At 32.9% G+C, this 144,179-nt stretch overlaps 1 long non-coding RNA gene and 2 other non-coding genes across 7 annotated transcripts; 2 read left to right on the plus strand and 1 right to left on the minus strand.

Moving 5' to 3' along the window:
- Positions 1–26,409: 26,409 nt before the first annotated feature.
- LOC139848018 (uncharacterized) lies at positions 26,410–86,753 on the minus strand. 5 transcript variants are annotated; one of them, XR_011759781.1, is made up of 7 exons: positions 85,950–86,753; positions 85,718–85,800; positions 85,499–85,603; positions 85,295–85,352; positions 85,018–85,099; positions 84,846–84,944; positions 26,410–26,442 (listed from the first exon to the last, which is right to left on the minus strand). It is a non-coding gene; the product is annotated as an uncharacterized lncRNA (long non-coding RNA). The 5 variants fall into 5 exon arrangements; XR_011759782.1 differs by lacking the exon at positions 26,410–26,442 and adding an exon at positions 77,954–77,972; XR_011759779.1 differs by lacking the exon at positions 26,410–26,442 and adding an exon at positions 84,383–84,622.
- LOC139850747 (small nucleolar RNA R71) lies at positions 59,019–59,125 on the plus strand. Its single transcript, XR_011760128.1, has one exon. It is a non-coding gene; the product is annotated as a small nucleolar RNA R71 (small nucleolar RNA).
- On the plus strand, positions 65,205–65,311 carry LOC139851035 (small nucleolar RNA R71). The gene has a single exon (XR_011760399.1). It is a non-coding gene; the product is annotated as a small nucleolar RNA R71 (small nucleolar RNA).
- Positions 86,754–144,179: the final 57,426 nt, after the last annotated feature.

Below are 144,179 nucleotides of genomic sequence, written 5' to 3' on the forward strand. Positions count from 1 at the left end.
TTTTGACGTTGTCTTAGTTGAATTTCGAAATTCGAGGGATTTAAAGAAAATCTTCAAAATCTAAAAGATTTGATTTCTCGGTGAATAAAGAAATTAAGAGCTCTATAATTAAATGTGAAAATCTGCCTTGATTTCTTTGTCTGGTATTTTCACTATAAATGACCTTCTTCCATTCCATTACTCCCCACCATTCCTATACTTTCTTTCTTAGTTCATACATCCAAAAGATTGTGAAAATGCTTAATCTCGTTCTAATCCTTGATATTTTCCTAATTATCATTTCTGACATCCTTATTTTCAATCTTCCACCAAAAAAATCTGTTTACTTCTACTATTACCTTGGGGTGATACTATTCTTAATTCTACCGTGTCTTTTTATTGCTCTTCGTATTAATATCCACAGTTTATAATTTTTGAGTTGTTGTTGGGTTTTATATCTTCTCTTATATTTCGATGTCTCTGTTTCTGTCCTTCTGTAATCATTGACATCCACAGTTAATACTCTCTCCAATTTACTGTGATTTATACTCCCATTTTTATTTCAGATCTTCATTCTTTTGTTTTCTCTTCCCGACTTTAAATCAAGCGAATAATGGTCCAGAATTCATAATTATGGAGTTTCGAAAGAACTTAATGTTCTAAACAAGAAAGAACGAAATCGCACGATTTGATTTGTCAAATTACCAGAATATCCAGAAAAGACCGAATCATCAAGAAAATATTTTTCTTGATATCTTTGGAAGTTAAATAGAATACAAGAGTCACGTAACATGGCATATGATAAAGTTATGATCTGTGAATCATCACGTTCCATTAGAAACTCGACATGACTTACTGTAATATAATCACGTTGATCAAGTGTCATTATATTATACTAACTCATGCATCAGTTCCCCAACACTTTAAAAAACATTCAGAATTTAAACTCGAAAGTTTACAGAATAAAGAAACTATACAGTTTCCCTTATGATGTAACATAGATAGCTCAAAGAGATAAATAATTTCAGACAAGAATATTTATGAAAATATCCTCAGAAATATCGAAGATATTTATGATGATATTTTGGAATTTCTAAGATCGAAGGTTGATGAAGAAAATTTGTCCGCAAGAGTTTAGGGTCAGGAGTAAGGTATTCGTTAATGACTTCAGTAGATACTGAATCATTTGGATTCTTTATGTACAAGTTTAGCCCTTGTGATTTGTTCAGAGTCTCCTTCATGGGTTGCTCAATCCCTTTTTCCAGTACAAATTTTTTTTTTTCCATTGAGTGTTTCCAACACTCCATTCTTTATCATTAACTTTTGACTGTTAAGGCAGTCTTCAGTTTTCACTGCTTCATCAGCTTTTTCAAAACTCAGGAAACTGATTCATAAGCTAAAGCGCTTTTCAGAAATTCAGAATTGAAATTCGTAAATCCAGGAGATAGAAGTTATATATATATATATATATATATATATATATATATATATATATATATATATATATATATATATATATATATATATATATATATATATATAAATTGTTGTCGTAGAATCGCTGAGAATTTCGAGATTATAGATTGATGCCTTCCGGTACTTGGTATGGTAATTATCGTTACAAGATACCAATGAGTTCATGATAAGACTTCAATAGATAAATATATGGAGTTCATGATAGGACTTCAATAGATAAATATATTAATTTGTCGTAGAGATTTGAGCCAAGGAGCAACGAGGTTGCTGGTACGTCTGCTGGTAATATAGTGGAATATAAAAGATTCCTCGGTAACAATAAAAGAGCACATATATATCAAAGTTATAATAAGGTTGTTTCGAACGAAAAGTCGAAGTTGACTTGCTGGAGCTGTGACAAAATTGGCTACCTTGAAGAGGGATTATAAAGTTATTTTCGGTAATAACAACGCCAAAGGAGCTAGCACAGATACGTGTTAATCGTTTACTCAGGTTCCGAGTGTTTTTAGGTGCATAACTAAATGCATCAATCTTCTCTTCCGTAGATGAAGTGCGATTGGTTCATCCTCTCGAGTGAGGTGTTTTCAAGAATTATGAAAGGTTTGAACGCAGATTGTAATCGTCGAGATACAAATGAGTTTTAAGATAAAATCAAGTGGCAAACTTGAAGAAATGTTTAGTTTCATATGTTATAATCAATATTTTAATTCATTTTAATTGTCCAATGTCATTAGTCCACAGTCGATAGTCCACAGTTAACAGTCCAATAATTCATATATAATTTAATATATAATATTCGAATTAATTAATACGTATCGTGACCCGTGTACATGTCTCAGACTCGATCACAACTCAAACTATATATTATTGTAGAATCAACCTCAACCCTGTATAGCGAACTCGATCATTACAGCATATAGAGTGTCTATGGTTATTCCAAATAATATATATAGATGCGTCGATATGATATGCTAAAACCTTGTATACGTGTCCCGATATTTAAAATGCATAAATAACAGTATTTAAATGACGATAAATAAAGTGCGTAAAATACATAACAGAAATTAAATGACGATAAATAAAATTGCGAGAATTAAAATTGCGATAAAATAAATTGCGATAAATAAATTGCGATAATTAAAATGTAATACGGAATTAACAGTTAGCTAGGAACAATTAGCGTGGATTCTTATCAACATTCTTCTCATAGTTAAATTGTTTGTTTCTAACAAATTTTTATTTTTGTCCAATGTTTTCTTAATTATACCACTTGTTGGATTCTGATAGGTCAAAATCCAAATATGAAATTGTATGAAAATGGTTATTCTGTGGTGAACGGATTCGTATATCTGTGGATGTAGGTAGAATAGTAAATGATTGTTGAATCAGATTCGAAGAATGTACAGTGTAACTTATTAATGTGAAATCTAAATATTTCTCGGGTATTACCTACCCGTTAAAATATTTTCACCATTAACAGTTTGTACAAAAGAATTTTTAATTACAATCTTTATGAAAACATATATACATATGTATTTTATTCAGATGTAATCATGGATTTAATGAGTCAATATGATATTAAACTCATTTGATTTACCGTTAGAACGAGAATATATAATCTCTAAAACATTAAAGGTTACATAATCGCCATGTCGAACGAAGGTAATTGATGTAGAACGATTCGTAGAACGATGATTATACTCGAGGTACAGAATGAGATGTTGAGTCATGGATTGTTGAAACTTGGGTTGTTGGTGGTACTGGTTATGCTGCTGGTGTTTGTAATCTCTGCACCATATTCTTCAAAGCCACTACCCGAGAGCGAAGCTCGTTGACTTCTTCTATTACATCGGGGTGATTGTCGGTTCGGACGAGCGGATAAATAAAATCTAGAATTTGATGTAGTATATAATCATGACGAGATACTCTGGAAATGAGAGAGAAAATGGTGTTTCGGACAGGTTCGCCGGTAAGTGCTTTAGGTTCTTCGTCAAGAGGGCAATGTGCTGGATGGAAAGGATTGTCTTCTTCTTGTCTCTAATGATTAAGGAGGCTACGAACCCATCCCCAATTCATCCAGAATATGTGATGACTGATTGGTTGATCCATTCCGGTCACACTGCTTTTGAAGCTTGAGTGAGATTCCATTTCGGAATCCGAGTGACTTGAACTGATGACAAATTCCATTTCGTACGATTCGATAATGGATTTTTTGATATAAAATGATTTTTTGGCTATCGGGTGATATTCGATTTACATAGGATACCTATATATATAGATCAAAAGATTTCATAGATTACGGAGGAATTTGCGGGATATGTCAGGCAAAGTTTAAAGTAACAGATACGATAAGATATGATTTAACAGATACGCTAAGATATGAATTTTGTCTATACATTACTCATGCAATTAATGTAGCAAGACGTGTCAAGACTAATAATGATAAGCAGGTAATTTCCTAAGGATGATAAGCAGATGATTTCCGACTAGAAATGATAAGCAAAACTTTTTACATGCAGACACGGTCGAAGTCCAGACTCACTAATGCATCCTAACGACTTATCAGTTAGACACACTAATGCAGACCTGGTTCTCTAAGACCACCGCTCTGATACCAACTGAAGCGACCCGTCCTAATCCATCTGGACGAAGTCCATATTGATTACAAACTATTCACAATAGTTGATTACATCGCGAGGTACTTGACCTCTATATGATACATTTTACGAACATTGCATTCGTTTTTGAAAAGACAATCTTTCATTACATCGAAAGTTGACGGCATGCATACTATTTCATAATATATCCAACTATAATCGACTTAATAATAATCTTGATGAACTCGATGACTCGAATGCAACGTCTTTTGAAATATGTCATAAATGACTCCAAGTAATATCTCTGATATGAGCAAATGCACAACGGAAGATTTCTTTCATACCTGAGAATAAACATGCTTTCAAGTGTCAACCAAAAGGTTGGTGAGTTTATTAGTTTATCATAAATATTCATTTCCATTATTTTAATAGACCACAAGAATTTCATTTCCAGTTCTCATAAATATACGTCCCATGCATAGAGACAAAAATCATTCATATGGTGAACACCTGGTAACCGACATTAACAAGATACATATAAGAATATCCCCTATCATCCAGGAAATCCTTCGGACATGATAAAAATAACATCGAAGTACTAAAGCACCCGCTACAACGGTTGGGGTTCGTTAGGCCCAATAGATCTATCTTTAGGATTGGCGTCAATTAGCAGATCGGTTTACTAATTCTTAGGTTACCAAGTAAAAGGGGTATATTCGGCTTCGATCATTCACCCATATAATGTAGTTTCAATTACTTGTGTCTATTTCGTAAAACATTTATAAAAATTGCGCATGTATTCTCAGCCCAAAAATATAAAGGGTAAAAAGGCAAATAAAACTCACCTAATGTATTTTGTAGTAAAAATACATATGACGTCATTGAACAAGTGTAGGGTTGATCTCGGATTCACGAACCTATATTAGGTATATATTAATACATATAGTTGTATTCGAGCAAATTTATTCTTTAATTTTTATATCTTATATATTTAATTTGTAATAAATGTATTCTTATTTAGAAAATATTTATTTGTTATAAAAAAATTTCGTTAATATGAAAGTAATAATAATAATATTTTGTTATATCAATATAGATGTTAATACTTAATAATAATAATAATAATACTCATAATAATAATAACAACTAAATAAAACTAATAATAATAATAATAATAATAATAATAATAATAATAATAATAATAATAATAATAATAATAATAATAATAATAATAATAATAATAATAATAATAATAATAATAATAATAATAATAATAATAATAATAATAATGGAAATACTACCTTAGAGTAACAAGCTTAAAAAGTAAACGCCGCTGCCTGGGCTCGAACACAAGGCCTCTCGCTTAACCCATCGCACCCTAACCCAATGAACCATCGGGTTGTTTTATTATAATCCCTCGTGCTTATTTATTCAACATATTTTGGACTCTTTATCTTCTATCACCACGTAATCGTCATCATGATCATCGATTATCATTATCATTTTTCCTAAACACCTTTATCATGATTCTTAACATCATCTAATCAATATCACCATACCATCGTTGTTACTAACATCTATATCATCATTTCATAGTCATTCGATTATCATTCTTCTTACCTCATTTTAATTATGATTATCATGCTCGAAATTCTTCAACCCAAGTTTACGGATTATAAGTCATATTAACGTCCAAATTTGTTTTAAATATGTTATATATCTCGTGAACTAAATAGCTGCATGTGGGGTTCAATCTTAATCAAAAACTACCTAATCCCTTTAACACAAATGCACGTCCCTTTATTGATTTCATTGGTCGGCCACACAAAAAGCAAGAGCACAAAGTCACCCCATCACTATCATCTTTTGTCTAAATTGTGTATTTTCATTATTCTCTTTCCACAGTCCTCATTATCAAATCTTAATCTTAATCTTCTAAATCTTAAACAAGGATGTATGATGATTTCGGCCCATAGAATGTTGGGTCATCTCGGTTCACAGAAAAAAAAATAACGGCCCACTGTTGAAACCCATATAGCTACTCCATTAACCATGTTTAAATACAATTGGTATTAATCCATATGGTGGTGTATTTTTGTCGACTGATCCAAAAACGAAAGAAGAAAGAAACGAATAGCTATTTTTCCAAATAGATTAAATATCCAATGAATTAATAAGTGGGGTTATATAGATTGAAGGTTGTCGGCCACATAGAAACCTTTTTCACCCATCTAGTCGTAAAGGTCCAAGTTGCATTATAATAAGGATATAAGTTTATCCCAAAACCTTTAAGAAGTAGAAACAGTCGACATATAGAGAGAAGAAAAGGAAAACAAGTGAGTTTCTTACTTGAGTTGTTCAAGATGGATGGTGAGGTCAAGTTTCAATGGTGGTGGTTTAATGGGTCTTGAACCGAAACAAAAAGAATTAAACCGATGTGTTAATGGTGGTGGTTTGTTTTACGGTTAAGACAGAAAAGAAAGGAAGTTGTGAAATTGCAGTTTGGTCGATGGTCTGTGGTATGAGATTGATTAACAAATGCCTCATCATATTTTATCAGGTTATCATTATCATCTTTTGTTTTCCATCATTCTCGTTCATTTTATTGTAAAAAAAAAAAAAATGGGTTTGTGATGGTGCTTAACGGTGATGAGTATAACCATAGAGATGGTGGTGATTGAAACATAGAAATTGAAACAAGGTGGTGGCTCATCGAGTGTGAAGTGGGTGAAGGTGATGATCGGTGATGGAAGAAGGTTGATTAACATGGTGATTCAAGGGTGGTGATTTACATGTTTGTATTGAAGGTTGATTTTGGCGAATAATAAATATGCAGATAAAAGAAATCGATTTGCAATAAAAAAAATAAACAGATAAGGAGATATATTTGCTTCGTACTAATTTGATATCAATCACCAATAAGAAATAAAGATTGTAAAGGTTGAAAGTGATTAGCAACAGAATTGGGAATTTGCTTGTGAATTGAAGTCGACAGCTATATAATTTAATTCCACAGATTAAACAGAATGAAAAGGATTTGCGTACCTATCTGTATATATAATAATGTATATATCTGTGTTTATATATATATATATATATATATATATATATATATATATATATATATATATATATATATATATATATATATATATATATATATATATATATCTTGTATATGTACTTATAAAAAAATATAACTGTATTTATAGTATAATATATCTGTATCAATAAATATGTATAACTAACTATATCTATATCAGTTTATTAAATAAATATAGGAACATACTAATAATAATAATACAAACATAAATACTTAATACTAATATTAATAAGAATAATGAAACTAACAATAATGATAAAAGAGATAGTAATATTAATATCATTATAATACAAATAAGAATGATGAAAATAATAACTTTAAATAAAATGATAATTTTAGTAATCAAGTTAATGATAATACTTTTGATAATCATAATAATTATAATTATAATTTTTCTAATAACAATTACACTAATAATGATAACAAATATATAATAAATTAAATACATCAAACTTTATATCTACATGTGATATAGTAACATTAATAATACATATAGTAATATTAATATTTATTTTTACTCATAATGAAAGTAATAAACATAATAACTATATTTTTACTTGTAATTAAATATATTAATATTATAATTTATTAATTAGGTAATATTTAATAATTATATATCATATATATAATAACCTACATTTGATATTTGATATTTAATATCATATATACTTATATATCTTAATATAAAACAATATACATATAATATTAACTTTGTATAGAAGCCATATTTATATATACATATATTAAGATTTATTTTAATAATAATTTATTTATTTTATATATTACATTACATTTTCAATTCAGTTGATTGATTTATAATTTATTAATTCAATTTATTATATATACTTATTTTTATATTTATATATATTTATTTATTTACATTTTTTTACACACAATTGTTTGTGAATCATCGAGAATGATCAAAAGGGAAAATGCATTCATATAACTGTTCCAAAGTTTTCGAGACTCAACATTACAGACTTTGCTTATCGTGTCGAGATCATACAAAGATTAAGTTTAAATTTGGTCGGAAATTTTTGGGTCCTCACAATTGGGGTGTTACCGGATTATACTGTGCTAACGGCGGATATTGCTTAATTAAAGAATCTATATGTTTCTGCTCAATAACAGATACTACACTATCTACAAACGTTTCGTTAGCCTTAGTCATTTTCTATGAGTGATCGAAGAATAACTAACCTTTTGAAGTTGGCCGGAGTATTTGGGATTTGATCGGAGTTAAATTTGCAGCGTATCGGAGAAGCTTGAGTTAGAAAAATAGAAATGTGGGTGACTCCGGTCTATTTATAGTGATGATTGAGAGTCATGGGGTGAAACGGTTTCATCGTGGCTGTACACGTGTAACGCAATCAACGATCGACATTTTTTGCACGCGCGTGGATGTTAGTTTGATGTGCCAAATGTTGAGCGCGTGGCTCACACGCGCCTGCCAACTGCCACTTTACGTCTTGTCAGCCGAATGGGCTTCTGCGACAGTGACAGGCATTTAATGACCTCGAGACGCACGCGAAAAATTTAATGCTAGCCATTTTGTTGTTTTTCTTTTTCGCTTGATAGTTTGATATCATATGTCTTGCGTCATATAATATCAAACTGGTGGGACATAATGATACCGCAACCCGCATGCGCATTCTATACGTATGCGGGCGCTCGCTAGCATGCGTATGCATGTACTTTGTATGTGGTATGCGGCATGCGCGGATGTATCGAATGCCTTTGTTCCTGGTACGGCGGTTACTTGGTCATCAAATTGATATCTTTTCCATAATTACAACCGAGATTCGGGGGAGTTTGTTATGGACAGGATTATCATAATCTTAGACGATTCTAGAATTAGGGTTTGCCTATATATAATAACCCTAATTATCATTCTAAATGATCACGTTTACGTAACCGTTGTCTGCTACACATCTCACGTAATCAGCATCATCTTTCATCTTCTCAAGGTTTACAGGTTAGTTCCTTATTAACTAGCACCTACAACCTTACATGGGGCCTTCTGATCAACGACCGTTATCAAAGGTGGACTTAATCACTTGGCCACCCCGCTGACATCATCATGTTAGCCAGGGTTATTCACGGTAGCCAGACCGGAGAGCCAAGTTCTATGATCCTTAAACCCCCCTTAGCTTATTGAACAGGCATATTGACTGTAACAACCCTGCTTTTTCCGTTACTTCCGTTAACCTTCCGTTAGTTTATTTAACGGCGATTATTTAACTTTTGTGCGTTTACGTGTAATAAATGCATACTTGATCTTTGGAGGGTTATAATAATTAATATGGGTTGATATTAATTCAAATTAATATTTCGAATGATGAAATACGATTAAAATGATACGATTTTTATAACGGCTTTCTGAGCAACGAAACGCTCGGGTTTATTTTAATAATTAATTTTATTAATTATTAACTTTTTAAAAATAATTAATTTATTTGGTTTTTAATAAATTAACGTATGGTTGCGTTTTAACGACCGGTTTAGCGTTACGGGCCTTCGGTACGACTAAACGACACTTGAAACGGACCACGAGTACAAGGAATTGGACAACACGAGCCCGGGAGTACCCCATGGGGCCCATTCGGCCGAAACCCCCCTCCTCACCCCTTTTATGTTTAATTTTTACTACTTGGAGGACTTATGTGCAATTTAGGAGAACTAGGGTTAGTATAAATTAGAATGTTTAACAAAAATTAGGGAAACCCTCACACAGAAAACTGAGCAGTAGATCCTCTCCCTCTCTCTCTTGACCGTCGACCATCATCACCATCACCATACCTTCAATTTTATTTTTTTGATCAAACCTCAAGAACAAACGTTGTAATTCGCATTATCCTCTACGTATTGGTGTTCTTTGATTGTTGATCTAAGGTATATTTAGCTAAACCCTAATCTTAAAAATCTGATTTTTATTGGTGTTTCATAGTATTGTTGTCAATTGCTCAAGTCTATACGTGTACGTGTTAATTGTAATCGTTATATTGATTGTTTGATGCGCTAGGGTTTAAAAACGAATTTGTTTTTGCATGATCAGAAAAATTAAGTTTTTCAAATGTTAATTATTATGTTATATTCAGATTCCTTGAGAAAAACTATTGAGTTTAGGCTTTGGATTCGCTTGATTTCGTTTCCGGATGATCGAGTTATGCTTAATTGAAATTAACGTTGTGTTTTTCGTGATTGATCAGAAATATGGAATTGATAGACAATGAATTGTAATGTGAGACTTATACCACTGGAAATATAATTTAAAAACACTCAATTTATACTAGGATATCATGTCGTTTGCTTATGTATCACCTGAGATATGCTTGAATTAGTGTAAAAGTAGTTTTATACAGCACTTGCATGAAAATAACCTTGTATGATAAAATGTGTTAACTTCTGTGATTAAAGATTTTCGTATTTGAAATCTACACAAAAAGTACTTCATCTTTCATGTAGATATCATAGGCTAATTCTATCTAGATCTTCGGATAATCGCGTGCGAATGTGACTAACTAAACTAGAATCGAATCTGTAAATTGCTCTCCGTTTTATACTCTGTGGATTGTGTTTATTGAATGAGCATGTAAGCTTCTGGAATATGAATTTTAACATGATATGTGACTTATTGTTAGTTTATATCAATCACTGAAAACTTATGCATTGGGCACAATAGACCCGTACTTTATGTGGATTCTGATTTGAGATGAAAAACTGAACATCCAACTTGCATGAATAAACTGTACAAATTGAATAAACAAAAGTTGCTAGATTTTTGATATGTGTTACTTTGACTTGTCCTTGAACTATGGCCACTGGTCTTGTATCAATTGCATGTCCCTAACTCCGGATATAGCCAAAACGAAATTAGTGCGCGGTCAAAAACTGACTGGGCAAACCCCAAATGTACCCTTTCTGATTCCTGACTTTTATTTATCGTATGAGTCCCTGGCCAGACTTTTTGGAATCAATTTTAAGTATATTTATGATCTAGAGTTTTCCATGTTTACGTTAATTTTTTACTATGAGATATTGTGCTAAGTATGCTACGTGTTCCTGAACTTTGTGCACAACGATAAACTGAAATTGTGAAAATGATTATTCATGACCTGAAACGTATTGTTTGACTTAGGTTTGACATGTTGACCAACATTTGACATGAACCTACTCATGTTGACTTTAGTTGACTACTTTGACCAAGTTTGACTTTCGGTTTGTCTTCGGTTAACTTTGTTTGACTTGCATGATATAGTTGACTTTTACTTGGAAACGCGTCGAGTCGAGCAATAAGACAACTTATACCATGAAACCACCCTTATTTAAAATACATATATTGACCAACCTAAATACGTATACTTAGGTTTCATTATTCAGCTGTAAACCGTACAAGTTTTTGTCAGTCATCCAAGCTTATTCAAAGGTGAGTCTACAGTCCCGCTTTTTACATGTTTTCAGGGATGAGAATACACGCTGTTATACTTACTTATTCAAATGCTTTTGTATTGACACGAGTACTATATATGTGTACTGAGTTTGTTCACAAAGCCTCTAGATTGAATACTTTTAATACCATCGGTGTAAGCACGATTTAGATGGACGGATCCGTTAGGTTGACAACCTCACCCGCTATAAAAGCTGTGGTGCATTTATTTTGAACATTAGATACGCTCGAACAAATGTATAACATTTTAGGAGGTAAAGGCGGGTATAGTGGCTTCTATACTCGGGTCATTGCTAGTATTCAGGTGCTCAGATTATGCAAACGTTAAAATCTCATGGTCAAGGAAACTAAACTATTTTTCTGATAACTGTTTTTTAGATACTGTTACATTACTTTAAACCTGTAGATTCACCAACATTATTGTTGACCTGTTTTTGCGTGTTTTTATTCTCAGGTCCTTAAGAGGTAGGCTTCCGCTGTGTTTGCTGCATGTCTGGCCGTGGAGTCGGCATTTGATTTAATGAACATTATTTACTTTCGCATTTAAAACTTTTATAACTGTTTATATACTGTTGGCTTGTGCTTACGATCACAACAATGTTTTTATTTTGGGATTATTGACTTATGTTTTGAAAGTCAACTTTTAATAAAATTAAGTGCGATTGCTTTAAACGTCTCATATAGAGGGCGTAACTGTTAACTGTGGGACCTGGATTAACGCGCCGTCAGATGGAAATTTAGCGGGGTGTTATATTGACCCTATGGAAAATATATGCATGATTAGAAATCAAGTAAAAAGGCATCAAAATTCACCAATCCCGTACACCGAATCCTCCACCACCTCATCACTGAAACCCTTCACCTAAAAGCCAAACATGGCGGAGATGTTACCATTAGCGATATGCGCCTAATGCACGCCATGATACACAACCAAAATATGCAAGTAGCACATCTCCTGGCCCCGAATTTTACTAATGAGAAGAATTGAGCAAGGACAGTTGTGCCAGTTTTGGGGGCGTTGTTACTAAACTCCTTCGTCGAATGCGTGTTTTGGGGAGTGTAGAGCGGTTTAATTATAGGATCGGGGCTGTGTCAGAAGAAATAGGGTATAAGATACTGAGCAACTGGGAATACATTCGTGTTGAGGGTGAACAGTTGATTATTCAAGCTAATCCGGATATACCTGATTCTGAAGAACGGACAGTGCCAGGGGTGAGAGTACAGGGTTTCAGACCTGATTCTATGACGAGAGACGGTAGGAGGCGGCGAGGTTCTCAGGAACCAAGGGATGAGGATGATCCCACCGCACATGGACGGCCCACTGACACCCGCCGACACTCATCAGTTGGGGAGGGTGATAGGCCACGGTTTCCGTCATACCACTACTACATGGGGGATCTACCAGGACACGAGAGTTGGTTTGCCCAGCATGCGATCTTTCAGAATTTGGATCACTTTATACACTATGTGGGCAGACAACTCAACGTCCCACCATACCCTCATGAGTACCCGGTATTAGTATCCCACAGGGACCCCAGAGGAGCAGGACCAAGCCACCAGCATTCGGGACCCGCATCTCCACCTCAGCATCATTACACGCAGCGTACAGTTATCCCACCTCCACAGAGCACAGGGGCGGCAGGTTTTGTCAACAACCTGTTCGACACCTCCCATATGAAAATTAACAGAGACACATCTACCGATGCTCAAGAATCGGTATGGTATCAGGAGTTGCACCGGCGTACGACCGAGGGGATTGTACAGGGTATAGATGGTATGGACGTTAACCAACAGTGGGGTAGAGGTAGAGATTTGCAGGAGGGCATGGGTTGCCAAACAGGGCCTATGGTTTACACGAGCACATCATTGCTTACAGGGTTGATTGCACGGTTGGACGAGATACAGTTCAGGATATCCTCGGGTTTACACAGCAGAATTGGCGAACCAGTTCGCCACAGACGAGGACATGACCGACGAAGGTCAGTCTAGATTGAGAAACCCGGCAAGGCCGCGCACCAGCGTAATCTATTCCCCTCTGTACCCACCACCTCAGCCGTGACTATATTTATATTTTGAATATTTGGATTATTACTTATGCTACTTTATGCTTGTACGCCTGGTTTTGGGCATCACTACTTTATGTTTTTAATATGTATGGTTTTTAGAATAACAATTGCATGAATAAAACGTCACAAAACAAACGACGATCGAGACCGTACGAGATGAAAGCACAACTTGGAGCAAGGACGCACTGAACGAGGATGACGCCGGCTTAAAAATTGAAGAATCCATAATTAGCATGCCATCCGACTACATGTCCTGCAACCATAGGGGAGTACTACGTCTTCACCACCTTTTTCAATAGAATATATGCAAACTACTATACCACTTTAAAAACTAAGTGTGGGATTGGCAACCCCACCAACATAAACTTTTAATAACACAACGCCTCTTTTAAAACCTAAAGTGTGGGATACTTCGTATCCTTAACATTGAGGACAATGTTATTTTAAAGTGTGGGATAGCAAATGTTGCAAATAACGATTCTTGTAAAATTCTCAAGTTTTTAACAAAAATTTAAAACTTTCCGAATTATAAAACACTAAGGATTATAAAATTCTATAAAAGATCAAAAAGTTTTTGCTACAAAATAGACAAAAAGGGTAAAACAAGGTTAAAATTTTTTTGCGAAAATCAAAATCAATTTTCCAAAAGAGCATTGCATAACGAAAGGCGCAATTCGACCTACTATAATTGTTATGAGGCACCCCCAAATAAGGCTTTATAAGCACTCATTTTTAGTGCTTCACTATATTTCCGTTGAGCGCGCCGATGTTAACATCTCGGAATCAGAACTTGCTCTTGATCTACATTTCAGAATCACACAGTTTGACGAGGATTACTAGGTTAAAACCTCAGCTATTCGTGAAGACAAAAACAACCCCTGATGTTAAAGCGAAGGGGTACAAAATAGTTATATTTTTATTGCGAAATACTATTAAATACGATACAATTTTACACAAGTTATTTATTTATTTATAGAGTGGATATACCTAAACCTTGCTACAACACTTATAGGCAGTGTACCTAATCGTACAGTAGAGTAGTTTTTAGTAAGTCCGTTTCGTTCCACAGGGAGCTAGCCAAGTTTAACGCTATATTTTTAAAACTATATTTGTATATATATAAATATATATATATATATATATATATATATATATATATATATATATATATATATATATATATATATATATATATATATAAGTAGTATTAATATTACAAAAGGGGGTTTTACCGTTTAATGACCGGTTTGTCGATTTTAAAACTTTAGTCGCAGTTAAAACCTAATGTAAAATATTAAAAATAAATATAACTTAATTTAAAGCGTAAAGTAAATGACAATAATTAAAGTGCCATAAATTAAAGTGCGATAAATAAAATGACGATAAATAAAATTGCGATAATTAAAAAGTACATTAATTAAAAAGTGCGATAAATAAAATGACAGTAAATAAAAGTGCGATGAGATATAAAATAAAGGAATTATGCTTATTTAAACTTCCGTAATCATGATGTTTGACATGTTGATTTTAGTTTATTAACATGGGTTAATTGTCCTTTGTCCTGGATTATTCGATATGTCCATCTGATTTTTGTCCATAACAGTCCATCAGTCATAAATAATAAGTGCGAGTGTCCTCGTCAAATTATCCTTATATCTGAAGTCAAATATTCCTACTAATTGGGAACTTAAACTGTAATAAGATTTTAATACTTTATTATCAATTACACCAAGTGTCCTTGCATGTAATCCACCCCTGTTTTAATGAGTCCATTAACTATGAATCCATTCCCGTGTCCGGTTAAATGAACGATTATTAGTACTCATAAATATCCCGCCCATCGTGTCCGATCGAGTGTATATGGTTATTTATAGGTACGCCCAATTGTAAATATTTATATTAAATTAACGAACTATCATTCAATTAAACAAATATAAAGCCCATTAATAGTCCATAGTCTAATTTCCACAAGTGTCGGTCTTTTGTCCAAACCCCAATTATGGTACAAAGCCCAATTACCCCGTCTTTAATATTTTAGCCCAACATCACGATTACTTCGATTTAAATAAGCATAATAATAACTTAGCTACGAGACATTAATTTAAAAAGGTTGAACATAGCTTACAATGATTAATAATAACGTAGCGTTACACGGACAGAATTTCGACTTACACACTTACAACATTCGCTAACATACCCTTATTATTATTAATCTTAAATTAAAATTAAAATTATAAATTTTATATATATATATATATATATATATATATATATATATATATATCTGAGAGAGAGATTGAATAATGTGTGTAAAATTCGGCCAAAACACGCGAAATTTATAGGACCTGACCCAACTTTTGGGGCCATGCGATCGCATGGGTTTTGTTCTTCCAGGCCATGCGATCGCATGGCCAGCTGGATCCAGCCCAAATGCTTTTGTTTTCTTGTTTGCCGACAGTTTTAATATATAATATATATATACATATATATATATATATATATATATATATATATATATATATATATATATATATATAATTTTAAGAATTAATTTTATATTATATTATATTCATGTGCATAGTTGACTTGTAATTTCTAGTCGTTTTGCGTCGCGCGTTGAGAGTTGACTCTGGTCCCGGTTCCATATTTTCGAACGTCCTTGCGTACAACTTAATATCTTGTACTTTGCGTTTTGCGGCTCGTACTCTTGTAATTTCTAGACGTTTCTCATCAAAAATTTGAACCACTTTGATTGTACTTTGTACTTTTTAGCTTTTTGGTCATTTGCGTCTTCAAATCGTCGAATCTGTCTTTTGTCTTCACCTTTTATTATTTAAACGAATATCACTTGTAAATAGAACAATTGCAACTAAAAGCTTGTCTTTCTCGAGGGATAATGCTATGAAATATATGTTCGTTTTTAGCATTATCAAATATTCCCACACTTGAGCGTTGCTTGTCCTCAAGCAATATAGTCTTGAAATAAAAATACTAGAATCACTACTTTATTCTTCACACTTTGTACATCAGTGATTTCGATTTGGTGGTATGAACAATGATAGTAACGTTGTAGTTTACAGTCCCACATGACTGAAAATTTAGATCCTTTTAGGAAACTGGATCTTTATGAAAATTTTTGATCTTTTGAAAATTCAATCTAGCTTTTACCCTAGATAAGTTTTTCGGAATAACCCTTCACCGGTGTTTGCAAATTGTTTTTGTGAGTTTTGTGGGTTTCAGATTTGAAAATTTTAGCTCAAAACTTGCGGTTTTGTGTCACCCACTTGCTAACCTTGTATTAGGAAAGCAACACGTCCAGTATACTTGCTCCGTATATTACCTTTCAGTAAACTACCGTCCGGTTGTAAAGGAAAGCGTTGAAAAAGCAACTGTTGAGGCAATGTCCCGTGACATGCTTTTAATTATGGTCTATATCGTGTCGGATGCAATTACTATCCTTTGTAGGAGCAATAGTAAAGATCACCCTATAGTTTTTCGGTCTGGCACAAGGTCCTGTCTTCGACCATGCTATGCAACAACCGTTCTTACGGTTGACACCCGATTTGGTTCAGGTGACCTAATGAATTATAGGTGAATTTCTAAGATTTTGTAACATCCAGCGTTTTTCCGTTAAATTTATTTTAACGCCGTCTTTTTTTTTTTAAATAATACCTTTCGTTATTTAAATTCGTAGTTTCCGTTGACTAACGTTCATAATAATCCCGTTATTTAATTATAACATCACTCGTTTACTCGATCATTTTTAAAATATTCGTTTGGTTATTTCCCGCACCCGGTTTTAAACTTGAGGGACCAAAGTTGCAAAGGGGCCTAACTAGTTGACTAGGTCAACTAGTCAAACCCCACTCTCCACCATTCATTTCACTCCATCCTCCACCTCCCCATTTTCTCTCTACTTCCATTTTATGAACTCAAACACCCAACTTACAAAATCATCATCTAAATTCGAATCAAGAAGCTAACATGAAAACAAATTACATTTTCGTGATCCTCTCTTTATCCTCTACATTTTGGTACCAATTTCATCTCGTTTGGGTAACATTTCTAAAACTCTAAATTTCTCTAAATTCGTGTTTTTGACTTGAAATGGTGTTAGTTAGTGTCTATGGCTCGTGTATAACATGAATATATGTTTTGTTTGCTCAATTCGTTGTTTTGAGTAACTAGTTTGAACATTTGAAATGGGTGTGCTTAATCTTTGATTTTGGATGAGTTAATGTTGTTAATTTGTTAAAGTTCATGTTTTAATTATGTTACTAGTATCACTAGCTTCGTTTTGATGCGTAGGCTAAGTAAGAAAACTTCAAACACATGATTATTGATTTTTGTGAATTTTGATTAGGGTTTGATAGACTTAAAACGAACTTTTGATGTTTCGAATGCCATGAAATGTTATTAGTAAGTGTTTAGTTGTAATGTATGTTTCATTACCTTCAAAACGGCATATCATATGTGTGAATTGGATTCCCGAATCTTAAAATGCATTTTGTAAACTTGAAACGATGATTTTGAACATTTAATGATCACTTGACGAGATTTCAGCTATTGTAAATGATGTTTTTGCTTGATGAAAAGTGATTAGTTGTATTCCTTATCAAAATACCTTTCCAACGATATAAGATTCTTGTTTTGGATGTTTATGGTTTATGATTTATGTGTATTTGAAGTTGGATTCGTGCTTGAGTGTGAAAACTGCCAGACTTGCTGATCAGTTATATGGAGCGGCGTGCCATTTGGGTCTGTCCCAACTTCTTTTTATTTTTCACGTTTTCACCCCCGCTTACTCGTAACTCCGATTAACATGAAACTTGGCAAACATGTTTATATATACTTTTAAATCATTGGGAAAATTGTCGGATACCCGACCCGATCCCGTTGACTTTGACTTTGACCAAGTTTGACTTTTAGTCAAACTTAACCAAACACTTATGCAATTGTTTTAATCGTATTTTATACTTGATTCTTGCATGAAACTTGACAACGTGATTCACATGCTATACTAATCGAGTCGTAACGAGCCATAGGACTAATTGAACACATTTCGCCCGACCTTGTGTCGTAACCGGTTAATTGATACAACTTACTTGTTTAGGTCAAGGCTAAGCAACTATCATGCACACGTTTACCTTGTGAAGTACTTTTATACTCGTGCACTCGAGGTGAGATCATAGTCCCATCTTTCAAACAACTTTTATGCTTTAAACTATGGGATGAGAAACATATACGTATCATACTTTTACACTTTGAACACAAGTACGAAAACGAACATTCCACGTACGGGTTTGAACAAAAATCCTCAATTCAATCATCATTAGTTACACTTGCAGGGTGTAAACGAGAACTTATATTATGTGATCACATGGGCTTGACGAGCCTCATTCGAACGGTTCGCTACCGTTAGCGGATGAAATATATTTTCGAATATAGTGTATGTTCTAACACTATGTAACAGGGTACAAAACAGTTAAGTTTGATAATTGGGTGCCCGCGAAACAAATAACAACTTTGGAATGCAAATGATTTTGATAATCATCTTATATTAAATCTTGTGGTTCAAATACAATGTTTACTAAAACACCTATGATTTCACCAACGTTTTTCGTTGACAGTTTTCTATATGTTTCTCAGGTTCATACATGGCTATTTGATACATGCTTTCGCATACACTCGTACTTGCTTGGGGTCAAGCATACATGCATACACTTTGATTTCTTGCTTGGAGTCAAGCATACATACATACATACGCTAGTGATAGCACCTTTGGATTCAAACTTTTGTTTACATACTTACGCTATTTATAGCAACCGTGATTTTTCAACTTATATTATGTCGCAAGTTTATTTCATTTATACATTATACTTTTGTAAACTTAAACTTATTGTCGAACTGTTTGGTAAACTAAACTTTGCAAGTCTTGTACTTTTCAAATGAATGCGATGTAATTTTGGTCAAATGAGTCTCATATAGGGACTACGACCACGTAACGGGACCTAAGTTAGCGGTGCCGTCAATGACGATTTTGTCGGGTCACCACAGATGGTATCAGAGCGTTGGTTGTAGGGAACTACGATGTGCATTAGTGTGTCTGACAGAGTCGTTAGGATGCATTAGTGAATCTAGACTACAATCAGATAGTAAATCATTGTATTCTGACATACATTTGCTATAGATAGCACTTACTTGACTACTTGTGCATTATACTTGAATTATTCTTAGGCAAACTTCTTAATGGTACCAAGTTTCCATCATACGAACTCGTATTCTGCAACTTTCTGGTAACTCACGTAAATTCAAGATTCATACGCGTAAGGATGACGACGAGTTCATTAGTCACACTTGTTCGGGAACTCTGTCTCCCAGATTGTTATTCGCCACCGTTTCAACTTACTATCGGTGTCACACCGGTGTTTCTGACTATCTACCACTTCTTGTTACTACCATCACTACTCTAGGTGAGTATCGTCATCAACACTTATCACTACGGTTGCTTATTATTTGTTATCATGATTTGTTACACTTCTCGTACTGAAATACATTATTGTTTGACTTGAACCGCATTGACGTGAACAATCATTTATACACTTCCCTCGGGAAACGTTTCTTCATAGTTGCACAAATTCTTTCGATTAATACGAGTCACGTCAGAGATGCCGTTACACTTTGTTCATTTTAGATCTTCACGGTTACACGAAATCGAATCCATGGAGTGATGTGGGAATGGAGGTATGAGTTAGCGTAATATAACGACACTCGATCAACGTGGTTATATTACGGTAATTCATACCAAAGTTCTAATGACACGTGATGGTGGTTGGACTCGATCAACCTAATCACCACCATGTGCCATGTACATGACTTCATTTTTCTTGTTTGAACATCCGAAAACTCCGAGAATACTGATAACAATCATACCAGGGACACCTCTTCGATTATTGTCGCACCATATTTATGCTTCCGAATGAATGACAAATTCTTTCGACTTCAAACATATGTTACACGTTTATACTATCTCGTTTTCGCACAGTTTTATCGACGAACTACAATATACTTGTTATGCTCACATCGAGGCGGAAACTTCTCTCGCATTACACTCGTACTTCTGAATAAGGAAATCTTTTATTCTAAATTCTCAATGGAGAGAGAGACTCTTCACATTATACTAGTATTCGCCTCGAGGGTGGATAGTCCTAACGAACGTTTTCGAAAACCGATAAATCTTTCGCGGCGCGAAATTCTTGAGAAACAGAAACGTGTTCCAACAAACGTTTTCAAGTCCTAACAAACTTTTTCAAATATACCTTAAAGAAATGTACCTCGTTTCAGATCGAGATCCTCGTTTCACTTCTAGATTTCGGAGTGCCTTACAAAAAGCCTCGGGACCACGTTTAGACATGAGTACCGCGTATCATCCACAAACCGACGGACCAAGCAAACACATGATTCAAACCTTGGAAACCATAATACGAGTTTGCATTATCAACTTCAAATTTACTTGAGAAAAGTTTTTGCCTTTAACCAAATTCTCTTACAACGATGGTTATCATTCAAGTCTTAACGTCACACTTTTTGAAATCTTATATGACCGGAAACGTCATTCTCCTTTTGTGGAACCAAGTAAATGATAATCAAGTCACCGAACCCGGACTCATTCATGGAGTAATCGTTAAAATCGTTCCAATCCGAGAAAGGCTCGAGACGGCCCGTAGTCGCCAAAGGAGCTATGCCAATGTTAGACGTAAACCTTTCGAATTCCATGTGGGAAACCGCGTAACGATAAAAGTCGCACCTTGAAAAGGTGTAGTCCGTTTCAGAAATGTAGAAAGCTAAATCCAATATTTTAATCCTTTTGAAATCTTGGGGCGTTTTGTACCCGTTGCTTACCATTTCGATCTTCCGACTCGATTGAGTCCCGTTCATCCTACATTCCACGTATCAAACTTACAGATGTGTCTTGCGAAACAAGAACTTATTATTCCTTTTGATGAACCTACTATCGATGACAAACTTTCCTTCCTAGGAGAACCGGTTGAAATATTGACTCGTGAAATCAAACTCTGAGACGACGTGAAATCCCGACTGTCGAAGTTCGTTGAAATGCCCAAGGGAGTACCCTCACTTATTCATAGAATTTACAACGCAAGATCTCGAGGAAGAATCAACAACTACTACTTCCAACTAAATTTCGGGACGAAATTTCTTTTAAGGTGTAGGTAATGTAACATCCCGCGTTTTTCCGTTAAATTTATTTTAACGCCGTCTTTTTTTTTAAATAATACCTTTCGTTATTTAAATTCGTAGTTTCCGTTGACTAACGTTCATAATAATCCCGTTATTTAATTATAACATCACTCGTTTACTCGAGCGTTTTTAAAATATTCGTTTGGTTATTTCCCGCACCCGCTTTCAAACTTGAGGGACCAAAGTTGCAAAGGGGCCTAACAAGTCAACTAGTCAAACCCCACTCTCCACCATTCATTTCACTCCATCCTCCACCTCCCCATTTTCTCTCTACTTCCATTTTATGAACTCAAACACCCAACTCACAAAATCATCATCTAAATTCGAATCAAGAAGCAAACATCAAAACAAATTACATTTTCATGATCCTCTCTTCATCCTCTACATTTTGGTACCAATTTCATCTCGTTTGGGTAACATTTCTAAAACTCTAGATTTCTCTAAATTCGTGTTTTTGACTTGAAATGGTGTTAGTTAGTGTCTATGGCTCGTGTATAACATGAATATATGTTTTGTTTGCTCGATTCGTTGTTTTGAGTAACTAGTTTGAACATTTGAAATGGGTGTGCTTAATCTTTGATTTTGGATGAGTTAATGTTGTTAATTTGTTAAAGTTCATGTTTTAATTGTGTTACTAGTATCACGAGCTTCGTTTTGATGCGTAGGTTGAGTAAGAAAACTTCAAACGCATGATTATTGATTTTTGTGAATTTTGGTTAGGGTTTGATAGACTTAAAACGAACTTTTGATGTTTCGAATGCCATGAAATGTTATTAGTAAGTGTTTAGTTGTAATGTATGTTTCATTACCTTCAAAACGGCATATCATATGTGTGAATTGGATTCCTGAATCTTAAAACGCATTTTGTAAACTTGAAACGATGATTTTGAACATTTAATGATCACTTGACGAGATTTCTGCTATTGTAAATGATGTTTTTGCTTGATGAAAAGTGGTTAGTTGTATTCCTTATCAAAATACCTTTCCAATGATATAAGATACTTGTTTTGGATGTTTACGGTTTATGATTTATGTGTATTTGAAGTTGGATTCGTGCTTGAGTGTGAAAACTGCCAGACTTGCTGATCAGTTATATGGAGCGGCGCGCCATTTGGGTCTGTCCCAACTACTTTTTGTTTTTCACGTTTTCACCCCCGCTTACTCGTAACTCCGATTAACATGAAACTTGGCAAACATGTTTATATATACTTTTAAATCATGGGAAAATTGTCGGATACCCGACCCGACCCCGTTGACTTTGACTTTGACTTTGACCAAGTTTGACTTTTAGTCAAACTTAACCAAACACTTATGCAATCGTTTTAATCGTATTTTATACTTGATTCTTGCATGAAACTTGACAACGTGATTCACATGCTATACTAATCGAGTCGTAACAAGCCATAGGACTAATTGAACACATTTCGCCCGACCTTGTGTCGTAACCGGTTAATTGATACAACTTACTTGTTTAGGTCAAGGCTAAGCAACTATCATGCACACGTTTACCTTGTGAAGTACTTTTATACTCGTGCACTCGAGGTGAGATCATAGTCCCATCTTTCAAACAACTTTTATGCTTTAAACTATGGGATGAGAAACATATACGTATCATACTTTTACACTTTGAACACAAGTACGAAAATGAACATTCCACGTACGGGTTTGAACAAAAATCCTCAATTCAATTATCATTAGTTACACTTGCAGGATGTAAACGAGAACTTATATTATGTGATCACATGGGCTTGACGAGCCTCATTCGGACGGTTCGCTACCGTTAGCGGATTAAATATATTTTCGAGTATAGTGTATGTTCTAACACTACGTAACAGGGTACAAAACAGTTAAGTTTGATAATTGGGTGCCCGCGAAACAAACAACAACTTTGGAATGCAAACGATTTTGATAATCATCTTATATTAAATCTTGTGGTTCAAATACAACGTTTAATAAAACACCTATGATTTCACCAACATTTTTCGTTGACAGTTTTCTATATGTTTCTCAGGTTCATACATGGCTATTTGATACATGCTTTCGCGTACACTTGTACTTGCTTGGGGTCAAGCATACGTGCATACACTTTGATTTCTTGCTTGGAGTCAAGCATGCATGCATGCATGCATGCATACATACATACATACATACATACATACATACATACATACATACATACATACATACATACATACATACATACATACATACATACATACATACATACATACATACATACATACATACATACATACATACATACATACATACATACATACATACGCTAGTGATAGCACCTTTGGATTCAAACTTTTGTTTACATACTTACGCTATTTATAGCAACCGTGATTTTTCAACTTATATTATGTCGCAAGTTTATTTCATTTATACATTATACTTTTGTAAACTTAAACTTATTGTCGAACCGTTTGGTAAACTAAACTTTGCAAGTCTTGTACTTTTCAAATGAATGCGACGTAATTTTGGTCAAACGAGTCTCATATAGGGACTACGACCACGTAACGGGACCTAAGTTAGCGGCGCCGTCAATGACGATTTTGTCGGGTCGCCACAGATTTTACGTTCAATGGTAATAAACGCATTGAAAATGGGTTTTCAGAAAACAAATCGGTTTTAATTTGATCAAAAATATTTTCTCGTTCAAGCTCGAGTTTAGATATCATTGAATTCCATGAGTTTGAATTCTCAATCTTTAAGGTCAATCTCAAGGATTGAGTAATATCAGACTTAAAAGCTGATTTTTGATCTTTAAGGAGATTACCCTTTCTGGGGATCTGATTCATTTGTCTTATAAGCTAATTTGCACGGTGCCCCCTATTGTACGAGACAGATCATCTCATGGTTAGGATAAGTCTGACCATTTAGCGACCCTGTTTGATGCCAAGGTCCGTGGATTTCTAGTTGATTTTTGAGAAAACTTTTCAAGGTTTTTCGTAGACTCTACAACTGGTCTGGACGACAACTTCCTGACCTAAATCAAGAAGTGCGTGTCTTTTTCGGAAGACTTTACTTTATTTTAATGATGGAATTGATTCATCGTGTAGATCCATCTTTCTTTCAAATATATTACAATTTACCGGGTAAAACAGTTAATTTTGTCCAAAACAAAAGTATCTTCAATTATTTGTACAAAAATATGTGACATATGTTCTAAATAACTTAGTAAATTTTTCCCACACTTGGCTCTTATTTTCCTTTCTTTGCCTTTTTATTTTCCTCTATTCCATTTTAAATGAATTCTAACATTTTAGGTTGTTTCTCAATTTATGTCCTTTCTGAGATAACAATAATTTCGGTATTAACACCTAGTTTTATCGTTCATAAATATGTATAAACATGATTTTGAGTTCATTTAGTTGAAAATTTTGAAAATTTTTACTAGAATTGGGTAGTCAGTATATAAGACTAGGGCTGTTCTTTATTATCAGAGAGCACTAGATTCTAATACAACTACTGCGTTACCAGTATTTTTAATGGTAACCAAGTGTTAAAAATTTTAAAAATCCGAAAGAATTTAACCCCTTCCCACACTTAAGATCTTGCAATGCCCTCATTTGCAAGAAATCAGTAACAATTTAAATTATTGAGGGTGATTAGCGTAGAAAAATGATTAAATTTTACCAAAGTTTCCAAACATATTGGCGTTTATTTGTCGAATGATAAATGGTGCATTCCGTCTTGTTGTTACATCACATTTGTTTTTCGTTTTGTCGTCAAAATTAGTAGCTTTTGCTGAACTTAAATAAATAAAAATAATAAAAAGATAAAAATCATAGAAATCACCAACGGGAACTGTATCAATCTGGATAGGGGTTCCAGTTCATGTCGTCGGTCGGGTTCCACGGTTGGTTATAGGTGTACTGGTAGGCCTGGTTAGGGTCGTAGAGAGTAAATGGTGGTTGCATATCGGGCTGGTGTGGAGGATAGTAAGCAGGTCGGGTCGGTACGTAGTTATTTGGTACCTGAGGTGATAGCTGGCTCATGATCTGATGCTGATGATAGAGCTGGCTCATGATCTGATGCTGATGATAGTGCCATCTATCATGCTGTCATTGCCTAGAATGCTCGTACACATTCTCGGCGTGCCACTGCTCGAACTGACTATGTCTAGCCTCGTTTGTCATTTCTACCTCATCTATACGATGGTAAACGTCAGTAATAGCCTCCCTAATGACATCCCTAATTTAACAACCCGTCAAAGTACACTTGACGACCATCGTTATCTTGGTCCCACAGCTTAATCATAACTCTATATGAATTTAATAAATAACTTTGAATTCTTTGTTTAAAAATGATTTTCTATAAAGGAAATCTACCAAAATATGTAAGTTTAGAAAAACCATACATTATTACTTAACCAAAAGTTGACCAAAACAAAGTCAACAACATTCACTGTTAAATGTATCAAAATAGAATGCAAGTTATTGTTTAACAAAAGCTGCCATCATAAATATGCAGACTCTCTAAGCACAGCGGAAGCAATCAATCATGAACCTGAGAATAAAACATGCGAGTAACTGTCAACAAAAATGTTCAGTGAATTATAGGTTTCATATTGCAAACAATATTTAATTTAAACCATAAAAATTTATGTTTGAAAACATAAAAACCCCTTTTTGGACCACAAAATTATATGCTAGAAAACATATAAAAACATTATTCCATTTTTCGTGAGCCACCTGGTAACCACTTAACCATTTATTTACCCTTGCCAAACACAATAAATAATATACACCTAACAAGTGTATCTTCAACTAAATACGAAGTACTAAACATTCCGATTATAAATTGCTAGCGCGACTAGCTCGAAATGGGGTTGTCAAACCCGATAGATCTATCCGTAGGATTCGCGTTCAGCAGTAGAAACCAGTGATTACAGTTACCAGACTAGGGAATATTTTTGTTCAACCCACAATGAATAATTTAAACCAACTTCCACATGTGTCCAAAAATATAAAATAAATTGCATGTATTCTCATCCCAAAAGATTTAAAATAGAAAAATGGGACTATAACTCACCTTAATAGCAAACGAAGTAACCATACAAATAAGCTAACAGCAATCGAAGTAAAGTGATCAGAAATGATCACAACGCCGACCTATAAATAAAGCAGGTCAATATAAATAACTAACTTAGGTCAAGTCTTAGTATGATAGCTATTGTACATGTTGCAAGTAGACATAGAACAATACTCGACATGCATCGGTTTGATCGGAACAGCGTACGGACACACACTTTCTATTTTTAGAAAGTTTCTATTTTTAGAAAGTTTCTATTTTTAGAAAGTTTCTATTTTTAGCAGGTTTCCATTTTTGAAAAGTTCCTATTTTTGGAAAGTTTCTATTTTTGAAAAGTTTCTATTTTTGGAAAGTTTCTATTTTAGGAAAGTTTCTATTTTTGAAAAGTTTCTAAATTTAGAAAGTTTCTATTTTTAGAATGTTTTAAGTTAGGAAAGTTTCCTTATTTAGAAAATCAACAAAAGTCAACTGAAGGTCAAAGTTAACCGAAAGTCAACTCAAAAGTCAACCTCGGTCAAACATAGTCAACATTAATTTTAAAAGTATAAGTTATAATAATAATATAAGTTATAATGTTAATTAAAGTTAAATATGTATAATTATGTCATAACATAAGTTTAATTAAATTAAAATGAATTATTAAAGTTAACATAAGTTTAAATGATATATTTAATAAAACATAAGTATTTAATTAATTAATTAAATATTAGTCATAATATAAGTATTATTAATTAATAATAAAATTTAAATCATATCATAAGTATTATTAATTAATAATGAATTATTAATCATATCATAAGTTTCTAATTATAATTATTAAATCATAATTATTTAATAATTAAATTATAATTAAATAATAACTAAACCTTATAATAATTAAATAATTAATTAATCCTTATTATAAGTCTTATTATAATAATTTTATAATATAAATTTAATACTTATCATAAGTATTTTTCATTAATAATAAAAGTATTATTAATCATCAGTTTAATTAAAAGTTTAATTAAATCATAAGTAATAATTAAATGATATAATAAATATATATCATTAGTCTTAAATTATAATAATTACTTTTTATATCATAAGTAATTTAATAATAATGAAAATCATTATTTATATCATAAATTTTATTTACTAACCATAAGTTTTAATCAAAAGTTCATCGGGTCATAACTTGAGCCCCGGGAATCAGTTTTCGGCGAGCCTTATATATATCTTCGCCTAACCAACCCACCCGACACATTAGTGTGCTCAAGAACATCCCAAGAACAGTCACCAAGTCGTGACTTACAGCTCTTAATCAGTTTGGACCTTTAATCCGCTCGAAAACGTGTTTTAGTCATAACGGGTGATACGTGGCTCGGATTTCGATGACCCGAACATGAAAGTTCATCCCATCATCAATCCTAACACACTAGTACACCCTAAAGACCCTAAAAATGGTCACAAAGTCGGACCAAACCTGGTTCAATTCGTTTTCATAGTTTAATCTCCACATAACACCATTTTAATCATATCCTAAGCTCCGGGAATCGAAATGACATGAATCCGGAGTCTAAAATTAATGTCTTGGTGAGAGGAACTCATCTAGATACTTTAATTTCACTTTTATATCAGTTACATAATCAGAAATGAACTAAAATGCTGCTGTCCCAATTCAATCAAACCGAAAACATATATATTTGAGCATTTCTACGCATACAATCATCAATACAATAACATATAATCATCATACTATCAACATAACATCAAAATATAGAAAATATAAGAAAAATTAAAAATCTAGGGTTAGGGTTTATACCCTAATCAAGAATCAAAAGATGTAGTCGCGTAGAGAACGAAGAGTAGAATCCGATTATACAAGAAGCCCTTTGATCCAAGCTATAATTGAATGAAGATGAGGATGAGAAGTAGTGGTGTAGGTGACGGCTAAGGATGGGAGAGGAGAGGAGAAGATGAGAAAAAAAAATGATTAGGTTTACAAATGAGGGAAGTAGTGAGGTATTATGATCTAATGCCTCAAGTTTAGCCAAAATGCACCAAACACCCCTCCCCATGGATGTGTTGGCCAAAATTTTGGTAGGATGGGCCCCTTAGTGGGCCAAATTTGATAAATGCTTAATAACTTGTGGTCCGAATGTTCGAACGAAGCCCGAAACGCGAAAACATCGCTACGCGATTGATTTTTCGGAGAGATAACAAATACGCGACGAATAAAATATATAAACACTAAATATAAACATATGACATTAAAATATCATATTTAAAATAATTAGGACTAAAAAAATCCCAAAAGCTTGCCCGTTGGTTTGAAAACTGAAAAGATTCGCCGGATAAAAATCCGCGACACGTAAAAACGTATAACTTGAAATATGAATACAAATATTCATATAACACATAATAATTAATATATTATTACTAAAATAATAATATAGATCATAGAAATGACATGGAACGAATAACAATTAACGGTCGTTAAATAATTAACGGTAAAAGATAATGGAAAAAGTAGGGTCGTTACACCTAATGTCATACGGTTCCTCCATTTTCTCATCTGAACCTCTCTATACCTGTGGATGACGACAATCATATGGTACTTCCTGATTGTGTCTGCTCTTTAATACCTTTGCACCCTGATAAACCTTCAATCCTAAAGTCTCAACCTGTTCCCTGCACACCATCAGTGGACCCCCTTGATCCCTATCTACACCCAAATACTCTCCAATGAGAGTAACAAAAATACCTCCTCATATTATTCCCCCGTCCTATATTCATGCCACCATTTTGGACAGATAAAAACCAACACAGTAGGGGATATTAACAACGCTTCTAGTGTTTCGAATACACTTAAGGTAAAATAAATCATGTAAGGTCATCTTCTCTTTATTTTTACCTCTTTGTGTAATCGAATTAGCTAAAAATCTATGTATAACACGAAGCTCTGCTTTGTTAATATCTAAATAGGAGTGTCTTCCTTCCAGCGTAAAAACATTATAATTTGACATACGCCTCCAGACGGCGTCCGTGTCAAAATTCCTATCTACCCTTTCACCATGATAAATCAAATTTGTACAATCAGGTAGTAGTAATTCACCAGGAGTGTAAATCTGTAAAGCCCTGGTCATGTCCAGCATGGACATCCTATACATCCTACGGCCAAGTAAAAATCTAAGAAAATTCCTATCATCTAACCTAACTACATCCGCATCAAGTGATATAGTACTCATAAGCTCAACACACCACTCTTTATATACAGGCCTACGAATGGTGAATAAACGTTCCCAATCAGGAAAAGAAGAGCTGCCGTACCTTTGGATCAGATGTTGTCTAACTGAGTTAACTAGTTAGATCTTTTCAAAGGCTCCCAATCGATTACCCTCGGTAATTCTACATTTTTCGTAACCAGTTTAAATTTGTTACTTTGGTACGTCGGGTAATCACTCCAACTTCGATCAAATCTCAAATTGGGATGCAACTGTTCTTCATGAATCGTTGAGTGTTCTATTTTTGGATGAATCAGAAATTGTACTTAGGCATTAACATATTCTTGTTGCGGATCATAATACGGTATGTGTTGATCATTATGATATTGTTGTTCCTGTTGTTGTTCCTGTTCAGGTTCTGGTTCATATTGTGGCTCATATTCCATTTCTGGCTGTGGTTCCGGAGCAGGTTGCCTAGATGATGATGCACCATCAGTATCGGTATTTCTCTGCAAAACACATTAAACACAAAATTTGTGCATCCAAATATGCATTAGTGTTAGCAAAATAAAAAATTAAAACAATTACAATAACATGTTTAATCTATATTAAACGCATGCTCATTTTCACATTTTTATCAATTCTACACTTTTTCAAATAAGCATATATGAAAATGTTTACAAAGTTCATAAGCATTCTACTCAAATAACATGTCAAAATAATCATTACTGGCAATTAAACAAGTTTCAAATGGCATTTACATCAATTTAATCATGTTCATGAATTTTAGACCTTAAAAGTCTACTTTAATTCTCAAAAATCATGTATAGGATCAAAGTTTGGATCATTTAGCTACCTAAACATGTTACACTACTTAATTTAGAAATAATTCATGACAAAAATCGGCCATAACCTGTTTATATCAAAAAGCCCCAAATTGCTCAAGAACACAAACCCTAGATTTCTAAAAATTTTGAAGTTTTTGGCTTCAAATCATGTTAAATAGCATCAATCTAGGTTATACATACATAATATACTAACAATTTAACTCTAATTACACTAGAAATTAACAAAATTAAATTAGGTAAAATTTAGCTCAAGAACACTAAAACTGAAAATTTAAAGACTTTAGGGGTGAAATTTTTATCTTCCTCGAAAACTTCTGAAGAAATACATGATTAAAGCAGATTATAGCAAGAAATTTGGATGAATTTGGTGAAAAAATGAAGATTTTAGAGGTTTATGTGTGTGTATGCTCGTGTATGTGTGTGTGTTGAGTTATGAGACAGAGAGCAGCTCGCTGAGCATTTTGTTTCTGCCCAGTTTTTAGTGTCCATGCGATCGCATGGCTTTACAGGGTTGATGTTATGCGAGGTGTATATAAAATAGTTATTAATTTTAGCAGGAAATACTATTAAATACGATACAATTTTACACAAGATATTTATATATTTATAGAATGGATATACTTAAACCTTGCTACAACACTTATAGGCAGTGTACCTAATCGTACAGTAGTGTAGTTTTTAGTAAGTCCGGTTCGTTCTACAGGGAAATCTTTAAACAAAGCTCAACGCTATATTAGTTTACTTTTATAAAAATACAAATATATATAAGTAATATTATTATAAAGGGGGGTTTTTACCGTTTAATGACCGGTTTGTCGATTTTAAGACTTTAGTCGCAGTTAAAACCTAATGTAAAATATTAAATAAATAAAAGACTTAAATTAAAGCGTAAAGTAAATAACGATAATGAAATTGCGAATAATAAAAGTGCGATAAAATAAACTTACGATAAATAAAAAGTACGATAATTAAAAGTGCGATTAAATAACAATAAATAAAAGTAAATATGAAATAAAAGAATTATGCTTATTTAAACTTCCGTAATCATGATGTTTGACGTGTTGATTTTAGTTTTATGCCCATGGGTTAATTGTCCTTTGTCCTGGATTATTTAATATGTCCGTCTGGTTTTTGTCCATAACAGTCCATCAGTCATAAATATAAAGTGCGAGTGTCCTCATCAAATTATTCTTATACCCGAAGTTAAATATTCCAACTAATTGGGGATTCGAATTGTAACAAGGTTTTAATACTTTGTTTAATGAATACACCAGGTTATCGACTGTGTGTAAACCAAGGTTTTACTACTTTGTTAACAATTACACCAATTACCCTTGAATGTAATTTCACCCCTGTTTTAATTATTCTAGTGGCTATTAATCCATTCCCGTGTCCGGTTAAATGAACGATTATTCGTACATATAAATACCCCGCCCATCGTGTCTGATCGAGTGTATATGGTAATTTATAGGGACGCCCAATTGTAAATCTTTATATTAACATTAACAAACTTTCATTTAGTTAAACAAATATAAAGCTCATTAATAGCCCATAGTCTAATTTCCACAAGTGTCGTTCTTTTATCCAAACCCCAATTATGGTACAAAGCCCAATTACCCAATTTTAGTAATTAGCCCAACATCATGATTACTTCGTTTTAAATAAGCATAATAATAACTTAGCTACGAGACATTAATGTAAAAAGGTTGAACATAACTTAAAATGATTAAAAATAGCGTAGCGTTACACGGACAGAATTTCGACTTACACCCTTACAACATTCGCTAACATACCCTTATTATTAGAATTATAATTAAAATTAAAATATAAATTATATATATATATATAAATTTTACGTATGATAAGAGAAGAAAAAGATGATGATTTTGATCAGAATTCGGTTGGCTTTATAGGCAGTTTTCAATTTTGGGGCTCCGCGACTCGCGGTGAAAACCTCTTCAAACTCCGCGAGTCGCGGAGGTTACTTTTACAGCTCAGTCCTTGGAGTTTTTCTCTGCCGACGGTTTTTTATTTATAAATATAATATATATATAATTAATATAATTAATTATATATTATATTATATTTATATACATAGTTAACTTGTAATTTTTAATCCGTTGCGTCGAGCGTTAAGAGTTGACTCTGGTCCCGGTTCCGGATTTTCGAACGTCCTCGCGTACAATTTAATATCTTGTACTTTGCGTTTTGAATCTTGTACTTTTGTAATTTCGAGACGTTTCTTATCAATAATTGGAACCTTTTTGATTGTCTTTTGTACTTTTGAGCTTTTTGGTCGTTTGCGTCTAAAATTCGTCGAATCTGTCTTTTGTCTTCACCTTTTATTATACAAACGAATATCACTTGTAAATAGAACAATTGCAACTAAAAGCTTGTCTTTCTTGAGGAATAATGCTATGAAATATATGTTCGTTTTTAGCATTATCAAATATTCCCACACTTGAGCGTTGCTTGTCCTCAAGCAATATTGTCTTGAAATACTAGAATCACTTCTTTATTCTTCACACTTTGTACATCAGTGATTTCTATACGGCGGTATAAACAATGGTAGTAACGATATGGTCTACAGTCCCACATGACTATAAAAATTTAGATCCATTAAGGAAATTGGATCTTTATGAAAACATTTGATTTTTTTGAAATCTAGTTTTTACCCTAGATAAGTTTTCCGGAATAACCCTTTACCGGTGTTTGCAAAATATTTTTGTGGGTTTGGTGGGTTTCAGATTTGAAAATTTTAGCTCAAAACTTGCGGTTTTGTGTCACCCACTTGCTAACCTTGTATTTGGAAAGCAACACGTCCAGTTTACTTGTCCCGTATATTACCTTTCGGTAAACTACCGTCCGGTTGAAAGGAAAGCGTTGAACAAGCAACTGTTAAGGCAATGTCCCGTGACATGCTTTTGATTATGGTCTATAACGTGTCGGACGCAATTACTATCCTTGGTAGGAGCAATAGTAAAGCTCACCCTTATAATTTTTCGGTATGGCACAAGGTCCTGTCTTTGACCACTATGCAACCACCGTTCTTACGGTTGACACCCGATTTGGTTCAGGTGACCTAATGAATTCCAGGTGAATTTCTAGGATTTTACGTTCAATGGTAATGAACGCATTGAAAATAGGGTTTTCAGAAAACAAATCGGTTTATAATTTTGATCAAAATATTTTCTCGTTCAAGCTCGAGTTTAGATATCATTGAATTCCATGAGTTTGTAATTCTCAATCTTTAAGGTCAATCTCTAGGATTGAGTAATATCAGTCTTAAAAGCTGATTTTTAATCTTTAAGGAGATTATCCTTTCTGGGGATCTGATTCATTAGTCTTATCCAGCTAATTTGCATGGTGCCCCCCATTGTACGAGATAAATCCTTCTCATGGTTAGGATAAATCTGACCACTTGGCGACCCTGTTTGATGCTGAGGTCCGTGGATTTCCTGCTGATTTTAGTGATGACTTTTCTAGATTTTTCGTCAACCTACAGCTGGTCTGGACGACAACTTCATGACCTAAATCAAGAAGCGCGTTTCTTTTTCGGAAGACTTTACTTCCTTTTAATGATGGAATTGATTCATCGTGTAGATCCATCTCTTCTTTTCTTTCATCGGGTAAAACAGTTTAGTTTAGTCCAAAGCAAAAGTATTTTCAGTTATTTGTTACAGATATATGTGACATATGTTTAAAATAACTTGGTAAATTTTCCCACACTTGGCTTTTATTTTCCTTTTTATCGTCCTCTATTCCATTTTAAATGAATTTTGACATTTTAGTTTGTTTCTTAATTTATGTTCTTTCTGAGATAACAATAATTTCGGTGTTAAAACCTAGTTTTATCGTTCATAAATATGTATAAACATGATTTGAATTCATTTAATTGAAAAATTTTACTAGAATTGGGTAGTCAGTATATAAGACTAGAGCTGTTCTTTTTTTATCAGAGAGCACTAGATTCTAATACAACTACTGCTTTACTAGTATTTTTAATGGTAACCAAGTGTATAAAGTAAAAAATTTTAAAATCCGAAAGAATTTAACCCCTTCCCACACTTAAGATCTTGCAATGCCCTCATTTGCAAGAAATCAGTAACAATTTAAATTATTGAGGGTGATTTGTGTGAAAATGATTAAATTTTTACCAAAGTTTCCAAATATATTGGCGTTTGTTTGCTGAATGATAAATGGTGCACATCATTTGTTCATTCCGTCTTGTTGTTATTTCACATATATTTTGCATCTTGTCGTCAAAATTAGTTGCTTTTGCTGAACTTAATGCCAGTCTTTGAAAATGCGTTGTTTTACCCTGTTGTGTACATAAGATAAACTGCAAACATATATACATATTTTTGAAGTTTGGTATATTACCCCACATTCAAAAATTATTAAAATCTAAGAATAAAAGTTAGATAATTATAAATATGATTACAATATTAACAAAAGTATTAAATGTATCAATAATTACAAATTACAAAATAATAAAAAATAATAAGTAAACTAAGGATGATATTGGTACCAATAGGGGTTCCAGGCATAACCATAACTGCTATAGAATGCTTCGGCAGGGTCATACGTAGGATATGGTGGCTGCATCTCTATCGACCAAGGAGGGAAGATGGGTTTCGGTGTAGGAATATAGTTTCTACCTATATGTTGGCAATGAGCTATGATCTGGTTCTGATGAACTTGCCAATCTTCAAATGCTCTCTGTCTAGCATTTTCGTATTCCTGAGAAGCTATAAACCTATGCATTTCTTGCATCTCATTCCCCCCTCCTACATTACCTTGCTGCTGGTTTCTCTCCACCTGTGGATGTCTACCATGGTATCGTACTGCGGCGTTATTTCGCCTCTTCAAAACTTTCGCACCATGGTATACATTTAAACCTATAGTATCGCGGGGTTCCGGCTCTTCTAGTAATAATCCCCCCCGACTTATATCCACACCGAGATATTCACCAATCAAAGTAATAAAAATACCACCTCCTATTATGCTATGTGGTCGCATCCCCCGAACCATAGCTGATAAATAATAACCCACACAATATGGTATACTTACAGCGCTTTGTGGGTCTCGAATACACATATGGTAAAACAAATCCTGTTCATTTACTTTTTCCTTGTTTTTACCCCTTTGTGTAATCGAATTAGCTAAAAACCTATGTATCACTCTTAATTCGGCTCTATCAATATCCAAATAAGAGTAATTTCCCCCTTTGAAACGGTGATGGCTTGTCATTTGACTCCACACACCGTGTGTATCAAAATTCTCATCTATCTTTCTACCGTTTAGTATCAATCCTCTACAATCGGCAGACGCTAACTCCTCAGGCGTATATATACGTAAAGCCTGAGCCATGTCCAGTAAAGACATGTGGCGCATCGAACCGCCTAACAAAAATCTAATAAAAGAACGATCGGTTAAACTAGCTACCCGATCATTCAACTCTATACTACATAACAATTCTTCACACCATACTTTATATACAGGTCTACGTATGGTGAATAAACATATCCAGTCATTAAAATAAGAATTACCATACCTCTGTACAAGTAATTCCCTAATTGGCCCGGCCAATTCTACAGCTTCTAAGGGTCCCCATTCTATGACCCTCGGTACCTCAACAACCTTGGAATGAAGAGTATGCAAACCCCGTTGATATTTTGGATAATCTATCCAAAGTCTGTCAAATCTCAGGTTCGGGTGCAACTCTTCCAAGTGCATATCGGAAAAAGTCATGACTGGATGAGGTATATCTTGCTTGTAGTAGTTATCCACCTCCTGTTGTTCCAAATTCTCAGCAGGAGCATTGCGGGCTTGGGATGAAGATTCACCCCTTTCATTCTGCAAAACACATCAAACACAAATTTTGTGCATCCAAATATGCATTAGTGTCAGCAAAATCATCAATTATAATGACATTATCAATTTATATCAAACTTAAGCTCATTTTCATATTTTCATCAAATCTACACTTTTTCAAATAAGCATATACGAAAATGTTCGCCAAGTTCATAAGCATTCAACTCAAATAACATGTCAAAATAATCATTACTAACAATCAAACAAGTCTCAAATGGCATTATCTTTCAAAAATCAAGTTCATGAATTTTAGACTTGAAAAAGTCCACTTTAATTCTCAAAATCATGTTTAGGCTCAAAGTTTGGATCATTTAACTGCCTAGACATGTTACACTACTCAATTTAGCAACAATTCATGACAAAAATCGGCCATAACCTGTTTATATCAAAAAGCCCCAAATTTGCTCAAGAACACAAACCCTAGATTACTCAAAATTTGAAGTTTAAGGCTTCTAATCATGTTAAACAGCATCAATCTAGGTTATACAAGCATAATACATAAACAATTTAAGTCTAATTAAGTTGTAAGATTTTCCCTATTCGGGTTACCCGGGAAGGGCGAGTAATCCGACCCCATACTCTAGTGTACGCAGCCCATCAGGAATACTCCCTGGCTGTTTCCAACCCTTCCCTGGCCACCCCAAGAATTGAACCTGAGACCTCTTGCAAGGATCTCAGGGCCCCAACCACTTGGGCTACCTTGGGATGGTTTAAATTGGGCTACGTTTTAGTGGCGTCTTGACTGCCGCTCAGAGCCTAAATTGATTTCTCATGCGTGCTTTAAACCCATGAAAATTTGATTCTACCATTTTCATGGCGTCTCCCTTTTTTTTCTTTTTTTTTTTTTTTATTATTTTTTTATCTATATTTTTATTTATTTATTTTTATTTTTCTATTTTATTTATTTATTTATTTATTTTTTTTAACTTATCTTTAAAAAAAAAAAAAAAACAAAAAAAAAAAATTCTTTTTAGCCGGAGGTCCTCACGGAAGCAATCTCTCTACCTGGAGTAGAGAGGGGGATGAATTTCCCTTTCCTATAGGTGGAGAATTCCTTTTCTCGACTCGTGGTAAAGGAAACGACTTCTCTTCTAGTTTAGGGTAGAGGAAGGATTGTCTACATCTTACCTCCTCCATACCCCGCAGGCGCGGGATTGGGTATTGTTGTTGTTGTTGTTGTTGTAATTTAAGTCTAAAAAAAACATCAAAATCAAATTGGGAAAAAATAGCTCAAGAACACCAAATTTCGGATTAAATGGTGTTTAGGTGTAGAAATTTACCGTTTTTCTTGAGTAATTCTTAGATAGCATCCTTCTCAACATGATTTTAGCAAAAGATTTGGTGATTAACGGTTAAAAATTGGGATTTTTGGGGTGTTTTTGGGTGGTTTTTCGAAGTATTTTCGCTGTTATTTTTCGCAGTGTGTTTTTGTGGTTGTGGACTGATCAGTTCGGGTGTTTATTATTTTTTTTCTGGGTTTTGATCCCTCCGCGAGTCGCGGAGATTTCCCTTTCAAACTCCGCGAGTCGCGGAGTTTGCTCTTTTTTTTTTTTTTTTTTTTATAATCTTTAACTTATAAAACAATTAAGTATTTAATTTTAAAATTTTGTTTCCCTTGTTATTTAGGACGAGGTCGTTTCGGATCGATGTCCTAGTCCGTCCTTCGACAAAATTTTAAAATTTGTCTTTTAGTAGCGATTGTTTTAAAAGCTAAGATTTTTGGGTTTTTTCAATGTTTTTGGCATACTCTAATTCAATAAGATTAAAAATAATGATAATAAAAGTTCTCGTCCCTCCCTCGGGTAAAGCAATTTCGGTTCAAAGACCTAGTCTTCAACTTACGACGAATTTTAAAAATCATATTCTTAACTTAATGAGATAAAGTAAATTTTTGTTTTTAAATTCACACAACTTAAATATAAAATTCAAAATTTATATTAAAAGTTCACACCAAACTTAAAATTTGAAATGCATAAAATTAAAAATTTATATTTTAGAAATTAAAAATTCACACCAAACTTAATTTATAAATTTATAAATTCATACCAAACTTATATTATGGTTCAAATATTTACAATTTTAATTATATTGTTTTTACAAAATTTACAATATTAATTTAAGATTTAAATATTAATTTTAAAAACATGGTAAAAATAAATTTAAAAATCTTTTTGTCTTTTTATCCCACTTTAATCAATCAAATATTATCAAAAATATGCGCCCCTCTTTTCGGTAAAGTAATTTCGGTTCCAAGACCTAATTTAACTCATGACGAATTTTTGAAATATTTTGGGTTGATTGATTAAAGATATTTATACCTTAAGAATAAACGTTAAATTTCGCAGTGATGTAATAAATTTTTGAATGATATCAATAATTTCGGTCGCCAAACCTAACTTTATTCAATATCAATTTAATACTTTTTAGCGAACAAATTAGCGTTTATTATCAAAAGGTTAAAAATAAAAATAAAAATAAAAACTGTACAGACATACCTGTGGAATAGATTTCTTAGTTTTATGATCTATCACATTCATAAGATAGTCGGTTTAATTGATTTTCCATGGCTACATAGGCGTAACCTCGAGCATTCAGTGTCTTTTCTTCTAAACATATGAACGGTCCGTCTCTGCATAAAGTAACAAATTCGGTATTTGAATAGGTTTATTTGAACATTTACCTCCATGTGACCATTTTCCGCATTTGTGACATCGTTCTAGGTGTCGTGCTCTTCTTTTCGCTGCGGATTTTGATTTTCCTTTACCAAATTGTAACTTATTATCTTCGCATCTGGATTCTTTTCTAACTCCGTCCATTCTTTCTCTGATTACTGATACTATTTCACTCGGGAGTATATCATTATTTCTTTTAGTGATCAAAGCGTGTAGCATTAGACCATGGTTTAGTTCACAGGCAGTCTTCATTTTGTAAAAACCTAAAAAAAATAAAAATTCAGAATGGGGGGAGAAGACTAGTTCTTTAGGGTCTGCTAGGGAAAGACCATTCGGGTTCCATTCTCGGAACTACACGAGAACAGAACAACTAACTCTAGATAGCATTTTCTTTTTAGAACATTTGAATCTCCCCACACTTAGGTAGCCATGGTGTCAAAATTGTGATTAACTTCATCGTTAATTTCTCTTGGTCCATAATCAACTTGCATATCCGTGACTTTTTCTTTAAGCCATTGGTCGGATTCCTGTGTAATTTCCACAATTTCAACTAGTTTCTCCTTTTCTTTAGGTGATAGATTGGATACTAACCGGTTACATAACTTAAAGTTCCCCTTGGTTCTAGCATCGCGAATCCGTTTAATAAGTTTCTTCATTGAACTATTAATAACGGGATCATTTAATTTCGTATCAACAACGGGGTTCTTTGTTATCATGTCATCATTAGGTGTTACTTCATTTTCCCCACACTTAGGCGTTTCATTATTGCTAAGTATTACCGTTGGAGTTGGTAAAAACACATGGTTCTTACCAATTGTTTTTACTGGTTCAACGGTTTTGGCTGGTGGAGATTTAGACTTTCGAATCATAAAGGTGATCGATTTGTCACCACTTTTAAGTGTCATTCTTCCATTTCCTACATCAAATAACGCCTTGGTGGACGCTAAGAATGGCCGACCTAAAATTAGAGGAATGTTTGGGTCCTCTTCTATGTCAATGACAATAAATTCGACTAGAAAGGTTAAATTGCCTACTTGAACGGGTAGGTTGTCAGCAATTCCAACTGGGTGCTTAATGGTTTGATCAAAGAGTCGAACACTCATATCCGTTGGACTTAACTTACCTACTCCTAATCTCTTATATAATGAAAGAGGCATAACACTTACACTTGCACCTAAATCTGCTAGTGCATCATACATGACACAATCACTAAGTAGACAGGGAACAATAAATTCACCCGGATCACCTACCCTAGGTGGAGGTTTTGGTGGAACTGTCTTCACCGGGTTTACTTCTACGGCTTTTGTTTCTTGTACTTTCTTATTCTTTTTCTTCTTCTTCTTTCCAGAAGTATCACAATCTTTATTACTTATTACTTGCTCATACTCAACTCCTTTTCTTGGAAACGGGATGGGTGGTTTGTATGGTGCCACCACTGGCTTTACATACTCGGATGGTGGTGGTGTAACTTCTTCATTGTTACTCTCATCTAAAACCTTCCCATCTTCTGGTGCTGGTTTTTCAGAATTTGTTGAAACCATATTAACATTCTCATTCCGAGAATTTACTTCAGTATTACTCGGTAGCTTTCCTTGTTCCCTCTCACTCATCATGCTAGCAAGAGTACCTACGTGTTTTTCTAGATTCAAAATGGAAGCTTGTTGAGTTCTTAATGACTGATCAAATCTCTCGTTCGTTTGGGTTTGAGTTTCAATAAATTGTGTTTGAGATTCAACTAGCTTGAATACCACGTCTTCCATATTTGACTTTTTCTCTTCGGTTTGTTGTTGTGGTTTATATAAGCCAGGTCTTTGTTGATTGAAAGTGTTGTTTTGAGTTGGTTGGTTATTCGGACCTTGTTGGTTATACCAGTTATTTTCGGGTCCTTTTGGATTGTAAAGAATGTTTTGATTTCGATTGAAGTTTAGCTTTGGCGGTTGATAATTATTTTGATAATTATTTCCAGGCCTTTGGTTCATATAGGAAACATTCTCTCGTTGTTCCAATGTTGGTTCAATGTGACAATCTTTCAATAAGTGTGGTCCACCGCATAGCTCACAACTGATTCGTATTGCGTGAATATCTTTATTCATCTTTTCCATTCGTCTTTCGAAAGCATCTATTTTTGCTGAAACGGAATCAAAGTCATGGCTAGAATCGGCTCTAGCCACTTTAGATGAACGAAAAATATCTTTTTCTTGGTGCCACTCATGCGAGTGGGAGGCTGTGTTATCAATAATTTTGTAAGCTTCAGTTGCGGTTTTCTTCATAATGGAACCACCAGCTGTTATGTCGATGTCTTTTCGTGTAGCAACGTTGACACCTTGGTAGAATATTTGTACTATTTGATAAGTGTCTAAACCGTGTTGAGGACATCCTCTCAACATCCTTCCGAATCTTGTCCACGCCTCATATAATGTTTCATTTGGATTTTGTGTGAACGTAACAATTTCTCCTTGAAGTCTCACGGCTTTAGATGCCGGAAAGAATCTTTGAAGAAATTTTTCAACTAAGACATCCCATGTATCGATCGCCCCTTCAGGTAACGATTCCAACCAATCTTTGGCTTCTCCCTTTAAAGTCCAGGGAAATAACATGAGATATATCTGTTCATCCTCCACTTCTCGTATTTTAAATAGTGTGCAGATCCTATTAAAGGTACGTAGATGTTCATTTGGATCTTCCTTCGGCGCACCACTAAATTGGCATTGATTAGTCACCATGTGTAGAATTTGTCCTTTGATTTCATAATCTGGCGCATTAATGTCTGGATGAGTAATTGCGTGACCTTGGCCAGTGCGTTTAGCTCTCATTCGGTCTTCCATACTTAGAGGTTCTAGATTCTCCATAATTGAATTTGTTGAATCGGTATCACTAGATGATTCTGATTTAATGGTTCGTTCCTCAACAATCTCTGTTTGAATGATTGGTGGTTCCGGAGGAAAGTTTAGTGGTTCAGGATCTACGAACCGTTCCTGAATATTCTCTGGATTCTCAATTGTGAGGTTGGGTTCAAAAAATGGATTATCGGAAATTTGAACTGAAGTACTTGGTCGACTGGATGATGATTCTAAAGAAAAATCAACGGCGGTTATATTTGCTAAATGTCTTGATCTAGTTACAGGTGGTGAACGTACAAAAGGTGGTGAACGTCTTGCTCGGTGCATCCACTGAATATCCTATTAGTTTTTAAAAGGAAAGAAAAATTATAATAAGTTATCCAATTAATAGACTTTTCTGATTTTGCCCACGTTTTGAATAGCCAAAAGATGCAGCAGAGGGGCAGGATTCGTTTGGTCTCAATATAATTGAGGACTGTTTGGCTCCAATAACCCGGTCCACGTACAAATCCAACTATTACTACGAACCAGAAAATTTTGATGTCTATTAATTTAACCACTTAAAATAAATTTTCGTAATTTTAAGAAATTTAGATAAGAAGTAGAAAAAATTCTAAGTCCTAAAAACTAGAATAGCGAGAAATAAGAGAGAAAAAGAGTTCGTCGAAAAAGGTCGAAAAAGAAAAAAATGGTTGAAAAATAAAAGGTGACGGAAAAATAAAAGAAACTTATAAAAACTTAAAAATACTTGACTAACCTAACCTTATTACTACAACTAACTTAAAATTATAATCGCAAATTGAAATTACTAATTGAAATGATAATTGATACATAGTAAAAGGTGTCTAAAAATATTAAAGCTTACAGGAAAAACTAAATCCCAAATGGAAATAACTTAAAAAGAAACTAAAACTTAAAAAGGCGTCGCAAAATTCTAAAGTACCTAAATCTTAGTCTAAAGAAAAAGCACTTAAGGAATTCTACGGCAAAGCCTAAAAATCTAGGAGTAAAAATAACTATAGCAAAAACTAAGTTTAAAATTAAATATGAGCTAAAAATACAAATATTACGCTACAATGATTAAAAAGGGACAAAATATAAAAATAAATAAAAAGTTGTAAAAAGTACAATTTTTAAAAAAATATTATTTTTATATTATTTTATTTAATAAAACTACTAATTTTACAATTTAAGTAAACTAATTAATACTAAATAAAACAAATTAAATAAAAAGTAAATCTTAAAATAAAACTAATAATAATAATAATAATAATTAGGTTTAAATAATAATAATTAATTAAAACCCGTAATTAATGCTGAATTAGGGCTTCTGTCCGTGTGTCAGAGAAGCTCCGCGAGTCGCGGCAATTATTGCATCAAACCCCGCGAGTCGCGGGGATCCAAATTTCAACTCTGGCACAGTTTTAAATCGACGCGTTTTTTCTTTATTTATTTTTTTTTTTATTTTCTGTTTTTAATTCTTTTCTATAAATAAAAGATAGTTAATAAAGCTTATACTAAAATAAAAATAAAGAAACGTATAAAACTTAAATTTTTAACAAAATCTTAAAAATACTTATATTTTTGTTTTTCTTTTTATATTTTTGAATAATTAAAACGTATTTATACAAAAGCGACTTTTAATAAAAGTAAAATAAAAATCTTTTTTTTTTTTATTATATTAGCGTTGCGCCTCCGGCGTTTAAGAGTGCTCCCCGGCAGCGGCGCCAAAAATACTTGATGTTATGCGAGGTGTATATAAAATAGTTATTAATTTTAGCAGGAAATACTATTAAATACGATACAATTTTACACAAGATATTTATTTATTTATAGAATGGATATACTTAAACCTTGCTACAACACTTATAGGCAGTGTACCTAATCGTACAGTAGTGTAGTTTTTAGTAAGTCCGGTTCGTTCCACAGGGAAATCTTTAAACAAAGCTCAACGCTATATTAGTTTACTTTTATAAAAATACAAATATATATATAAGTAATATTATTATTATAAAGGGGGGTTTTTACCGTTTAATGACCGGTTTGTAGATTTTAAGACTTTAGTCGCAGTTAAAACCTAATGTAAAATATTAAATAAATAAAAGACTTAAATTAAAGCGTAAAGTAAATAACGATAATGAAATTGCGAATAATAAAAGTGCGATAAAATAAACTTACGATAAATAAAAAGTACGATAATTAAAAGTGCGATTAAATAACAATAAATAAAAGTAAATATGAAATAAAAGAATTATGCTTATTTAAACTTCCGTAATCATGATGTTTGACGTGTTGATTTTAGTTTTATGCCCATGGGTTAATTGTCCTTTGTCCTGGATTATTTAATATGTCCGTCTGGTTTTTGTCCATAACAGTCCATCAGTCATAAATATAAAGTGCGAGTGTCCTCATCAAATTATTCTTATACCCGAAGTTAAATATTCCAACTAATTGGGGATTCGAATTGTAACAAGGTTTTAATACTTTGTTTAATGAATACACCAGGTTATCGACTGTGTGTAAACCAAGGTTTTACTACTTTGTTAACAATTACACCAATTACCCTTGAATGTAATTTCACCCCTGTTTTAATTATTCTAGTGGCTATTAATCCATTCCCGTGTCCGGTTAAATGAACGATTATTCGTACATATAAATACCCCGCCCATCGTGTCTGATCGAGTGTATATGGTAATTTATAGGGACGCCCAATTGTAAATCTTTATATTAACATTAACAAACTTTCATTTAGTTAAACAAATATAAAGCCCATTAATAGCCCATAGTCTAATTTCCACAAGTGTCGTTCTTTTATCCAAACCCCAATTATGGTACAAAGCCCAATTACCCAATTTTAGTAATTAGCCCAACATCATGATTACTTCGTTTTAAATAAGCATAATAATAACTTAGCTACGAGACATTAATGTAAAAAGGTTGAACATAACTTACAATGATTAAAAATAGCGTAGCGTTACACGGACAGAATTTCGACTTACACCCTTACAACATTCGCTAACATACCCTTATTATTAGAATTATAATTAAAATTAAAATATAAATTATATATATATATATAAATTTTACGTATGATAAGAGAAGAAAAAGATGATGATTTTGATCAGAATTCGGTTGGCTTTATAGGCAGTTTTCAATTTTGGGGCTCCGCGACTCACGGTGAAAACCTCTTCAAACTCCGCGAGTCGCGGAGGTTACTTTTACAGCTCAGTCCTTGGAGTTTTTCTCTGCCGACGGTTTTTTATTTATAAATATAATATATATATAATTAATATAATTAATTATATATTATATTATATTTATATACATAGTTAACTTGTAATTTTTAGTCCGTTGCGTCGAGCGTTAAGAGTTGACTCTGATCCCGGTTCCGGATTTTCGAACGTCCTCGCGTACAATTTAATATCTTGTACTTTGCGTTTTGAATCTTGTACTTTTGTAATTTCGAGACGTTTCTTATCAATAATTGGAACCTTTTTGATTGTCTTTTGTACTTTTGAGCTTTTTGATCGTTTGCGTCTAAAATTCGTCGAATCTGTCTTTTGTCTTCACCTTTTATTATACAAACGAATATCACTTGTAAATAGAACAATTGCAACTAAAAGTTTGTCTTTCTTGAGGAATAATGCTATGAAATATATGTTCGTTTTTAGCATTATCAAGGGTAAATCCCATGCGATCGCATGGGGTCCTATTTTTTTTTTTTAATTAAAACCTTCACTTAATAAAACATAAATTTTAAAATTTTAAAATTTTGTTTCTTTTAAGAATGAGGGCGTTTCGGATCGTTGTCCTAGTCCGTCTCTCAACAAAGTTTTAAAATTTGTTACTTTTTAAACGTCGTTTTAAAAGCAAAGATTTTTGAATTTTTCAATGTTTTTGGCATACTTTAATTCAATAAGATTAAAAATAATGATAATAAAATTTCTCGTCCCTCCCTTGGGTAAAGCAATTTCGGTTCAACGACCTAGTTTTCAACTCACGACGAATTTTTAGATATCAAATTTTTAACTTAATGAAATAAAGTAAATTTTTGTTTTTAAATTCACACCAAACTTAAATTTAAAATGCATAAAATTAAAAATTCAAATTAATATCATTAATATTTATATATATTAAATTTACAAACTTATATTAAAAATATTAATTTTTAAAAATACTTAAAAACTTAAATATATTGGTTTTAGAAATTTACAATAATAATTTAATATTTATATATTAATTTTAAAAATATGGTAAAAATTAAAATTAAAAATCTTTTTGATCTTTTATCCCACTTTAATCAATCAAATATTATCAAAAATATACGCCCCTCTTTTCGGTAAAGTAATTTTGGTTTCATAACCTAGTTTTACTCCTGACGAATTTTTGAAATATTTTGGGTTGATCGATTAAAGATATTTATACCTTAAGAATAAACGGTAAATTTCGCAGTGATGTAATAAATTTTTGTATGATATCAATAATTTCGGTTTCGCATACCTAATTTTATTGAATACCAATTTAATACTTTATAGCGAACGATTCAGCGTTTATTATCAAAAGGTTAAAAGCAATAAAAATAAAAATAAAAACTGTACATACTTACCTGTGAGATAGAATTCTCAGAGACCTGCTTTAGCCGACTCATAGGAGGGTCGTGTGATTTGGTTCTTCATAGCTACATAAGCATAACCTCAATTCTTCAATAACTTTTCGTTTAAACATATGAACGGTCCTTCTCTGCATAGAGTAACAAATTCGGTATTTGAATATTTTTGATTGTTCGAACATTTACCTTCGTGTGACCATTTTCCGCATTTATGACATCTTTCAAGGTGTCGTGCTCTTCTTTTTGTTGCTTATGATTTTCCGCATTTTGATTTTCCTTTACCAAAATGTGTCTTATGATGATTGTTCCTGAGTTCTTTTCTTACTCCGTCCATTTTGCCTCTTATGAATGATACCAATTCACTCGAAAGGGTGTCATTATTACGTTTAGTAAACATAGCGTGTAGTACTAGACCATGGTTCAGATCAAAGGAATTCTTCATCTCGTAAAACCTAAAAGAAATAAAAATTCAGAATGGAGGGAGAAGACTAGTTCTTTACGGTCTGCTAGGGAAAGATCATTCGGATTCCATTTTCGAGAACTACACGAGAACAGAATATCTAACTCTAATAGAAATACATATTACCCTAAAAAGATTCGAATATTCCCACACTTAGTTAGCTGTGGTGTCGAAATTGTGATTAACTTCATCTTCAACTTCCATTGGATTATCTATGTAATGTTTAACTCTGTGACTATTAACTTTAAATTCAATCTCATTTGAATTTATTAATTCTACTGTTCCGTACGGGAAAACTCTTTTGACTATGAATGGTCCAGACCATCTTGATTTCAATTTTCCAGGAAACAGCTTGAATCGTGAATTGAAAAGAAGAACTATGTCTCCTTCCTTAAATTCTTTTGAACTTCTGATTCTTTTATCATGCCATTTCTTCGTTCTTTCTTTATAGATTAACGAATTTTCGTATGCTTCATGTCTCAATTCTTCTAATTCGTTTAATTGGCTTAACCGTAGATGTCCGGCTTCATGTAAATCAAGATTACATGTCTTCAAAGCCCAAAATGCTTTGTGCTCAATTTTTACTGGAAGGTGACATGCTTTTCCGTAAACGAGTCTAAAAGGTGTGGTGCCAATTGGAGTTTTGTAAGCTGTTCTAAAAGCTCAGAGTGCATCCTCCAATTTCATGGACCATTCCTTCGGATTTGATCCTACGGTTTTCTCTAGAATACGTTTTAATGCTCGGTTGGTATTTTCAACTTGTCCACTTGTTTGTGGATGATAAGCGGTTGAGATTTTATGAGTTACTCCATATCTTTTGAGAACTTTATCAAGTTGATTATTACAAAAATGAGTACCCCGATCACTTATTAAAGCTTTCGGTGTTCCGAACCTTGCAAAAAGACGTTTTAAAAAATTGACTACAACTCGTGCATCGTTAGTTGGGAGAGCTTGTGCTTCCGCCCATTTAGATACATAATCAATGGCAACGAGAATGTAGAGATTATTATGAGATTTTGGAAATGGACCCATAAAGTCAATACCCCAAATGTCAAATACTTCACATACTTGAATGACATTTTGTGGCATTTCATCGCGTTAATTTATTTTTTCGGCCCTTTGACATGCATCACAGGATCTGCAAAGAAGGTGTGCGTCTTTGAAATTTGTAGGCCAATAGAATCCAGCGTCATAGACTTTTCTTGCTGTGAGTTGAGGCCCATAATGCCCTCCTGTTGGTCCTGTGTGACAATGGTTTAAGATTTGACTAGCTTCATCTCCGAATACGCATCGGCGTATTATTCCATCGGGACAACTTTTAAACAAATGTGGATCTTCCCAGAAATAGTGTTTTATATCCCTAAAGAATTTTTTTCGTTTTTGGTACGACAACCCTTTTTCAAGGAATCCACATACTAAATAGTTTGCATAGTCTGCAAACCATGGAATTTCATTATAATCTATCTTCAATAGACATTAATCAGGAAAGTTATCTTGTATGGCCGATTCATTTAGAACTTCTAATTCAGGATTTTCAAGACGAGAAAGATGATCAGCTGCTAGATTTTCTGCTCCCTTTTTGTCTCGGATTTCAATATCAAACTCTTGTAAGAGTAAGATCCAACGGATTAATCGTGGTTTGGCATCTTGTTTTGAAAATAGGTATCTAAGAGCAGAATGGCCGGTATAGACCACCGTTTTAGCTAGACCTAGATATGAACGAAATTTGTCAAAAGCAAAGACAATAGCAAGGAGTTCTTTTTCAGTAGTTGTGTAATTCGTTTGTGCTCCTTGTAACGTCTTACTAGCGTAATAAATAGGTTGAAATCGTTTTTCAATCTTTTGTCCTAAAACGGCTCCCATTGCAAAATCACTTGCATCGCACATGAGTTCAAACGGTAGATTCCAATTTGGATTTATCATGATCGGCGCATTCGTGAGTTTTTCTTTAAGAATATTAAAATATTTGATGCATTCATCTGAAAAGATGAATGGAGCATCCTTTTCTAGGAGTTTATTCATAGGAGTGGAAATTTTAGAAAAATCTTTTATGAAACGTCGGTAAAAACCGACATGCCCTAGAAAACTCCTAACTCCTCTAACATTGGTGGGATGTGAAAGTTTAGCAATTACATCTACTTTAGCTCTATCCACTTCAATTCCTTCCTTTGAAATTTTATGACCAAGAATGATGCCTTCTTTAACCATGAAATGGCATTTCTCCCAATTAAGAACTAGATTTGATTGTTCGCATCTAATAAGTATTTATTCAAGATTAACTAGACATGTTTCAAAAGTATCACCGAAGACTGAAAAGTCATCCATGAAAACTTCCATGCATTCTTCTATCATGTCATAAAAAATCGCCATCATGCACCTTTAAAGGTTGCAGGGGCATTGCAAAGTCCAAATGACATGCGTTTGTAAGCAAAAGTACCATAAGGGCACGTGAACGTGGTTTTCTCTTGGTCCTCGGGTGCTATTGGGATTTGAAATTATCCGAAAAAACCGTCAAGAAAACAATAGTAACTATTTTCGGGTAATCTTTCCAACATTTGATCAATGAAAGGTAAGGGAAAGTGATCTTTTCTGGTAGCGTCATTTAATTTTCTATAATCAATACAAACACGCCATCCTGTTACAGTCCTAGTAGGAATAACCTCATTTTTTTATTTGTGATGACAGTCATGCCACCCTTCTTAGGTACGCATTAAACTGAACTTACCCATGGACTATCAGAGATTGGATAAATTAAACCTGCATCAAGCAGTTTAATAATTTCTTTCTTAACAACATCTTGCATATTAGGATTTAGTCTTCGTTGGCGTTGCACATACGTTTTATGACCTTCTTCCATAAGGATTTTATGTGTGCAATACGAAGGACTTATGCCTTTAATATTATGAATCTTCCATGCAATAGCTGGTTTATGAGCTTTTAGCACAGAAATGAGTTGAGATTTTTCATTTTCAGTAAGAGAAGACGATATTATTACAGGTAATTCAGATTCACCATGTAAATAAGTGTATTCCAAATGGTTTGAAAGTGACTTTAACTCTAATGTCGGTGGTTCTTCTATCGATGATTTGTATCGATATCTGTCTTCTTCTTTTAGCATTTGAATTTCTTCTGTTGTTGGTTCATAATCATTAACCATGAGTGTAGCTAACATTTCAGCTTCATCAATTGGTTCAGTTCCTTCTCCTAAAGAACATTCTCCTGTTCCTTGTAATTCTGAAAATTCTTCTAACAATTCTGCATGTGAATCTATAGTTTGAATATAATAACATGTATCATCTGCAGATTGCGTTTGTTGCATGGCTCTATCCACAGAAAAGGTAACACTCTCGTCCTCTATACTTAGGGTTAGTTTCTTAACAAACACGTCTATTATTGCTTTAGCCATGTTTAAGAATGGTCTTCCTAATATGAGAGGAACTCGAGAATCTTCTTCCATGTCCAGAATAACAAAATCTACTGGAAATACTAAAGTACCAACTTTAATTAGCATGTTCTCCATTATCCCTCTAGGATATTTTACTGATCGATCGGCTAGTTGTATGCTTATTCGTGTTGGTTTCAATTCTCCAAGGTCTAGTTTAGCGTATAATGAATACGGCATTAAATTTATACTAGCACCTAAGTCTGCCAATGCTTCTATTGAACTAAGACTACCCAGAAAATATGAAATTGTGAAACTTCCTGGATCTGATAATTTTTCTAGTATCTTATTTAACAGCACTGCAGAACAATTAGCATTCATAGTAACAGCCGAGAGTTCTTTCATTTTCTTTATATTTGTGATTAGATCTTTTAGGAATTTGGCATACCTTGGCATTCCTGAAATTACATCAATGAAAGGAAGATTTACATTTATTTGTTTAAACATATCCAAGAATTTGGATTGCTCGGCTTCAAGTCTTTCTTTTCTCATTTTGCTCGGGTAAGAAAGTGGTGGTTGGTATGGTTTAACATAAGGTTTAGCCTTAACTGTGTTATCTTCATTAACCTTTTCAACTACCGGTTATGTTTCATTATCTTGCTCAGATTGTGGTTCTTGTGGAGTAGGAATAGAGTCATCAGAAATTACAGGTATTTCAGGTGGTTTAAGTGTAATACCACTTTTTGTGGTAATGGCTTTAGCTATTTCATTCCGGGGGTTAGCATTTGTATCGCTAGGTAGACTTCCCGGTTTTCTTTCACCTATCAACCTTGCTAGGTTACTTACTTCTTGTTCCAGATTTTGGATAGAAGCTTGTTGATTTCTAAATGCTTGAGCATTTTGTTCATTGGTTTGTTTCTGAGATGTGAAAAATTGAGTTTGAGATTCAACTAGCTTCGACATCATATCTTTTAAATTTGGCTTTTTATCATTGGTTTGTGGTGGTTTGTTTTGAAAAATAGGTCTTTGCTGATTGTAAGTATTGTTGGATACTTGCTGATTGCTAGGACCTTGTTGGTTGTTGTATGGAACATTTCGGTTATAATTCTGATTTTGATTGTAGATTGGTCTTGGCGGTTGATAATTATTCTGATAATTATTTCCAGGCCTTTGGTTCATGTATGAAATATTCAATCTCTGTTCCATTGTTTGTTCAATACTGAAACAATCTTTTGTCAAATATGGTCTTCTACACTGCTCACAACTAATTCTTATTGAGTGAATATCTTTAGTCATCTTTTCCATTCGTCTCTCGAAAGCATCTATCTTTGCGGAAATGGAATCAAAGTCATGGCTAGAATCGGCTCTAGCCGCTTTAGATGATCTAACGATATCTTTTTCTTGATGCCACTCATGTGAGTGGGAAGCAGTGTTATCAATAATTTTGTAAGCTTTTTCTTCATAATGGAACCACCAGCTGCTATATCGATGTCTTTTCGTGTAGTGATATCGCATCCTTGGTAGAATATTTGTACTATTTGATAAGTGTCTAAACCATGTTGCGGACATCCTCTCAACAACTTTCCAAATCTTGTCCACGCTTCATATAGAGTTTCATTTGGCTTTTGCGTGTGTAACGACCCGACAAAATCGACATTGACGGCGCCGCTAACTTAGGTCCCGTTACGTGGTCGTAGTCCCTATATGAGACTCGTTGACCAAAATTATGTCGCATTCATTTGAAACGTATAAGACTTGCAAAGTTTAGTTTACCAAACGGTTCGACAACAAGTTTAAGTTTACAAAAGTATAATGTATAAATGAAATAAACTTGCGACATAATATAAGTTGAAAGTCACGGTTGCTATAAATAGCGTAAATATGTATGCTTTAAGTTTGAATCCAAAGATGCTATCACTAGTGTATGCATGTATGCTTGACCCCAAGCAAGTAATCAAAGTGTACGCGGAAACATGTATCAAATAGCCATGTATGAACCTGAGAAACATATAGAAAACTGTCAACGAAAAACGTTGGTGAAATCATAGGTGTATTAGTAAACGTGTATTTGAACCACAAGATTTAATATAAGTTGATTATCTAAATCGTTTGCATTCCAAAAGTTGTTGTTCGCGAGCACCCAATTATCAAGACTTAACTGTTTTGCACCCTTTGCGTAGTGTTAGAACATACACTAGACCCGAAAATATATTGCATCCGCTAACGGTAGCGAACCGTCCGAATGAGGCTCGTCAAGCCCATGTGATCACATAATATAAGTTCTCGTTTACACCATGAAAGTGTAACTAAATGATAATTGAATTGAGGCTTTTTGTTCAAACTCGCACGTGGAATGTTTGTTTTCGTACTTGTGTTCAAAGCATAAAAGTATGATACGTATATGTTTCTCATCCCATAGTTTAAAACATAAAAGTTGTTGAAAAGGTGGGACTATGATCTCACCTCGAGTGCACGAGTATAATGTACTTCACAAAGTAAACGTGTGCATGAAAGTTGCTTAGCCTTGACCTAAACAAGTAAGTTGCATCAATTAACCGGTTACGATACAAGATCGGGCGAAATGTGTTCAATTAGTCATATGGCTCGTTACGACTCGATTAAATATAGCATGTGAATCACGTTGTCAAGTTTCATGCAAGAATCAACTATAAAATAAGATTTGAACGATTGCATAAGTGTTTTGTTAAGTTTGACTAAAAGTCAAACTTGGTCAAAGTCAACGGAGTCGGGTCGGGTCCCGAACTATTTTCCTGAGCTTAGAAGTCATGTATAAGCATGTTAGAACAAGTTACATGTGAATCGGAGGTGCGTAGCATAGCAAACATTTTTTAAAAATTTGACAAAGTAGGTCAGAAGCCAAACATGGCAAATGCCGCGCCGCGGCCCCTGGTGTCACGACGCGCCAATAAGCGTGGCCTGGTGCCTGGTCTGTTTCAAAAGTTCAAGTCTCAACCAAACTTCAATTTAGCACAAAACACAAACCGTAAGCACTTAGAACACGTATCTTATATCGTTGGAAAGGTATTTTGACGAGAAACATAACTAACCACTTTTCATCAAGCAAAAACATCAATTGCAATAACCGAAATCTCGTCAAGTGATCATTAAAGGTTTATTTTCAAAGTTTCAAGTTCACAAATTGCATTTTAAGATTCGGGAATCCAATTCACACATACGATATGCCGTTTTGAAGGTAATGAAACATACATTACAACTAAACACTTACTAATAACATTTCATGACATTCAAAATATCGAAAGTTTGTTTTAAGTCTATCAAACCCTAACCAAAACTCACAAAAATCAATAATCATGTGTTTGAAGTTTTCTTAATCAACCTACGCATCAAAACGAATCTAGTGATACTAGTAACACAATTAAAACATGAACTTTAATAATTTAACAACATTAACTCATCCAAAATCAAAGATTAAGCACACCCATTTTCAAGTTCATGCTAGTTACTCCAAAACAACAAATCGAGCAAACAAAACATATATTCATGTTATACACGAGCCATAGACACTAACTAACACCATTTCAAGTATATAAAACGAATTTAGAGAAATTTAGTGTTTTAGAAATGTGACCCAAATGTGATGAAATTGGTACCAAAATGTAGAGGATGAAGAGAGGATCACGAAAATATAATTTGTTTTGATGTTTGCCTCTTGATCCGAATTTAGATGATGATTTTGTGAGTTGGGTGTTTAAGTTCCAAAAATGGAAGTAGAGAAGAGAGAAAGAGGAGGTGGGAGATGAATGAAATGAATGGATGAGAAAGGTGGGTTGACTAGTTGACCTAGTCAACTAGTTTAGCCCCTTGACAACTTCAGTCCCTCGAGTTTGAAAGCGAGTGCGTGAATCAACCGAACGAATATTTTAAAAACGCTAGAATATACGGGAGATGTCATAATCGAATAATGGAAATATCACGAACGTTAGTTAACGAAAGATACGAATTTAAATAACGAAAGATATTATCTAAAAAAAAAGACGGTGTTAAAATAAATTTAACGGAAAAACGCGGGATGTTACATTACCTACACTTTAAAAGAAATTTCGTCCCGAAATTTAGTTGGAAGTAGTCGTCATTGTTTCTTCCTCGAGATCTTGTGTAGTCAATTCTACGGATAAGTGAAGGTACTTGATGTTAAAACTAAGGGGTATAAAATACTATTAAATTTTACAAGGAAATACTATTAAGTACGATACAATTTTACACAAGATATTTATTTATTTAGAGAATGGATATACTTAAACCTTGCTACAACACTTATAGGCAGTGTACCTAATCGTACAGTAGTGTAGTTTTTAGTAAGTCCGGTTCGTTCTACAGGGAAAATCTTTTAATCAAAGCTTAACGCTATATTAGTTTTATTTTATAAAAATACAAATATATATATAAGTAATATTATTATTATAAAGGGAGGTTTTTACCGTTTAATGACCGGTTTGTCGATTTTAAAACTTTAGTCGCAGTTAAAACCAAATGTAAAATATTAAATAAATAAAAGACTTAATTTAAAGCGTAAAGTAAATAACGATAATGAAATTGCGATAAATAAAAGTGCGATAAAATAAACTTGCGATAATTAAAAAGTACGATAATTAAAAGTGCAATTAAATACAATAACAAAAAATAAAAGTGCGATAATTAGAAGTGAAATTAAATATAACATAAAGGAAATTAAATATGAAATAAAAGAATTATGCTTATTTAAACTTCCGTAATCATGATGTTTGACGTGTTGATTTTAGTTTTATGCCCATGGGTTAATTGTCATTTGTCCTGGATTATTTAATATGTCCGTCTGGTTTTTGTCCATAACAGTCCATCAGTCATAAATATAAAGTGCGAGTGCCCTCGTCAAATTATCCTTATACCCGAAGTTAAATATTCCAACTAATTGGGGACTTAAACTGTAACAAGATTTTAATACTTTGTTTAATAATTACACCAGGATGTCGACCGAGTGTAACCCAAGGTTTTAATACTTTGTTATCAATTATGCCAAGTGTCCTTGTACATAATTTCACCCCTGTTTTAATAATTCTAGTGACTATTAATCCATTCCCGTATTCGGTTAAATGAACGATTATTCGTACATATAAATACCCTGCCCATCATATACGATCGAGTGTATATGGTTATTTATAGGGACGTCCAATTGTAAATCTTTATATTAACATTAACAAACTATCATTTAGTTAAACAAATATAAAGTCCATTAATAGGCCATAGTCTAATTTTCACAAGTGTCGTTCTTTTGTCCAAACCCCAATTATGGTACAAAGCCCAATTACCCAATTTTAATATTTTTAGCCCAACGTCATGATTACTTCGGATTAAATAAGCATAATAATAACTTAGCTACGAGACATTAATGTAAAAAGGTTGAACATAAATTACAATGATTAAAAATAGCGTAGCGTTACCCGGACAGAATTTCGACTTACAGCCTTACAACATTCGCTAACACACCCTTATTATTATAAATTAAAATTAAAATTATAATATAAATATAAATATTATACGTTGAATGAGGAGAAGAAAAAGATGTGTTTTGATGTTCACCAAGCTGCGAATTTTATAGGCATGTGGGCTGGAAAAGTGGCTCATGCGATCGCATGGGCTTTGCCCTTCAAGGCCATGCGATCGCATGGCCAGCTGAGGAGGCTCAAAAGTCTTTTGTTTTTTTATGCCGACGGTTATATAATATAATATAATATATATATTAATTTTAAGAATTAATTATATATTATATTATATTCATGTGCATAGTTGACTTGTAATTTTTAGTCCGTTGCGTCGAGCGTTGAGAGTTGACTCTGGTCCCGGTTTCGGATTTTCAAACGTCCTTGCGTACAATTTAATATCTTGTACTTTGCGTTTTGAATCTTGTACTCTTGTAATTTTGATACGTTTCTTATCAATAATTGGAACCTCTTTGATTGTATTTTGTACTTTTGAGCTTTTTTAACTACATCTTGCATATTCGGATTTAATCTTCATTGGCGTTGCACATACGTTTTATGACCTTCTTCCATAAGGATTTTATGTGTGCAATATGAAGGACTTATTCCTTTAATATCATGAATATTCCATGCAATGGCTGGTTTATGAGCTTTCAACACAGAAATGAGTTGTGATTTTTAATTTTCAGTAAGAGAAGACGATATTATTACAGGTAATTCAGATTCACCATGTAAATAAGCGTATTCCAAATGATTTGGACGTGGCTTTAACTCTAATGTTGGAGGTTCTTCTATCGATGATTTATATCGATATTTGTCTTCTTCTTTTAGCATTTGAATTTCTTCTGTTGTTGGTTCATATCCATTTGCTATTAGTGTAGCTAACATTTCAGCTTCATCAATTTGTTCAGTTCCTTCTCCTAAAGAACATTCTCCTGTTCCTTGTAATTCTGGAAATTCTTCTAATAATTCTACATGTGAATCTATAGTTTGAATATAATAACATTTATCGTCTGCAGATTGCGGTTGTTGCATTGCTCTATCAACTGAAAAGGTAACACTCTCGTCCTCTATACTTAGGGTCAGTTTCTTACCAAACACGTCTATCATTGCTTTAGCCGTGTTTAAGAATGGTCTTTCTAATATGAGAGGAACTTGAGAATCTTCTTCCATGTCCAGAACAACAAAATCTACTGAAAATACTAAAGTACCAACTTTAACTAGCATGTTCTCCATTATCCCTCTAGGATATTTTATTGATCGATCGGCTAGTTGTATACTTATTCTGGTTGGTTTCAATTCTCCAAGGTCTAGTTTAGTGTATAGTGAATACGGCATTAAATTTATACTAGCACCTAAGTCTGCCAATGCTTCTATTGAACTAAGACTACCCAGAAAATATGAAATTGTGAAACTTCCTGGATCTGATAATTTTTCTAGTATCTTATTTAACAGCACTGTAGAACAATTAGCATTCATAGTAACAGCCGAGAGTTCTTCCATTTTCTTTCTATTCGTGATCAGATCTTTCAAGAATTTAGCATATCTAGGCATTCCTGAAATCACATCAATGAAAGGAAGATTTACATTTATCTGTTTAAACATATCCAAAAATTTGGATTGCTCGGCTTCAAGTTTCTCTTTCTTCATTTTACTCGGGTAAGGAAGTGGTGGTTGGTATGGTTTAACATAAGGTTTAGCCTTAATTGTGTTATCTTCATTAACCTTTTCAACTACCGGTTCTTTTTCCTTATCTTGATCAGGTTGTGATTCTTGTGGAGTAGGAATAGCTTCATCAGAAGTTACAGGTATTTCAGGTGGTTTAAGTGTTGTACCACTTCTTGTGGTAATGGCTTTAGCTGTTTCATTCCGGGGGTTTGCATTTGTATCACTAGGTAAACTTCCCGATTTTCTTTCACCTATTAATCTTGCTAGGTTACTTACTTCTTGTTCCAAATTTTGAATAGAAGCTTGTTGATTTCTAAATGCTTGAGCATTTTGTTCATTAGTTTGTTTTTGAGATGTGAAAAACTGCGTTTGAGTTTCAACTAGCTTCGTCATCATATCTTCTAAATTCGGCTTTTTATCATCGGGTTGTGGTGGTTTGTTTTGAAAATTAGGTCTTTGCTGGTTGTAAGTATTGTTAGATACTTGTTGATTGCTAGGACCTTGTTGGTTGTTGTATGGAATATTTCGGTTATAATTCTGATTTTGATTGTAAATCGGTCTTGGCGGTTGATAATTATTCTGATAATTATTTCCAGGCCTTTGGTTTAGATATGAAACATTCTCTCTTTGTTCCATTGTTAATTCAATACTGAGGCAATCTTTTATCAAATGTGGTCCTCCACACTGCTCACAACTAATTCGTATTGAGTGGATATCTTTAGTCATCTTTTCCATTCGTCTCTCCACAGCATCTATCTTTGCGGAAATGGAATCTAAGTCATGGCTAGAATCGGCTCTAGCTGCTTTAGATGATCTAACGATATCTTTTTCTTGGTGCCACTCATGTGAGTGGGAAACAGTGTTATTAATAATTTTGTAAGCATCAGTTTCGGTTTTCTTCATAATGGAACCACCAGCTGCTATATCGATGTCTTTTCTTGTAGTGATGTCGCATCCTTGGTAGAATATTTGTACTATTTGACAGGTGTCTAAACCATGTTGCGGACATCCTTTTAATAACTTTCCAAATCTTGTCCATGCCTCATATAGAGTTTCATTTGGTTTCTGTGTGAACGTAACAATTTCTCCTTGAAGTCTTACGGCTTTAGATGCCGGAAAGAATTGTTTAAGAAATTTTTCAACTAAAACGTCTCATGTATCAATCGCCCCTTCAGGTAACGATTCCAACCAATCTTTGACTTCTCCCTTTAAAGTCCAGGGAAATAACATGAGATATATCTGTTCATCATCTACTTCTCGGATTTTAAATAGAGTGCAGATCCTATTAAAGGTACGAAGATGTTCATTTGGATCTTCCTTCGGCGCACCACTAAATTGGCATTGATTAGTCACCATGTGTAGAATTTGTCCTTTGATTTCATAATCAGGCGCATTAATGTCAGGATGAGTAATTGCGTGACCTTGGCCAGTGCGTTTAGCTCTCATTCGGTCTTCCATACTTAAAGGTTCCAGATTCTCCATTATTGAATTTGTTGAATCGGAATCACTAGAAGATTCTGATTTAATGGTTCGTTCCTCAATAATCTCTGTTTGAATGATTGGTGGTTCCGGAGGAAAAATTAATGGTTCAGGATCTACGAATTGTCACTGAATATTCCTCGGATTTTCAATTGTGAGGTCGGGTTCAAAAAATGGATTATCGAAAATTTGAATTGGAGTACTTGGTCGACTGGATGACGATTCTAAAGAAAAATCAACGGCGGTAATATTTGCTAGATGTCTTGATCTGGTTACAGGTGGTGAACGTACAAAAAGTGGTGAACGTCTTGCTCGGTGCATTCACTGAATATCCTATTAGTTTTTAAAAAGGAAAGAAAAATTATATAAGTTATCCAATTAATAGACTTTTCTGATTTTGCCCACGTTTCGAATAGCCAAAAGATGCAGCAGAGGCGCAGGATTCGTTTGGTCTCAATATAATTGAGGACTGTTTGGCTCCAATAACCCGGTCCACGTACAAATCCAACTATTACTACGAACCAGAAAATTTTGATGTCTATCAATTTAACCACTTAAAATAAATTTTCGTAATTTTAAGAAGTATAGATAAGAAGTAGGAAAAAAAATCTATGTCCTAAAACTAGAATGGCGAGAAATAAGAAAGAAAAAGAGCGCGTCGAAAAAGGTCGAAAAAGAAAAGATCGCAAAATAAAAGGCGTCGAAAAATAAGAAAGAAAAAAAAATGACTATAAAACATAAAAAAAAATTCGACTAACCCAACCTTATTACTATCACTAACTTAAAATTATAATCGCAAATTGAGATTACTAATTGGAATGATAATTGATACATAGGTAAAAGGTGTCTAAAAATATTAAAGCTTACAGGAAAAACTATATCCCAAATGGCAATATCTTAAAAAGGTACTAAAACTTAAAAAGGCGTCGCAGAATTCTAAAGCACTTAAATCTTAGTCTAAATAAAAAGCACTTAAGAAATTTTACGGCAGAGCCTAAAAATCTAGAAATAAAAATAACTATGGCAAAAACTATGTCTTAAAACTAAATACGAGCGAAAAATACAAAAGTTACGCTAAAACAATTAAAAAAGAACAAAATATAAAAATATACTAAAAGTTGTAAAAATTACAATTTTTATAAAAATATTATTTTTATATTATTTATTATATAAAACTATTAATTTTACAACTTAATTAAACTAATTTAACTAAATATAAAATAAATTAAAAACTAAAATTAAACTAAATAATAAAATATTAAAACCTAATTATGGTTTATTAAATAATAATAATAATAATACACCGTAATAAATGCAGTTTTAGGGTTGCAGTTGGCGTGTCAGACACTCATGCGATCGCATGAGTTTATGCCTTCGGGCTCATGCGATCGCATGAGCTGAGGTTTTGGGCCAGGTTACGGGCTGCTACAGTAGCAGGCCCGAGTGTTTTTATATTTTTTTTTTCCTGTTTTGAGTTTTCTGTTTTATATATTTATGTAATATATTTATATAAATTAAATAAAACTTATATTTTTATAAAATAAAGATAAAGAAACTTTTATAGAACTTAAATATTTAACAAACTCTTAAAAATATTTATATTTTTGTTTTCTTTTTATATTTTCGAATATTTAAAACTTATTTTTACAAAAGCGTATTTTTTTTTTATATGTGTGGCGTTTCGCTTCGGCGTTCTCCGACAGCGGCGTCAAAAATACTTGATGTTAAAGCTAAGGGGTATAAAATACTATTAAATACGATACAATTTTACACAGGATATTTATTTATTTAGAGAATGGATGTACTTAAACCTTGCTACAACACTTATAGGCAGTGTACCTAATCGTACAGTAGTGTAGTTTTTAGTAAGTCCGGTTCGTTCCACAGGGAAAATCTTTTAATCAAAGCTTAACGCTATATTAGTTTTATTTTATAAAAATACAAATATATATATAAGTAATATTATTATTATAAAAGGGAGTTTTTACCGTTTAATTACCGGTTTGTCGATTTTAAAACTTTAGTCGCAGTTAAAACCAAATGTAAAATATTAAATAAATAAAAGACTTAATTTAAAGCGTAAAGTAAATAACGATAATGAAATTGCGATAAATAAAAGTGCGATAAAATAAACTTGCGATAATTAAAAAGTACGATAATTAAAAGTGCAATTAAATACAATAACAAAAAATAAAAGTGCGATAATTAGAAGTGCAATTAAATATAAAATAAAGGAAATTAAATATGAAATAAAAGAATTATGCTTATGTAAACTTCCGTAATCATGATGTTTGACGTGTTGATTTTAGTTTTATGCCCATGGGTTAATTGTCCTTTGTCCTGAATTATTTAATATGTCCGTCTGATTTTTGTCCATAACAGTCCATCAGTCATAAATATAAAGTGCGAGTGTCCTCGTCAAATTATTCTTATACCCGAAGTTAAATATTCCAACTAATTGGGGACTTAAACTGTAACAAGATTTTAATACTTTGTTTAATAATTACACCAGGATGTCGACTGAGTGTAACCCAAGGTTTTAATACTTTGTTATCAATTATGCCAAGTGTCCTTGTACATAATTTCACCCCTGTTTTAATAATTCTAGTGACTATTAATCCATTCCCGTATTCGGTTAAATGAACGATTATTCGTACATATAAATACCCTGCCCATCATATACGATCGAGTGTATATGGTTATTTATAGGGACGTCCAATTGTAAATCTTTATATTAACATTAACAAACTATCATTTAGTTAAACAAATATAAAGCCCATTAATAGGCCATAGTCTAATTTTCACAAGTGTCGTTCTTTTGTCCAAACCCCAATTATGGTACAAAGCCCAATTACCCAATTTTAATATTTTTAGCCCAACGTCATGATTACTTCGGATTAAATAAGCATAATAATAACTTAGCTACGAGACATTAATGTAAAAAGGTTGAACATAAATTACAATGATTAAAAATAGCGTAGCGTTACCCGGACAGAATTTCGACTTACACCCTTACAACATTCGCTAACACACCCTTATTATTATAAATTAAAATTAAAATTAAAATTATAATTATAATATAAATATAAATATTATACGTTGAATGAGGAGAAGAAAAAGATGTGTTTTGATGTTCACCAAGCTGCGAATTTTATAGGCATGTGGGCTGAAAAAGTGGCTCATGCGATCGCATGGGCTTTGCCCTTCAAGGCCATGCGATCGCATGGCCAGCTGAGGAGGCTCAAAAGTCTTTTGTTTTTTTATGCCGACGGTTTTATAATATAATATAATATATATATTAATTTTAAGAATTAATTATATATTATATTATATTCATGTGCATAGTTGACTTGTAATTTTTAGTCCGTTGCGTCGAGCGTTGAGAGTTGACTCTGGTCCCGGTTCCGAATTTTCAAACGTCCTTGCGTACAATTTAATATCTTGTACTTTGCGTTTTGAATCTTGTACTCTTGTAATTTTGATACGTTTCTTATCAATAATTGGAACCTCTTTGATTGTATTTTGTACTTTTGAGCTTTTTTAACTACATCTTGCATATTCGGATTTAATCTTCATTGGCATTGCACATACGTTTTATGACCTTCTTCCATAAGGATTTTATGTGTGCAATATGAAGGACTTATTCCTTTAATATCATGAATCTTCCATGCAATGGCTGGTTTATGAGCTTTCAACACAGAAATGAGTTGTGATTTTTCATTTTCAGTAAGAGAAGACGATATTATTACAGGTAATTCAGATTCACCATGTAAATAAGCGTATTCCAAATGGTTTGGACGTGGCTTTAACTCTAATGTTGGAGGTTCTTCTATCGATGATTTATATCGATATCTGTCTTCTTCTTTTAGCATTTGAATTTCTTCTGTTGTTGGTTCATATCCATTTGCTATTAGTGTAGCTAACATTTCAGCTTCATCAATTTGTTCAGTTCCTTCTCCTAAAGAACATTCTCCTGTTCCTTGTAATTCTGGAAATTCTTCTAATAATTCTACATGTGAATCTATAGTTTGAATATAATAACATTTATCGTCTGCAGATTGCGGTTGTTGCATTGCTCTATCAACTGAAAAGGTAACACTCTCGTCCTCTATACTTAGGGTCAGTTTCTTACCAAACACGTCTATCATTGCTTTAGCCGTGTTTAAGAATGGTCTTCCTAATATGAGAGGAACTTGAGAATCTTCTTCCATGTCCAGAACAACAAAATCTACTGAAAATACTAAAGTACCAACTTTAACTAGCATGTTCTCCATTAATCCCTCTAGGATATTTTATTGATCGATCGGCTAGTTGTATACTTATTCTGGTTGGTTTCAATTCTCCAAGGTCTAGTTTAGTGTATAGTGAATACGGCATTAAATTTATACTAGCACCTAAGTCTGCCAATGCTTCTATTGAACTAAGACTAGCCAGAAAATATGAAATTGTGAAACTTCCTGAATCTGATAATTTTTCTAGTATCTTATTTAACAGCACTGCAGAACAATTAGCATTCATAGTAACAGCCGAGAGTTTTTCCATTTTCTTTCTATTCGTGATCAGATCTTTCAAGAATTTAGCATATCTAGGCATTCCTGAAATCACATCAATGAAAGGAAGATTTACATTTATCTGTTTAAACATATCCAAAAATTTGGATTGCTCGGCTTCAAGTTTCTCTTTCTTCATTTTACTAAGGTAAGGAAGTGGTGGTTGGTATGGTTTAACATAAGGTTTAGCCTTAACTGTGTTATCTTCATTAACCTTTTCAACTACCGGTTCTTTTTCCTTATCTTGATCAGGTTGTGATTCTTGTGGAGTATGAATAGCTTCATCAGAAGTTACAGGTATTTCAGGTGGTTTAAGTGTTGTACCACTTCTTGTGGTAATGGCTTTAGCTGTTTCATTCCGGGAGTTTGCATTTGTATCACTAGGTAAACTTCCCGATTTTCTCTCACCTATTAATCTTGCTAGGTTACTTACTTCTTGTTCCAAATTTTGAATAGAAGCTTGTTGATTTCTAAATGCTTGAGCATTTTGTTCATTAGTTTGTTTTTTAGATGTGAAAAACTGCGTTTGAGTTTCAACTAGCTTCGTCATCATATCTTCTAAATTCGGCTTTTTATCATCGGGTTGTGGTGGTTTGTTTTGAAAATTAGGTCTTTGCTGGTTGTAAGTATTGTTAGATACTTGTTGATTGCTAGGACCTTGTTGGTTGTTGTATGGAATATTTCGGTTATAATTCTGATTTTGATTGTAAATCGGTCTTGGCGGTTGATAATTATTCTGATAATTATTTCCAGGCCTTTAGTTTAGATATGAAACATTCTCTCTTTGTTCCATTGTTAATTCAATACTGAGGCAATCTTTTATCAAATGTGGTCCTCCACACTGCTCACAACTAATTCGTATTGAGTGGATATCTTTAGTCATCTTTTCCATTCGTCTCTCCACAGCATCTATCTTTGCGGAAATGGAATCTAAGTCATGGCTAGAATCGGCTCTAGCTGCTTTAGATGATCTAACGATATCTTTTTCTTGGTGCCACTCATGTGAGTGGGAAACAGTGTTATTAATAATTTTGTAAGCATCAGTTTCGATTTTCTTCATAATGGAACCACCAGCTGCTATATCGATGTCTTTTCTTGTAGTGATGTCGCATCCTTGGTAGAATATTTGTACTATTTGACAGGTGTCTAAACCATGTTGCGGACATCCTTTTAATAACTTTTCAAATCTTGTCCATGCCTCATATAGAGTTTCATTTGGTTTCTGTGTAAACGTAACAATTTCTCCTTGAAGTCTTACGGCTTTAGATGCCGGAAAGAATTGTTTAAGAAATTTTTCAACTAAAACGTCTCATGTATCAATCGCCCCTTCAGGTAACGATTCCAACCAATCTTTGACTTCTCCCTTTAAAGTCCAGGGAAATAACATGAGATATATCTGTTCATCATCTACTTCTCGGATTTTAAATAGAGTGCAGATCCTATTAAAGGTACGAAGATGTTCATTTGGATCTTCCTTCGGCGCACCACTAAATTGGCATTGATTAGTCACCATGTGTAGAATTTATCCTTTGATTTCATAATCAGGCGCATTAATGTCAGGATGAGTAATTGCGTGACCTTGGCCAGTGCGTTTAGCTCTCATTCGGTCTTCCATACTTAAAGGTTCCAGATTCTCCATAATTGAATTTGTTGAATCGGAATCACTAGAAGATTCTGATTTAATGGTTCGTTCCTCAATAATCTCTGTTTGAATGATTGGTGGTTCCGGAGGAAAAATTAATGGTTCAGGATCTACGAATTGTCCCTGAATATTCCTCGGATTCTCAATTGTGAGGTCGGGTTCAAAAAATGGATTATCGAAAATTTGAATTGGAGTACTTGGTCGACTGGATGACGATTCTAAAGAAAAATCAACGGCGGTAATATTTGTTAGATGTCTTGATCTGGTTACAGGTGGTGAACGTACAAAAAGTGGTGAACGTCTTGCTCGGTGCATTCACTGAATATCCTATTAGTTTTTAAAAAGGAAAGAAAAATTATATAAGTTATCCAATTAATAAACTTTTCTGATTTTGCCCACGTTTCGAATAGCCAAAAGATGCAGCAGAGGCGCAGGATTCGTTTGGTCTCAATATAATTGAGGACTGTTTGGCTCCAATAACCCGGTCCACGTACAAATCCAACTATTACTACGAACCAGAAAATTTTGATGTCTATCAATTTAACCACTTAAAATAAATTTTCTTAATTTTAAGAAGTATAGATAAGAAGTAGGAAAAAAAATCTATGTCCTAAAACTAGAATGGCGAGAAATAAGAAAGAAAAAGAGCGCGTCGAAAAAGGTCGAAAAAGAAAAGATCGCAAAATAAAAAGCGTCGAAAAATAAGAAAGAAAAAAAAATGACTATAAAACTTAAAAAAAAATTCGACTAACCCAACCTTATTACTATCACTAACTTAAAATTATAATCGCAAATTGAGATTACTAATTGGAATGATAATTGATACATAGGTAAAAGGTGTCTAAAAATATTAAAGCTTACAGGAAAAACTATATCCCAAATGGCAATATCTTAAAAAGGTACTAAAACTTAAAAAGGCGTCGCAGAATTCTAAAGCACTTAAATCTTAGTCTAAAGAAAAAGCACTTAAGAAATTTTACGGCAGAGCCTAAAAATCTAGAAATAAAAATAACTATGGCAAAAACTATGTCTTAAAACTAAATACGAGCGAAAAATACAAAAGTTACGCTAAAACAATTAAAAAAGAATAAAATATAAAAATATACTAAAAGTTGTAAAAATTACAATTTTTATAAAAATATTATTTTTATATTATTTATTATATAAAACTATTAATTTTACAACTTAATTAAACTAATTTAACTAAATATAAAATAAATTAAAAACTAAAATTAAACTAAATAATAAAATATTAAAACCTAATTATGGTTTATTAAATAATAATAATAATAATACACCGTAATAAATGCAGTTTTAGGGTTGCAGTTGGCGTGTCAGACACTCATGCGATCGCATGAGTTTATGCCTTCGGGCTCATGCGATCGCATGAGCTGAGGTTTTGGGCCAGGTTACGGGCTGCTACAGTAGCAGGCCCGAGTGTTTTTATATTTTTTTTTTCCTGTTTTGAGTTTTCTGTTTTATATATTTATGTAATATATTTATATAAATTAAATAAAACTTATATTTTTATAAAATAAAGATAAAGAAACTTTTATAGAACTTAAATATTTAACAAACTCTTAAAAATATTTATATTTTTGTTTTCTTTTTATATTTTCGAATATTTAAAACTTATTTTTACAAAAGCGTATTTTTTTTTATATGTGTGGCGTTTCGCTTCGGCGTTCTCCGACAGCGGCGTCAAAAATACTTGATGTTAAAGCTAAGGGGTATAAAATATTATTAAATTTTACAAGGAAATACTATTAAATACGATACAATTTTACACAGGATATTTATTTATTTAGAGAATGGATGTACTTAAACCTTGCTACAACACTTATAGGCAGTGTACCTAATCGTACAGTAGTGTAGTTTTTAGTAAGTCCGGTTCGTTCCACAGGGAAAATCTTTTAATCAAAGCTTAACGCTATATTAGTTTTATTTTATAAAAATACAAATATATATATAAGTAATATTATTATTATAAAAGGGAGTTTTTACCGTTTAATGACCGGTTTGTCGATTTTAAAACTTTAGTCGCAGTTAAAACCAAATGTAAAATATTAAATAAATAAAAGACTTAATTTAAAGCGTAAAGTAAATAACGATAATGAAATTGCGATAAATAAAAGTGCGATAAAATAAACTTGCGATAATTAAAAAGTACGATAATTAAAAGTGCAATTAAATACAATAACAAAAAATAAAAGTGCGATAATTAGAAGTGCAATTAAATATAAAATAAAGGAAATTAAATATGAAATAAAAGAATTATGCTTATTTAAACTTCCGTAATCATGATGTTTGACGTGTTGATTTTAGTTTTATGCCCATGGGTTAATTGTCCTTTGTCCTGAATTATTTAATATGTCCGTCTGATTTTTGTCCATAACAGTCCATCAGTCATAAATATAAAGTGCGAGTGTCCTCGTCAAATTATTCTTATACCCGAAGTTAAATATTCCAACTAATTGGGGACTTAAACTGTAACAAGATTTTAATACTTTGTTTAATAATTACACCAGGATGTCGACTGAGTGTAACCCAAGGTTTTAATACTTTGTTATCAATTATGCCAAGTGTCCTTGTACATAATTTCACCCCTGTTTTAATAATTCTAGTGACTATTAATCCATTCCCGTATTCGGTTAAATGAACGATTATTCGTACATATAAATACCCTGCCCATCATATACGATCGAGTGTATATGGTTATTTATAGGGACGTCCAATTGTAAATCTTTATATTAACATTAACAAACTATCATTTAGTTAAACAAATATAAAGCCCATTAATAGGCCATAGTCTAATTTTCACAAGTGTCGTTCTTTTGTCCAAACCCCAATTATGGTACAAAGTCCAATTACCCAATTTTAATATTTTTAGCCCAACGTCATGATTACTTCGGATTAAATAAGCATAATAATAACTTAGCTACGAGACATTAATGTAAAAAGGTTGAACATAAATTACAATGATTAAAAATAGCGTAGCGTTACCCGGACAGAATTTCGACTTACACCTTTACAACATTCGCTAACACACCCTTATTATTATAAATTAAAATTAAAATTAAAATTATAATTATAATATAAATATAAATATTATACGTTGAATGAGGAGAAGAAAAAGATGTGTTTTGATGTTCACCAAGCTGCGAATTTTATAGGCATGTGGGCTGAAAAAGTGGCTCATGCGATCGCATGGGCTTTGCCCTTCAAGGCCATGCGATCGCATGGCCAGCTGAGGAGGCTCAAAAGTCTTTTGTTTTTTTATGCCGACGGTTTTATAATATAATATAATATATATATTAATTTTAAGAATTAATTATATATTATATTATATTCATGTGCATAGTTGACTTGTAATTTTTAGTCCGTTGCGTCGAGCGTTGAGAGTTGACTCTGGTCCCGGTTCCGGATTTTCAAACGTCCTTGCGTACAATTTAATATCTTGTACTTTGCGTTTTGAATCTTGTACTCTTGTAATTTTGATACGTTTCTTATCAATAATTGGAACCTCTTTGATTGTATTTTGTACTTTTGAGCTTTTTTAACTACATCTTGCATATTCGGATTTAATCTTCATTGGCGTTGCACATACGTTTTATGACCTTCTTCCATAAGGATTTTATGTGTGCAATATGAAGGACTTATTCCTTTAATATCATGAATCTTCCATGCAATGGCTGGTTTATGAGCTTTCAACACAGAAATGAGTTGTGATTTTTCATTTTCAGTAAGAGAAGACGATATTATTACAGGTAATTCAGATTCACCATGTAAATAAGCGTATTGCAAATGGTTTGGACGTGGCTTTAACTCTAATGTTAGAGGTTCTTCTATCGATGATTTATATCGATATCTGTCTTCTTCTTTTAGCATTTGAATTTCTTCTGTTGTTGGTTCATATCCATTTGCTATTAGTGTAGCTAACATTTCAGCTTCATCAATTTGTTCAGTTCCTTCTCCTAAAGAACATTCTCCTGTTCCTTGTAATTCTGGAAATTCTTCTAATAATTCTACATGTGAATCTATAGTTTGAATATAATAACATTTATCGTCTGCAGATTGCGGTTGTTGCATTGCTCTATCAACTGAAAAGGTAACACTCTCGTCCTCTATACTTAGGGTCAGTTTCTTACCAAACACGTCTATCATTGCTTTAGCCGTGTTTAAGAATGGTCTTCCTAATATGAGAGGAACTTGAGAATCTTCTTCCATGTCCAGAACAACAAAATCTACTGAAAATACTAAAGTACCAACTTTAACTAGCATGTTCTCCATTATCCCTCTAGGATATTTTATTGATCGATCGGCTAGTTGTATACTTATTCTGGTTGGTTTCAATTCTCCAAGGTCTAGTTTAGTGTATAGTGAATACGGCATTAAATTTATACTAGCACCTAAGTCTGCCAATGCTTCTATTGAACTAAGACTACCCAGAAAATATGAAATTGTGAAACTTCCTGGATCTGATAATTTTTCTACTATCTTATTTAACAGCACTGCAGAACAATTAGCATTCATAGTAACAGCCGAGAGTTCTTCCATTTTCTTTCTATTCGTGATCAGATCTTTCAAGAATTTAACATATCTAGACATTCCTGAAATCACATCAATGAAAGGAAGATTTACATTTATCTGTTTAAACATATCCAAAAATTTGGATTGCTCGGCTTCAAGTTTCTCTTTCTTCATTTTACTCGGGTAAGGAAGTGGTGGTTGGTATGGTTTAACATAAGGTTTAGCCTTAACTGTGTTATCTTCATTAACCTTTTCAACTACCGGTTCTTTTTCCTTATCTTGATCAGGTTGTGATTCTTGTGGAGTAGGAATAGCTTCATCAGAAGTTACAGGTATTTCAGGTGGTTTAAGTGTTGTACCACTTCTTGTGATAATGGCTTTAGCTGTTTCATTCCGGGAGTTTGCATTTGTATCACTAGGTAAACTTCCCGATTTTCTTTCACCTATTAATCTTGCTAGGTTACTTACTTCTTGTTCCAAATTTTGAATAGAAGCTTGTTGATTTCTAAATGCTTGAGCATTTTGTTCATTAGTTTGTTTTTTAGATGTGAAAAACTGCGTTTGAGTTTCAACTAGCTTCGTCATCATATCTTCTAAATTCGGCTTTTTATCATCGGGTTGTGGTGGTTTGTTTTGAAAATTAGGTCTTTGCTGGTTGTAAGTATTGTTAGATACTTGTTGATTGCTAGGACCTTGTTGGTTGTATGAAATATTTCGGTTATAATTCTGATTTTGATTGTAAATCGGTCTTGGCGGTTGATAATTATTTTGATAATTATTTCCAGGCCTTTGGTTTAGATATGAAACATTCTCTCTTTGTTCCATTGTTAATTCAATACTGAGGCAATCTTTTATCAAATGTGGTCCTTCACACTGCTCACAACTAATTCGTATTGAGTGGATATCTTTAGTCATCTTTTCCATTCGTCTCTCCACAGCATCTATCTTTGCGGAAATGGAATCTAAGACATGGCTAGAATCGGCTCTAGCTGCTTTAGATGATCTAACGATATCTTTTTCTTGGTGCCACTCATGTGAGTGGGAAACAGTGTTATTAATAATTTTGTAAGCATCAGTTTCGGTTTTCTTCATAATGGAACCACCAGCTGCTATATCGATGTCTTTTCTTGTAGTGATGTCGCATCCTTGGTAGAATATTTGTACTATTTGACAGGTGTCTAAACCATATTGCGGACATCCTTTTAATAACTTTCCAAATCTTGTCCATGCCTCATATAGAGTTTCATTTGGTTTCTGTGTGAACGTAACAATTTCTCCTTGAAGTCTTACGGCTTTAGATGCCGGAAAGAATGGTTTAAGAAATTTTTCAACTAAAACGTCTCATGTATCAATCGCCCCTTCAGGTAACGATTCCAACCAATCTTTGACTTCTCCCTTTAAAGTCCAGGGAAATAACATGAGATATATCTGTTCATCATCTACTTCTCGGATTTTAAATAGAGTGCAGATCCTATTAAAGGTACGAAGATGTTCATTTGGATCTTCCTTCGGCGCACCACTAAATTGGCATTGATTAGTCACCATGTGTAGAATTTATCCTTTGATTTCATAATCAGGCGCATTAATGTCAGGATGAGTAATTGCGTGACCTTGGCCAGTGCGTTTAGCTCTCATTCGGTCTTCCATACTTAAAGGTTCCAGATTCTCCATAATTGAATTTGTTGAATCGGAATCACTAGAAGATTCTGATTTAATGGTTCGTTCCTCAATAATCTCTGTTTGAATGATTGGTGGTTCCGGAGGAAAAATTAATGGTTCAGGATCTACGAATTGTCCCTGAATATTCCTCGGATTCTCAATTGTGAGGTCGGGTTCAAAAAATGGATTATCGAAAATTTGAATTGGAGTACTTGGTCGACTGGATGACGATTCTAAAGAAAAATCAACGGCGGTAATATTTGCTAGATGTCTTGATCTTGTTACAGGTGGTGAACGTACAAAAAGTGGTGAACGTCTTGCTCGGTGCATTCACTGAATATCCTATTAGTTTTTAAAAAGGAAAAAAAAATTATATAAGTTATCCAATTAATAGACTTTTCTGATTTTGCCCACGTTTTGAATAGCCAAAAGATGCAGCAGAGGCGCAGGATTCGTTTGGTCTCAATATAATTGAGGACTGTTTGGCTCCAATAACCCGGTCCACGTACAAATCCAACTATTACTACGAACCAGAAAATTTTGATGTCTATCAATTTAACCACTTAAAATAAATTTTCGTAATTTTAAGAAGTATAGATAAGAAGTAGGAAAAAAAATCTATGTCCTAAAACTAGAATGGCGAGAAATAAGAAAGAAAAAGAGCGCGTCGAAAAAGGTCGAAAAAGAAAAGATCGCAAAATAAAAGGCGTCGAAAAATAAGAAAGAAAAAAAAATGACTATAAAACTTAAAAAAAAAATTCGACTAACCCAACCTTATTACTATCACTAACTTAAAATTATAATCGCAAATTGAGATTACTAATTGGAATGATAATTGATACATAGGTAAAAGGTGTCTAAAAATATTAAAGCTTACAGGAAAAACTATATCCCAAATGGCAATATCTTAAAAAGGTACTAAAACTTAAAAAGGCGTCGCAGAATTCTAAAGCACTTAAATCTTAGTCTAAAGAAAAAGCACTTAAGAAATTTTACGGCAGAGCCTAAAAATCTAGAAATAAAAATAACTATGGCAAAAATTATGTCTTAAAACTAAATACGAGCGAAAAATACAAAAGTTACGCTAAAACAATTAAAAAAGAACAAAATATAAAAATATACTAAAAGTTGTAAAAATTACAATTTTTATAAAAATATTATTTTTATATTATTTATTATATAAAACTATTAATTTTACAACTTAATTAAACTAATTTAACTAAATATAAAATAAATTAAAAACTAAAATTAAACTAAATAATAAAATATTAAAACCTAATTATGGTTTATTAAATAATAATAATAATAATACACCGTAATAAATGCAGTTTTAGGGTTGCAGTTGGCGTGTCAGACACTCATGCGATCGCATGAGTTTATGCCTTCGGGCTCATGCGATCGCATGAGCTGAGGTTTTGGGCCAGGTTACGGGCTGCTACAGTAGCAGGCCCGAGTGTTTTTATATTTTTTTTTCCTGTTTTGAGTTTTCTGTTTTATATATTTATGTAATATATTTATATAAATTAAATAAAACTTATATTTTTATAAAATAAAGATAAAGAAACTTTTATAGAACTTAAATATTTAACAAACTCTTAAAAATATTTATATTTTTGTTTTCTTTTTATATTTTCGAATATTTAAAACTTATTTTTACAAAAGCGTATTTTTTTTTTTTATATGTGTGGCGTTTCGCTTCGGCGTTCTCCGACAGCGGCGTCAAAAATACTTGATGTTAAAGCTAAGGGGTATAAAATACTATTAAATTTTACAAGGAAATACTATTAAATACGATACAATTTTACACAGGATATTTATTTATTTAGAGAATGGATGTACTTAAACCTTGCTACAACACTTATAGGCAGTGTACCTAATCGTACAGTAGTGTAGTTTTTAGTAAGTCCGGTTCGTTCCACAGGGAAAATCTTTTAATCAAAGCTTAACGCTATATTAGTTTTATTTTATAAAAATACAAATATATATATAAGTAATATTATTATTATAAAAGGGAGTTTTTACCGTTTAATGACCGGTTTGTCGATTTTAAAACTTTAGTCGCAGTTAAAACCAAATGTAAAATATTAAATAAATAAAAGACTTAATTTAAAGCGTAAAGTAAATAACGATAATGAAATTGCGATAAATAAAAGTGCGATAAAATAAACTTGCGATAATTAAAAGTGCAATTAAATACAATAACAAAAAATAAAAGTGCGATAATTAGAAGTGCAATTAAATATAAAATAAAGGAAATTAAATATGAAATAAAAGAATTATGCTTATTTAAACTTCCGTAATCATGATGTTTGACGTGTTGATTTTAGTTTTATGCCCATGGGTTAATTGTCCTTTGTCCTGAATTATTTAATATGTCCGTCTGATTTTTGTCCATAACAGTCCATCAGTCATAAATATAAAGTGCGAGTGTCCTCGTCAAATTATTCTTATACCCGAAGTTAAATATTCCAACTAATTGGGGACTTAAACTGTAACAAGATTTTAATACTTTGTTTAATAATTACACCAGGATGTCGACTGAGTGTAACTCAAGGTTTTAATACTTTGTTATCAATTATGCCAAGTGTCCTTGTACATAATTTCACCCCTGTTTTAATAATTCTAGTGACTATTAATCCATTCCCGTATTCGGTTAAATGAACGATTATTCGTACATATAAATACCCTGCCCATCATATACGATCGAGTGTATATGGTTATTTATAGGGACGTCCAATTGTAAATCTTTATATTAACATTAACAAACTATCATTTAGTTAAACAAATATAAAACCCATTTATAGGCCATAGTCTAATTTTCACAAGTGTCGTTCTTTTGTCCAAACCCCAATTATGGTACAAAGCCCAATTACCCAATTTTAATATTTTTAGCCCAACGTCATGATTACTTCGGATTAAATAAGCATAATAATAACTTAGCTACGAGACATTAATGTAAAAAGGTTGAACATAAATTACAATGATTAAAAATAGCGTAGCGTTACCCGGACAGAATTTCGACTTACACCCTTACAACATTCGCTAACACACCCTTATTATTATAAATTAAAATTAAAATTAAAATTATAATTATAATATAAATATAAATATTATACGTTGAATGAGGAGAAGAAAAAGATGTGTTTTGATGTTCACCAAGCTGCGAATTTTATAGGCATGTGGGCTGAAAAAGTGGCTCATGCGATCGCATGGGCTTTGCCCTTCAAGGCCATGCGATCGCATGGCCTGCTGAGGAGGCTCAAAAGTCTTTTGTTTTTTTAAGCCGACGGTTTTATAATATAATATAATATATATATATTAATTTTAAGAATTAATTATATATTATATTATATTCATGTGCATAGTTGACTTGTAATTTTTAGTCCGTTGCGTCGAGCGTTGAGAGTTGACTCTGGTCCCGGTTCCGGATTTTCAAACGTCCTTGCGTACAATTTAATATCTTGTACTTTGCGTTTTGAATCTTGTACTCTTGTAATTTTGATACGTTTCTTATCAATAATTGGAACCTCTTTGATTGTATTTTGTACTTTTGAGCTTTTTGGTCGTTTGCGTCTTCAATTCGTCGAATCTGTCTTTTGTCTTCACCTTTTATTATTTAAACGAATATCACTTGTAAATAAAACAATCGCAACTAAAAGCTTGTCTTTCTTGAGGGATAATGCTATGAAATATATGTTTGTTTTTAACATTATCAGTACTTCCTTGGGCATTTCAACAAACTTCGAAAATCGAGGTTTTAATTTGTTTCAAAATTTGGTTTCACGATTCATAGTTTCAACCGGTCTTCCTATGAAGTGAAGTTTATCATCGATAGTAAGCTCATCGAAAAGGATAACAAGTTCTTGTTCGCAAGACACGTCCTTAAGTTTGATACATAGAATGTAGGATGAACGGAATTCGATTGAGTTGGGAGTTCGAAACGGTAAGCAACGGGTACAATACGCCCCAAGATTTCAAAAGGATTTAGATATCGCGGATTTAGCTTTCTACGTTTCCCGAAACAGATTACACCTTTTCAAGGTGCGACTTTTAACGTTACGCGGTTTCCCACTTGGAATTCGAAAGGTTTACGTCTAACATCGGCGTAGCTCTTTTGGTGACTACAAGTCGTGTTGGGTGCCTCTTGAATTTGAATGATCTGAACGGTTATTTCATGAATGAGTTCGGGTCCGGTGGTTTGCTTGTCACCTACTTCGGTTCAACAATTTAGAAAACGACAATTGCGGATATTAAGGTTTTCGAAGGGTGTGACGTCAATACTCGTGTGATAACTATTGTTGTAAGAGAATTCGGTTTAAGGCAAATACTTTTCTCAAGTAAATTTGAAGTTGATAACACAAACTCGTATTATGTTTTTCAAGGTTTGAATCGTATGTTTGCTCGGTCCGTCGGGTTGTGGTTGATGTGTTGTACTCATGTTTAAACGTGGTCCACGAGGATCTCGATCCGAAACGAAGTATATCTCCTCAAGATATATTTTGAACAAGTTTTCGTTTCTCAAAAAAAAAATTCGCGTCGCGGAAGATTTATCGGTTTCTAAAAACGTTTGTTAGGGCTATTCACCCTCGTGGCGAATACTAGTATAACATGAAGAGTCTCTCTCTCCATTGAGAATTTAGAATAAAAGATTTCCTTAAACGGAAGTACGAGTGTAATGCGGGAGAAGTTTCCGTCTCGACGTGAGCATAACAAGCATAGTGTAGTTCGTCGATAAAACTGTGCGAAAACAAGATAGTATACACGTATAACATATGTTTGAAGTTGAAAGAATTTGTCATTCATTCGGAAGCATGGATATGGTTCGACAATAATCGAAGGTGTGTCCCTGGAATGGTTGTTATCAGTATTTTCGGAGTTTTCGAATGTTCAAACAAAAAAATAAAGTCATGTACATGGCACTTTGTGGTGATTAAGTTGATCGAGTCCAATCACCATCACGAGTCAAAACTTTGGTATGACTTACCGTAATATAACCACGTTGATCGAGTGTCGTTATATTACGCTAACTCATACCTCCATTCTCACATCACTCCATAGATTCAAGTTCGTGTAATCGTGAAGTTTTAAAATGAACAAAGTGCAACGACGCCTCTAACGTGACTCGTATTGAATCGAAAGAATTAGTTCAACACTAAAGAAGCGTTCCCCGAGGGAAGTGTATAAATGATTGTTCACGTCAATGCAGTTCAAGTCAAACAATAATGTATTCCGGTACGAGAAGTGTAACGAATCATGATAACGAATAGTACGTAACCGCAGTGATAAATTAGCGATGACGATACTCACCTAGAGTAGTGATGGTAGTAACAAGAAGTGGTAGATAGTAAGGAACACCAGTGTGACACCGATAGTAAGTTGAAACGGTGGCAAATAACAATCTGGGAGACAGAGTTCCCGAACAAGTGTGACTAATGAAGTCGTCGTCATCCTTACGCGTATGAATCATAAATTTACGTGTGTTACCAGAAAGTGGCAGAATACGGATTCGTATGATAAAAGTTTGGTACCATAAGAAGTTTGCCTAAGAATGATTTAAGTATAATGCACAAGTAGTCAAGTAAGTGCTATTTATAGCAATGTATGTCAGAATGAAATGGCTAACTATCCGGTTGTAGTCTAGATTCACTAATGCGTCCTAACGACTCTGTCAGACACACTAATGCATATCCTAGTTCCCTACAACCAACGCTCTGATACCATCTGTAACGACCCGAAAAAATCGACATTGACGGTGCCGCTAACTTAGGTCCCGTTACGTGGTCGTAGTCCCTATATGAGACTCGTTGACCAAAATTATGTCGCATTCATTTGAAACGTATAAGACTTGCAAAGTTTAGTTTACCAAACGGTTCGACAAGTTTAAGTTTACAAAAGTATAATGTATAAATGAAATAAACTTGCGAGATAATATAAGTTGAAAGTCACGGTTGCTATAAATAACGTAAGTATGTATGCTTTAAGTTTGAATCCAAAGATGCTATCACTAGTGTATGCATGTATGCTTGACCCCAAGCAAGTAATCAAAGTGTACGCGAAAGCATGTATCAAATAGCCATGTATGAACCTGAAAAACATATAGAAAACTGTCAACGAAAAACGTTGGTGAAATCATAGGTGTATTAGTGAACGTGCATTTGAACCACAAGATTTAATATAAGTTGATTATCTAAATCGTTTGCATTCCAAAAGTAGTTGTTCGCGAGCACCCAATTATCAAGACTTAACTGTTTTGCACCCTTTGCGTAGTGTTAGAACATACACTAGACCCGAAAATATATTTCATCCGCTAACGGTAGCGAACCGTCCGAATGAGGCTCGTCAAGCCCATGTGATCACATAATATAAGTTCTCGTTTACACCCTGCAAGTGTAACTAATGATAATTGAATTGAGGCTTTTTGTTCAAACTCGCACGTGAAATGTTTGTTTTCGTACTTGTGTTCAAAGCATAAAAGTATGATACGTATATGTTTTCATCCCATAGTTTAAAACATAAAAGTTGTTGAAAAAGGGGGACTATGATCTCACCTCGAGTGCACGAGTATAATGTACTTCACAAAGTAAACGTGTGCATGAAAGTTGCTTAGCCTTGACCTAAACAAGTAAGTTGCATCAATTAACCAGTTACGATACAAGGTCGGGCGAAATGTGTTCAATTAGTCCTATGGCTCGTTACGACTCGATTAAATATAGCATGTGAATCACGTTGTCAAGTTTCATGCAAGAATCAAGTATAAAATAAGATTTGAACGATTGCATAAGTGTTTTGTTAAGTTTGACTAAAAGTCAAACTTGGTCAAAGTCAACGAAAAAGTCAACGGGGTCGGGTCGGGTCCCGAACTATTTTCCTGAGCTTAGAAGTCATGTATAAGTATGTTAAAACAAGTTACATGTGAATCGGAGGTGCGTAGCATAGCAAACATTTTTCAAAAATTTGACAAAGTAGGTCAGAAGCCAAACACGGCAAATGCCGCGCCGCGGCCCCTGGTGTCGCGCCGCGCCAATAGGCGTGGCCTGGTGCCTGGTCTGTTTCTTTAGATAACGAAAGATATTATCTAAAAAAAAAGACGGTGTTAAAATAAATTCAACGAAAAAACGCGGGATGTTACAGCGTGAACATAACTATTTCTCCTTGAAGTCTCACGGTTTTAGATGCCGGAAAGAATTGTTTAAGAAAATTTTCAACTAAGACATCCCATGTATCAATCGCCCCTTCAGGTAACGATTCTAACTAATCTTTGGCTTCTCCCTTTAAAGTCCAGGGAAATAACATGAGATATATCTGTTCATCCTCAACTTCTCTGATTTTGAATAGAGTACATCTTCCTTCGGCGCACCACTAAATTGGCATTGATTAGTTACGTGTAGGATTTGTCCTTTAATTTCATAATCTGGCGCATTAATGTCTGGTTGAGTAATTGCGTGACCTTGTCCAGTGCGTTTAGCTCGCATTCGGTCTTCCATACTTAGAGGTTCCAGATTTTCCATGATTGAATTTGTTGAATCTGAATCACTAAAGGATTCTGATTTAATGGTTTCTTCCTCGACAATTTCTGGATGAGTGATTTGTGGTTGATTAGTGGTTCAGGATCTCTGAATTGTCCCTGAATATCCTCCGGATTCTCAATTATGAGGTCGGGTTCAAAAAATGGATTATCGAAAATTTGAATTGGAGTACTTGGTCGACTAGATGACGATTCTAAAGAAAAATCAACGACAATATTGGCTAGATGTCTTGATCGAGTTACAGGTGGTGAACGTATAAAAGGTGGTGAATATTTTGCTCGGTGCATTCACTGAAAATCCTATTAGTTATAAAAATAAAAATTATATAAGCTATCAAATTAATAGACTTTCCTGATTTTGCCCACGTTTCGAATAGCCAATAGATGCAGCAGGTAGCCAGGACCCTTTATCGGAAGCCCACAACTCGCCACTAACAAATCCAACTATTACTACGAACCAAAAAATTTTGAATGTCTATCAATTTAACCGCTTAAAATAATTTTTCGTTTTGAAATTTAAAGAAAATAAATAAAATTCTATGTCCTAAAACTAGAGCGGCGAGAAATAAGAAAGAAAAAGAGCGCGTCGAAAAACGTCGAAAAATAAAAGGTCGAAAAATAATAAAAAGAACGTAGCGCGTCGAAACTTAAAAGTCTAAAAACTAAGAATTAAAAGTTGCGTCTAAAAGTATTAAAGCTTAAAAGAAATACTATATTCAAAACGGCAATAACTTAAAAAGTACTAAAATTTATTAAATATTTAAGCGATAAGCGATGTCGTAAAATTCTAAAGCATCTAAATCATAGTCTAAAGAAAAAGCACTTAAGGGATTTTATGGCAAAGCCTAAAAGTTTAGAAATAAAAATAACTACGGCAAAATTCTAAAGCATCTAAATCATAGTCTAAAGAAAAAGCACTTAAGGGATTTTATGGCAAAGCCTAAAAGTTTAGAAATAAAAATAACTACGGCAAAACCTATAAGTTACGAACTAATTACGAACGAAAAATTATAAAATTACGCTTTAACGAATAAAAATATACAAAATATAAAAATAGGCTTAAAGTTATAAAAATACAATTTTTTATAAAAATATTAATTTTATATTATTCTTTTATAAAAATATTAATTTATATATTTAATAAAACTAATTATAACATAAATTACACATTAAAACTAAAAAATAAACTAATTAATATTATAATTAAACCCTAATTAATATTAATAATTTAATTAAAACCCTACGCGTAATTAATGCTGGGATCAGACCTGTCAGCAATCCTCATGCGGTCGCATGAGTTTTATGCATACGGGCCATGCGATCGCATGACTTCTGGATCCAGCTCTGATCTTGGGCTGCTACAGTACGGCCCGTTTATAGTTTTATATATATTTTTTTGATTTATATTATAAAAAGTATGTATATAAAATAAATAAAAACTTATATTTTTTAAAAAAAAATACTTATTAGTTTTAATTTTTTAACAAAAGAAAAACAAAAATATAAACTTTTTAATTTAAATAGAAATATATTTTTCTTTTATATTTTTGTATTTTAAAACTTATATAAAATTATATTTTTACAAAAATAACTTAAAAACTAATATATATTTTTTTTAATAGCAATTCGCTTTCGGCGTTGATGAATTCCCCGGCAGCGGCGCCAAAAATACTTGATGTTAAAGCGAAGGGGTACAAAATAGTTATATTTTTATTGCGAAATACTATTAAATACGATACAATTTTACACAAGTTATTTATTTATTTATAGAGTGGATATACCTAAACCTTGCTACAACACTTATAGGCAGTGTACCTAATCGTACAGTAGTGTAGTTTTTAACGTTATAGTTTTAAAGCTATATTTGTATATATATAAATATATATATAAGTAGTATTAATATTATAAAAAGGGGTTTTACCGTTTAATGACCAGTTTGTCGATTTTAAAACTTTAGTCGCAGTTAAAACCTAATGTAAAATATTAAAAATAAATATAACTTAATTTAAAGCGTAAAGTAAATGACAATAATTAAAGTGCGATAAATAAAATGACGATAAATAAAATTGCGATAATTAAAAAGTACATTAATTAAAAAGTGCGATAAATAAAATGACAGTAAATAAAAGTGCGATGAGATATAAAATAAAGGAATTATACTTATTTAAACTTCCGTAATCATGATGTTTGACATGTTGATTTTAGTTTATTACCATGGATTAATTGTCCTTTGTCCTGGATTATTCGATATGTCCATCTGGTTTTTGTCCACAACAGTCCATCAGTCATAAATAATAAGTGCGAGTGTCCTCGTCAAATTATCCTTATATTCGAAGTCAAATATTTCAACTAATTGGGGACTTAAACTGTAATAAGGTTTTAATACTTTATTATCAATTACACCAAGTGTCCTTGCATGTAATCCACCCCTGTTTTAATGAGTCCATTAACTATTAATCCATTCCCCTGTCCGGTTAAATGAACGATTATTAGTACTTATAAATATCCCGCCCTAGAATACAAGGTAAGTAGTTATGTGTGCTTAACGTCACAATAGGAATATAGTACCTACGTACGAATAACCACTTATTCGTCATAGAAGAGCTGCCCATTTAGGTTGTGATTAGAGTTAGCAACAAAGAGTTCGGTGAACACTAGCTTACTCAAATGTATGATTCGCGTCAGAAGCAATGTTCTTGAGATGTTGTAAGATGATCCGGGGTTGAATAAGTGATCACAAAGAAGAGACCTCTATTCTAATTAGCAGTACCTTAGAATATCTAAGATTGCACGTCTGTTAATGTTAAGGCATAACATAGTGATTAAGTGGTAGGATATTGCTTTAGTTAGACCAACTAAGATTAAGAAAAGTTGAGACTTTCCTTTATTGGGTATACCACTTTGTTCATATACCTAGGATTCTATCCATAAGGTCGTTTAAACCATTTAGGTTAACGTTGGGAGTAGGGATATCCGTCTTAGCCAGAATCTTCAAGGCCTAAACTCTTAGTGACAAAACAGTTAGGTTCATTGCCCAGTTGATTGAGATTTAGTGTTTATCCTAGGAAGTTAAACTTGTGCGATAATTCCCCTTCAGAATCCTATTCTCCATACCTATCTTTATCTTTATAGTCAAATTACTGTTTTATTTTGTTAATCTTAATCTATCACCTCTTGTCACTAGGGTTAACTATACAGGCACTTTTGTCCCACATTACCGAGCAAACATACAAAAATACGAACCTAAGTTATATTTACCACTTACTCGTAAAAAGGAAGACAAGTAGGTGAGTTATAGCTAAGAACCCCAGCTAAATATAAATGATAAAACCATTACGCCCCTGTGGTAGCTAACTCTGACGTGTTGCGGCCTAACAACACCGCACAAATAAAACCGTCTGTTTTGGCCATACCCGAAGACGAACCGGTGGCCGATGTTAGAGGAAAAAAAGTGAAGTGTCCGAAAGTTCCTTGGTATTTATTCAAAGCTTTAGCCGAGCATTATGTGTATTATGTGTATGTTTCGGAACATCCGGATGCGAGAAACGAGCAAACTTATAATTCATTTTGGGGTGAAGTCCGAAGACAATACAATTCGTTAGTTAAGGAGCAAAGGCATGCAGATCAAATAAGTGGTAAATGGGCTAAAATTCAAAGAGATGTGAAGATTTTTATTGGTATTTATTCAAAGCTTGAATAAATGTGGCAAAGTGGTTGTTCGGGGGAGGACATAATGAATGCTGCCCGAAAACAATTCAAACACCAAACCAAGGGCCGACAATTTGCTTTTGAGGATGCGTGGCAAGTTTTGAGGGATTGCCCAAAGTTTATGGAAAGTGAAAGTATATCGGTTACCAACAAAAGAAAACAAGCCGATGAATTACCAATTCCAACCGAGGCTAGTTCGAACCCGCAAATTAGCACGAACCCCGAACCAACCCAATTTGAAAATTTATTTAAAGATCACGACCCGATCCGCCGAGTCGAGCTAAAAGTCAAAGGGATTCGTACTCATCCGATGCCGCGTGTCGTATGTCATCCGACGAATTTCGGATAAAGATAGCTCAATCCGCCGAAGCTTCTCAACTAGCGGCGACTAAAACCATGAAAAAACTTTGTGAAGAAAGCGAGACGAGGACAATGTTGAAAAGTTAGAAGCTTCTTTCCAAACCGGTATCACGAGACTTGCCTCCCAACGAATACGAAATGATGATGAATTATCGAGCGAAACTTAAGAAAAATATGCTAAGGAATTGGCACGTCCGAACGACGACGAGTAGTTTATTTGTAGTATTTTTAATTTTATTTATTTTGCACTTTTATTTAAATTATTGTAACGTTTTTTTTTTAAATATTGTAACTTTTTTTTAATGAAATTTTAGTTCTATATTAATGACTTTTATGTTTAATTTTAATTATTTAACTGTTTAGAAAAAAATAAAAATTAATTAAAAAATATGGGAGAAGGTGTAACTGTTGGGAGTGTTTAGTCATGTGAATGAAGTGTTGATGTGACGCTGAGGTGGCGTCTAGTCCTGGAGGACTAAGGCGAAACCATTGGAAGCTCTGTAACAACTAACAAGTAACTAGGCTTTCCGTTCTAATTGTTACCTCAATTTATCTTAAACGAATGTCTGTTTTTACTTTTTAAATTTTGTTAATGACAGCTCTAAAGACTATCGTAAATACGCTTTAAGATGTTGTACACGAAGGTCACTAGTCATTTTCTTGATTAGTTAATTATGGTTATCAAATCAAAATGTACAATCAATTATAGCGCGTTAAATACAAAAACGATCACCATTTAGATACTTTTATTCACATGTTCATTTTTAAAAGTCATATTTTAACGTATAATGAAGGGCAAATTCCATAAAAATGTAATATATTATTTCAGTTTTTCTATTTTCTGCATATAATAATATGTCCTTCATAAAACGGTAACATATTATAAAGAGTCATATTTTAGCAAAATGAAATATACAAGCAGTTGGTCAGCCGCGCGTTGCGGCAGCAAAACCGTTTATACGTTTTATGCGAGTGAGTTTACTAATCAAGAAAAACAAACAATTGTGTCACACAAACAATTAATACTAAAGTTATTCATTGGTTAAAAGCAACCCTTTTGACCCGTTTCCCTGTTCAGTTAATAGTACTTGGCAGCAACATTACGACTTTCTCAGGAATCTTTATATAAAAAATTAACACACCTAGAGTAAAAAAAAAAATGATATTTGACGAATGCATAAGATAATGACTAAACAAATTCTAAATCTATCTCAGAATCAAAATAATATATATAGAAAACCAATAAATCAGTCTATTAAGCTGGCATTTGGACTCTGTGTATGAAATCAGTCTATTAGCATTTCTCAGATTGCATTGTATGCAATAGGAAACTAATAAATCAGAAAATAAGAATAGTTGGCTGACCTTGTGTTTCTCTGGGTTTGTGCCATTATCGCAGCCAGTGGATACCTATTGCTTTTTTTTTTCTAGCTCAATGTATATTCTGCAACTTTTTTCCTGTATCTGTATGTATAATTTGTAGGATAAATAAATTTGTAAGTTAAAAGTTGGAAATAATTTATAGTAGTTTACTTACTCGTCGATCATTTGGTTAAACTCTTCGGGATTCGGGTTCAAATAACAGTATGTTGCATTCGTTCCATTTAGCTCCGCTTTTCCTGAACGTTTACAGTTAATATTCATATGCGTATAAATCAACTCACCTGAAAGCTTTTGCAAATAAGCTTATAAGGTTACCATAGTAAAATATTAAATTAAATGTATCATTGTATCTATATTATAATTATAATTATAGTTTTATAAGAAAATCGTAAGTAAAAAAGGAGCAGATGATAAGGGTACCAAAAACTTACAACATCAACAAACACTATATACTTAACACCAACCAAATATTATCCATCACACAAAAACCTGCAAAATATGCACACACACACACACACACACACACACACACACACACACACACACACACAAAAGACTAAAGCAGCAACCACTGTCAAAATGATCATCATCTATAATAACTACCAAGCATCTATGTTTAATGTTGTATGGCGTACCCCGAAAAACAACGTTACGTAATAGTTCTCAAGAAAGGTATTATACAAATGGCTGTTTGGAACAAAAGGTATTCTAAATAACAGATCAAGAGCTAAACTTCATTCCTAAAATTCCTAAAAGTGAAATAAAAAGAATCATATGAGTAATACCTTTTAAGAAGTTAAAAAGGAGAATACAGAACGCCTCAAAATGTAAAGCATTTCTAAGATAAAACATACCTTCTATCATGTTGTCCTGGACAACGGCTAAAACCAAACATGTGCTCCAAGCCTTATTGTGCTTGGCTTAAAACCGTTTCCATCTTCAAAAATTGACACCCAAATTAGTAAAAGATGTTTTAGTATTCAGTAAAATTAATTCAAATCACAACACATAGTTCAAGAGTAACTCATCAGCTTTATTAATATTGCATAGTGTCATGGCTCAAAATATATTAAAGATAAAGCGTACCACTTCATTATCGCATGGTCAGATATAGTCCGGCATCCATCAGTTTCAATCTCACCGTTCATTTCTTAGAACCCGTGATCCATCAAAACCTGTTAACAAACATAAGCCACTCAATTCTTCAAAAAAGACATGTACAAATACAAAGTGAAATACAAATTTAACAATAAAAAATCAAGAAATCGTGGCCATTATATACAATAACAGTGAGACATCTATGCCTAAAAGCCTGCAACATTCAAAGAAGAAGAACATGAGACCCATGAGCTAAGATTGTCAAAAATATAAGCCAAAGTAGGAGAAAAAATGAAACCCTAAATTCACATATTCGTAAGAGAAGCAAAGCTTACCCGGTAATTGAAAAATGAAAATCACATACACAATAAAGGAGAGGATAATAGTATGGTGGTGGTTGTTACTGAGTGGATTAAAGGATGCCGTTGTCGATGGAGATGATGGTGGTAGCAACAGTGACGATGGTGGAAGAGGAGACGAAGCCAGCGTCGATGTTGGTGGAAGCAGCGGAGACAACGACGGCGGTAGTAGCAGCGGCGGTTGTACCAGACACGGAGTTGTAGGCTTGTAGAAGTGGCGATGGTCGTACCACCGGTGACGGTGGTGCCGGCGGTGGTACCGTTGGGTGTTGTTCTCCAAGTAAATTTGGTTTGGATGGACTATGGAAACTAAAAAAATTTGTAAAATAAAAGGAGGATGAGGAAGGTTGTAGGTGGTGTAAAAGAAGACTCCCTGTATCAATTTGGTGGGTGAAGAAGGATCTGGAGTCAGAGAACCCTTAGCGAAAGGTAGAGAAGGTTCAGGAATTGTGGGGATGAAGATGCCCTTTTAATAAAAATGATGTGAAATGACCAAACTATCCCTTTCGAATAAAAAAATGAAGTGAATAGTAATTTCATACATTCCTGTTGAATATATTTAGAATTAGAATTAGAATTAGAATTAGAATTAGAATAGAATTTAGAAATACCGAAAATAGAAAAGTGATATAATATATCATCTTTTTATAGAATTTGTCCTATGATAAAATGACTAAACATACAAACAAGAAATGAGCTTACAAAAAGTATGTTCAATAAACTGAAATTGCAAAAATAAATTTAATTACAACGGGCATTCGTTATTATTATACAATTCTAAATAACATTAACAGTTGACATTGACATTGACATTGACATTTAAATTTAAAGTGGGATGCGAAAAGTAAATTATTTAACCACAGATCTATGTAACGAGGTGGTATACACTATTATATATGGTTTGGGTAAAATAAATTTTCAGATAAATACACGCTTCGTGTGATTCTGAGGTGGATTTTTATAGTAAAGCATGATAAACCTATGTTATGCATTAAATTTAAATATTTTTATTATTATATATAAAAAAAGATCATATACTATATATATATATATACTCAATTCGTTCCATAATAAGTGTCATGTTTTAATTTTTCAAAGTCTTAATTTCCCAACTTTGTCTTTAAATATCTTTACTTGTGTTATATAATATTTGATGAAAAACATATGAGTGAATTAGATTTCAAATGTACTTTTTATTGGTATAAGTTTAATGAACTATTATGTATTACATATAAAGATATTTGAGGTTAAAGTTGATAAGTATTGATTTTGAAAAGTTAAAACAAAGCACTTGTTATGACATAGAAAGAGAACACCCCATGTTGCATATATACCCTCTATGTTTTTAGTATTTTCACTTTTTGAAACTTCTCAACTCACACAAAAATACACAAACACACCCTAAGACCATCATTATCGCTGGTGTGTTAGGCTTCAAATGCTCCAACACGCCTCCAACACATGGGTAATAGGGCGTGTTGGGGTGTGTGTTAGAGGCGTGCTTCAACCTAGCACGGAGAAACAATGAAGCGTGCAACAATTTTTTCCCTTTTTTAATTAGTCTTTATCCTCTTTTTCACCCAACTTCCAATCAGATTTTAACACATCACCCAACACGCCACTTAACACTCCACCCCATTACACAGCAGTCTGGCAACACGCTCATCAAGCACCCCACCCCCACCCAGCAACACGCCAAAACGCCCTTTAAGGATAAAAATGGTCTAAATCTATAAATCCTAATCTTGTGATTTTCGTTTATCAATTTTACTCAAGTAGTGTAATCGACTCTATGTGATTTCAGTAATCAAACAAGGTAAAATGCTTGGTTTTGTATGATTTGGAATTGGGTTTTAATGGTTATTTGTTAAGGTTCGGGTTTATGCTTGATTCTTATATGAAAAGTGTTTTTTATGTTCGTTTGATGCTTGAGATAAGTTTTATGCGCACATAAATCATAGAACAACAAAGCATGCAAACACCTAACTAGCTTGACAATCAACTATCTGAGCATGAAAACTCCAACGATATTATGGTAATCAAAGTAAACAACAGTAGTATGGCTCGCTACTTAAACTATTCACCATGTACCAGTAACAGCTCAGACACCTATCTACTGAGTGGTTTCTCTGTTCTTATCACCTGAGAACAACATAAACAGAGTCAGTATAGTGTTCTATATGAAATGAGGCACACGGTCAACATAATGGCTTAGAAAAGACACTAAAACAGCAATACACATAAACACACACTGCTGATACACATCCATGTCACACAGGTATTTACCAGTTATCTGACATCGTACATACTTCGATAAGCGACCCTAAGGGTGTCCAAATATGATAAACAAACATATTCTGTGACCCTTGTCACAAACTGGTCTTAACCAAATAATCGATTAATTATAAAAAATATAATTAAAATAGAAACACATATAATCACAACTATAAGCCTATGGTCAAAAAAAAATCATCTTACGTTTAGCCCCGATTTCTGTCTGTTACATCTTTTTTTCGGTTAGGCGGTGGTAAGATTAAGCAACAGTCGTGACGGTTGGTGGTTGTGGTTGTAGATATAAAATTCAAATTCGTTTATGGTGCGTTTCAATTTGTGGTGGTTACCAAAAAATTTGTTGAGGGTTTTAGTTTGATTTTGTAATCAAATGATGAGATGGTAGGTGTCAAAATTTGTTGAGGGTTTTAGTTTGATTTTGTAATCAAATGATGAGATGGTAGGTTTCTATCTGTTGTAGGGAAAATTTTATTAAAAGGTAATATTTTTACCTCAATTTTCTATTTTAGGTAAGCTATGTTTATTTTGACGTTTAAATGATTGTTTTATCAAATATTAATTAAAAAGCGGTGTATCGTTATTTTTAAGTTAGGACTCCGTAAAAAAATTAATACTCCATTTTTAAAGTAAATCATATGCAAGTCTGATCATTGACACTTACCTGATCGAGGATATGAAAGACCTCGTGAATGGTGATTTATATGAACTGGATACTTACTTAATTTTCGTTATGTTCGTAATATAATCATAGAAGATTTACGACACACGTATGTGCCAATAATTAGGCTTGTAAATGCTTGTTATCCTCAAGTAAGTGCCAATGATCAGGCTTGCATATGAATTTCTTTTTTTTTTTTTTTTGAAAGGCAAAGTTTTTATTAATAACAAATGAGAAGACTTGCATATGATTTACTTCAAAAAATGGAGTATCGTTAATTTTTTGACGAATTTCTAACTTAAAAGTAACACTACTCATCTTTTTGATTAACGTTTGATAAAACAATTTTTTAAACATCAAAATAAACATAGATTACTTAAAATAGAAAATTAAGGTAAAAATGTTACCTTAGTGAAATTTGCCCTTTATTATAAGGTAATGATTTTTGAGTTGAGTTTCGATATTTGTAACGATCTCTTTGTAAGCATCATAGTAATGATTTTTGAGTTGAGTTTCGATATTTGTAACGATCTCTTTGTAAGCATCATATTGAAGGTGCATCAAATTAGGGGTGGGATAATCATGTATTTATTTTTAATTTTATGTAATGCCACATGGGTTTTCACTTGCTGACTCAGCAACAATTCTGGTTTCAAGGTTAATATTCCCTTAATTCGCATCAATTTTGAGTTTACAATCTTTTTTGAGCATAAAATTATTAATGTTATTTTTATAGAGAAATTTGATAATTTACGTTACCTTTTTGTAGTATTTGCCCTTAAAAGAAATAAAAAAAAAAAATGCAACGTAAGTATTTTAACCAGTCCATCCGATAACATGTAACATTTTATTTACATAAATACACGATTTGAAAATTTACAACCTAGAATGATATTATTTGAGTTATTTATCTATATATTAAAAGGCATGGGGCTTTTGGTCTTTTTTGACACCCCATGCCTACCAAACGACATTGAAAAAAAAAACAAACACCCCCTCAAACTTTAAACAACTTTCAAGTTCAGCTCCAAACCAGGGTTGCAAAATATAAACTTACTATTTTAATTAAAAAACCTACTCAACTTCACCCATATTTTCAACTGAACATATCTTCCCACTCGCCTCGTGTTAAATTTTTCCGAACCCACCGTTCAACTCAAATAAATCTTACGAACACAACGGGACTAACTATACGTGAAACGGACACTTCTAAAAAAACGCTAAATACCTCGGACTATATTCAATACATATGCATACACTTATAATTAACTACCCAAACTAATTACATCATATCGATGGTTCTGTTTTCCTTTTTTTACGCAATCTTCCTGCCGTTAAAACGCATAGACCATTAGGTATACTAGGTACTAACTACGTGTATCTAAAAACACCCGTAGCAAAACATTTTTCCTTCTGTAAATACATAACGCTACATTAACTATGAATGTGGAACCCAAAGACCCCGCAGCATCGCGTGGGCCCCTTTTACTAGTATAGTCTACAATAGAACAAAAGTTAAAGTATATAGCATATTTGTAGCTTTAATCCTAATAATTTTTTTTGGAAAAGCAGGTATTGCATTATCACTAAAAACAGTATTACAACAGTTACATGGCCCAGCAAAAATGCCAGCCACCTCAACGATACAGTGAAACAATTACAAGCAATTACAAGCAATTCGCGAATTGTTAATCTAACAAGAGGTTAAGCTAACAATTAAGAAAAACACGAGGGTTGTGTAACCAAGAATGCCAATCTGTCTTCGATGTTTTACACCTTCTAGCGATCCACTCATAAGACTTTACTTGAATCTCGCATAATGCAACGGGTGGATTCCAATACTTGTTATTGAAGACCTTTTGATTTCGATTTAGCCAAATAAGATAGCCGCACGACCAAATTACCGCTTGCCAAATCTTAGATCCCAAGGGTGACATTGTAGTACTCGGAGTTGCAAGGAACATTTCCCTAATGCTTAGAGAAGCACTAATGTTAATGCCCCACCAATTGAAAACTTTATACCATACGTCAAGCGCGTACTTGCAGAAAATTAGACAATGGTCCACCGACTCTACATCATCGTCGCAAAGGGGGCAACGAGTGGAATGTAGGTCGATGCCTCGATTATCCAATTCCCTTAAAGCCGGAAGGCGCTTCCTCATCGCTCTCCACACAAAAATACCAACTTTTTTCGGTACAAGAATGTTGCACAAAGTTTCGATAACATTAGTACCTGTGATATTTAGCTTTGAATCAATCAGACCCGACAGATTTTTAACCGTAAAGATCCCGTTAGACGCTAACTGCCACTGCCACGAATCAACTTCGTTTGTATTTAGAACGACTGATGCTAACAGCCCGATCAGCTCCTCAAGTTCTCCTTTGCCTCGACCTGTAGGTGACCTCGACCAGCTCCAAATTCCCATGCTTACAGTTCCCTCACTATTAACCCGATCAATAGCCGCTGCGTCAATATTCCACTCTAAACGTGCGAGCCTTTTAAACCGAACAGATAAAGGAATATTCCCTAGCCATGGTTCTTTCCAAAATGACGTATTAGCACCATTTCCAATTTTTTTCTTGAAAGAGTTCCTGAAAGATAAGCCTAACGAATCTAGATACACTCCTGTATTAACAATGTTAGCCCATGTAGTGCAAGATTTCAATATCGAATTAGAATGCAAATCAAGGTGACCCGAAGGTCCATAAATACTCGAAATGACTTTGACCCACAAAGAGGTGATTTCGGTCTTAAACCTCCACCACCACTTGCCGATCAAAGCCAAATTTTTACTTTTAAGAGAAACCAAATTTAATCCACCCTCCCTAAGAGGCAAGAGTACCTCTTCCCATTTTACCCATGTAATTTTGGACCCGTTTCCCGACCCACCCCAAAAGAAAGAACGTCTTACACTCTCAAGTTTTTTTAGAACGCAAGGCGGGGCGCGGAAGAGAGAAAAGTAATACAACGGAAGACTATTTAGTACCGATTTTACAAACGTTAAGCGTCCACCACATGACAACGATCGTGCCTTCCAAGCCGAAAGTCTTTTCTCGAATTTATCGATAACCGGTTGCCAACTCTCAAATTTATTAATTTTAGATCCCACGGGTAACCCTAATAAAACATTAAGTTTTATTAAAGTTTTTTTTTTTTTTTTTTTTTTTTAAAATTTATAAGTAAATAAAACTTAGTAGTTATTATTAGGATTAAAGACTTTCGGCTTTAGCACTTTCAGTGAAGGGGAGGTCTCGGGTTCAATCCTAAGGGGTGCCCGCATTTAATGACCAAACTGGAGAATGCCTTACCTGGTAGCGGTGGAGGGCTGGCTTGCCGTTTACCCGGGATTTACCTGCGGTGGGGGGGCCAATGTGCTCTGGCCCATAGTGGGGTTCCTCGTAAAAAAAAAAAAAAAAAAAAAAAGTTTTATTAAAGTTTTAGATCCCACGGGTAACCCTAATAAAACATTAATTTGATCCAACTTTCAAATTAAAGCCGAAAGTCTTTAATCCTAATAATAACTACTAAGTTTTATTTACTTATAAATTTTGTTGGAAAATCAAATTATATTTTGATAACTCGGTCTTTATTTATTTAACATTGGACAACTATAATATATCATTTAATTGAAAGTCATCTACTTAGTAGAAGAGTCTATAAAAGGTTTCCTTCGTAATAATTGATTTTTTGTTGAGTAAATATAAACAAGTCAAACATCAAACATGTAAATAAAAAGAGTAATAAAACATTGAAAGCAAACGTATAAAATTGAGAGAGAGTTGAATACCGTTAATGGACCACATAATTTAATTTATCGGGTCAAACAGTGTACCCGATTAATCAATCATAAATATGGTTTTTATCAACTTTTTCACGAAATCTAAAAGTAAGTAAGAAAACATACTTTCTCAAGTTTTAACTGTACGAATTTTAGTCGCTTTCATAGATAATGGTATGTTTAAATACAGTAGTAAGTAAAATCAAATAGTTTTACGTAACTGTGTCATATTTTCAAACTGTTCACATTAACTCAAATTAATGTTGGAGAAAAAGACATGAATCAATCACGTACAAATCATATAACATAAGACGTTTACATTTGGGGAAAATGACGCTATTTTAAGGGATATTCGTATTAATGTGACTCAAAAGGGTCATTAAACAAGAGTTTTAATTCAAGGGAATATCTTAACTATCAAATGATTTAACCAAGAATGTTAAGGGAAGGTGATCTTAGACCATTTTTAATTCGGTAATTCTAAAGAGACCCCCAGGTCCCACCCTCCTAGACCTGCGACGCTTTTCACTTTATCATTCTTTTAAGAGCACATAGAGTCGTTCAGTGTTAAATCTCAGTGTTAAATTTAACACTAGATTTAACACTGAGGTCAAAACAGGGGAAATAGTTCAGTGTTAAATCTCAGTGTTAAATTCATTATTTTAATACTTTTAAAATACTATTTAATTATTATATTTCATTCAATAAAAATCATTTTATCTATTATTTAATTTATTTAATAACAAAAAAATATATATATAAGAAATTTAACTCAATTTGTTAAAAATAATCGGCCCATTTTTTTAAAAGAACTGACCACATTTTGGCCCAGCTTTTTAGCCCAATTTTAACCTATATGTACTCCGTACGTTTCACTATCCATCCAACAACTTCTTCTTCTTCTTCGATCTGTACACTTGCACAAACAAAGAACAAAAATGAACAGAAGAAAATAGAAAGAAAAAGAAAAAGAAAAATCGACGGTGTAAGTTTCCACCGTTACCCAGCCGATGGTGACAAAAAACGGTGACCTTTAACGGCGGATGGGTGTCGGAAATCCCACCGTTGCCACCGTTAAATTTGTTTAACGGCGAAAATTTGCTTCGACTCCTAGCGCTCTAAGAGTACAGGGAGTCGTTCAGTGTTAAATCTCAGTGTTAAATTTAACATTGGATTTAACACTGAGGTCAAAACAGGGGAAATGGTTCAGTGTTAAATCTCAGTGTTAAATTCATTATTTTAATACTTTTAAAATACTATTTAATTATTATATTTCATTCGATAAAAATCATTTTATCTATTATTTAATTTATTTAATAACAAAAATATATAAATATAAAATTTAACTCAATTTGTTAAAAATAATCGGCCCATTTTTTAAAAAAAACTGACCACATTTTGGCCCAGCTTTTTAACCCAATTTTAACCTATATGTACTCCGTACGTTTCACTATCCATCCAACAACTTCTTCTTCTTCTTCGATCTGTACACCTGCACAAACAAAGAACAAAAATGAACAAAAGAAAATAGAAAGAAAAAAAAAACATCGACGGTGTAAGTTTCCACCGTTACCCAGCCGACGGTGACAAAAAACGGTGACCTTTAACGGCGGTTTAACGGCGGATGGGTGTCGGAAATCCCACCGTTGCCACCGTTAAATTTGTTTAACGGCGAAAATTTGCTTCGACTCCTAGCGCTCTAAGTTGTCAAGTGTGTCTACTACATGATTGTTTCCTGTTTTATTTAATTTAGAATTTCCTTCACAACATGTAGACACTACTGGGTTTCTTAATAATAATATAAGAAGAAGAAGAAGAAGAATAATAATAATAATAATAATAATAATAATAATAATAATAATAATAATAATAATAATAATATTATTATTATTATTATTATTATTATTATTATTATTATTATTATTATTATTATTATTATTATTATTATTATTATTATTATTAAATAGAAAACAATCGGACCACACGTTGCTATGGTGGAAATTAGCATAGAAATTCCATGTAATAAAACGAAATAATTACTACCTCCGTCTCATTACAAGTGTTCAATTTTTTGTTGTACATAGTTTAAAAAAAATCAAACTAACTTCATTCTCTATCAATCAGAAATCTATTCACTTAAAAATAACATTTTCTAATTGATTGAATTACCAAGTAGACATCTTAAATGGGACATCACAAAATGATAATAGACACTTTTGGTGGGAGGGGGGGTATAAATCTCTAAAGTAATAGACAGAAAATTAGAAGCATGAAATCATTTATGTGTGTAATAATAAAATAACAAACATAAAACTTAAAAACATTGGAAGGTTAATCATTTATGTGTGGAATAAAATATAAAATAAAAGTAGATGTGAACACATGTAGGTAAACGACAATTAACAAAACTAATACGGCACCAAATTGGGTGCCTGTTAGTATACAGTGGAATGGAATTACTCAATTCGTCTCAATTTTTTTTGAAAGGCGATTTTTTGGCATCAGTAAATTATTTATTTCAACGACCTTCATCATTTGCACGTATAACACACGTTCGGGTGGAAACCCGAACCTGATCGACGGTACCCGGGAACACATCCATTCGGGCAGTGTTTCTGGGTAGAGGTCGGTGAACGAATCCGGTAAAACCTCCATATAAGGTCAATATTGCTTTTCAAAAAAAAAATATATACCACCATTATTGGTGTTTAATTGTTTTAAAGAAAATCATGTCATTATAAGGATCGAACACATGACCACTCTCTATCCCATGACATAAAGTACATGGAGACCCAATTTCATCTAAATTTAATAGGTCACATTTCTTTTTTAGGATGTTTCAATTTTATAGTCACTTTGTGTTTTAACCAATTAAAAGAGGTTATGATGGAGATAAAATATATTTTATTAGTGGAAAATTGAGTTAGTAGAATTTTTTAAAACTAATTGTTTTTTTGTATGTCGACTATTAAATTGAGACGAATAAAGCATTAATTATAATTACTCCCTATTAATTATTATTATTATTACTTGTTTTTTTTTTAAATTCTTGTTTAGTTTATGAGTTATTGACGGAACTCGAACTCACAACCTAAAGGTTAATGAGACTCTTTGATACTTTTGAGTTAATGCGTAAAAGTAGTGTATTTTTTATTCACGAAGGAACTCGAACTAACCTAAATATTACATTAAAAATAAATAAAAATACTATAGATTTCATTTATCGCGTAAGTTTATTAATACAATTATTTTTTGTTATTGAGGAGTATTATTTTCAGTTAAATAAATAATAAATAATAAAATACATAATGTCACAATTTTACTCTGTATTTGTGTATTAGGTTAAATAGGAAAAAAAATAACAAAAAAAATAAAAATAAAAACTACTTGTCGTCATATATTCGGTAAACACAATTTAGTACTCCGTATAGAAAAGTATGGTCATATGAACTGTAAACAATTTATTGGGTTTAAAAATAATAAAAAATGTAGCACTTGCTACTCTGGAAGTGTGATTGTGTCATGGGATAGTCTAGAGAGGGGTAGACTAGGTGTCCTGGTAGTCGGACCCTTTTTAATTTGACGTCAAAAGCGAAATCTGACGCCCCTAAATTTTAGTTGGCATGTCAGGTTACATAAAATTTGACGCCCTGATGCCCCTAAGGTGTGTCAGGTCTGATGCACGCGAGGCGTCAGTCACGCTTCTAACGTAAAAGAAGGTGAGCATCATATTTTTTCGGCTAATCAGAATGCACCAAATATATTTTTATATTATTAATATATTTATATCTGTTTTTTTATCTAAATTTTGACTTTTTGTGCCGTTGGTCCCCTCCATTATACACCAAAAACCTAACAGCGTCCATTCATTTTTTTTTTTGTGCTAACAGAGTCCTTCCATTATCCCATTTAAGCATACTATAACAACCCTCATATTTTCATACTTGAATTGACTAATTTGCCCATAGGGTTGTTATCCATACTTAATATATGATTAAATTCGACGTTGATTAAATATATTTTTTTTTCATCTACACGTTTTGTTAACTAAAGTTTATACTAATTATATAAAATAACTTTAGTTAATATTAATATTAATGTGTATTATATATAAAACTATATGTAACATAATTATTAATTAAATGATAAGTTATTTTAATCATTATTTATATTTTTAGCTTATATAAAAAAAAGAAATAAGATTTTTTTTAAAAATTAAATAATGAGCCCATGAATTTTGACTAAATATTTTCAAAAACAAAAACTTATTAAAAACATTTTTAACATGTTTTTATTATTTTGTCAAAATTGGCACCTTTATTTTATTATTTTTTTTCTTTTCACCAACCATTTTTTACCTATAAATACATGGCTCCTCATTCATTTTTTCTTGCCAAACACAAAAACTTAAGTTATTCTCTCAAAACCTTGAAGAAAATTTGAGGTACTTTCTATTTTTATTAATTTTTTTCAATATTGTCATTTATATTTATATTTATTGTATATTCTTTGTAAAATTCGAAATTAATTATGTTTATATGTTATAATTAGTATTATAAGTGTTATGATGCATAAAAATAATTTTGATAATTTATGGAATATTATTTATAATTAAATACGAATTATGTAGTGTTTAAACGTAAAAATAATGTAAAATTCGTAATAAATACTTTTAACCAAAAATAAAATATATATAATTTTTTCTGAGTTTTTAAAACTTATATAGATCTGAAAAAATTATAAAAATAATTACTTGGGCCGAATTGGTATTTATTATATAATTAAACTCTATTATTATGTAATTCGAAGGTAAATTAAGAATAAATATAAAATAATAAAGATATATTTTTTTAAATATTTTTCTACAGGTTATTAGACTGATAGAAACTTATAAAAATTATAAAAATAATTATTTGGGTTTATTTAGTAATTATGTAGAATTAAAATTATTTTGTGAACACATTAAGGGTAAAAACAAAAATAAATATAAAAATATAATAAAAACGTTTTTTTAATTTTTTTTACTAATCTATATGATTAACTAAGACTATAAAAATTATGTATGTAATTTTTAGATATTTAATTTATTATTTAGACATTTTTGAATAATGTTCGATTAATAAAACACTATTATTTTTGAAGTAATTTAGGTATTTATTTAAAGGTAATTATATTTAATATATATAAGACATACTAAGGTATAATAACTAAATATTAAATAAAACTTAGGTTATATTATCACATATATAATTATTAAGTACATTAATAATTCGTTGTGTGTATACACCTAAAGTGAAGATTAATCAAAGATAATGTATAATTCATGTGAACTTCATCGCTACTCACGGTCGTAAGTGAATGATGTCTAGGTTGCCATTTATGGGTAAGCTTGTGGATCTCGAATGTCATGACTTAGATTCTGGTCAAGAATCCTGGGCCCCCGGTTACATCTGGTCATTCCTGACTTATTTGATAGCAACGAAGTTTGAGTAGAGTTGTACAACATCTTGCTAAAGATTAACCCGAACTTTCTAAAATTGGAAAATTACTATAAGTGGAAACTTTCCATAAATAGTAACCTTCCGAAAATGGAAATTCTTTAGTGAACCATTACTATCAATATAGTACTATATACTATTGTCTGTTAGGCAATGTCTGATCATACGTTCTATCTCTAGGTTGAGATCTCGGTCACGTCCTTCCGTTCAATTCTTTCGTGTGCTACTAAGGTGAACTTCATAGCCCCACTTTTTACTGTTTTACAACTTTTGGGGTGAGACACATGCTTGCTTTATAACTGTTTTACACTTAGACACAAGTACTAAATTGTTAACTATGCTGTCATGCTTTGATTCATGCTAAATCCCTACCGTAATATCGTCAATTGCTACGCTTAAATGCAAACTTAATTATTGTGAGTAGGCCTATTGAGAGTAACGTCTCTAATCATTCGACCGTTGGTCTTTGGTTACATAATAATGATTCCACGACACTGACAGTACAAGGTGTCATAGGGTAAACTTGTTTAGTAGCGATATTACAAAATGCAGCAACACTTTTAGATTGATATTTCTATATCAATCAACTTTAAACTAAATCTTGTGGTCTAAAACTTTGGATATTATTTATAAACCTATGAATTTCACTCAACCTTTTTGGTTGACACTTTAAGCGTGTTTTGTCTCAGGTGATGATTGAGCTAGCTGCAACTTGCTACTAGATGATTGATGTATGCTTTGCTGCTTGCATGGAGTTCATCATTCATATTTATCATTTTGTTTAAAACATTTTCCATTTACTGTACTCTTATGATGTAAAACTTTGAATAATGCTTCCGTTGTTTATTTAATAAATAAAACGTCTCATTTAGAGTCGTTCTCGCTTATACAACTCTGTTATGATATGATTGGTCACAATTACCCCTGGTCCATATTTGGGGGTGTGACAGATTGGTATCAGAGCAGAATTGTTGTAGAGAACCAGGATTGCATTTTATGCGTGCCTTATACAATTAGGTACCTTAGCAATGTAGGACTACAACTTTCCTTGACTATAGTGCCTTTAATTATTGCCTTTAACTGTTAAATGCTACACTATACTTTAAAAACTTTACTTATCTTAGAATGCCGAGCCAATCTAAGAACTCTGCTCATTCTCCTAAGTACTATTTAATTCCCCACCACATTTAAATGTGACACCGTTCTCGACATTCCTATGTCATCTAATAAGGTTTTGTGTATTACATATGTATTACATGAAATATTATTCATGATTTTTGAAACTCCTATATTTGTTACTATTCATACTCAAACGTATATAACCTCCTTGTTATATCACGTACCTATATGCTTTATACCTTTATGCATCGGTTTACGAACCGGAAAATGTCATTGAGTTATCGAGAATCTCAAAGACATTATAATGTCATCACTACTCATATTCATTACTTTTAAATCTTTGATTTCTCGTTATTTTTTATCATTGAATTTTCTTGACGGATGGCGTCTACGAAACTCTAGAATGGAAGGGTTTGGATTACCGGTTTAAAGGATCCTATAGCTCAAGCCCCTAGACCTGAATAGGCCATTAAGAATTAAAAGTCTTTAATCGAAAGATTATTAGATTACATACTTATCATTTTATGATCTATACACGTCATACTGCTATTATTGGAGTATAGACACATCATATCTTATTATATCTTATCATATCTATCTTAATAGACTTTGTGTAACACTTTTCCTAAATTTCCTCCGTAAATTACGGAAATATTTTTACTATATATACGTATATCAAGAAGACAAATATATCATTCAATATTCAACACTCATCTTATAACAAAAACCCTTATTCCGATCAGATAATATGGATTTCTCACTTGATTCCTCGAACTCCTCAAGCTCTAATGGCAGCGTAACCGGAATGAACCAACCAATTAGTCATCACCTTTTCTGGATGAATTGGGGGTGGGTTCGTAGTCTACTTAATCAATGGAGAAGTGAAGAAGGTGATCCTTTTCACCCACCACATTGCCCTATTGGCGAAGAACCTGAAGCATTTACCGGCGAACCCGTTCGGAACACTATTTTCACCCTCATTTCCAGGATATCCCGTCACGAATATATAATATCTAGAATTTCAGATCTTATTCATCCCCTTGTCCGAACCGCCAATCATCCCGGAATAATTAAAGAAGTCAACGAGCTTCGCACTCGAGTAGTGGCTTTGGAAAATATGGTGCAAAACCTACGAGCACCAGCAGCAGCACCAGCAACATAACCAGCACCACCAGTACCATCAACATCACCACCAACAGCATCAGCTTCACCAACAACAACATCTGCATTCCACGCCTCAACATCACACTCAGTACCTCAAACATTAACATCATACGCCCCATAGATACCAAGGAATATTAGTAATAATGAGTTAAGATGTATTGACTCATTCTTCCTGGAGAATTATATATGTATACTTTATATATATATGGTTTGGAACAATAATAAATCTTTTCGTACTAAGCTATTACGTGTGAATCTTAACTAGTAAATACTACTCGGTTAATTCATATCACTAATATGATATGATGTACATCCTTCGTTAATGACTTAACAATTGTTAATCACTGCTTCAGCACAATAAACTCAATTTTTCATAATAAATCAAGTGTATTATTCAAATACATGTTTGATTTTACACTTCCATTTTTAATGTACTCAAAACTATCTAGAAAACATTATTCGTGCCTTGTGAATTTCACAAGAAATCCACGAGCACCAACATCATATACCGAGATATATCAATAACAATGAACGATGAAATATTGATTCATAACTTCATTAGCGAAATATTTCGCGACAATTATGAAATCTTTAAGGCTTGGAGATTATTAATTCTCATTTCAACCGTAAATCAAATGAGTTTAATATTATATTAACTCATTAAATCCATTATTACATTTGAAAAAAATATATATATATGTACATATATTTTCGTAAAGATTGTAATTAAATATTCTGTTGTACAAACTGTTGACGGTGAAAATATTTTAACGGGTAGGTAATACCCGAGAAATATTTATATCGCACATTAATATGTTACACCGTACATTCTTCAATTCTGATTCAACAGTCATTAACTATACTACTTACATCCACATATGTATCCGTTCACTAAAGAACAACCATTTTTATACAAATTCAATTATATATTCTGATTTTGACATATCGGAATTTAAGTAAAGCTTTAGCAAGTGTTATCTTCTTAAAAATCACTACATTCATGAATTATATTCATTCATATTCTATGATGAATTATCACATCAAACCACCGAACTTACCATTCCTTACTTTTGAAAATCACAACATTTCTTCGTCAACCGTTAGATCCATTGATGGATGCATCTTACGCTTAAACACTTTAAATTCAAAATTATTGAAAACACCTCGGATTGATAATCAATGATTCAGATTCGTTAACCTTGAGAATGCTGACGAAGCAGCAAAAGCTATAGATGGTCTTAATGGCCAAAAGTTTGATGATAAAGAATGACGTATTGAAAAAGCTCAGATTTGGAACTGAAAAACAGATTGAGCAAACCATGAAGGAGACCGTGGACAAATCACAAGGACTAAACCTGTAATTAAAGAATCTAGATGATTCGATTTCTGATAAAAACCACAAAAGATCTCCTTACGCATTCTAAATCCTTATAGAAGAGTTTTCCTCGTTATCATTTGATCTTAGAAAATTCTAAGATATCATCGTATCTTTCGTTATAAATATCCTCCATATTTCTAAAGATACCTTCATAACTATTCTTGTCCGAAATTATTTATCACTTCGCACTATCTGTGTTACATAATAAAGGAAACTGTTTTAGTTTATATATTTCTGTAACATACAAGTTTAAATTTTGAATGATTTGAAGTAGTGTTGGGAATTGAAGCATGAGTTAGTATAATATAATGACGTCAGACCAACGTAATTATATTACAGTAAGTCATGCTAAATTTTTAATGGAAGATGATGATTCATAGACTTTATAATCATCATTTGCCATGTTACATGACTTTTACATTCTACTTAACCTCTGAACATATCAAGAACATATATTCTTGATAGTTCTATCCTTAGTAATTCTGGTAATTTGACAAATCATATCGTAATATTACCTTTCCTTCTGCTTTGTATTTTATGATCATTCGAAACTTCGTACCTACGAATTCTGGACCATTATTCGCTTGACTTGAAGTCGGGAAGGAAAAACAAGAGCATAGAGCTCCGACATATAAGGGAAAATATAAAGCCCGATAACAACACGGAAATTACAAACCGTGTATATCAATGCGTATAGCAACATAAAGACACGGGAGAATTAAAAACACTATAACCCCAAGGTAATTGTAGAAGTAAACAGATTTCTCTGGGGGTAAATGAAAAAGAAGAATGACAGAAACGATAGTCAGAAAAATATCCAGGATAAGAACTGGATGGAGCATTTTCACAATCTTTGAAAGTATGAATCGAGAAAGAAAGTACAGAAGTGGTGAAGATAATGAAAAAGAGGAAGCTAATTTATAGCAAAATTCCAGACACAGCAATAAAGGCAATTTTAATTTTCTTAATTACCGGAGAATCAAATCTTATACAGATTATAAAGATTTTCTTTAAATCCCTTGAATTCCGGAAATCAACTTTAATTACGTCAAGAGTTAAAACAAATCTTTATTTTCCTCATTTCATTTTTTTTTACGATAGCTTCACTCATACTCTTCACGTAATCGAATTGTTTTATTACTCAATAGTGATAAAACTCTATTTTACAACTCATATCCGTCATGAAAACATACTTATTATCAACCATGACGATCTCTGTCAAATTTCGGGACGAAATTTCTTTAACGGGTAGGTACTATAACAACCCTCATATTTTCATACTTGAATTGACTAATTTGCCCCTAGGGTTGTTATCCATACTTAATATATGATTAAATTCGACGTTGATTAAATATTTTTTTTTTGTCGACACGTTTTGTTAACTAAAGTTTATACTAATTATTTAAAATAACTTTAGTTAATATTAATATTAATGTGTATTATATATAAAACTATATGTAACATAATTATTAATTAAATGATAAGTTATTTTAATCATTATTTATATTTTTAGCTTATATAAAAAAAAAGAAATAAGATTTTTTTTAAAAATTAAATAATGAGCCCATGAATTTTGACTAAATATTTTCAAAAACAAAAACTTATTAAAAACATTTTTAACCTGTTTTTATTATTTTGTCAAAATTGGCACCTTTATTTTATTATTTTTTTTCTTTTCACCAACCATTTTTTACCTATAAATACATGGCTCCTCATTCATTTTTTCTTGCCAAACACAAAAACTTAAGTTATTCTCTCAAAACCTTGAAGAAAATTTGAGGTACTTTCTATTTTTATTAATTTTTTTCAATATTGTCATTTATATTTATATTTATTGTATATTCTTTATAAAATTCGAAATTAATTATGTTTATATGTTATAATTAGTATTATAAGTGTTATGATGCATAAAAATAATTTTGATAATTTATGGAATATTATTTATAATTAAATACGAATTATGTAGTGTTTAAAAGTAAAAATAATGTAAAATTCGTAATAAATACTTTTAACCAAAAATAAAATATATATAATTTTTTTCTAAGTTTTTAAAACTTATATAGATCTGAAAAAATTATAAAAATAATTACTTGGGCCGAATTGGTATTTATTATATAATTAAACTCTATTATTATGTAATTCGAAGGTAAATTATAAATAAATATAAAATAATAAAAAAATATTTTTTTAAATATTTTTCTACAGGTTATTAGACTGATAGAAACTTATAAAAATTATAAAAATAATTATTTGGGTTTATTTAGTAATTATGTAGAATTAAAATTGTTTTGTGAATACATTAAGGGTAAAAACAAAAATAAATATAAAAATATAATAAAAACGTTTTCTTAAATTTTTCTACTAATCTATATGATTAACTAAGACTATAAAAATTATGTATGTAATTTTTAGATATTTAATTTATTATTTAGACATTTTTGAATAATGTTCGATTAATAAAACACTATTATTTTTAAAGTAATTTAGGTATTTATTTAAAGGTAATTATATTTAATATATATAAGACATACTAAGGTATAATAACTAAATATTAAATAAAACTTAGGTTATATTATCACATATATAATTATTAAGTACATTAATAATTCGTTGTGTGTATACACCTAAAGTGAAGATTAATCAAAGATAATGTATAATTCATGTGAACTTCATTGCTACTCACGGTCGTAAGTGAATGATGTCTAGGTTGCCATTAATGGGTAAGCTTGTGGATCTCGAATGCCATGACTTAGATTCTGGTCAAGAATCCTGGGCCCCCGGTTACATCTGGTCATTCCTGACTTATCTGATAGCAACGAAGTTTGAGTAGAGTTGTGCAACATCTTGCTAAAGATTAACCCGAACTTTCTAAAATTGGAAAATTACTATAAGTGGAAACTTTCCATAAATAGTAACCTTCCGAAAATGGAAATTCTTTAGTGAACCATTACTATCAATATAGTACTATATACTATTGTCTGTTAGGCAATGTCTGATCATACGTTCTATCTCTAGGTTGAGATCTCGGTCACGTCCTTCCGTTCAATTCTTTCGTGTGCTACTAAGGTGAACTTCATAGCCCCACTTTTTACTGTTTCATAACTGTTTTACAACTTTTGGGGTGAGACACATGCTTGCTTTATAACTGTTTTACACTTAGACACAAGTACTAAATTGTTAACTATGCTGTCATGCTTTGATTCATGCTAAATCTCTACCGTAATATCGTCAATTGCTACGTTTAAATGTAAACTTAATTATTGTGATTAGGCCTATTGAGAGTAACGTCTCTAACCATTCGACCGTTGGTCTTTGGTTACATAATAATGATTCCACGACACTGACAGTACAAGGTGTCATAGGGTAAACTTGTTTAGTAGCGATATTACAAAATGCAGCAACACTTTTAGATTGATATTTCTATATCAATCAACTTTAAACTAAATCTCGTGGTCTAAAACTTTGGATATTATTTATAAACCTATGAATTTCACTCAACCTTTTTGGTTGACACTTTAAGCGTGTTTTGTCTCAGGTGATGATTGAGCTAGCTGCTACTTGCTACTAGATGATTGATGTATGCTTTGCTGCTTGCATGGAGTCCATCATTCATATTTATCATTTTGTTTAAAACATTTTCCATTTACTGTACTCTTATGATGTAAAACTTTGAATAATGCTTCCGTTGTTTATTTAATAAATAAAACGTCTCATTTAGAGTCGTTCTCGCTTATACAACTGTGTTATGATATGATTGGTCACAATTACCCCTGGTCCATATTTGGGAGTGTGACACATACCGAGTCCTCCGTCAACCATTCGTTAGAAATGTCCGTTAAGCCATGACATGTGCACTGCATGTGAGGGTTAATTCGACCTTTTACCTTCTTTTTCATCTACATCTTCAACAAACCCTAAATCACCAAGTTCATAACTCGTACAGTGTTCTTATTCACCATTCACTCATGAACTCAAAATTCAACCTCATCTATTCGTGATTCTTAACCAAATCCGAGTTTAGAAACATGATCTAGAACATAAACTAAAGCTTCGTGATCAACATTTATCGATTATCATCAACAAAATCATAGTGAACTCGATCGTGTTTATCGTTTGTTCGAAAAATACAAAGATCGATGAGTTGTGGAAGATTTACTGCATCAAAAAGTGATCTAAGAACAGTTTTGAAAACATCACAGCCTAATCATGCTACGTGAAGCCTAAAAATCTAATGGAGAATCACTTTTGAACTCAAGATTTAGAAGTCAAACTATTGTTCTTCACGGTCAACGTTTTAATTTGATAATTATAGTATGTTTATGAATCGATTGATGATTGACGAGTGTTAAGGTGATGATTACGAACATATTACATGATGTAATCATGACCTTAAAGTGTCTGATTTCCGAGATTGGATTTGAAGTTCATCAATGGCGGTTTTTCAAGTTCATCCTTGATTTCCACTTTTGTTGTTGTTTTAATCAAGGTTGATTCACAAAAGTTCTTAGTAGCTTCACTAGGTGTGTTTCAAAACCCTCAAATCAAGTTGGAGCAGTAATTTACCACAAATCAAGTTGGAGCATTAATTAAAACCCCATTTCTAATTTCGACGGTAATATATCATTTTCTTCGTTTCGTGTCTTCAATAAATTGGCTACAGATATGAATCACTTTATGAACTGGGATTTATTTGATAATGCTTTGTTCTTGTTTAATTTGAAAGAGTAAACAGAATAGTATACAATGTTCACAACTTTTTGTGTTTACAGAATTTGATTTGTGATTGCAACTGTTATTACTTTGGTTTCTTTACTAGCGAATGAGATGGGTGAGAAGTTGGTTGTGGTTGGACTATACACAATGGGGGTTTTTCAAGTTCATTGTTGATCACACCAACTTTGTAAATTAAGTTCTGTTAATGATGAAGTTTGACTCATATATCGTATCATATTAACATCAGTAGCTTGATATTGATTTATTGCTTTTTGAATTTAAAAAAAATTGAGTCAGGATATGGGGTTCGATTTAGGAAATTTAAAAATGATAGTAATTAGGGTTTGCAATTTGGGAAAGAACAAGTTGAGCAAGAGCAAAGCTTCAAATTCAGATGAAGAAGAAGGTCAAAAAGACGAATTTACCCTCACATGCAACGCATATGTCAAGGGTAACGGATATTCTTAACGGAATTTAAACGGGGGAACTCAGTATGCTTAAATAGGATAATGGAAGGACGTTGTTAGCAAAAAAAAAATCGAAGGGGCGCTGTGTAGTGACCCGTCCTAATCCATCTGGACGAAGTCTTCAACAGTTGTTCCCATTGCGAGGTTCTGACCTCTATATGCCATGAACGACTCCATGTAATATGAGCAAATGCACAGCGGAAGATTTCTTTTAAACCTGAGAATAAACATGCTTTAAAGTGTCAACCAAAAGGTTGGTGAGTTCATAAGTTTATCATAAAATAATAAAATTCTGTAATTTTGATAGACCACAAGATTTAAATGCTGCATGGTACAAATGGGCCCGAATCCTATACCCACCTGTAATGTACATGCGATATCTTTTAAATACAGTACACCTTTCTCGTGTACGAAATCATCTTTCATAAATCTTAGTAACCGTACACATATCTCGTGCACAAAAATAACATACACATAACCTGTGTATAAAATCATTCTCTCGATACATAACATTCATATCAATTGGTGGCAATTATCATGTCCACATAATTCAATGGTGGCAATTATCATGTCCACATAATTCAATGGTGGCAATTATCATGTCCACATAATTCAACGGTGGCAATTATCATGTCCACATAATTCAACAATAATCCGCAGAACTTCTGTCTGCATAATAATTCATTCGAGAAATGTTTTGCTTGTGTCTATCTCGTCAAACATTTATAAAAGCATTTCATGTATTCGAAGTTCAAAATATATTTCAAAAGCATTTAATAAAGCAGTTGTAAAAACAGCGCATGTATTCTCAATCCCAAAAATATAAAGAGTAAAAAGGAGCAAATGAACTCACCTAATGTATTTTGTAGTAAAAATACATATGACGACATTGAGCAAGTGCAGGGTTATTCTCGGATTCACGAACCTATAACATTTATATATATATATATATATATATATATATATATATATATATATATATATATATTAACACGTATAATGGTAATCGAACAAATTTACATATTATTAATGATATAGTTGTTATTTTAATGTTTCATTAATAACCTCATTAGATATGTTTATATTTTTTTTATATACTTTAACTAGATAATTAATATTTATTACCAAATATTAATGTAGACATGTTTTATGTCGTAAATATATTTTTATATAGAAAAATCTTTATTTGTTATAATATAATAATAATAATAATAATGATAGTGATAATTTTAATAAAAAATGTTAATTTTAATAAAGTGGTAATTTTATTAATAATGATATTACTAATAATATTCTCAATTTAATATTAATGTTATTAATAATAATAATAATAATCTTAAAATCGTGTTAATACTAATGATAATAATAATATTAACAATAACTATCAAAATAACAATTTTTCTACTAATGATAATAATACCAATATTTATATTAATAACTATAATGATAATAATATTACTAATAATAATACTAATAATTATGATAATAAAAATAATAATAAAAATAATGATAATAATAATAATAATAATAATAATAATAATAATAATAATAATAATAATAATAATAATAATAATAATGATTATAATAAAATTTGAATGACTACCTCAAAGGCTTTCTTAAAGGGAGAATATTAGCCCCAACCCGGGCTCGATCCCGCGTCCTCCTACTAACCCGAAACCCTTTCTAACAAATCCTCCATTCCTTATTTTTTTTATTTTAATTAGCACCTAAAACTCTTTTAACTCATAATACCTGTCACTCTAACATCATCATCTTAATCATAACCGTAATCATCATACGTCGATTTATCATCAATACTTTATATCACATATCATCATACAAATCATCATTAATGTATCGTCTACATCATACGTTCATATATATACTGTAAATCATCATCGTCTTCATCCTAACCATCATCATAATCATAATTCATGCATCATCTTCAACTTATTTATTATCATTAATACATAAACAGGCTCATTACCACCTTTATTATATCATTATTTTCTAATCGTAATTCCTTTCATTAACTACCCGTCACCTTCTATAAATCGTCTAACTTTTTCATCGACCCAACATAGAAAATTTTACGGCCCAATAGTTATTTAAGCCTAGCCCTTTTTTAAAGAAAAACCCTATTACTTTCTTGAGCCCACTTAGTAAAATAAGGAAGTCCATTAAAAACTCACTTTCTTTATCATATATCATCATCATACGTTATAACAATTATACCATGTATTATATTGGGCTTAAGGCTTGAATAATAATTCGGCTAGTTCAAAACAAGATGGAAATCAAAAGCATATATCCTACAGTAGAGTTCCGATCCCTTTTTCTCTTCTTTTTTTTTTATCCTAGTGGTACCACTTTCATTTTTTTTTTCAATCATTACCATGAACTAATCCATATCATGTTTTCATAATCTGTGATCATATTTGCTAGAATTTCGGTTCCCCATTACTACTTTAAATAATACACCACATATACTTTTAACAAAAAGGAAAAGGAAAGCGAGTAAGTGAGGTGGAGTTTGTCGACCACCATATATTCATCAAGTGGGAATTACTTGTTTATAATTGTCTGTACTAATGTTATAATATGTTCCACATGTATGCCTTTTTCCCATAGCTTGCTAAAATAATGCATTTTTTAAATTTAATACCTCCTCTTTATCTTCATCTCCCTTGTAGGTAAAACAGGAATATATATATAAATAAACGCAGCAGGATCGAGCGGGTTTATTGGGTTTAAGATCGAAACAAAAACATACTATTGATGCAGCGATGATGATTGAAACGATTGTAGTCGTGGGTGATAGTTTGTGGTGATGTATTGGTGAATTAAAGAGTGATGTATAGGTGTCGATGGTGGTGGATATTGGTGTTAGAAAGTGAAGAAAAGGTGATGATGGTGGTCGATGATTTTGTTCATCGAGGAGTAAACAGAAAAACAGAAGTATAGGTATAGCATCTGAATAATAACGAAGTGGGTCGATTATGGTGGTAGTTGATGGTGGTAGCAGGCAGTTGTTTGATGACCGAAGGCAGTAGCAGTGGGTTGATGGGGTTGAGGTTATGATGGTGATTAAATGTTGATAGTGGTTCGATGGTGATCAAGGTAAGGTGGTGACGGTTATGGTAAAGTGGTGGTGATCTCATCATGTCTCGGCTTTTATGAAGATGGTGATTATAGATGTTGTGTGTGGTGACAGAGAACTGTGTTGGTGATATAAAAGTGGCCGATGTTCTTAAGAAGGAGAAAGTGTGCTTGTTGTTTGGTGATAGTTAGTAATATGCATTGCTGTAACGACCCGGAAATTTCCGACCAAATTTAAACTCTAATCTCTATATGTTTCCGACACGATAAGCAAAAATCTGTAATGTTGAGTCTAGAAAGTTTGAAATCTTTATTCGGATAATCAATTACCCTTTTGACTATGCCTGACGATTCACGAACATTTATGTGTATATGTGTTATATATTTATTTATAGTAAACGATAACAAAGTATTAGATATACAATATTAGGTTTCGATATAAGAATACTATATTCATCGGCGAGAGTAAATGATAGTAGGATTTTATAATTATTTGAAACTGTTTTTGTCAAACTATTAATGAGTCATTTTAATAAAATAAAAGTTTTAACGTTATCTTAAAAGTCAAAATTTTTCTAGAAACCTTTTGTCAAATTGTAATTGATAACGGTCCGTGATAGATGACGGCTATGTAATTTACATGTTTCTAATTCTTCTTTCTTTGATTATTATTATTAATATTATATATTATATATTCCTGTTATAAATCAACCCGTGATCGAATACATCATTATTATTACTGTGCCTAATTTGAAAATAATCACTACTGCTTTTACTTTTGACAACTACCCCCATGTCTTATATGTACTTATATAGTTTGCAATTATAGATTGGAGATAGATAGATAGTTAGAGGGCATAGAAGGCACACATTAACCACCATCTTCCTCAAATCCGTCATCACCATGAAACGCCAAACACCACGGTTATCACCTTCATACCATCCACTTTAAACCATGGTCTCAAACCATCTCACCCACGAGCACACCATAACAACTACAACCCTTGATTGTTACTACTGCTATAAACCAAGTTACCGATCTTTTTCCTACTCATCCTTCTTGTTTATATCTTCGGTTAAATACACAAACTCAAACCCACTTGTTCTATTAATCCTATTCGTATCTGTTCCTGGCCGAGTACCATTTCAAATCGCCATGTTTTCCGTTATTAATCACTACTACTATATGTAAGTTCTCTCGTTCTTGTTTTATCAAAACTAAATATTCACAAAACCAACAACCATCGGCCACCCGTCTAACTACCGTCGATCACACTATACTGAAACTCATTACCACCACGCTACACCACCTTCCAAACTATCTTCAAACATCGCTAGATACTACTACAGTTAACCTTCACTTTTAAACGAAAACAACACATACAAACCACAATCATCGAACACCATGTACAACCAACAAAAACCGCCACATCTCCTTCTCCATGATAACTACCATTAACCAACGAGTTCCCACCTTCACCTTCGAAGAAAAACCAATTGCAACCACTAGACCCTCAACCATCGTGAACCTCTTCCACCACAATCACCACCCTTGATACTTCCTGTTCGACTTCAACAAATCAACTATCGTCTCTCTCATCCACTCTCTCACTTTAGTTATCTATTGATGTTTTCTGTTTGAAAATAGTAGCTTCTGCAGCTGCTTCCGTCACTCTTTTTGCTGTCATAACCACAGCCTGTGCTGCTACATCAATTTCTGTCACAACCATCGCAAATCACCACCTTAAATGGCTGCTGGATTCATGCTTCTGTGCTACTATTCTTCAGCCATTAAACCGCCACCACAAACCCACTGTTATTGCTATGTTCTTTTGGAACAAAATGATGATGATGGAAAAGTGAAGAAACAAGATAATAATGAATATTAATACTAACAGATGGACAAAAAGAAAACAACGTGGCTGTTTTAGCATCCTTCTTTTTACTTTTAAAAAAAATATAACAACACTTTAATAATCACAATAGACAACAATGTTGAATACCCATTTTGACCCCGAGGTTTTTTTATTTTCTGATAAAACAGTCCGTTTATGTCCATGTTTGGAAGTCGTTGATTGTTAGGACAAGAAAGTGAATGGTGAACGAAAACTTTGATTGGTTGATCAGACGTGTCCCTGATAAGAATTCAATTAGTGATTTAATCGGGCTACTGGACTGAAGGAAGACTTGTAATTGGGCCGTAAACCATTTAGAATATTGGGCCGAAACCCAATTATAATTAGGATAAATCATATGGTGAAGAAACAGATACGGGTTATAAAAGTATTAAGGGGTAATTAAAAACAGAAGAGCAAAGCTAGATGATTGGTTTAAGGGTGTGTTGGTTATCCTAGAGGTCTTGAGTTCGAACCCTACTGATGGCAGCTATTTTTTTTTATCCAAGCTTTTGAGGTAGTTTCCCATTACTATAAGCATTATTATTACTACTAATACAAAGATTTATTACTATTATTATTAATATTATTAATATTATTATTATTATTATTATTATTATTATTATTATTATTATTATTATTATTATTATTATTATTATTATATGAAAATTCCTATTATTATTAATTTTAAGATAATTATTATTATTGTAAATATCATTATTTTTTTTAAAAACATTTAAAATTATGATTTTTTTTAACATTATTATTATTATAATCATTATTTTTATTATTAATCTTACTAATATTATTATTATTATAACAATAATTATTTTAAAAGATATAATTATTATGTATAACACAAATATAACTAATATCACAAACTATTATGTTTTAAATGAATTAACTAATATAATATTATTAGATATCATATGTATATAATATAATCTATCATCTATCATAAGTATTAAAATAACTATATAAAAGGATATTAATTATACTATATTATAAAATATATAAACTTAATTGATTAATATTATGTGTTAATATATATACATAATTGATATAGGTTCGTGAATCCGAGGCCAACCTTATACGTGATCAATGATGTTATATGTATTTTTACTACAAAATACAGTATGGTGAGTATATAGTCTCTTTTAAACTCTAAATATTTTTGAGCTGAGAATACATGCGCTGTTTTTATAAATGATTTACGTTATTGACACAAGTGATCAAAAATAAATTCTACGTTGAGTTGTACCATGGCATATTTCTTTATACTTGGTAGCTAATATTTACGTGAGAAGCGTAAACGCGAATCCTGTTGATAGATCTATCGGGCCTGACAACCCCAACCGGGCTGGACGACCAGTTTTAAACGGTTGCACAGTACTTCGTTTCGTTACTACACTTGGTACGGTGTAGGGTTTATTTAAGAATATGCTGCTGTGATTTAAATGTTAAGTATGGTTACCAAGTGCTCAACGACTTTTCCATACACTTGCGAGTGTATTATGTATGTATATGAAATCTTGTGGTCCATGATTGTTATAATGCTGCTAGCATCAAACCTATATATCTCACCAACTTTATGTTGACTTTTTAAAGCATGTTATTCTCAGGTACGAATTAAGTCTTCCGCTGTGCATTTGCTCATTTTAAAGACATTACTTGGAGTCGATCATCGCGATGGAACCAACTGTTGAAGACTTCGTCCGGAAGGATTAGTCGCGGACATTTTAGTTGGTATCAGAGCGTTGGTCTTAGTGAACCAGGTCTCCCAATAGTGTGTCTAACTGATAGTTGTTAGGATACATTAGTGAGTCTGGACTTTGACCGTGTCTGCCTGTCAAAAGTTTTGCTTATCATTTCTAGTCGGAAATAATTTGCCTATCATCCTTAGGAAATTGCCTGCCTATCATTCTCAAGTCTAGACACGTCCTACTGCATTTAGTGCATCGATAGTGTATAGACAAAAATTCATATCTTAGCGTATATGTTACTGTAGAATTGCTTGACACATGTCGTAAATTCCTCCGTAGCCTATGGAATCTTTTGATATTCTATGAATTTAGAATATCATCCTATATTCGACAATCATTTCACATCGAAGGTCCCTTTCATCCACCAAATGGTTCTCTTGGCGATGAACCTGAAAGCACTTACCGGCGAACCTGTTCGAGAAACCATTTTCTCTCTCATTTCTAGAGTATCTCGTCACGATTATATATTTTTTTTTCTCTATATTTCGAATCTTGTTCATTTACTCGCTCCAACCGCCAATTTTCCCAGTATACTAGTAGAAATTAACAAACTTCGCGCTCGCGTGACGGCTTTGGAGAATATGGTGCGAAGGTTACAAACACCAGCAGCAGTACCAACAGCATAATTAGCACCACCATCATCAACGTCAACAGTACTCTTATCACCCCCAAACCACAACCATGCCGTAACCCTCAACATCACAATCTGTATCTCGGATATCAACCTCACACGCTTCAATATCACCATCTGTACTTCGAGTATGATCTTCGTTCTATATATCGTTTTACATCGATTACCTTCGCTTTACATAACGTTCTACCTCATATATCTTCGTTCGACATGGTGATTATGAAATCTCTAATGTTTTAGAGATCATATAATCCAGTATTAATGATAAATCAAATGAGTTTAATATCTTATTGACTCATTAAATCCATAATTACATCTGAAGAAAATATATATGCAAGTATATTTTCATAAAGATTGTAACTAAAAATTCTTTCGTACAAACTGTTAATGATGAAAATATTTTAACGGGTGGGTAGTACCCGAGGAATATTTAAAATTCACATTAACAAGTTACACTGTACATTCTCCGAATCTGATTCAACGGTCATTTAGTATCCTACTTACAATCACCGATATACGTATCCGTTCATCACAGAATAACCATTTCCATTCAAATTTCATATTTGGATTTTTATCTATCCGAATCCAACAAGTGGCATAAAGAAGAAATATTGGACAAATTAAAAATTGTTAGAAATACACGAATTAACTAATTGAAAATCTGATAAGGATTCCACGCTAACTGATCCGGCTAACTGTTCCCAGCTAACTGATTAACATTTAATTTATCGCAATTTACATTCTCGCAATTTTATTTATCGTCATTTAATTTCTGTTATTTACTTTTACGCACTATAAATAACGGGACACGTATGCAAGGTTTCGATTTATCATATCGACCCATCTATATATATATTTCGGAACAACCGTAGACACTCTATATGTGAAGGTGGGAGTTGGCTATACAGGGTTGGAGTTGATTCCAAAATATATATATGGTTTGAGTTGTGATCGACACAGAGACCGGTACACGGGTCACGATACGTATTAATTAATTCGAATATTATATATTTAATTTATATATGAATTTATTGAACCATTGGATAATCGGACTATTGGACTGCTAACTTTGGACAATTAAAATGAATTAAAATGTTGATTATAATATATGAAACTAAACTAATCTTCAAGTTTGCCACTTAATTCTATCTTAAACCTCATTCGCGTCTTGACGATTACAATTCGCATTCACAACTTTTCCTGATTCTTGAAAACACCTTGATCGAAAGGTTGAACCCGCTGCACCTCGTTTACGGAAGAAAGATTTATGCATACAGTGATGGATCTGAAAAATTTCCGAAACCGAAGTTATAGTTAAAACTTATCCGCGTCAAATTCCTTATCATCCATTAGCAAAAACAACCCTACAATTCCTTTTCAAGAAGCTAATTTTGTCACAGCTCCACTTCGACTTCTCAGTAAAACTACTCCTATTATAACCACGATATTTATACCTTGTCCTTTCGTCATCGTTACCGAAGAACCTTTTATATTTCACAACATCATCAACAGATGTACCGGCAACTCGTTACCTCTTTGGCGAAATCCGCAATCTGTATTTTGAAAATCTCGAAGAAATTCTTCCAGTTATACCGAAAACGTCTATCCCTAAGAGTTTCATACTTCGAATGTGAAGTTTCTGAAAAACACCCTGAACTATGAAGTAGTTCTTGAAATGCTGATGAAGCAGCAAAAACTGTAAACGAATTTAGCAGTCAAAAGTTGACGATAAAGTATAATGTGTTGGTAAAAGCTCAGAAAAAGAGGAGGTTTGGAACTGGAAAATGGATTGAGCAAAGTATGAAGGAGGATGTAGATAAATCACAGGGACTGAACCTGCCTTCCAAGGATTTAAATGATTCAGTACCTGCTGAAACCGTAGGTAAAAACCCTACTCCTTATTCTAAACCTTTCCAGATGATATTCTTCATCATCATCTTATTTTAGATATTATAAGATATCTTCATATCTTCCGTTATACATATTCTCCATATTTCTGGAGATATTCTCACAACTATTCTTATCTACGATCATTCAACTCTTCGTAACATCTGCGTTACAATATAAAAGAAACTGTGTTAGTTTCTAAATTCTGAAACCTTCAAGTTTAAAATATGAGTGTTTTGAAGTAGTGTTGGGAACTGATGCATGAATTAGTATAATATAATGGAACTTGATCAACTTCATTATATTACAGTAAGCCATGTTAAGTTTCTAATGGAATGTGATGATTCACAGTACCATCATCATATGCCATGTTACACGGCTCTTACATTCTATCCAATTCCAAAACGTATTAAGAACATATCATCTTGATAAGTTCTATTTTCCTGAATATTATGGTAATTTGACAAATCAAAATCGTGCCATTACCATTCCTTTCTGAGAACATTAGTTATGTTCATTCCAAATCTCATACCTACGAATTCCGGACCATTAGAAGAGACGCTTAACCGTAAGAAGAGGAAACGAAAGAATGAAGCTTAGAAATAAAAATTTGGGGTATAGATCGCAGCAAATAGGAGAAATCATTAACTGTGGATGACAATGATTATAGAAGACAGAAGTAGGAACATCGAAATATAAGGGAAGATATAAAACCCAACAACCACCCAGAAATTTACAAACCGTGTATATCAATACGTATTGCAACGTAAAGACACGGGAGAATTAAAAACATTATAATTCCAAGGAAATCATAAAAGTGAATAAATTCTTCTGGTGGTAAATGAAAGAGAAGAATGACAGATGTGAAAATTAAGAGTATATCAAGGATCAGAATGGGATGGAGCATTTTAAAGAATACTCTAAGGTATGAATTGGGGATAGAAAATGTGGGAAGTAAGGAAGGAAAGGAGGTGGATTTATAGTGAAATATCCGACAAAGAAATCGAAACAGATTACCGCATTAAATCAAAGGAGATCATGTTTTCTAAATCGCCGAAGAAACAAATCTTATTACGTAAGATTTTCTTTAATTCCATAAATTCCGAAAATCAATCCTAATCACGTCATCGGTTAAAACAATTCCATATTCACTCATTTCATTCTTTTGTGATAGCTTCACTCGTGTGCTTCACATGATCGAATCGTTTTATCCGTATCTTCCAATAATGATAAAACTCTACTATTACCCCATATTCGTCATGAAAACATTCCAAATGTTATTTATGACAACCTCTACCAAATTTCGGGGACGAAATTTCTTTAACAGGTGGGTACTGTAACGACCCGGAAATTTCCGACCAAATTTAAACTCTAATCTCTATATGTTTCCGACACGATAAGCAAAAATCTGTAATGTTGAGTCTAGAAAGTTTGAAATCTTTATTCGGATAATCAATTACCCTTTTGACTATGCCTGACGATTCACGAACATTTATGTGTATATGTGTTATATATTTATTTATAGTAAACGATAACAAAGTATTAGATATACAATATTAGGTTTCGATATAAGAATACTATATTCATCGGCGAGAGTAAATGATAGTAGGATTTTATAATTATTTGAAACTGTTTTTGTCAAACTATTAATGAGTCATTTTAATAAAATAAAAGTTTTAACGTTATCTTAAAAGTCGAAATTTTTCTAGAAACCTTTTGTCAAATTGTAATTGATAACGGTCCGTGATAGATGACGGCTATGTAATTTACACGTTTCTAATTCTTCTTTCTTTGATTATTATTATTAATATTATATATTATATATTCCTGTTATAAATCAACCCGTGATCGAATACATCATTATTATTACTGTGCCTAATTTGAAAATAATCACTACTGCTTTTACTTTTGACAACTACCCCCATGTCTTATATGTACTTATATAGTTTGCAATTATAGATTGGAGATAGATAGATAGTTAGAGGGCATAGAAGGCACACATTAACCACCATCTTCCTCAAATCCGTCATCACCATGAAACGCCAAACACCACGGTTATCACCTTCATACCATCCACTTTAAACCATGGTCTCAAACCATCTCACCCACGAGCACACCATAACAACTACAACCCTTGATTGTTACTACTGCTATAAACCAAGTTACCGATCTTTTTCCTACTCATCCTTCTTGTTTATATCTTCGGTTAAATACACAAACTCAAACCCACTTGTTCTATTAATCCTATTCGTATCTGTTCCTGGCCGAGTACCATTTCAAATCGCCATGGTTTCCGTTATTAATCACTACTACTATATGTAAGTTCTCTCGTTCTTGTTTTATCAAAACTAAATATTCACAAAACCAACAACCATCGGCCACCCGTCTAACTACCGTCTAAATATTCTTGTAATGACCCGGACTTTTCCGATCGTTCTATACTTATGAGATTAATATTTACATAAATTAAACCTTACCAACATGATAAGCAATCCAAATTGTTGAGACTTATGTTTTTGAAAAAAGTTTTACACAACGTTTGACCGTCTAGTTTGACCGATGATATCACGAACTATACAATATATGATAATTATACATACATATTTAACATGATCTAAGGATGTTTTAATATCTCATTTTGTATTAATAACAAAAAGTCATAGGTATATTTTGAAACTACTAACTTAAGTTTTCAAAACAATAACCATACGTAACGTTATTTGACATAAATACTGATGATTTATAATGTTTATACATATATCGTATAAGTAATGTATTTAATCATTTTTAAAGGGCTTTTATACATAAAACAATATAAGTATATTTACAAAAGATAGTTATATTTGAATTCTCGTTCCGTTTCCTCAATAATCCTATACGTATATCTAGGGTACTATACAAAGCTTCTAGAAGTATTTACTATTGGTATATACCAATAGAAATCTTCAATTATTGGAATAATATGTCATTCATGACATAATAAATTTTAACTTATCTTAGATATTTTCACTAAAAACCAAATTTTCAAGCCTATAAATAAGCACCATTTCTAACTCATTTTTACACATTCATTTTCCAAATTTTACTTCCAATTTTCACACACACTTGCAAGAACTCTCTCAACTTTTATTTTACTACTTCTTTCCAGCAACTTTACATTTTAAACTTGAGGTAAAAACTCTACTTCAACTCTTTTTCAATTCATATATTTATAGCTATACATATAAGAGTTTATAAACTAGAACATAGTTTGAATGATTTCAAACTTGTTCGCAAACTAAATAGATCCTTCTAACTTAACTTTTAAAATACTTCAAGACCTGTAACATATCTTAATTATATGCTAACTTAACAAGGTATAACTTGGTTTTTCAAAGAACACCTTAAAAACTGAATCTACGGTGTCGGAGTGTAACCGGGGGCTGTTTTGGGTTGGATAATTAAAAACTATTTTGAACCTTGAATTGGAGGTTTATTTTCTGGAAAAATGATATTTTCTATGAATATGATAATACATAAAAATTTCATGATTTAATTCAAAGTATATGTATTTTTAGAAAAATAATTATTTAAGGTTGTTTACATAAAGGAAAATGTTTAACTTCATAAGTTTCACTAAAGTTTCACCTATGCCGTGTGATTTTGAATACAAACTAAGGTATTTACAGTTCATAGTCTTAAAGAGGGACTCGATCCAAGGAAGTGGCAATTTGAACCAACGAAAACGGAGTTGTAACGAAGAAATTATGACCAAAATAAGATCGGGTGTCCAAAGCTTGTTTAGCCACGAAAATAATTGGAGAAAAATTAAATAAATCACATCTTTCTAAAATAACATGATATTTTATATATATGTACTCGTAATTTAATTTTATATATTTCAGGACCACCCGTAAACAACACGAGAAGATTAATCATAAGACCTCACGTATGTACGCAACACGTCATTTGACAACACCGGTACTTTATGTACGCAACACGTCATTTGACAACACCGGTACCGTGGGTCAAGATTAATTCCGATCAACATGAATACGATGTGGTCTTTATTTATTTATTTACTTTATTAAGCAACTAATTGTGGACTACTAACATCAGACTGCTAACTACGGACTAAGGAATTATAAAAGTATTAAAAGTATATATATGAAACGTTTATTTCTTAAAAAGAAAATATATTGATATATTATATATGGATAGGTTCGTGATATCAATCGGAGACCAAGTCAAAATTTCATATCTTCAAGACAATAGTGAGTATATAGTCCCACTTTTAAACTCTAAATATTTCGGGATGAGAATACATGTATTTTATGTTTTACGATATGGACACAAGTAACTGAAAAATATATTCTACGTTGAGTTGTACCACTGGCATACTTCCCTATAGCTTGGTAACTAATATTTACAGCGGTATTGTAAACGCGAATCCTGTTGATAGATCTATCGGGCCTGACAACCCCAACCGGACTGGACGACCAGTATTCAACGGTTTCACAGTACTTCGTTTTGTGACTACACTTGGTACGGTGTAGTAAGATTTCATATTAAAGGGAATATGCGACGTGATTGAATGTTAAGTATGGTTACCAAGTGCTCAACCACTTAGAATATTTTTATGAAAATGTTTATATATGAAATCTTGTGGTCTATATATATATATATATATTGCTGCCGGCATTAAACCTATATCTCACCAACTTTATGTTGACGTTTTAAACATGTTTATTCTCAGGTGATAATTAGAAGCTTCCGCTGCATTATGTTGAATTTGAGCAGGATCTTGCGTACGCATATTTGTGTCAAAAATAAAACTGCATACCCGAGGATTTGTGTTGTAAAATATACTAGAAATCGTGTTGTTATCATTATTTGTAAAGTTTGTAAGTCGAAGATTATCGCTAAACGATAATCATATTTCTATCGTCTAAAGCTTGTATCAAAAATAAGATTTGTGGTTTGTAATGTAATATATATGCAGTTTTCTTTTAAAAATGTCTCATATAGAGGTCAATACCTCGCAATGAAATCATACGTTATCTAACTCGTTCTTAGGGTTAAGGACGGGTTATGACATGTGGTATCAGAGCGGTGGTCTTAGCGAACCAGGTTTGCATTAGTGTGTCTAACTGATAAGTCGTTAGGATACATTAGTAAGTCTGGACTTTGACCGGGTCTGATTTCAAAAACCATTGCTTATCACTGTTGGTTAAAATTTATATGTAAATATTATGTAGTACTAATGAGTTAGTTGTGGTGTGATATATGTCGGGCTCAAAACTTATTATCACATTCAGCGACTCCGAATCAGAATCTTCAGATGGTGTTCCAGTCATTAACCTATCCGATGACGAAAATAATATCTTTGGGGAAGACTCACAAATTCCGGATGAACCAACTATAGAAAATCTGGAAAGTGAACCCGAGGAGGAAAGTGAACCCGAGGAGGAAAGTGAACCCGAGGAAATTACGAAAGACAAGTTCGAACAAGGAAAGAAACGAAAAGCTAATGAATTAGAAAATTCAAATCCCGAGTTTAGGGAGGATGATGTGGCACCAACTCCACTAAACACTACCACCCCTATTCCCGCTATTCCTATTTGTGCTGTCCCGGCATCTAGTTCTTCAGCCCCACCGCCAAAATATAGGCAGACAGCTAGGATAAGCGTTAGGCCATTCATTGGAACTAAACGTCCTAGAAAATAGACCAAACGATGCGCTGCCGTATTAAACCATGGGATCATATAATGTTTTGTATAATATTTTTAGTGTGGTTTGCTTAATGTTCGATGTAAGATAAGCATATGTAAAATAGTGAAGTATGAAATGCAATAATTTTCCATGGTTAAGCATTATTTAGATTGTAGTAATTGGTTCGGTACTAAGCTATTAAGTATGAACATTAACGGGTAGGTACTACCCTAGATATAATTATAAAACGCTAATAAGAAGAAAAGGCTTTTATAATAATACCTGGTTCATATTATTAATAAGCTATAAATGTACTATAAATACACACTACATCTATAATATTCCATGTGAATAATTATTTTCTTTCATTAGGAAATGGCGCGATTGAATCGAATGACGGAACAAGAACTCGAGGAACTCATCACCCAGCGAGTGAACGACAGAATGTTATGGGTTGAGGCTGCAAGAGCTGCTGCAGTTAACCCAAATCCTCGTGTAGGATGCACCTACAAGACTTTTCAAGCTTGCAAGCCCTCATCATTCAGTGGAACGGAAGGACCGATCGGTTTAACCCGGTGGATAGAAAAGATGGAAACTGTGTTTAAAATCAGTGGTTGTGATGAAAAGGACATGACCAAGTATGCATCGTGCACTTTACAAGATAGTGCACTTACGTGGTGGAAAAATTATGTGAAGGCTGTAGGAGGAGATGTAGCTTATGATACTCCATGGGAGGAGTTTAAAACAATGTTAATTCACGAATATTGTCCAAGGAATGAGGTTAGGAAGTTGGAAGATGAGTTACGAAGTCTGAAGGTTGTTGGTACTGAAATCATCAACTACAATCAGCGATTCATGGAATTAGTTTTACTATGTCCTGAATTGGTTCCAACCGAAGAACGGAAGATTGAAATGTACAAAGATGGTTTGCCCACAAAGGTCAAGGCAAACGTTACAGCATCGAAACCTAAGACAATTCATGAAGCTATAACCATGGCAAACGAGCTAATGGATCAGGTCATTTTGGATAAGAAAGCATTCAATACTGATGTGAAGGTATCAGGTAACAAGAGAAAGTGGAATGGAAGCTATGATCGAGGTAATCAACAACAAACTTTTAAGAAACAAGAAACCCCGAAAGGTGCGGGTAGTGGTTCAGGTTTTGGTTACAAAGGACAAAGTCCTTTATGCAACCGATGTCACAAACATCACTTTGGTTACTGTAGTGTGGTATGCAACAAATGTAATCGACAGGGTCATCTTGCTGAAGATTGTAGGGCTCTCGTTACGAATACAAATGGTGCCAAGACTCCTGCCACCAACGCAAATAGAACTGCTTTGGCTACCATTACTTGTTTTGGGTGTGGAAAACAAGGCCACTATAAGAGCCAGTGCCCGAATCCAGAGAAGAATGTCGGACCTGCACATGGGAGAGCATTTATCATTAATGCTAGAGAGGCACGTGAAGACCCGGAGCTTGTTACGGGTACGTTTACCATTAATAACTTATCAGCATCTATTATATTTGATACTGGTGCCGATAGAAGTTACGTGTGTAGAAATTTTTACACTAAATTGAATTGTTCATCATTACCTCTAGATGCTAAGTATATGATTGAGTTAGCTAATGGTAAACTAATTAAAGCTGATAAAATTTGTCGTGATTGTGAAATAAATTTAGCCGGAGAAACGTTTAAAATCGACTTAATACCCGTAGAATTAGGAAGTTTTGATGTAATAGTCGGCATGGACTGGATGTCCAAAGTAGGAGTTGAAGTTGTGTGTGCCAAGAAGGCAATTCGCATTCCTTGTAAGGATAAAATGCCGGTGATGATTTATGGAGAGAAGGGTGATTCAAAGCTAAAACTCATTAGCTGTTTGAAAGCCAAGAAGTGTTTAGAAAAGGGATGTTATACTATTCTAGCACATGTTAATAAAGTCGAAAAGAAAGAGAAGTGTATCAATGACGTGCCTATGGCAAGAGATTTTCCTGAAGTTTTTCCGGAAGAGTTGCCGGGATTACCTCCATTTAGATCTGTAGAATTTCAAATAGATTTAGTACCAGGAGCTGCACCAGTGGCTCGTGCGCCATATAGACTTGCACCGTCCGAGTTAAAAGAACTTCAAAGTCAGTTAAAAGAATTACTGGACCGTGGATTCATACGACCAAGTACTTCACCGTGGGGAGCTCCGATTCTATTTGTTAAAAAGAAAGATGGATCCTTTAGGATGTGTATAGATTATCGTGAATTAAATAAGTTAACTATCAAGAATCGATATCCACTACCGAGAATTGATGACTTATTTGATCAACTGCAAGGATCATGTGTTTATTCAAAAATCGACCTAAGATCGGGCTATCATCAACTACGTGTCAAAGAAGAAGATATACCGAAAACTGCTTTTCGGACACGTTATGGTCATTACGAATTTTTGGTTATGCCGTTTGGATTGACGAATGCGCCAGCTGTATTCATGGACCTCATGAATCGAGTTTGTAGTCCGTATTTAGATAAGTTTGTTATCGTTTTCATTGATGATATTCTTATCTATTCCAAGAGTGAGCAAGAGCATGAAGAGCATTTAAGGTTGATATTAGAGTTGTTGAGAAAAGAACAACTATATGCTAAATTTTCTAAGTGTGCTTTTTGGTTGAAAGAAGTTCAATTTCTTGGCCACATTGTTAGTAGCAAAGGAGTTCAGGTTGATCCAGCAAAAACTGAAGCCATTGAAAAATGGGAGACTCCTAAGACACCAACACAGATACGCCAATTTTTGGGTTTAGCCGGTTATTATAGAAGGTTTATTCAAGATTTTTCCAGAATAGCTAAGCCGTTAACAGCGTTAACGCAAAAAGGGAAGAAATATGAATGGACCTCAGAGCAGGAGAACGCATTTCAAATACTAAAGAAGAAGTTAACTACGGCGCCTATATTATCGTTACCAGAAGGGAACGATGATTTTGAAATATATTGTGACGCTTCGCGACAAGGTTTTGGTTGCGTTCTTATGCAACGGAAGAAATTTATTGCATACGCATCCCGACAATTGAAGATTCACGAGCGGAATTATACGACGCATGATCTAGAATTGGGAGCAGTTGTGTTTGCACTGAAGATGTGGAGACACTATTTGTATGGGGTTAAATTCACTGTGTTTACTGATCATAAAAGCCTTCAACATATTTTTGATCAGAAACAATTGAACATGAGGCAACGTAGGTGGGTCGAGTTAATAAACGACTATGATTGTGAAATTCGTTATCATCCCGGGAAGGCGAACGTGGTGGCCGATGCTTTAAGCAGAAAGGAACGAGAACCAATTCGAGTTCGAGCGATGAACATAAAAATTCGCATGAATCTCAACTCACAAATCAAAGAAGTTCAACAAGAAGCACTTAATAAAGAAAACATAAGAAAGGAAATAATGAAGAAGTATGAGAAGCAACTCGTTATACGGGAAGACGGAATTCGATATTTTGCAAACCGTATTTGGGTACCGAAGTTGGGTGGATTAAGGAAGTTGATATTGAACGAGGCACATAAGACAAGATACTCGATACATCCTGGAGTTGGAAAGATGTATCAAGATCTTAAGACACATTATTGGTGGCCTAACTTAAAGACAGACGTTGCAACATATGTTGGGGAGTGTTTAACTTGTTCCAAGGTCAAGGCAGAACACCAGAAACCATCAAGGTTACTTCAACAACCAGAAATCCCAGAATGGAAATGGGATGGTATTACCATGGATTTCATCACGAAGTTACCAAAGACTGCCTGGGGATACGACACCATTTGGGTGATTGTTGATCGTCTTACCAAATCTGCACATTTCTTGCCTATAAAGGAAACGGATAGAATGGAGAAACTATTACGATTGTATATAAAGGAAATTGTTTCAAGGCATGGAATACCTATTTCCATTATATCCGATCGTAATAGTAGATTTACCTCAAAGTTCTGGCAATCACTGCAGGAGGCACTAGGAACTCGTTTAGATATGAGTACCGCATATCATCCGCAAACCGACGGGCAGAGTGAAAGAACGATTCAGACTCTTGAAGACATGCTCAGGGCATGTGTGATCGATTTTGGAAACGGATGGGATAAGTATCTACCGTTAGCAGAATTTTCGTATAATAATAGTTATCATGCAAGCATTAAAGCTGCACCATTCGAAGCATTGTATGGAAGGAAGTGTAGATCTCCTATCTGTTGGAATAAAGTAGGAGATCGACAATTAACTGGTCCCGAGATCATACACGAAACGACTGAGAAGATAGTACAAATCAAGGAGAGATTGAAAACAGCCCGAAGTCGCCAAAAGAGCTACGCCGATGTCCGAAGGAAACCATTAGAGTTTCAGATTGGGAACATGGTTATGTTAAAGGTGTCACCATGGAAAGGTGTAATACGTTTCGGAAAAAGGGGTAAACTGAACCCAAGGTACGTAGGCCCGTTCAAGATTATCGAACGCATTGGACCGGTAGCTTATCGACTCGAGTTACCGCAACAACTCGCCAGAGTACACAATACCTTTCATGTCTCGAACCTTAAGAAGTGTCTTGCAAAGGAAGACCTCACCATTCCTCTTGAAGAAATCCATGTCGACGAGAAACTACAATTCGTCGAAGAACCAATCGAAATCATGGACCGTGAAGTTAAACAGCTCAAGCAGAGCAACATACCGATCGTCAAGGTTCGTTGGAGTGCTAGAAGAGGTCCCGAGTTTACTTGGGAACGAGAGGACCAGATGAAACAAAAGTATCCACACTTGTTTCTCGATGACGCAAAATAGGTACAATTTTAAAATTTCGGGACGAAATTTATTTAACGGGTAGGTACTGTAATGACCCGGACTTTTCCGATCGTTATATACTTATGAGATTAATATTTACATAAATTAAACCTTACCAACATGATAAGCAATCCAAATTGTTGAGACTTATGTTTTTGAAAAGAGTTTTACACAACGTTTGACCGTCTAGTTTGACCGATGATATCACGAACTATACAATATATGATAATTATACATACATATTTAACATGATCTAAGGATGTTTTAATATCTCATTTTGTATTAATAACAAAAAGTCATAAGTATATTTTGAAACTACTAACTTAAGTTTTCAAAACAATAACCATACGTAACGTTATTTGACATAAATACTGATGATTTATAATGTTTATACATATATCGTATAAGTAATGTATTTAATCATTTTTAAAGGGCTTTTATACATAAAACAATATAAGTATATTTACAAAAGATAGTTATATTTGAATTCTCGTTCCGTTTCCTCAATAATCCTATACGTATATCTAGGGTACTATACAAAGCTTCTAGAAGTATTTACTATTGGTATATACCAATAGAAATCTTCAATTATTGGAATAATATGTCATTCATGACATAATAAATTTTAACTTATCTTAGATATTTTCACTAAAAACCAAATTTTCAAGCCTATAAATAAGCACCATTTCTAACTCATTTTTACACATTCATTTTCCAAATTTTACTTCCAATTTTCACACACACTTGCAAGAACTCTCTCAACTTTTATTTTACTACTTCTTTCCAGCAACTTTACATTTTAAACTTGAGGTAAAAACTCTACTTCAACTCTTTTTCAATTCATATATTTATAGCTATATATATAAGAGTTTATAAACTAGAACATAGTTTGAATGATTTCAAACTTGTTCGCAAACTAAATAGATCCTTCTAACTTAACTTTTAAAATACTTCAAGACCTGTAACATATCTTAATTATATGCTAACTTAACAAGGTATAACTTGGTTTTTCAAAGAACACCTTAAAAACTGAATCTACGGTGTCGGAGTGTAACCGGGGGCTGTTTTGGGTTGGATAATTAAAAACTATTTTGAACCTTGAATTGGAGGTTTATTTTCTGGAAAAATGATATTTTCTATGAATATGATAATACATAAAAATTTCATGATTTAATTCAAAGTATATGTATTTTTAGAAAAATAATTATTTAAGGTTGTTTACATAAAGGAAAATGTTTAACTTCATAAGTTTCACTAAAGTTTCACCTATGCCGTGTGATTTTGAATACAAACTAAGGTATTTACAGTTCATAGTCTTAAAGAGGGACTCGATCCAAGGAAGTGGCAAATTGAACCAACGAAAACGGAGTTGTAACGAAGAAATTATGACCAAAATAAGATCGGGTGTCCAAAGCTTGTTTAGCCACGAAAATAATTGGAGAAAAATTAAATAAATCACATCTTTCTAAAATAACATGATATTTTATATATATGTACTCGTAATTTAATTTTATATATTTCAGGACCACCCGTAAACAACACGAGAAGATTAATCATAAGACCTCACGTATGTACGCAACACGTCATTTGACAACACCGGTACTTTATGTACGCAACACGTCATTTGACAACACCGGTACCGTGGGTCAAGATTAATTCCGATCAACATGAATACGATGTGGTCTTTATTTATTTATTTACTTTATTAAGCAACTAATTGTGGACTACTAACATCAGACTGCTAACTACGGACAAAGGAATTATAAAAGTATTAAAAGTATATATATGAAACGTTTATTTCTTAAAAAGAAAATATATTGATATATTATATATGGATAGGTTCGTGATATCAATCGGAGACCAAGTCAAAATTTCATATCTTCAAGACAATAGTGAGTATATAGTCCCACTTTTAAACTCTAAATATTTCGGGATGAGAATACATGTATTTTATGTTTTACGATATGGACACAAGTAACTGAAAAATATATTCTACGTTGAGTTGTACCACTGGCATACTTCCCTATAGCTTGGTAACTAATATTTACAGCGGTATTGTAAACGCGAATCCTGTTGATAGATCTATCGGGCCTGACAACCCCAACCGGACTGGACGACCAGTATTCAACGGTTGCACAGTACTTCGTTTTGTGACTACACTTGGTACGGTGTAGTAAGATTTCATATTAAAGGGAATATGCGACGTGATTGAATGTTAAGTATGGTTACCAAGTGCTCAACCACTTAGAATATTTTTATGAAAATGTTTATATATGAAATCTTGTGGTCTATATATATATATATTGCTGCCAGCATTAAACCTATATCTCACCAACTTTATGTTGACGTTTTAAACATGTTTATTCTTAGGTGATAATTAGAAGCTTCCGCTGCATTATGTTGAATTTGAGCAGGATCTTGCGTACGCATATTTGTGTCAAAAATAAAACTGCATACCCGAGGATTTGTGTTGTAAAATATACTAGAAATCGTGTTGTTATCATTATTTGTAAAGTTTGTAAGTCGAAGATTATCGCTAAACGATAATCATCTTTCTATCGTCTAAAGCTTGTATCAAAAATAAGATTTGTGGTTTGTAATGTAAAATATATGCAGTTTTCTTTTAAAAATGTCTCATATAGAGGTCAATACCTCGCAATGAAATCATACGTTATCTAACTCGTTCTTAGGGTTAAGGACGGGTTATGACACTTCTGCAGCTGCTTCCGTCACTCTTTTTGCTGTCATAACCACAGCCTGTGCTGCTACATTAATTTCTGTCACAACCATCGCAAATCACCACCTTAAATGGCTGCTGGATTCATGCTTCTGTGCTACTATTCTTCAGCCATTAAACCGCCACCACAAACCCACTGTTATTGCTATGTTCTTTTGGAACAAAATGATGATGATGGAAAAGTGAAGAAACAAGATAATAATGAATATTAATACTAACAGATGGACAAAAAGAAAACAACGTGGCTGTTTTAGCATCCTTCTTTTTGCTTTTAAAAAAAATATAACAACACTTTAATAATCACAATAGACAACAATGTTGAATACCCATTTTGACCCCGAGGTTTTTTTATTTTCTGATAAAACAGTCCGTTTATGTCCATGTTTGGAAGTCGTTGATTGTTAGGACAAGAAAGTGAATGGTGAACGAAAACTTTGATTGGTTGATCAGACGTGTCCCTGATAAGAATTCAATTAGTGATTTAATCGGGCTACTGGACTGAAGGAAGACTTGTAATTGGGCCGTAAACCATTTAGAATATTGGGCCGAAACCCAATTATAATTAGGATAAATCATATGGTGAAGAAACAGATACGGGTTATAAAAGTATTAAGGGGTAATTAAAAACAGAAGAGCAAAGCTAGATGATTGGTTTAAGGGTGTGTTGGTTATCCTAGAGGTCTTGAGTTCGAACCCTACTGATGGCAGCTATTTTTTTTTTATCCAAGCTTTTGAGGTAGTTTCCCATTACTATAAGCATTATTATTACTACTAATACAAAGATTTATTACTATTATTATTAATATTATTATTATTATTATTATTATTATTATTATTATTATTATTATTATTATTATTATTATTATTATTATTATATGAAAATTTCTATTATTATTAATTTTAAGATAATTATTATTATTGTAAATATCATTATTTTTTTTTAAAAACATTTAAAATTATGATTTTTTTTAACATTATTATTATTATAATCATTATTTTTATTATTAATCATACTAATATTATTATTATTATAACAATAATTATTTTAAAAGATATAATTATTATGTATAACACAAATATAACTAATATCACAAACTATTATGTTTTAAATGAATTAACTAATATAATATTATTAGATATCATATGTATATAATATAATCTATCATAAGTATTAAAATAACTATATAAAAGGATATTAATTATACTATATTATAAAATATATAAACTTAATTGATTAATATTATGTGTTAATATATATACATAATTGATATAGGTTCGTGAATCCGAGGCCAACCTTATACGTGATCAATGATGTTATAAGTATTTTTACTACAAAATACAGTATGGTGAGTATATAGTCCCTTTTAAACTCTAAATATTTTTGAGCTGAGAATACATGCGCTGTTTTTATAAATGATTTACGTTATGGACACAAGTGATCAAAAATAAATTCTACGTTGAGTTGTACCATGGCATATTTCTTTATACTTGGTAGCTAATATTTACGTGAGAAGCGTAAACGCGAATCCTGTTGATAGATCTATCGGGCCTGACAACCCCAACCGGGCTGGACGACCAGTTTTAAACGGTTGCACAGTACTTCGTTTCGTTACTACACTTGGTACGGTGTAGGGTTTATTTAAGAATATGCTGCTGTGATTTAAATGTTAAGTATGGTTACCAAGTGCTCAACGACTTTTCCATACACTTGCGAGTGTATTATGTATGTATATGAAATCTTGTGGTCCATGATTGTTATAATGCTGCTAGCATCAAACCTATATATCTCACCAACTTTATGTTGACTTTTTAAAGCATGTTATTCTCAGGTACGAATTAAGTCTTCCGCTGTGCATTTGCTCATTTTAAAGACATTACTTGGAGTCGATCATCGCGATGGAACCAACTGTTGAAGACTTTGTCCGGAAGGATTAGTCGCGGACATTTCAATTGCACTTGCATATCTGTGTATATATCATTCTATGAATATGTATATTGTATATTAGGTGATTAGGAAGTCAAAAGGCAAAAGTAAAAACAGTATCCATAATTTAACTCTTGTGATATATATTTGATAGATAGATATTGATAGATGGTGATATGGAACAGAAAGTGAAATAAACGCAAAGACCTCGAACAAAATTATCAATTTAGCACAGTGTAGGAAAATGATGGGTGTTGAATATCTCTGCCATCTATATCTTATATGTAATTGTATATATATAGAGAGAGGTAGTTATAGAAAATAGAGGATAGATAGATAATGATGAATAACCAAAAGTAAGAGAGTAAGTCAGCTTGATTCCTTATTTGTCGACATTAATTCACAAGTGGAACAGGGAGAAGAAAAAAAAACGAGTTAAAGGTTGATAAGGAAAGGAAAACAGATTTCACATAATTATTTAACTTTATAATTTGTATTTAATTGATATTTATAATTAATAACTATATTAATAATAATAATAATATTTTTTTTAAAATAATATAAATCCTAATAATAGTAATACAAACAATAATATTAGTAATGGTAGTAATAACAATACTAATAATATTAATAATACTAATATTGAGTTTTAATATTAATAGTAATAATATAATAATTATATATTTTTATTTTTATTTTTAGCTTGTAATAGTTAATAGTATTATTATGTAATAGCTTTTATTGAGTATTTATTATTTATAGATTACAAAATACATATCATAATGATTTTACATAGAGTCATATATATTTATATATATAAATTCATTTTAAATTACTCTTAATTATTTTGTATCTTATTTTACACATTCAATTTCCAAATGATTAAATAATGTTATATTAATTATTACTTATATTTATATATATATATATATATATATATATATATATATATATATATATATATATATATATATATATATATATATATATATATATATATATATATATATATATATACATACATATTTAATTACACCCAATTGTTCGTGAATCGTCGGGAATGGTCAAAGGTTAAGTGAATATATTAAAACAGTTCAAACTTTTTTTTTTGGAAATTCAGTTTAACAGACTTTGCTTATCGTGTCGAAACATATAAAGATTAAGTTTAAATTTGGTCGGAAATTTCCGGGTCGTCACACGCTGTTAGCATTTTGGTGTATAATAGAGGGACTAACGGCATAAAAAAAGTCCTAGATTTTAATCATATTAATATATCAACACTCATCACTTTTTTAACTTCATTGCAACATTATAGCAAAAAAAAATAATAAAAAAAAATCCGCTTTTATAGTTAAACTGACTACACGTCACTTTAAAGGTAAAAAAAATGTTCTCCCCTATCTCACTTTTTCTAGGGAAATAAAATAAATTTATTGGGATGGGGATGAAGAGGTCTCAAGTTCGAGTCCTCTCCTTAAAAATATTCGTGAGATTTATTTCCTGAAAGCCGAATTGCCTCGAGCAAGGTTTTACTGACCCGTATCAGGACTCAGGTCTGACCGCCTGCCCCTCGGGATGGTATCAGGTTCGGATCCCTGTAATGCGGTTCGGGTTTCCTGCCCGAAAGCGCGTGCGTGCGTGGCAAATGAGAGTATTCGATGCCAACAACTTGTCTTTCAAAATAAATAAATAAATAAATTTTTTAACAGTATGTATAGGAGTAAATATATTATTTATTGTGTTTAAAGAATGCTTTAATAAAAAAGAAATGTGAAATTGCCGAATTGGACAAAGTGCACATTACCTATTGTTCTTTTTTAAATGATACTACAATATAATTCATCCAATCACCCTATGAAAATAATTATTAGAGTAGCGAAAAATGTCCAACAAATATATTTTGTTGGTGACTAAGTAAGTAGACAATCATTACTGTAGGATTAATGTGCAATGTACAACATATAACTATATGGCCAACCTCATTTGAGCCTTCAGGGTCACACACATATACACCGAGACGTCAAATAAAATATATATATGATGTATATATATTATTCAAGTAACAAAATAGTAAATCGAAATTAATTCATTTACTATTCATATGAATAGTAAATGATTCGAAATTAATTAATTTACTATTCACATGAAAGCGACATGATAGAAATTATTAATTATAAGTTACATAATATACCCCTAAAGTATTTGAGAAATACGACTTTGAAAAAGAAAATTACAAAAGAAGTTAAAACGCGTAAATCATAAATACGACTTTCAAAAAGGAAAATATATCTGTGATCCAAATTGATTGATACTCTTTACTTTACTTCATATTATATATATGGATGAGAGAATTGAAAAGAGAGTAAGTAAGAAAAAATAATATTGTTTCATACGGAGTATCATTTTGGATTCATAATATTAATCAAAGGTTGATTAATTATTACTTGGGTTTGGACTAGCATCCATTGACGTTGTTTGAAGTGTAGTGTGGACTATCCTAAGAGACGGTCATACTTTTGATCGTAAGTTTCTCTCCGTCTCATCAATTTCTCCAAGAAAGGTATATCGTTAACTCCTCTTTTGTTTTATATTCATGACAATTATTATGGTGTAATTGGATCATTGGGATAAATTAATCGTGTGCATGTTTCATTAAATATATGAATATATATAATCTTGTAAATGTTTTTATAAAATAATAAAAGATTATTATTTTAACTATCCGCTGCGTTAATCTGAAATTGGTAAAAGTACACACGGTTATCCTACATTGGTATCAGAGCCGCTTTTACACCATCTTAATTGTTACGTGATTTTCTTTAGATTTAGCTTTGTGGTGAATTGGTAGAAGTCAAAACCTTTATGGTTTTAAAAATCAACTCTGTTGATTACCTCATTACGCATGAATAAGATCTAAAAAAATCACTGTTATAAATTTTGAATTTATTTATTATGGCTTAAATAATTGTTGTTTATTTCATTCCATGGTTGTACACATGCATTGTAACCATGGACAAGCCATATGTAGGTATTAATAATGTAGTTATTAAAATTGTGATTGCACACATAGCCCATAATGCCCCGACCTATGTATGATTGTTGTGATTGTTGATTACGGCAATATTATGTCATGTTGATTATTTGTATTATTAGAAAGGTCATTTTGAAGCCAAAGTTGTATTATATTTATTTTTTAATTTCATAGTATTGTATTTAAGTTTATTTCAATTTGCAAAAGTACTAGTTTAGTTGTATTTTTAAATTTAAATAAATGTAATAAGATGAAGATTAAAGATAAAGATGCAACGTGGAGTTGACTTAGAAGATGGGGAACAGGTCAAGTTGACAATGATGGCGTTTGTCAAGTTTTCACTTGATTCTTGAATTAAGTGGGAGCTACGATATTACCCTTAGTTTGACCTCTTGATCCCATGTCTGCTCATGAGATCAAGCATAGGATTTTTGGGCTAGGCTATGTGTGTGTGATGCACGGTATGGTTGTGTTTTATTTTTACGCATTTATATTTAATTGTTGATTATAATATATGCTAAATGTTTTTGATGAAAACCTCAAATAAAACTAGTAACGAGTTTCAAAGGTTAAAATTGATGATTTTAAAAAGTTAAACTCTAATGAGTTTAAAGTTAAATATTTTTTGAAACTTAAAATTGTCTCCAGACATGAAATACCAGTCTCTATTATCTCAGATAGGGATGGCAGATTTGTTTCAAGATTTTGGCAGACATTGCAACAAGCATTGGGGACTCGTCTAGATATGAGTACTGCTTATCATCCACAAACTGATGGGCAAAGTGAAAGGACGATACATGTAGTGACCCGAACTTTTCCATGTTTATATATATATTAAATGAAATTGTTATTTACATGATTAAGTGTTTCCAACATGTTAACTGTTAAGCAATCAAACTTGTTAAGACTTGATTAATTGAAATAGGTTTCATATAGACAATTGACCACCCAAGTTGACCGGTGATTCACGAACGTTAAAACTTGTAAAAACTATATGATGACATATATATGGTTATATATATAGTTAACATGATTTTATTATAAGTATGTATCTCATTAGGTATTTTAACAATGAGTTATATACATAAAAATGAGACTATTAATTTAAGAAACTCGAAAACGATATATATAACGATTATCGTTATAACAACGTCTTACTAGGTACATATGAATCATATTAAGATATTGATACACTTGGTTAATTATGTTAAATGATAAGTAAATATATTATTAAGTGTATTAACAATGAAATACATATGTAAAAATAAGACTACTAACTTAATGATTTCGAAACGAGACATATATGTAACGATTATCGTTGTAACGACATTTAACTGTATATACATCATACAAAGATATATTATATATCATAATATCATGATAATATAACAATTTAACATCTCATTTGTTATAATAAACAATAGGTTAACAACATTCAACAAGATCGTTAACCTAAAGGTTTCAAAACAACATTTACATGTAACGACTAACGATGACTTAACGACTCAGTTAAAATGTATATACATGTAGTGTTTTAATATGTATTCATACACTTTTGAAAGAATTCAAGACACTTATCAAAATACTTCTACTTAACAAAAATGTTTACAATTACATCCTCGTTCAGTTTCATCAACAATTCTACTCGTATGCACCCGTATTCGTACTCGTACAATACACAGCTTTTAGATGTATGTACTATTGGTATATACACTCCAATGATCAGCTCTTAGCAGCCCATGTGAGTCACCTAACACATGTGGGAACCATCATTTGGCAACTAGCATGAAATATCTCATAAAATTACAAAAATATGAGTAATCATTCATGACTTATTTACATGAAAACAAAATTACATATCCTTTATATCTAATCCATACACCAACGACCAAAAACACCTACAAACACTTTCATTCTTCAATTTTCTTCATCTAATTGATCTCTCTCAAGTTCTATCTTCAAGTTCTAAGTGTTCTTCATAAATTCCAAAAGTTCTAGTTTCATAAAATCAAGAATACTTCCAAGATTGCAAGTTTACTTCCAAGTTTTCTAAATCCATTCCAAGTAATCATCCAAGATCAAGAAACCTTTGTTACTTACAGTAGGTTATCTTTCTAATACAAGGTAATAATCATATTCAAACTTTAATTCAATTTCTATAACTATAACAATCTTATTTCGAGTGGAAATCTTACTTGAAATTGTTTTCGTGTCATGATTCTGCTTCAAGAACTTTCAAGCCATCCAAGGATCCTTTGAAGCTAGATCTATTTTTCTCATTTCCAGTAGGTTTATTCAAGGAACTTGAGGTAGTAATGATGTTCATAACATCATTCGATTCATACATATAAAGCTATCTTATTCGAAGGTTTAAACTTGTAATCACTAGAACATAGTTTAGTTAATTCTAAACTTGTTCGCAAATAAAAGTTAATCCTTCTAAATTGACTTTTAAAATCAACTAAACACATGTTCTATATCTATATGATATGCTAACTTAATGATTTAAAACCTAGAAACACGAAAAATACCGTAAAACCGGATTTACGCCGTCGTAGTAACACCGCGGGCTGTTTTGGGTTAGTTAATTAAAAACTATGATAAACTTTGATTTAAAAGTTGTTATTCTGGGAAAATGATTTTTATTATGAACATGAAACTATATCCAAAAATTATGGTTAAACTCAAAGTGGAAGTATGTTTTCTAAAATGGTCATATAGACGTCGTTCTTTCGACTGAAATGACTACCTTTATAAAAATGACTTGTAACTTATTTTTCCGACTATAAACCTATACTTTTTCTGTTTAGATTCATAAAATAGAGTTCAATATGAAACCATAGCAATTTGATTCACTCAAAACGGATTTAAAATGAAGAAGTTATGGGTAAAACAAGATTGGATAATTTTTCTCATTTTAGCTACGTGAAAATTGGTAACAAATCTATTCCAACCATAACTTATTCAACTTGTATTGTATATTATGTAATCTTGAGATACCATAGACACGTATACAATGTTTCGACCTATCATGTCGACAAATCTATATATATTTCGGAACAACCATAGACACTCTATATGTGAATGTTGGAGTTAGCTATACAGGGTTGAGGTTGATTCCAAAATATATATAGTTTGAGTTGTGATCAATACTGAGATACGTATACACTGGGTCGTGGATTGATTCAAGATAATATTTATCGATTTATTTCTGTACATCTAACTGTGGACAACTAGTTGTAGGTTACTAACGAGGACAGCTGACTTAATAAACTTAAAACATCAAAATATATTAAAAGTGTTGTAAATATATTTTGAACATACTTTGATATATATGTATATATTGTTATAGGTTCGTGAATCAACCAGTGGCCAAGTCTTACTTCCCGACGAAGTAAAAATATGTGAAAGTGAGTTATAGTCCCACTTTTAAAATCTAATATTTTTGGGATGAGAATACATGCAGGTTTTATAAATGATTTACAAAATAGACACAAGTACGTGAAACTACATTCTATGGTTGAATTATCGAAATTGAATATGCCCCTTTTTATTAAGTCTGGTAATCTAAGAATTAGGGAACAGACACCCTAATTGACGCGAATCCTAAAGATAGATCTATTGGGCCTAACAAACCCTATCCAAAGTACCGGATGCTTTAGTACTTCGAAATTTATATCATATCCGAAGGGTGTCCCGAAATGATGGGGATATTCTTATATATATGCATCTTGTTAATGTCGGTTACCAGGTGTTCACCATATGAATGATTTTTATCTCTATGTATGGGATGTGTATTGAAATATGAAATCTTGTGGTCTATTGTTACGATTTGATATATGTAGGTTAAACCTATAACTCACCAACATTTTTGTTGACGTTTAAAGCATGTTTATTCTCAGGTGAATACTAAGAGCTTCCGCTGTTGCATACTAAAATAAGGACAAGATTTGGAGTCCATGTTTGTATGATATTGTGTAAAAACTGCATTCAAAAAACTGATTTCGATGTAACATATTTGTATTGTAAACCATTATGTAATGGTCGTGTGTAAACAGGATATTTTAGATTATCATTATTTGATAATCTACGTAAAGCTTTTTAAACCTTTATTTATGAAATAAAGGTTATGGTTTGTTTTAAAAATGAATGTAGTCTTTGAAAAACGTCTCATATAGAGGTCAAAACCTCGCAACGAAATCAATTAATATGGAACGTTTTTAATCAATAAGAACGGGACATTTCAGTTGGTATCCGAGCGTTATTCTTAGAGAACCAGAAAATTTGCATTAGTGTGTCTTATCGAGTTTGTTAGGATGCATTAGTGAATCTGGACTTCGACCGTGTTTTCTTTAAAAATGATTGCTTAACATTTTTGTTGGAAACTATATATTATTAACATGTATATATTATGTGATATATTAATCTCTTAACATGTTTGATATTGTGTGATAGATGTTTACCTCTAGCACAAATCCCATTGACTCACCTAATAATAACGAAGAGTCGAATATATATTGGACTGATTCACAAGTTCCCGAAGAAGAACTGGAAGAAGAATCAGAACCGGAAGAAGAATCAGAACCGGAAGAGGAGGAACCGGAGGAGGAAATAGAACCGGTGGGGGAAATAATAAAACGGTTAAGTAAAAGAAAATCCTCAACCAACCAACCAAGGTTAATTATGGTCAATGGTGTTTCCGCCAAGGAAGCAAAATATTGGGAGGATTACCAATTCTCCGATGAATCGGATTCCGACGAGAATTCCGATGATGTTATAGAAATTACCCCAACTGAATTTAAAAAGGCAAAAGAAAATAATAAGGGAAAGGGCATAAAAATAGAGAAATCTAATTCCAACCCCGATGAACTTTATATGTATCGTCAACCCCCGAAGCCCTTAAGTTGTAACAATGACCCGGGAACCTCTAAACCACCAGGTTTTTCTAAATCGTTGTGGAAAACGACAGCTCGTATTAGGGGAACATCATATATCCCTAGAAACTTGGCAAAACGAACCAAAACTGAAGAAGAAGAAATGAGCGAGTCGGAATAAGATAGTTGTATTCGTGTGGTGTAATATATGTAATATAGTGTGCTTATGCTTTATGATATATGTAAAAATTGCTTGTATTAATAAGTATTTTTTTTATGAATCTAACTCTTGTCTATTTTACAGTATAAAAACACAAAATGGATAGACAACCCAATATTTTAAGAGACCTACCTGGAGACATGATTGATGAAATCTTGTCTAGAGTCGGTCAGAATTCTTCGGCACAACTATTTACGGTGAAATTAGTTTGTAAGACATTCGAAGAACGTTCCAAGAATATCTTGGTTTATAAGAGACTTTCGTTTGAAAGATGGGGGATATCACATTGGGAAACCCATAAGTTACGATGTGTTTACTTTGACGCATATATTGCGGGGAACCCAAATGCTATTTTATGCAACGGGTTAAGAAATTATTTTGACTCAATGTATCAGAATATAGGACTTCATGATTTAGAAAAAGCGGCTAACATGCAACATAAAGAAGCATGCTATGCTTACGGGTTAGTAATGTTCGCTTCTCACCAAAGTGAGAAAAAGAACATCAGGCTACAACTATTAAACAAAACGTTCCCACAAGTGAACAAGTCGGTAATTGGGGTAAGAAATAAGGTTTTTAGGTTATTACGAGACTGTTGGTCATTACGTAACCCTCGTCCCTTTGACGACGTTACAACACGCTGTCTTATCAACGGCCATAACGGTTATGTTCCACAAGACCAAGGATGGGAAGTAGTCCTAGTAAAACCAGAATGCATGACTTGTTTCTGGACGTATGAATTACGTGTCTTTATTGCCTTTGCTGAACGACTTGTGTACTAGCTAGAATTATCTTCACAACTATCTTGTATCAAAGTTATTGTGTGCTATATTTCATGCTTTATGTAAAATAAGCGGTATTGTAAGTTTGTAAAATATTGTATAAAAGTTTGAACGCGAAATATTATTATAATCAGTTTTTCATATAGAATTGTAGTAGTTGAATTGTATATTAGCTACTAAGTATGAACTTAACGGGTAGGTACTACCCGAATTTAAACTTATAAAACGCTAATATGAAGAAAAAGTTTTTATAAATGAGTTCATATTATGCTACGAAATACTATTAACTACTCTTAATATTCTGTATGATTAACTTGTTCCATTTGACTATTTTGAAGGAAATGGCACCGACTACTCGACACACCGTGAATATGAATGAAGAGGAATTCCGTACTTTTCTAGCTTCAAACATAGCCGCAGTATAGGCTGCGCTACATACCAACAATAACCTTGGATCTAGCAGTACAGGAAATCGTGTAGGATGCACCTATAAAGAATTCACTGCCTTTAAACCTTTGGAATTTGATGGAACCGAAGGACCGATCGGATTGAAACGGTGGACCGAGAAGGTCGAATCGGTGTTTGCCATAAGTAAGTGTACTGAAGAGGAAAAGTGAAGTACGCTACGCATACCTTCACAGGTTCTGCGTTAACATGGTGGAATACCTATCTAGAGCAAGTGGGACAAGATGATGCGTACGCACTACCGTGGTCAGCATTCAAGCACTTGATGAACGAGAAGTACCGTCCCAGAACCGAGGTCAATAAGCTCAAGACAGAACTTAGAGGGTTACGAACCCAAGGATTTGATATTACCACGTACGAAAGACGATTCACAGAATTGTGCCTATTGTGTCCGGGAGCGTTCGAAGATGAGGAAGAGAAGATCGACGCGTTTGTGAAAGGGGTACCGGAAAGAATCCAAGAAGATATAAGTTCACACGAGCCCGCCTCCATACAACAGGCATGTAGAATGGCTCACAAACTAGTGAAGCAGATTAAGGAAAGAATTAAAGAACAGACGGCTGAAGAGGCCAATGTAAAGCAAGTCAAAAGAAAGTGGGAGGAAAACGGTGATAAGAATCACCAATACAACAACAACAGCAATTACAATAATAATCGCAATAATTATCCCAACAATCGTAACATCAATCGTAACTACAACAAATGGCCCAACAACAACAACAACAACAACAACAACAACAGCAACTACAACAATCATCCCAACAACAATAACAACCGCAACAACAACAACAATCAGAAGCAACTAGGCCAAAGGTGTGAAAAGTATCACTCGGGGTTCTGCACCAAATTTTGCAACAAGTGTAAAAGAAATGGTCATAGCGCGGCGAAGTGTGAGGTCTACGGACCAGGGGTTAACAGAACAAAAGGAACAAATGGTGTCGGAATGAGTAATGGCGGAGCAAGTAGTGTCGGAGCAAGTAATAACAATGTAGTTTGTTATAAATGTGGAAAACCGGGCCACATTATTAGAAATTGCCCGAACCAGGAGAATACGAATGGACAAGGCCGCGGAAGAGTTTTCAATATTAATGTGGCAGAGGCACAGGAAGACCCGGAGCTTGTTACGGGTACGTTTCTTATTGACCATAAATCTGCTTACGTTTTATTTGATTCGGGTGCGGATAGAAGCTATATGAGTAGAGATTTTTGTGCTAAATTAAGTTGTCCATTGACGCCGTTGGATAGCAAATTTTTACTCGAATTAGCAAACGGTAAATTAATTTCAGCAGATAATATATGCCGGAATCGAGAAATTAAACTGGGTAGCGAAATATTTAAAATTGATTTGATACCAGTAGAGTTAGGGAGTTTTGATGTAATAGTTGGCATGGACTGGTTGAAGAAGATGAAAGCATAGATTGTATGTTACGAAAATGCAATTCGCATTGTACGAGAAGAAGGAGAACCCTTAATGGTGTACGGAGAAAAGGGCAACATGAAGCTACATATTATTAGTAATTTGAAGGCACAAAAACTAATAAGAAAAGGTTGCTATACTGTTCTAGCACACGTCGAGAAAGTACAAACTGAAAAAAGAGCATCAATGATGTTCCCGTCGCAAAAGAATTTCCCGATGTATTTTTGAAAGAATTACCGGGACTACCTCCACATCGATCTGTTGAATTTCAAATAGATCTTGTACCAGGAGCTGCACCAATAGCTCGTGCTCCTTATAGATTCGCACCCAGCAAGATGAAAGAACTGCAAAGCCAATTACAAGAACTTTTAGAACGTGGTTTCATTCGACCAAGCACATCACCATGGGGAGCTCCTATTTTGTTTGTCAAGAAGAAGGATGGTACATTTAGGTTGTGTATTGACTACAGAGAGTTGAACAAACTTACCATCAAAAACCGTTATCCACTGCCGAGAATTGACGACTTATTTGATCAACTACAAGGCTCGTCGGTTTATTCGAAGATCGATTTACGTTCTGGATATCATCAAATGCGGGTGAAAGAAGATGATATTCCAAAGACTGCTTTTAGGACGCGTTATGGTCATTACGAGTTTATGGTTATGACGTTTGGATTGACTAACGCACCAGCTGTGTTCATGGACCTTATGAACCGAGTGTGTGGACCATACCTTGACAAGTTTGTCATTGTTTTCATTGATAACATACTTATTTACTCAAAGAATAACCAAGAACACGGTGAACATTTGAGAAAGGTGTTAGAAGTATTGAGGAAGGAAGAATTGTACGCTAAGTTTTCAAAGTGTGCATTTTGGTTGGAAGAAGTTCAATTCCTCGGTCACATAGTGAACAAAGAAGGTATTAAGGTAGATCCGGCAAAGATAGAAACTGTTGAAAAGTGGGAAACCCCGAAAACTCCGAAACACATACGCCAGTTTTTAGGACTAGCTGGTTACTACAGGAGGTTCATCCAAGACTTTTCCAAAATAGCAAAACCCTTGACTGCATTAACGCATAAAGGGAAGAAATTTGAATGGAAGGATGAACAAGAGAAAGCGTTCCAGTTATTGAAGAAAAAGCTAACTACGGCACCTATATTGTCATTGCCTGAAGGGAATGATGATTTTGTGATTTATTGTGACGCATCAAAGCAAGGTCTCGGTTGTGTATTAATGCAACGAACAAAGGTGATTGCTTATGCGTCTAGATAATTGAAGATTCACGAACAAAATTATACGATGCATGATTTGGAATTAGGCGCGGTTGTTTTTGCATTAAAGACTTGGAGGCACTACTTATATGGGGTCAAAAGTATTATATATACCGACCACAAAAGTCTTCAACACATATTTAATCAGAAATAACTGAATATGAGGCAGCGTAGGTGGATTGAATTGTTGAATGATTATGACTTTGAGATTCGTTACCACCCGGGGAAGGCAAATGTGGTAGCCGACGCCTTGAGCAGGAAGGACAGAGAACCTATTCGAGTAAAATCTATGAATATAATGATTC

The sequence above is a fragment of the Rutidosis leptorrhynchoides genome, chromosome 5 (genome assembly GCF_046630445.1).
Source record: "Rutidosis leptorrhynchoides isolate AG116_Rl617_1_P2 chromosome 5, CSIRO_AGI_Rlap_v1, whole genome shotgun sequence".
Lineage (NCBI taxonomy): Eukaryota > Viridiplantae > Streptophyta > Magnoliopsida > Asterales > Asteraceae > Rutidosis > Rutidosis leptorrhynchoides.